Below are 142,583 nucleotides of genomic sequence, written 5' to 3' on the forward strand. Positions count from 1 at the left end.
CCAGGAATATTCCTGGTGCCCAGGCACTACAGGCCCATAGAACTCGACACCTATGTCAATAAGTCCGTGTCTTCACTCAGGCCTCTAAACAAGCCTTATCTCCTTCTCAGGGCTTATGCCATCCTGCCAGTGGGGGGACCCAGGCCCACCCACTACTCTAGGCCCTGACACAGGGACCCTATAAAAAGCAGCCACGTGCTGCTTTCTGTAATAGTTGCTGCTGCTATTCCCTGGTCTGCTTCCCCCATAGCCCCTTCCTCTTCACCCTTCCCTTAGGGCTGAAGTTCTCCTCTCTTTCCTCAGGAAATGACAAAGTCACCAAAACCCTCTCCTGGCTCCCCCTTAAACTCCAGCAAGGAGCACCTGCCTTGCTCCTCTGGTCCCCACTAGGAACTAACCTGCCCAGCTCCTGCAGCTCCTTTTAACTGAGCCTGCTGGGCTCTGATTGGCTGCTTCCCTGCAGCCTTTCTAGGCAGGCCTGGAGGACCCACCTTTACTGCTCCTTTTCTGTGGTGGTCTGTGGTAGGTCCCAGTATACCCCATCACAGACCCAATCTGGTGGTGGCCTCTGAGCACACCTTCTGGGTCAGGCCCTGCACGTGACTAATAGGGTTGCCAACTTTCTACTTCCACAAAAATGAACACCCTTGCCCCAACCCCTGCCCCACCCCTTCTCCGAGGCCCCGCCCTCTGCTCACTCCACACACACACACACCCGTCAGTTGCTCTCCCCACCCTCACTCGCTCATTTTCACTGGGCTGGGGCAGGGGGTTGGAGTGTGTGTGGGAGGGTGAAGGCTCCAACTGGGGGTGCATGCTCTGGTGTGGGGCCAGGGATGAGGGATTTGGGGTGGGGGGGGCTCTGGGCTGGGGCAGGGAGGTGCAGTGTGGAGGGGTGTAACGGCTCTGGCTGGGGTTGTAGACTCTGGAGTGGGGCTGGGGATGAAGGGTTTGGGGTTGTAGGAGGGTGCTCCGGGCTGGGACCAAGAGGTTCGGAGGGCAGGATGGGGATCAGGGCTGGGGCAGGGGGGTGGGGTGTGTTGGAGGGAAGTGAGGGCTCCAGCTGGGGATGCAGGCTCTGGGGTGGGGCTGGGGATGAGGGGTTTGGGGTGCAGAAGGGTGCCATGGGCTGGGATCAAGGGATTCAGAGGGCAGGAGGGGGATCAGGGCTGGGGCGAGGGGTGGGATGTGGGAGGGGGTCAGGGGTGCAAGTTCTGAGCGGCGCTTACCTCAAGCATCTCCTAGAAGCAGCGGCATGTCCCCCCTGTGGATCCGAGGCAAAGGCACGGCCAGATGGCTCTGTGTGCTGCCCTGTCCGCAGGCGCTGCCCCCGCAGCTCCCATTGGCCATGGTTCCCAGCCAATGGGAGCTGCAGAGCCAGCGCTTGGGGCAGGGGCAGTGTGCGGAGCCCCCTGGCTGCCCCTACGCATAGGAGCCGGAAGAGGGACATGCTGCTGTTTCCGGGAGCCTGCCTCAGTCCCGCTGCGCCGCCAACTGGACTTTTAATGAAGCTGCCAGGGTCCCTTTTTGACCGGGCGTTCCAGGCAATCCTAGTTAGGCGGGTGAGCCCCGATCTGCCCCCCAGTTCCTGGATTGCTCTGGGGCTCAGATGGGCGTCCAGATGCCTGGAGGGAGGGAGCCGCGCACATGGCCAGAGGCAGAAATAGGCCATGGGAACTTTTACCCTGAAAATGTAGGGGCCAAGTGAGTTTAGGCGCCTGGAGGGTTCAGTGGCAATTTTGTAGATCACAGTGGGCCCAAAACTGGGACTTAGGCACCTATGTACTTTTACGGACTGGAGCCTAAAGGCTTCAAATCCTAATGAGATGAATGGGAGTTGGGTCCTGATTTCCTGTCCTGGGTGGGGGTGAGGCAATGCACGCTGCTGCCAGGAGTCATTAGGGCTGGCAAACCTCCCCCTGGAGTGGCACGAATGACCTCTGACCCGGTGCTGCTGTCCGTCATTCCTCATTGCTTGGGACCGGCAGTGCTGAGGCACCCGAGGGACGTGGTCCTGGCCCAGTTTTACGGAGCCTGGCCACTTCTCCAGGCCCAAACCCGGCGTTGTCTCCTCAGTCGCTGATTCAGAGAGCACCCCGGCCAGGCGCTGTGCAGTCCCTCGGATTGTTGTTGTCGGCATGCTCAGTGCTTGTAGGACAGGCCCCACAACGTGTGCCCTGCAGCCAGGAGAAGACAGACGGACCCAGCATGCTGAGAAATGAATCCCAGCACCCGAGGCAGCGCGCTGAGTAACGACAAGGTAGCCCCTTGGAGCCGGTCAGTGTTACAGACTGGCCTTTATGAAGCACCTGGCCCAGCCCCAGCCCCGCTTGCCATAAATGAAGCAGATTCTCTTTACGGCAGGGGGTGGGGGTGGGGCTGTCATTTAAATTTTACAATGAATTTAGGTCCAATGAAAACTATGCCATGAACATGTGACAGCCTTGGAGGGCGGCCGTCTCGCTCTAGGGAAGGGGTACAGGCTGGGCAGCGGCAGGGCAAGCTTCGCCCACAGCCCCTGCCAGCAGACCCTACTCTATGGGAGCCACCTTTCAAGGTGAGAGGGCTATTCGGTCTCCATGGCCCATCCAGCCCTTGGCATCTCTGCTGAAGGGGCCAGTTAGTGCCAGCCGTGGTCAGACTATTTTGTGACATGGTCACCTGTCTGTTAGGTGGGCTGAGCACCTGCCCACCAACTCATCCCGCAATTGACCTGGAGGGAAACACTAGTTGGAGAAACCCTGAGGTGTCCCTTTCCTGCCCGTGAACACGGGGGTCACTGGGGGACCTGCCTTACGATCTGCAGCTGTCACATAGGGACGGTCAGAGGGCTCTTGGACAAAGGAGCTGGGGAAGCTAGAGCCCATCCCATTTGCTACAGAATTGCAACTTGAAACAAACTGCGCATGTATCTTTAAATGTGGGTGATTTATTATGATTTTAAAGGACCCAGAGTTTTAATTTTTTAAGGACATCTCCTGCTCTTATAAAACAAACTAGGGGTGCAGTGATATCTTTTGCCAACAGGTGGTGCTGTAGTGTTAAAACTGTAAAGCCATCCCCTTGTGCTGAAGGAGTCTGATCGGATGATTATCCATATTTCACGCTCCAGGTTTTATCAGGGCCTGGTGTTCCTGGATGTGCTGATTTGCCCTGGGCTAATGCTGAGGTCTGACCGGGCTTCTGGGTCCAGTGCAAATCTGCTCATTTGCTCTGCACTGCAGTTGCCCCATTGGTGAGGTCAGATCAGATTGCAGGATGGGGCCTTAGCTTGGCTCTATGCTTGTAATGCCCGTGGGCAGCGGGCTCAGGTTGTATGAGAGGGCTTTGTTTCCTGCCCTTCACTCGCCTGCCACAGGTGAAGATGCAGCCACGCAGCCCTGTGCTGTGAGCCTATTAGTCCTTGCAAATGAAGCAGCGTTTGGCTGGGGCAGTAGCTGGAAGAGCTGCAAAGGACAGCTGTGCTGTAACGCTGGCTGGCTTTCGTCCCGCGTCAGTCTAGGGCCAACGCTGCTGTGGGAGGGTGCAGAGGGGAGCTAAACTCCAGTCCTGGCTATTTATGGTCGTTAATGATTTGTGTAACGCCACTGCTGGAGGAGTCACCCAGGAGGGCTGAACGTGGGACCTCTGGGTCAAGCACGCGCTTCTGCTAAAACATCAGGCAGCAGACCCACAAACCTCTATATGTGATCTAGCCACTAGAGGGCGTATTAACTTCTGCCTATCTCACAACCTAGGGGTTTTCTATAGCGCCCATCGCTGCAGTATGCTTATTTATTATTTGTAGTGTGATAGCCCCTAAAAGCCCCAGCCATGGGCCAGAACCCCATTGTGCTAGGAGCTGTACAAACACAGAACAAATCTAAATGTTACCTAATTCTTCTTGTGTTTCCAGTTGGCTACAGCATTTGCCTTCAATGAACGTCTTCAACTCCTGGGCAGGTTTTCTTTGTAAACAACCTGTTGAACAGCTGTCATGTTCCGCCCCAGAACTCTGGTGTGGGGCCGAAGATGAGGGGTTTGGGGTGTAGGAGGGTGCTCCAGGCTGGGAAAGAGAGGTTCCGAGTGTGGGAGGGGGATCAGGGCTGGGGCAGGGAGTTGGGGATCAGGACTGGAGCAGGGGATTGGGATGCGGGAGGGGTCAGGGGTGCAGGCTCTGGGCAGCACTTATCTCAAACAGCTCCTGGAAGCAGCGGCATGTCCCCCCTTCGGCTCCTATGCGAAGGCATGGCCAGGTGGTTCTACACGCTGCCCTGTCTGCCGGCGCCATCCCTGCAGCTCCCATTGGCTGTGGTTTCCAGCCAATGGGAGCTGTGAAGCCAGTGCTTGGGGTGGGGGCAGCACATGGAGCCCCCTGGCTGCCCCTATGCATAGGAGCCGAAGGGGGGACGTGCCACTGCTTCTGGGAGCTGCGGAGAGACACGACAGGTAGAGAGCCTGCCTTAGCCCCGCTGCTCCGCCGACTGGACTTTTAACAGCCTGGTCGGCAGTGCTGACCAGAGTCACCAGGGTCCCTTTTCGACTGGGACTTCCGGGCAAAAACTGGACACTTAGCAACCCTAGCCCCTCTGCAAAGCCATGTGAAGTGACACAAGCTGCCTACGCCGTGCGCTTGACTAAGGGCGAGGGCGGGAGGGTCACTGTTCTATCCTTAGACGTCAAACTCTGCTTCTAGCCTGACGTCTCCGTGGGCTTCGTAAGCTGGGCTGGGCTCGAGGGGGCAAGGAGCACTAGATGGGGCTGTGGGCAGTGGCGGGGCCCATGGCAATTACACTGGCTGTAGTTTCCAGCACCCCCTGGTGGAGTAAATCAGGAGTTTCTGGAGTCCCCCAGGTGTCCATAGGGGAGAATCAGGCCCTGTGTGTCTGACACTTTTATCCAAACCTTCCAGCTGAGCATAGGGTGGCAAAGAGTAGGGCACTGCTCCGCTCCTGGTGGGGGTCACACTGGCACCAGGGCAGCTCCAGGGGGCGGCGACACTGGGACCTGCAGCTGAAGTCTCACAGGCCTGGCTCTGGGCAGCATGACCTGGATCTCAGAGCCCTGCAGGCTGGACGCAGTCGAAAGGGACGTGCTTGGCCCCCTGGACTCTCTCCCAGCCCTGCACCGGGATCTGGCTGGCTGCATGCCTCCTGCCCTTATCTCTTGGCACTGGGTGCTGGGACCAGCAATTCTCCCAGCTGCTTGCAACACAGTGACAGGTTAGCCTGCCCTGGGGTCAGAGCGCAAATGGGAGTGAGATGGGGCAGCGTCCTCCACCTGGCCACCACGGTACCCAGCTGGCCAAGGCTTTCCCCCGAAGGCCACCCGCCACCCCTAGACATGAATGCCGTGCCCGAGCTGGCAGCTTATCTAGCACCTGAGGGGCAGGTGAGTGCAGGTATCGCACCCACCTCTATTAGTGCAAATGTTAGAACCAGCGGGTGCGTCTGCCCTGCAATCAGAGGTGTGGCCAGACGTCCCTGAACTGGCTCTGCTCTCGCTAGCGCCATGGCAGTAGCAGGGCAGGCGTGGCAGCAGGGCGAGCCGGTCGAGTCCCAGCCAGGCATGGACACTCCGTGCTGCCGCAGCGTCACTGCTCTCAGGTTCTGGAGTTAGACCAAAGTTAGACGTGCTGCAGCCGCACCCCTGACTGCAGGGCAGACCTACTCCACGGCCCCACTCCCACCCCTAGCTCCGTCCCACCCGGGGATCTGTGCAGGGCGGGTCAGGCTCCCTCTGGCCCCGCTCTATCACCCGATCGCACTGGAACAAGAACCCAGTGGAGAGGAGAGGTTGGGGATGGATTTTCCTATGAGCTGGTGACACATGTGAGCTGATATTTTGAACAGCTCCTACTCTGCCTTTCCCGAGTGCTGGGCCCTGTGGCCGGCTCCTGGGGAGATGAGGGGGGGGATGGGTCAGTTTCCACCAGCCAGCTCCTGCCTGAGGAAACACCCCAATGGGCATCAGCAGCCCAGAACTGTGGCTCCCAGGCAGCGGTAACCCACCAGGATCCTCAGCATAGACGTGCAGCGCCCAGCACCGAACGGCGAGGGCAGGGCCAGGAGAAACGGGGGAGTGCGGAGGGCTCCCGGCCAGCTCTCAGCACCTCTCCTCTCCTGTGCTCCCAGGGCAGGCTGCCATGGTCCTGTGCTGTTCCTCCGGCCCCCAGGCCTGTGGCCTGTGGCCTAGTCCCCAGGGCCTGTGGCTGGGCGGGCTGCAGGACGTCCTGGCGCTGCTGGGGGTGAGCGGAGAGGATTGGCGCACAGGAGGCCTCTGCCCAGTGATCTGTGGGTTCCTTATGCCTTGCCAGAGGGGCTGAGGTGGGACAAAGGCACTTTACTTGCTGCTCAAGCTGCTGTTCTGCCTAATCAGCTTGTTCCAGCCGCAGGCACCTGTTAAACAGTAACTCTGCTGGGGGAGCAGGGGGGGGGGGAGCCATCCCCCCCCCCGCCTGTGAACGGAGACCGCCTCAGCGGGGAGCCGTCCCCGTCCCCCCGCCCCACCAGGGCCTGTGAGCAGAGACCTCCCCAGCAGGGAACCGTCCTGCCCCCCGCCAGGGCCTGTGAGCAGCTGGAGCTGTTCCCTGCTCGGGCATGTGAATGGAGACTGCCTCTGTGGGGAGCCGTCCCCCCCGCCCCACCAGGGCCTGTGAGCAGAGACCTCCCCAGCAGGGAACCGTCCTGCCCCTCTCCAGGGCCTGTGAGCAGCTGGAGCCGTTCCCTGCCCGGGCCTGTGAACGGAGACTGCCTCAGCGGGGAGCCACCCCTCCCTCCCGCTCACCCCCTGTGCCCTGTGAGCAGAGACCTCCCCAGCAGGGAGCCGTCCCTCCCCAGGGCTTGTGAGCAACTCCCACCGGCTCCTTGCCACCCTACCTAGGTCCCTACCTACCTTTGGTCCATCAGTGCGTTGTTTGCTGACCCGTGAGGGGCATGGCCGAGACCTTCATGGGCCACACACAGCAGCTCCTCCCCGCTCTTCCAGTATCCTCTGCTCAGGGCCCCCCCCGCTGATGGCCAAGGAGGCGTCCTGCTGCTCCCTCGGATGGAGTCTCCCTGCCTCTGGGGACCTGGCTCTGCCCCCAGGCGCTGAGTGCACATGGCAGCCCTGACCCATAGGCTTCAGCGCCTCCTCCAACCTTCTGCCCATCCTCCATCACCAACAGCTCCCCATTCGGTTCAGAATTCCCACGTCCCTCGCAGCAAACCCTCCCCTCCCCGGCCCAGGCCTGGCTTCCAGACACTTGTCTAGAGGTCACATCACATTACCACAACAGCCTGGGGGCCGACCCAACTGGTGATAGGCTATGTGGAGGGGTGGGTAGAGCACGGGGCAGGCAGTCAGGATTCCTGGGCTCTATTTCCAGATTTCCCACTGGCTTATTCAATGACCTTTGTCACTTTGCTTTGGTGCCTCAGTTTCCCCATCTGAGAAGAGATTGTTGAATTCTGTGGCTGATATGTTATCAGTGTCCATGGTGTGTCTTGCCAGGTAGGAGAGCTGGGCTGGCCAGAGGGGGAGAGTACTGCAGAGCACTTGATCTCTGGAGGAAGGCAGTGACACTCATGGTCTCTGAAAGAAGTTCTATCCAGATCTCCCGCCCAAAAGCCTGGTGCAGATAAGGTGGGGTCTCGGGCTCTGACAAGGCGTGTGGGGTGCAGAATTAGCAGCCAGACAAAATGGGGCAGATAATAAGGTCTCTTTGTACCCCATTCCCATGGCCCACCAGTTCCAGACAGGAAGACAGTGTCCTGGGGTAACTGGAGAGCATGGTGCTCATATTTTGGGGGTGCAGTCCAGGCCAGTGAGAGGTTGTCACAGCTTTTCCTGTAACCCTGAGAACCTTAAAATGCCCTGCTGCTGGAGCTCCCTGTCTGGACACTCCCAGCCAGTGGAGAAGCATGCCCTGAGTGTCCTGGTTCAGCAGCTGTGACTCCAGCAGCCTGCTTGTTACCCGCCAGCCAGACTCTGGTCTTCACCAGCCTCGGTTACCACCAGCCAGGTGACCCAAACACACCCCCAGTCCTGCATTTCCCCCAAACCGTCTGCCCGGCAATGTTCAGCCCTCTCCTGGAACATTCAGAGGAGTAATAAAGACCCATTGCGCCTTTAAAGAGACATAAGCACACAGCTTGTTGCTTTGACTGGAGCTAATAAACATGTCATAGCAAACACTGGGGTGATTTAGACTAGAAGTAAAACTGGTGTATTTCATCAAAAAGAGAGAGGTCTGACGTGAATTCAGGGATCAGGGATAAAGACAGAAACAGTTACCAACAAATAAAAGTGAAAAACGTTTTCCAGTGACTAAGACTTAACAAAACCACAGACTTGGTTCCAGATAAGAGTCTTACCACACGTCCCTCCAGCAAGACGGCTGACCAGCCCTGGGTCAGGATCTCCCACAAAGTCCAAACTGCTCGGTTCCTTTGTCATCTTAGGTGAGAGATCACTTGGGGTTCTTTATCCCGTCTTGTACAGTCCAATGGACCTTGGAAATGTCTCCTCAAAAGCCGGGGGGTCCCGCCTGTAAGGAAAGGTGCCAGGAAGCCTGATGGAGAAGGTTCCATGCAGGTTTCTTCCCCGCTGGTGTTTTCTACAATGGAAACTGATCTGTCCCTGCAGCAGCTGATAGGCCAATGACTGGCCACTCGACTGTGATTGCCAATTGTCTGATTGCAGCTGGAGGGAGGCACTGGCCTTTCCTTTGTCCGGAAACACCTGTTTCCCCACTCCCCAGCCCTGTCTTGGTCCCATATTTCCTTCCCATTTGCTCAGTCCTTGGTGTTTACCGTACATGCACCATGCAAGAATATTAACAATCAGGGTGTTATTGGTTGGCCAGGGATACCTCACACGACACCCATTTGACACAGAGTTGGGATTGGGATGCACTGAACAGGTCAGACCAGAGGAAACTCCCTGCGTGATACAGTGAGCCCCCTGCCTTGTGGCACTGGGGTTCCCTTTGGATCACAATGGGCTCTGCAGGAATCAATAGGGGCTGGCCTGTGACCACCGGGCTGCTACAGGGACCAGCAGCTCCATCCCGCAGTGGCCAGGAGCAAGCACTTGACAGCTGCTACGTAAGCCCATCAGGTCAGCACAGTGCAGCTGGCTGGGGGAAGGAATGTGTCAGGCCACGCATGGGAGAGACTCTGGTTAAAGGCCCCTCTTCCTTGCCCCAATTCACAGAGCTCGACTTTCCAAGGCACAGACTAGCAGTAAGGCGACTGCCGCAGAACATGCATTTGCTAGCGATCAGGACTGCTCGGTCCTATCTGTCATACAGGGCCCACGGCACCTCACAATCACAAAGGGATTTTAGCCATGCACCCAGGGCCACCTTGCACCCCCCCCAGCCCTGTGGCAGCTCCCCGCCCCCCTCCGCCCTGAGGTGCCCCCCCCCGCGGCAGCTCCCCCTCACCGGGGAGCCATGCAGCAGCTCCCCACCCTAGCTCACCTTTGCTCTGCCTCCTCCCCGAGCACGCCGCCCCAACTCTAATTCTCCTCCCCTCCCAGGCTTGTGGCGCCAAACAACTGATTGGCGCCACAAGCCTGAGAGGCGGGAGAAGTGCAGCAGCGACGGCGTGCTTGGGGAGGGGGCATAGCAAAGGTGAGCTGGGGTGGGGAGCCCTGCGGCAGCTCCCCCCCCGCCTGTCCTGAGGCACCCCCGCAGCAGCTCCCCCACCCCCCCCCCGGCCCGAGGAGCTGTGCGGCACCTCCCCACCCCAGCTCACCTCCTCCCCGAGCACGCCGCCCCCGCTCTATTTCTCCTCCCGGGCTTGCGGCGCCAAACAGCTGATTGGCGCTGCAAGCCTGGGAGGCAGGAGAAGTGGAGCGGCGACCGCGCGCTCGGGGAGGAACACTGTAAAAAAAATATTGGGGGCACCGCTTTTTGGCGCTCCCAAATCTTGGCACCCTAGGCAACCGCCTAGTTCGTCTTAATGGTAGCACTGGCCCTGCATGCACCCCTGTGAGGTGGGAAGTATCACCCTCATTTCACAGACGGGGATCTGAGGCACAGCACAGACTACAAGACTTGGCCAAGGGCACCCAGGGAGTCTGTGGCAGAACCAGGATTTGAACCCAATTCTCCTGAGACCCAGTTCAGCACTTGATCAGCTAGAGCCCCCTTTCTTTCCATGGCCCAGATTCGGTGGCCCTAGACCAGGTAGTCTCTCTGGGTGAGGTTCTGATCTCTGTCACGGTGGTGTAGACCCAGAATAACTCCACTCCTGGCAAAGTAGTTACTCCCAGCATAAGGGAGAGCAGGCCCCTGCCTTCTGGGCCTCGGTCACCCACAATAGGAGGCCATTGTAGCACCAGCGTGAACCAATCGTGGGAATCCCGTGGGACCATGAGCAAGTAGCCATGGCTCCAAAACAGGGCCTCTGGCGGAGACGATTTAAGTATGAATAACAGAGGTCTCTCCAGACCAAAAACTAGCGTCACAACATGAGCATTCCCCCTGGATCTCAGCTAATTAAATTAATGCACAGTCTTTACCAGCAACAGCTGCAAGACAGCTCTACCCTGCAAAGCCCCCAGGGTGTTGGCCTGGCAGGAGAAGCAGTGTCTGGCGAGGAGATGGGACGCACCGCACCCCTGTGGAGAAGGGCAGTGCTATTGTTCTCTTAGCACAGATAGGAACCTGAGGCACACACAGGCCAAGGCCAAGACCCTCACAAGTATTTAGGTTCCTAAATTCCACAGACTTCAGTGGATTGTAGGACCCTAAATACCTTGGAGGACCTGGGCCCAAGTAACTCATCTAAGATCACAGAGGAAGTCTATGACAGAGCAAGTCCTATCCACTTGGGGTTATCACTATAATACAGGGCAGTGGAGAGAATGCAGACAGAGCTGAAGCTAAGAGTCTAAATAGAACTTAAAAAAAAAAAAATAATAAATCCCATAAATATTAGAAGAAATTGGCAGGGCCAATTTTCATGCCCCGTTTGCGCTCGCTCTTGACAGGGCCGGCTCTAGGCACCAGCAAAACAAGCTGGTGCTTGGGGCGGCACATTTTTAGGGGCGGCATGGCCGGCGCCAGAATGCCGCCCCTAAAAATGTGCCCCGGCCACACTAGCTCACCTCCGCTGCTGCCGCTCGCGTGCCATGGCGCACGAAACAGCTGATTCGCGCGCTGCTGCTCGCCCTCCCTCCCAGGCTTGAGAGCCTGGGAGGGAGGGGGAGATCCCGAGTGGCCACGGCGCGCAAAACAGCTGATTCGTGCGCCGCTGCTCCCCCACCCTCCCAGGTTTGAGAGCCTGGGAGGGAGGGGGAGACTCTGAGTGGCCGCGGCGCGTGCACCGCTTCTCCCCCTCCCTCCCAGGCCTGAGAGCCCGGGGGGAGGAGGCAGGGCGGGGGATTTGGGGAAGGGGCGGAGCTGAGGTGGGGCCGGGGGTGGGGTAAGAAAAAAACGGGGGGGGGAATTGTTTCTGCTTGGGGCGGCAAAAATCCTGCCTCTGGAGGAATGCACCAGAGATGTGTTTGGTGGCAGGAGTGTTAACCGAATCAGCACACGCTAAGTAAATATTTGGAGCACATTGACGGAAAGCAATATTTGCCACTTGTAAACATGAGTGTTTGCACCGGAAATCTGATACTGACAGTCACCCTCATCCAATACGGGAATACAGACCTTCTATGAGATCTTTGCATCCCATCCAAACTAAGCAAAGCTGTTCTGATTGCAGATCTCAGATACTAAGAAACTGAAATACAAAACAAGAGAGGGCTACTGAGATTAGCTGGCAAATCATTTCCTGTAAGAAACAGATTCAGAAAAAGCATGTGCTGCCTACGAACACTTTGGAAAAGGAAACAAGTGACATTTGTCAAGTTATATATGTGCTCAGTGAAGGGAAAGTGTGGTCAATGCAAGAATTCTTCCATCAACCTCATGCTGGCTACACCTGGGGCTAGGTCGGTGTTGCTACATCTAGAATCATAGAATCTCAGGGTTGGAAGGGACCTCAGGAGGTCATCTAGTCCCACCCCCTGCTCAAAGCAGGACCAACCCCAACTAAATCATCCCAGCCAGGGCTTTGTCAAGCCTGACCTTAAAAACCTCTAAGGTTTTCCTTCCCAATCTGAGCCTGTCTCCCCATTCATTGTATAGGAAACCCAAGCACTTAACTTGGGCTTTGTTGATCCCACTATTGTTCCAGTGATTTCCTAGGCACCTAAAAATTAGGTGTTGCAACACTCAGCAATGCAGCATCTAAGTATCTTTTGAATCCAGGTCTATAAAACAGTAGCCTGCTGGTGCACATTAGAGGAACATTCTGATTACTGTGCCCTGCACCTCTGGCTGGGGTGTGGAAGACTGTCACAGTGCAGGTGCAGGTTATCTGTCTTCTCTGTCTACTGCACTGAGCACAAAATGGATGTCTCAAGGGGGTGTGGATTTTTCACACCCCAAGATATGTAGCTATGCCAATGTAAGTTCATGCATCCGAAGAAGTGAGGTTTTTACTCATGAAAGCTTATGCCCAAATAAATCTGTTAGTCTTTAAGGTGCCACCAGACTCCTTGTTGTTTCCTTAGGAGTAGTGAGTTTCTCAGGTCTGAGACAGGAGTTGTCTGTAAAGAACAGTGAACCCTTTGCCTGTTGGAACCAATGGGCCTCTGTGTCACAAATAACTGATTTTTATTTTTTTGGTTCTGAAATCTGAAACAAAACAAAAAACCTGGGATCAAAGCAAAATGAAAATTGTCAAAATGTTTGGTGAATTGAAAAGTATAAACATTCTTTTCTGAATTAAACATTTTGTTTGGACAAATCGATGTTTTATTTCACTTTTGACCATTTTCAGATGGTTTTGATTTATTTTTTAAAAATAAAATGAAAGGCTATTGTGAAATGAAAAGTCATTTGGAACCAAACAGTTGAAACACGTCGATTTATTTCAGTGGATTTCGTAAGGTTTCTTCAGCCAAAACAATCCAGTGAAACCAACACACTGTCGTGAACTGCTTCAGTGTCGCTGTTGCTGCATTTTTTTCACTGAATAATTTCATACTAAAACTGCCTAGCTCAGCTCACCAGCCTCCCTGGCCGGGCTGTTGCAAAGAGTCATTCGTTAATAATCGGGTGATGCTTTGAACATGAAAAGTGCTTCAAAAATGTTAAGGACTGTTGAGGTACTTTGAAGAAAGAAGCACTTAGAAACCCAGCGAATGTTAGCTTCCGGACCTGTAAAGTGGTCTTGAAAAATGACCCACATGCTCTTCGTAAGGTCCAGAGGTGAATGAGATCCACGGAGCAAAGTCTGTGGGGCAGGCCCTGGTCCCGTCAATGGGAGTTTCGCTGTGGATGTCGGTATGATAGTCATTTACTATTTCTATTCCCATAGAGGCTAGGAGCCCTAGTCAGAGACCAGAATGCCATTGTGCTAGGCGCTGTACAAACTGAAGGCCAGGATTTCAGCCCTGGTCCATAGAGTCTGTGGCTCAGGGCAGTAGGAGAAGGTGGCTGCTGATGGTCACAGACGTGGCTCCCTTACACAAAGGGTGCAAGGAGGGTGGGGGGTATGGGGGCAAAGCTGGGACTGTGCCTCCCCCGTTTTCCCTCTGCAAGCGCTCGGTGGAGCTTCTAAAATCCACAAGCCCCCGTGTCAGGCTGCACACGCTCTTTGTACCACGCAGCAGCCATGCCTACTAGTCTTTTCAGGGCGCAGTCCCCAGCGAGAAACACAAGGGCTGAAGCCTGGCCAGAATTACAATCCCAGCCGAGGACCACCCCGGAGACGTCCCAGCCAGCTTCGGCTTGCGGCTCTTGGGAGCAGGGGGCAGATCAGACTCAAACTCCACACGGGACCACAGCGTTGCCAGTCATAGGAGGGGTCCCCTGAGCCCCAGTGGGGGCGTGCTGGCTCTCAAGGCATCTCCTGCACATGTACACGCCTGCTCCCCTCGGCCCCAGGGGTCAGCCTCGCTGGCATGCTGCTGCTGGGACTTCAGATAGAGTAGTGCAAAACAAAGCCAGCAGCCAGGACCTGCAACCGACTCACTCCATGGCCTTGGGTTAGCCACTTCGGCCCCAAGCCTCAAAGGCATTTAGGTGCCTAAACGTCTTTGAGGACCAGGACCTGCCTTGCTCTGTGCCTCAGTTTCCCCAGCTGCAATGATAATTATGTCTTTGAGGTGTATGGAAGAAAACCACCATGTGAATGCTAAGGACTATTAGCATCTGCATTACACCCAGGTTTACAGATATGAGATCTGGACACCTGAATTCTTTTCCTGCCACGGCTGTGCATCTCTGTGGGGGGAAGGAGATGGGGAAGGGGGAGAGACAATTCTCTGTGATTCACTTTACCTATCTACAGAGTGAGAGTAACTCTACAGTGTTGGGTCTGGAACTGCCTGGAACTGATGACCAGGCTGCTGTGCTGTTTAATGGACTTATAGCCTGAGATACTTGACGAGCAGGAAATGCACCCAGGCAGGGGAGGCGAATCCTGATTGCCCTTCTCCCCAGACAAGCCAATGCAGATCAGTTCCCTCTGAACACTGGGCTCCACGCCCCTGCTGGGCTGGATTCAAAGTCCTGGGGGCGGGAGGATCAAAAGCCTATCGAAGGGGGGGTTAAACACTCTCACAAGGAGGAGCAGAACCTGACCCCTGACCCCGGAGTTTAGGGGTGCCCTGAGGAAGCTGAGCCTGTCCAGGTCTCCACTTTGGAATGTCAGACCGGGGCTAAGCAGACAGGCCTGCTGGCCGTTGGGTGGTTTAAACACCTTCTCTCCTGCTAGGCTGCTGTTCGGATGAAGCTTTGCGGGGTCACTGTCCCCACATGGGTCTAGGGTGACCAGATGTCCCGATTTCATAGGGACAGTCCCGATTTTGGGGGCTTTTTCTTATATAGGCTCTTATTACACCCCACCCCCTGTCCCGATTTTTCACACTTGCTGTCTGGTCACCCTACGTGGGTCACAACCCCCCGACAGACCAGCCGTCCTGCTGCAGCCTGTGCGTGGGGGACTGGAGCCAGCACCTGCTCCGAGAGCGGGACAATCGGAGGATGCCAGCCTCCAGGAGGTAAGAGCCCGAGCCCTAACGCCTGAGGGCTGTACTCGGAGAGGCAGCCAGCCCCACACCGTGACCCTGGGGTGCGCGGCTGCACTGGTGAGCGCTGATCGATGGCACTGATGCCTTGGGTGAACGGTGCCAGAGATGGGCAACGCCATGTTACAACTAAAGAGAGAGACCGTGCCCGCTCCAGCCCCTGAGCTAAGAAGGTGGGTGTGAGCAGGGGCAGGGCTGGGAAGAAGTGGATTTATACCACCTGCCCTGAGGTCTGACGGGAGAGAGTGGGAACTCCCCTGACTCTAACTGGCCCTGGGGGACTGTCTGCCAAATACCACCAGGGACTGGGCAACTGCCCTGCTTCAGAGGGGCAGTGGGGTCTGCTCAGGTGGCAATCCGGGGATCAGAATTCTGCTCTGAGCTCTGCCTCTCATTATGTGACCTAGGGCGAGACGCCTCCCCCATCTGAGCCTCGCTTTCCCATCTGTAACATGGGCATAATTATACTGGCTTTTTCTTCATGTCTTGTCTATTGGCCTGTGAGCTCCTCGGGGCAGGGGGTGGCTCTCCTTGCGTGTTCACACCCCGCCCTACAACAACGGGACCTAGATCTCCGCTGGGCACAATCTGAGCACAGCTACAATCCAAATAATCATTCGTACATCGCTGCCTAACCTAGGGCTGTGTAAGGCTCTGAAACCCCCGCAAAGATCCAGCCAGGTACTAGGAGAAAAGCCAAGGGGTCTGATTCCTGACCCACATCTGTACACTAGCGTGTCACTCTGCAGAGGTCAGTTCATGGCAGAGATTTCACTGGCCACGCTGGGATCTCATCTGAGCCGTGGGGAGCGGCACACACAGGAGATAGGGGCAGGATGCAGATGATTTGCTTGCCAGAAGAGCCCAATCCATGCAGCACTGGAGTGTTACTAACGCAATGCGAGGCTGGAACACCTCTCTCTGAGCTCTGCCCCCTACCAGCCCATCTAGCTGTTCCAGTTTGACAGTTTCTCTGGTAGGCTGGGGAAATATTGCTGTAGCCGCTCGCTCACTCTCCAATCATGTGATTAGAACAGTTATTTAAAGAGGCAGAATGTGCCTAGATTAGAGAGCAGTCTCTCCTCTCCTCTCCTCTCCTCAGTGCCATACGGCAGTTTGCAGTCACAGGGTTCAGCATGGCTGAAGCTTTCGCGGGCACCTGGAAGCTGGTGGACAGCAATAATTTTGATGAATACATGAAAGCGATTGGTGAGTGATTGGCAGCGTGAAAGGGGGCTGGGAATTGGGTGGTGCAGTGGACGAGCCTTTATTTAAAAGGGAGAATGATGGCTAGGGGGTTATTCTTTGCCCTGGAGATACGAGGAGAGCTGCAGGCTGGCCAGGAAAAAAGGCAAATAACTCAACAGGCAGTGAAATCCCAGGACTGGCTGCATTCCCGTTGCTGAGCTGAATTCTGTGCATTGTATGCAGACAAGTGTCCCCTGGGCGTAATGTCCAGGGTGTGGGCTCAGGCTGAAGGGGGTATTTTGGGTAACATTTTAAACAGTGATGTCTGTTTTCTCTTCACGCTGAATTTTCAGTACGTGTAGGGCTGGGGCAAATGTTCCTGTCGGAATAGGGTGACCAGATAGCAACTGTGAAAAAACAGGGCAGGGGGTGGGGGGTAATAGGTGCCTATATAAGAAAAAGTCCCCAAAAAACAGGACTGTCCCTTTAAAAATGGGACATCTGGTCACCCTATTTGGAAATGAAAAATATGGGACAAGTGTTATTGGTAAGCAGTGTTACTTAGTGGGCAGAATGGTTTTTCTATCTTTTTTTTTTTTTAATAGCAGTTTTTAAACCTAAAATCAAAGGCAAACAGGCTGCTGTGCTGTATTTAAAATGCACACACACACATACACACACACACACACAAACACACACACGCCCCTTTCCGACCTTGATGGGGGCATGGAAGAGGCAGGGTTAATCACTCTGTCACCTGATTTCTCTGGGAGCAGCTTGGCCCGGCGGGGGGGTTCTGCACGGCTGACAGCTGGATGGGCGTGGGGGGAGGTCTGAGTGCAAGAGCTGGCGAGCAAGGTCAGTGTAACGGAGCCAAGCCAAGCCCGGCGCTGATATTTCTACAATCAGACACAAAAGGGGAAGCCTGGGTTGCATGGCAGCTGGCCAGGCTCATCGCTCTCAGCCACAGCGACTTCCTGCGCCAGCATCAATGAGCTCACAGGCATCAGCCACACCCATGCAATCCCCTCTGCAGGAGTGGGGAGGGGGGTGTTAGTGGCCCTTTGTGTCTGATGCAAGATCCGTCCTACCCTTTGCCTTGTCATTGCTCTGGCAATGGGAGCTTGGCTTCACTCAGTGCCTCTCCTCTCTGCCGTGCGCAGACTGCTCGGTGCCAGGCAGCATTTGCAGATGGATGTGGAGTCATCGCTGGGCGTGGGCCATCCAGAACCCTGCAAGGCTCGGGCAAGGCAGCTGGGCCCAGCAGCAAGCGCTCTGCGCTGCCACCGGGGAGCACTAGCTACATGTCCAGCATAACCACAGTGAAGCTGCATGGGCGGAACTGAGGGCAGGATTGGACCCCCCAGTCTCCTCCTTGCGGCATCGGAGGAAAGGGGTTTGCATTGTCATACTGGACACCCCAGCCGCTTCCAACTCACCTGGGCTGGGCAGTGCTCTGCTTTGCATGTGAGTGACTGCTGGAGCACGGGGCAGACACTGCTCTGGAGCACTGCAATCTCTAGCAGACTCCTTGGGGGACCCCTGCCCTGGCCAGCCTGCCTTAGCTACCCCGCGGGACGGGATCTGTCAGGGATGGCGAGTGGCTGCTCCAGCCTTCTCCCTAGCAGATTGTGGGGTCTGCTGTGTAAAATGGCTGCTCCCTCGAAATTGGCTCCCAGAAGCTGTTGCCATTGAATAAACATGGTGGGGACATTTTCCAGTCATGCGGGTTGGGTGGGGTCCACGGTCCCTCCCTGACTGTGACACTGAAATATCAGGGGTGCAAAATGGCCTGGAATAAATGAATGAAACATTTTGTACGTCTTCCCATGTGTACATGCACGTACACGCACACAGGGGGAAGTCACCCACTTTCACCCCACTCTGATTATTCAGGGCCAGCCTTTGATTACTTTGGCGGAAGGGTTTTGGCTTCCTGGGAGCAGAGGCCCAGCTGACACTCAGTGCAAAGCCAGCTTTGGGCTGCTACTGGGGGAAGCCAGACAAACGTGGGTCAAGATTTTGCAGAAGGGCCTAGTGATTCTGGGTGCCCACCTGAGCACACCTTAAAGAGGAGAGTTTGCAGAGGATGGGTGCTCAGCAACCTTTTAGGTGTCTCCCCAAATCACCAATGAAAACCATGCTGTCATGGTCCCTTGCCCTCTGGCTCAGTGGGAAGCCACTCCACCTCACTATGACTCTGGGATGCCACTCCCTATCGGGGATTAAAGCCATAGCCTTTAGGCAGGGCGGAGCAAACAAGCAGGTTTAAGGCTCAGGCTCTTAGGTGGGCAGAGCAATACAAACAGACAGTCCGGTGTCCCAGCTCTGGCAGACGGCAGACAATGCAGGCCTCTTGTCCTAAGGTGAGGAGCTGCCACCCCAGGGGGAGGTTGGCAGCAGGGGGTAGGGGGACCCGGGCCCACCCTACCTCAGCTGGTCTCAGCCCAGTGGTGGAGTGTTCTGCCACTTGACCAATGGGGATCTGCCCAAAACACACTGACCGGGGTTCAGGCAACAACTATAATGTACCTGTGGCTTGGGGTCATCTCCCTTCTCATTGGGGTATATGGCGAGTGGCAGTCCTGGCAGCTCTTCACCTGGTTCGGTCTCCTCCAGGAGCAGGGCAGGGCATGGTGCAGCGTGGGTTCAGGTCTGGGGATCTGCAGTGGCTTGGAGACATCTGCTCCATTCCCTGGCTCAGGCTCAACTGAGTTAGAGGCATTGCCTTTTATACTTTCTGTCTTGTCCCTTAGCTTCTGGCAGAAGGGGTGAGCCTGGCCTGGCTGCACTCACCAGGGATCACAGAGTGACTCTGTGACATTCTCGTGGTGTTATCTGGACCGTGATCTGCTAGGTCACTCCAGTCCTTGACTCTGGGAGCCAGACTTACCCTGCTCCGCTGTGAGAACCCCCCACTCCTGGGCTGTTCACGCACAGCCTCTGGCATGTAAGCTTTTCCTTGGATTGTGCAACCGAATGACACTAGCCAATATCTCCGGTCCCAGACACAACCCTAGGAACCTCCGTCTTGCAGTGTCCAGTTATGCCTGCTGGATGCTGCAAACTTATATGAGTTCATCAATTTAACAAATAAATTGATATGCACCAGGCTTGTTATCCCAAGGGGAATTTCTGAGATGTCTCAAACCAAACGCACTGCTTCAGGTAGAATAAACAAACAAATTTATTAACTACAAAGATAGATTTTAAGTGATTATAAGTCAAAACATAAGTCAGATTTGGTCAAATGAAAGAAAAGCAAAATGCATTCTAAGCTGATCTTAACACTTTCAGTGCCCTTACAAACTTATATGCTTCTCACCACAGGCTGGCTGGTTGCCTTTCAGCCAGGCTCTTCCCTTTGATCAGCGCTTCAGTCACTTGGTGGTGATGTCTGTAAATGTAGGTGGAAGAGAGAGGAAGAGCATGGCAAACATCTCTCCCTTTTATCGTATTCTTTCTTCCCTTGTGGCTTCGCCCCCTCCCCTTCAGAGTCAGGTGAGCATTACCTCATCACAGTCTCAAACTGACCAAAGGAAGGGGGTGACTCCCTCGAGAGTCCAACAGATCCTTTGTTGCTACTTAGGCCAGTGTCCTTTATTCCTGTGAGGTTGGGCTGGGTTTTTCCCATACGTGCCCTGATGAGGTGTGAACTGCCCCTCTGCTCTTGGAGAGTTTTTGCCTGGGCTTGTTTTAAGCCATGAGGACACATTCCCAGCCTCATCACTATATACATGAAATTACAACCTATAACATCACTGTAACAACACTGCTCGGTGTGTCATGAGCCTTCCGAAGGCACCCGACATGACAAACTTTGCATTGGATCCCACACCAGCATATTATAAGGATGAACATACATGGGGGTGCAGGGTGGTCCCACAAGGTAGAGAACGTCACAGACTCCTTCCCCTCTACTCAGTGGGAGGCCACTCCGCCTCACTACACATGCCCACTTGCTGCGAAGCTCTGTCCCCTCCAGCGGTGGTGAGGCCAAACAGATCGATTGATGCACCTGCTCCGGCCTACGAGAGCTGGCTCTCTTAGCTCGGGCAGTAGAGGCCGATGCATTAGGAACCAGGCTCCCAGGTTTGATCCCTGCTGCTGCCAACCTCCCCAGGAGTGTCAGCGTTACATGAGTCATTCTTGGCCCAGGCTTCCCACATTCCCCAGCTGTGCCGTGGTCCCTGCCCCACACAACTCAGCCCTAAGCAGAGGGGGTGCAGATTAGACTCTCCCTAACTGGTGGTGGTTTCACGGTGAGGATTATGGCTAACCTGCGCTTGTCCCTGCAGCAGTTACTGCTACATGTCCCGAAAGAAGGAAACCAAGCGCTGAGTCGCATGGAGCCAAGCCCTGTTGTGCATTAATAAGTGCACGTTTGCTCAGGTGGTCCCCCCAGCTTAGCCAACATTTGCTAACCGCGGGCCTATCGCGGGATCACTTGCTGCTTGCCATTGACACCCTGGCTCCCAGCAGCAAATGCGCAGCCCTTTAATCACTTCCCAGGTGTTGTGCTAAACGTCAGCCCTTGTGCCTCAGCCTAGGGGCTTTTCACGCGATCCTGCTGAACTGCACTGGCGTCAATGCCGGAAATGAGTCTGGCGCGTGCTTGGGAACAGTGCAGCTGCCATGCGGAGATAGCGGACATTGGGCCAAAATCTGTCCTGTTGCACCTTTGCAGTCCCAATAAAATCAGCGGGTGGGCAGGGGTGTCCCGGACACAGCAGCTGGGAGCTTGCAGGTGCGAACGCAGCAGTGCACATGGGTGCTGGGGAAGGGTTAGTGCTCAGCACAGCAGCCCTGATTCAGCAAAGCACTTGAGCACGGGTGGAAAGGGAGTGGAGCTGGGCCACTGAACAGCTGCCAAAGACCGAGCCCCAAGGGCGTCTCCCATTCTTACCAGTGTCCGGAGGGTTGTAAAATACTGACGCTTGGATTCGGGCTATGCAGGGAGCCCAGTACAAACGCTGATACATTTCAGAACACGGCTCCTCTCCGGGCTCCGTTCAGCTGCTTGCTGGCAGTGATTTGTGGTCAGTGGGCCAAGTTCTCGCTCCGTTGCCCCTCGAGAGCTGTGATGAGAGAGGCAATCACGGAACCAAGCGCCCAATTGAAATAAGTGGAGACAAGAGGCACCAATGCTCAGGAAATTGTCCAATGCTACCCGGAGAGCGATGGATGTTATTTATTAGTTGTGAGTCAGTCAGTCCAGCTGATGGGAGAGACGATTTGGGAAGGGGACTTACTGCTCACCGCCCCCCTAAAGCTACTGAGATGCTGGAGGGCAGGCTCCCAAGCTCTTGGTTGTAGGAGTGAGAAATGATCACGGGTGTGTTGTCGCACACTTGCCCGTGCCACGGGGTGACCCACGCAGAAGGCCAAGTGCATGTGCCTAGTGTGAACCCGCCCCTTCTGGCTCCTGTGTCTCACAAGAAATAGAAAGGAGCTAATAGGCCCCCAAGAGTGCGTGGGGAGTCACCCCTCAGCAGTGACGGGTGGGAGCGAGGGCAGAATCAGGCCTGATGTGGCTTGTGGGCTCCCATTGGTCGGTGATCTCTCGTCGGGAGCTGTGGGGAGAGGCAGCAAGGGTGAGCTGGGCGGGGATGTGCTGGAGGGAGAGGCCCTGCTTGGAGCTGCACAAGGAAGATCTCGGGCCAAATCTGAGGCTGGTGTCAAATGACGTGGCTCCATTGGAGTCAGTTCATGCCAGCTGAGGATCTGTTCCGCCCGCTCCCTGCAGGTAGGCCTCGAGCCCGCTGCCTGCAGCTCCCACTCAGTGCTGTCTGCTCTTGTTGTTTGTCTCACAGGCGTGGGCTTTGCCATGAGGCAGATAGCAAACCTGACCAAGCCCACCACCATCATCGAGCTGGAGGGCGACAAGGTCACCGTGAAGACCCAGAGCACCTTCAAGAGCACAGAGATCAGCTTCAAACTGGGGGAGGAGTTTGATGAGATGACCGCCGATGACAGACATGTCAAGGTAGGAGGAACACTTGGCCCGGAGGACAAACAGGACACACACAGGGCAGCCCTAGCCACCAGATAGGGATGCTGCTAGATAGCCAAGGGCTAGTTTACTCTGGGCCCAGGGCCGGCTCCAGGCACCAGCAAAGGAAGCAGGTGCTTGGGGTGGCCAATGGAAAGGGGCGGCATGTCCGGGTTTTCGGTGGCAGGTCCCTCAGTCCCTCTCAGAGGGAAAGACCGGTTGCCGAATTGCCGCCGAAGAATGAAGCGGCACGGTAGAGCTGCCGCTGAAGTGCCACTGATTGCAGCTTTATATATATATATATATTTTGCTTGGGGCGGCAAAAAAGCTGGAGCTGGTCCTGACTGGGCCACTCAGGAAAATTACTCTGAACTAAAGGAGTGAATTTAAAGTGGATTAGTGAAAACACATTAAATCCCAGTGTGGATGCTCTTATTTGGCATTCACTTTGGAAGTGAATTAAGGTAACTTTAATCCCCTGTGGGAGCACTCTTATTCAGAGTTAATGCAGTTAACTAAACCACCAAACTAATTCAGATTAACTTTTCTGAGTGTCCCTGTGTAGACAAGCCCTCATTTAGATCAGTGTCCTGCCACCAGCATAGCAGATGTACTGCAGGGCTGTGAATGGGTTTCCAAATGGCCAAGGGGTAATAGATATTACTAGAGATGGGCTGAGCCAAACATCCCCAAACTCTTGGGTATATTTAGAATCTAAACACAGATCTAGATCCAACTTTGCAGTCAGCCTGATCTCTACAATGGGCCAAGGCCCAGGGTCCTTGGCCACCTGACACACTCTGCAATCTAGATATGTGGCACCTTAGCACCTACACCCTTCAGTCTGCCTCTTCGAACCATTCCTTCTCACCTACAATCCCTCCCTCTCTGCCTTGCCTTGGATTTGCCTGTCCTGTCTCATTGAGCCAGAAAGCTCTCCAGCTCAGGGGACGTGTCTTATCTGTGTTGTGCAAAGCCCTGGGGAAAGTGACAAAGTGTTTTGTAATAACTGTCCTGTCAACCAGAAGATTTGTACCCGAGCTTTGTGCCCATGGTCCCTTGCTCTGGGGGGTGTGGAGACAGCGGCTCATAGCCACAAACAGCCAGTGCAAACCAGAAGGGCTTTTGAATCAGAGAGAGGGAGGGCGGAGTAGAAATTTCAAAGCTGGACAGCAACAGGTGGCTGAGCCAGGAACCCCCAAGGATCAGAGAAGGAACAGCAGCCGAGGTTGTATTAATTCCCTCCAGTCCAGTGAGTAAGGTGAGCGTTCAGATAGGCACCTTTACTGCAGCTGCTGCACGAAGGAGTCTCAGGAGTCCCTTGGTAAAACTCCACCCGAACCTGAGCGGGGAGGTCGGGGGGGGTCTCCCTACGTGCTCTAGAGCCCCAGCTGCCCTGGACACCGCCTCGCCAGAGAGAGGACAGAGTGAACAGCCCTGCTTAGCAGAGCAACCGGAAAGCACCAAGAGTTTGTTGTGGGAAAACCTCGGTCTGCTGCAGGGTCATCACCCCCCCTCCTGCAAACCCCACCCCGGTGACAGTGGGCTGTTGGATCCCCTACTTAGGGTTACCATACGTCCGGATTTACCCGGACATGTCCGGCTTTTTGGGCCTCAAATCCCCGTCCGGGAGGAAATCCCAAAAAGCTGGACATGTCCGGGAAAATAGGGAGGGAGGGGCCGGTGGTGCTTGGCCAGGGGGCTGGGGCCGGGCCGGGCCCGGCAGTGCGGAGCCGGGCCAGGCGGGAGACGCCGGGGCCAGAACCTCTTGGCCTGGGCTGGCTGGCCGCCGGAGGGAGCCGCTCGGGCCGGGGGGCTGGACTGGGCCGTGCCGCGCCCCGCCCCAGCCCCTGTCCCAGCCCCAGCTTACCTGCTGCCTCCCTGTTTCAGGCTTCCCGCGAACATTTGATTCGCGGGAAGCAGGGGAGGTGGAGGAGCAGGGGGCGGAGCGTTCAGGGGACGGGGCAGAGTTGGGGCGGGGACTTTGGGGAAGGGGCGGAGTTGGGGCGGGGCCAGGGCCCTGTGGAGTGTCCTCCTTTTTTTAAATGAAAATATGGTAACCCTATCCCTACTGAGTTTGTTAATTGAAGCCTGCGCTGCTGGGCTTAGGTCCTGTCCTCTCCCATCCCCTTTGGAAAAGCCCTGCCCGCTCCTGGAACTTCTGAGATCCTCTGGCTGGGGCCCCGTGCTCAAGTCCTTTCCTCATTGACTTCAGAGGGACGCTGCAGAAGAGCTGCCCCCGGGAGTTCAGAGTTGCAAAATCAGATCCTTTGAGATAAAATCAAGGGGAAGTTATCCATGCCTGGCTGCCAGATGCGCTGGAAGCTTGTACTGTGAAGGCAAGTTGTGCAAGATAAACACACCCAGCCATATCCAACCCTCATTTCCCCCAGGGTAAAAGTATGGAGGTTTGCATCCCCCTTTTTGCTTCTTTATGGTGCACCAGGAATGCCTGGAATGGGCTTTCCAAAAACATTTGTTGCATTTTTTTGTTTTTTTACATTAGAAATATAGGTTTGCAGTCCTTGTTTTCCATCAGTGACTGTGGAGAACTGGTAGGGTTCTGCCACGAGGGGTCTTAAGAATGGAGCTTGATCAATGGGGCAGGGACCGGCGCTTTGGATGGGCTGTTTAAAAACGCTGGTTTGGGTAACCCCCGCTTAATTCCAATGCCTGGTAAACAGTGAAGCGAGAACCTCTCTTTGGGAAAGATTCAAACACTCCCACTCCAGATCTCTCCTCTTCCAGGAGCAGGGGTGGCTCCAGGCACCAGTGCTCCAAGTGCGTGCCTGCGGCGGCAAGCCACGGGGGGGTGGCCTGATGGTTGCCGTGAGGGCGGCAGTCAGGCAGTCTTCGGCGGCTTGCCTGCGGGAGGTCCGCCGGTCCTGCGGTTTCGGCAGCGGGGATGCCCAAAGGTGCAGGACCGGTGGATCTCCCACAGGCATGCCGCCGAATCCGCGTTACCAGCGGACTTCCCGTGGGCGTGCCGCCGAAAGCTGCCTGCCTGCCGTGCTTGGGGCGGCAAAATACATAGAGCCGCCCCTGTCCAGGAGTCCTCCAAAGAGACATGGACGGCAAGTTGGAATATCCATAAGGGGAGAGGGGGAATCCCACAAGCAGGAAAAACCCTTTTTGAGGGGAAGAAACCTGCCTTTTCTAGCCTCTCTATTCATCAGTGGCCCCCACAAAAGGGAGCACACCCTGGATTTCCCCCTCTTCAGGTTACTGTTAGCAAAAAATGCTACCCTCCCTGGAGCAAAGTGAGATCTGATTGCACGGATAGGAAGCTGACACAGGCACGAGGCCCCCAGGCGCCATTAAATACACTTCAAAGACCTCAAACAAGACAGTTTGTGCCCTTTCATTTAACGATGGGGACATCGTCAAGGTTGCTGTGTTACAAAAATAAACCCCAGCCTGCCTTGGGGCTTGTCAAACTGCTGAGATGCCCAGCGCGCCGGGGCTTCCGCATGGGCTGTTTGTTGTTAAACTGATTTATCTCTCGGCAACGTTGTTTAGTATCTGAAAGGATCCGGGCACGCTCTGGGTGGGTGCGTGTGCGTACGTGGGGGGTGGGTCCATACACAAAGACTGCCCCCTGCTGGAGCGATGCAGTCATTCCCTTGGGGTACAGGCCTCAGGCTGGACCTTGATGCAGGGGCGAATTGCAGCCTCTGTACATTATAACCAACCTTGCTTAATTTCTCAGAGCCAGATGGGGTTCCCCCCCGTGAGAGTGCTGGGCTGGGGACATGGGGAGAGCCAGGCAACTGCACTGACGTTTCCTGTAGCATTGCAGTGCTGGCAAGACAGGAAGACAGAAAGGAATGAGGCCAGCCCCCATAGGTGCTGGAGGTGCTGCAGCACCCCCTGGCTTGAAGTGGTTTCCATCCTATTCAGGGGTTACAGTTTGGTTCAATGGCTCTCAGCACCGGCACCCCACTATACAAATTGTTCCAGCCCCTCAAAGAGGGCGGGGCCAGGCCCAGGACAATCACACTAAGCCCTAATGAAGGATGTAGCCCATGCTAGTTCTAACGGTCTCCACTGGTGCCCCCTGGTGCTTTCTGCCCGTCCCTACATAGCGCCTCCACCACTAGCGCCCCAGGACCGCCCTTTTGCTCACACCCGCCGCCCAGCTAATGCCAAGACCTGCCCCTTGGCGTGCCAGAGTCCGAATGGCAAAGCTAAGCGTGACAATCGGTCACACACCCGCCTTGGCTCTGTCATATTCACAGCAGGGGTGTAGCCACGGGTGGGCTTGAGTGGGCTGCGGCCCACCCACTTAGTCTCCAGGCCCACCCAAATCGGGGCTGGAGCCACCCGCACCTACAGGCTGGGATTCCTGACCCCAGCTCGGTGTCCGTCCCGCCGGCCATGTCCCTCTCCTGCCAGCCCCGCGTGCTGCTGCCCAGACCCGTCCCCACAAGGCACACCCCCACCTGGGAGGGGGCGAGTCGTCCCAGACGGGGGGTGGGGCTGGGTGGGTCTAGCGCTGGGGCCGGAGACCGGGGAGCAGCGCGTGGCGCTGACAGGAGCAGGATGCAAACAGACACCGAGGCGGGGTTGGGAGGGGTGGGCAAAGCTCGAGCCCCATGGTCACGCCCCGCAGCCTTTGTGCCCCGAGCAGACTCAGCTTCGGGTTGGAGGGGCTGGAGGAGGCAGGCCCCCCTCCTTTCTGGCCCCCTCCCTCCCACATCCCGTCATGGCCCGCCCCCCAAAACCTGGGGCCCACCCCATTTGCCTGCCCTCGCCATGCCACTGATTCACAGCGGGCCCCTCACCCTGAGACACCGGCCTTGCAGGGACAGTGCTTAGCGCAGCAGTTTCACCAGCCACCACTACAAAGCCTAGAGTTGAGGGGAGAGGGGCTGTTGGGGTGTCTTCTGCTCCCCAACCTGCAGTGGCTGAACCGATTTCACCTTCCGTAACGCATCCCTCCCCGCACTGCGGCGCTGCACAGGGCCTGGCTTGGTGGCAAGTGAGCACGTCTCCCTCTAGAGGCTGGGCCCAGGACTGTGTTTTAATCCCACTTCACAGCTAGGGAAGGCGTTGCAGAGAAGTGACGGGCTTTGCCCACGACCCCCACACCAAGCTGGGACAGGGAACAGAGCCTAGAGCCCCAGATAGGAATAAGCAACGGCTTCCTTCAAGGAAATTGCATGGGATTTTTAAGGGGAGTGTTTGAGAGAGTCCCATAATGTATAGTACAAGCTGGAAAATCTATGTAAACGGCTAAATATACTTAGCACTTTAGCTAAGAGACCTTCTACCACCTCACAAAGCTGGGCAAGCATCATCGCCCCTCCCCCCCACACACCCACCTCCTTTTTGCATATGGGGAAACCGAGGCACAGAGCAGGGAAGTGACCGTAAGAGGTGTTGAAGGTCAGTGGCAGGGTGGAGAATAAAGGCAGATCCTATCCATCCATGCACACGGCCATGCATGACTCCCGGTTACAGCAGGTTATAACTTACAGTAAAAGAACAGGAAAATACATTGCTATGGGGCTCGGTAAGATCCTGGGCCTATATTCACTAGCCAAAATGTTCAGCTGATTCTATTGTGTGTGGGTGGGGTGGGGGTGGGGGGTCGACTCGCTCTTAGCTCCGGCTGCCCAGGATATCCGTGATGCACTGGAGAGCTTGAGAAAAACATACAGGGTGACGAGGTCTGATGGAATCTACACTAAACTCACCTTGGCTTCCCCTATGGAGCAAGCAGGCGTGAACTGCTGAGCACGTGCCCTTCAGGTGCCCCTGGGCAGCTGGCCAGAGGGTAAAGAAGAGCAGGACGGCAGCACAGTAACCTCCAGCCCAAGGCAGCCGCTGCAGAGCTGCACTGATCTCGGCACTGCACGCAGCCGCAGGTCGCCCTGCTGCGCCCAGCCAGCCCAAAGCTGTGTGGCTTGGTGGTGAGCACCCACCAACCCTTAACCAAGGGGCAGAGCTACTCAGGAAGACCAGGGCTCTAAAAAGCCCGCTCCTAAGTGACCAGAGGAGCTAGCAAACAGGAGCGGCTAAAGCAGAGGAGTTTTCCAAGGGAGTTCTCCAGGTGAAGGAAGAGCAATTACGTGACCCTTGGGCAGGGCTGGCCTTACCATGAGATGAACTGAGGCGGCCACCTCAGGTGCCAGACTATTGGGGGGCGCCACTAGGACCCAGAGTGTAGAAAATTGTGTCTGCTGCTGGTGCATATGTATTCTCTCTGCTCTAGATGCACAGAGATGGTGGAGTGCTGTGCTGGAGGAAGGAGGGCACAAGAGACAGAACAGGCAGGCAGGAGAAAAGGGGAGAGGGAATAACAGAAAGCAGCAGGAGCTGCAGGGAGAGAGAGGAGGAGGAGCCTCTTATGTACCTCTCGAGCACCCCCAGGAGCCTGGACTGATTCACACCAGCTTCTCAGGGAGCTTCCTGTTTCCTGCTGCTTCCCTGAACCCACTTGAGGAGAACAGGCAGTCAACTGAAGTAGTAGGAGCCAGTTAGGCCCTTAAGACACTGATATCTTCCCTCACTCAGGTCCTGCTACCCACCTGCTTATTTGTCCCCTTCAATTGAGTGTTGAGAGCCACTCTAGCTGGCACAGAACAGCAGTCATGAGTGAAAGGAGAAGCGCCCCTCTGGGGCAGCATTCAGAAAAAGAAAGCAAGCAAAGGAAGCGTTTCTATCTAAGCAGGAAGGAGCTCTCCTGAGATACATAGACACAAATGTTCACGCTGAGCCTCCGGCCCCAGTGAGGATGGGAGTGGTGAGGAGATGCCTGATCTTCCCGTTAGACAGAGTGCAGGTGACCTGGCAGCTACTGCAGCATCCATATCTCCATCTCAAATGGATGTAACCATGCACATTCCTGAAGAAAAGTGTAGATCAGAGAAGAGTGTGGTGGAGGCGCAACAAACAGCTGCTGCTGAGTTTAGATCCTTAAGTCAAGATGATCCAGGACTGTGGACCCACTTGAGCAGTAGCCTGAGGGACTTCCTTGTACTGCAAGGGCCACAGCAAGCGAAAAACTTCATGTTTCCCAAAGACAATGAAAATAGACATTTCCATCCAACACATTACTAGCGTGAAATCCCCAACGGTGACAAAGTGGAGAGGCCATGGGTTATGTACTCAAAAACCCAGAATGCTGCATACTGTTTTTGTTGCAAACTCTTCCAGTCTAATGTTCCAGCCACATTGGGTTCTACAGGAACAAAGGACTGGAAAAATCTGGCTAGAAATCTGATATGCCACGAGAAGGCAGCAAATCACCGGAGAGCATTCCATAAGTGGAAAGAGCTTGAGATGAGACTAAGGTTAAAGGCCACCATAGATGATCAGCATCAAGAGAAGATTGCATCAGAGTCTCTTTACTGGCAAAATGTTCTGAAAAGGCTCATTGGTATTGTGAGAATGCTTGCTACCCAAAACCTAGCACTGCGTGGCACTTCAGATCAGCTGAATGTGCCAAACAATGGAAACTTCCTTAAAATTGTGGAGCTGATGGCTGAGTGTGATGCTGTACTCCAGGAGCATCTAAGAAGAGTCACCACCCAAGAAATGTACACACACCACTACCTTGGAAAAACAATTCAAAATGAGATCAGACAGTTACTGGCAACAAAAGTCAAACAGAAGATTGTGGCAGATCTGAAGTCAGCAAGATATTACTCTGTTATTCTGGACTGCACACCTGACATCAGCCATACGGAACAAATTAATTGAATGGTGCGTTTTGTAACAACAACAGAACCTAGTGAAAATGTCCCTGCAGTGGTGACTATCAGAGAGTATTTTCTAGAATTTATTGACATTGATGATACTACAGGAGCTGGTATGACAAATGTGCTTCTTAAAAAGCTGGAAGATACGGGAGTTGCGATAGCCGACATGAGAGGTTAGGACTACGATAATGGTGCCAACATGAGAGGAAAGAACAGAGGAATGCAGACATGGACCAGAGAGTTAAACCCTCAAGCTTTTTTTGTCCCGTGCAGTTCTCATTCACTGAACTTGGTGGTCAGTGACGCAGCATCAGCTTCTAGTGAGGCTGCTGAATTTTTTAATGTAATTCAAAGCATCTATGTATTTTTCTCTGCATCAACTAATCAATGGCAAATTTTGAAGCAACATCTGGGAACATCCTCTCTGACACTGAAACCACACGATGGGAAAGTCGAGTGGAGGCGATAAAGCCTATCAAACACCAAATGGGATAGCTCAGTGGTTTGAGCATTGGCCTGCTAAACCCAGGGTTGTGAGCTCAATCCATGAGGGGGCCATTTAGGGAACTGGGGTAAAAATCTGTCTGGGGATTAGTCCTGCTTTGAGCAGGGGGTTGGACTAGATGACCTCCTGAGGTCCCTTCCAATCCTGATATTCTGTGATTCTATGAAATTTGGAAGATGTTGCCATTATGGAGGATAATGCTATGACAGGAACTGTTCATGGGAGAACAGTGGCAGAGAGAAATGGAATTACCAGAAACATACATAACTTCAAATTTCTGTGTGGCTTAGTGTTGTGGCATGACATACTGTTTAAAATAAATGTTGTAAGCAAGAGATTGGTATATATAGATATATCTGGAGCAATGGAACAACTGGACAAAGAAAAGTCATACCTACAGTCTTACTGGTCAGATGAGGGATTTCAAAACATTCTGAAGAGTGCACAGAAGTTGGCAGAGAAACTTCACACTGAAGCTATTTTCCCACCCATTCAAGAATACAAGAGTCACCGAAGAAGACGACATTTTGATTACGAGGCACGGGATAATCCCATAAGAGACCCCAAACAACAATTCAAAGTTGAATTCTTTAACTAGGTGTTAGATTATGCAATGCGGTCAGCTGAAGAACATTTCATGCAGCTCAAGGAACATAGCAGTATATTTGGGATGTTGTATGATATTCCATAACTCCTCACTCTACCTGAAGAAGACGTACACCAGCAATGCAGGGCACTAGAGACAGTGTTGACACATGATGACATGCACGATATTGATGCGAGTGATTTAGGTGATGAACTGAAAGCCCTTTCAAGATACATTTCAGTAAGATCAACTCCAAAGGCTGTTCTCGAATATATGTGCACAAATAAGATGTCCACCCTCTTTCCAAATGCTTTTGTTGCTCTGCGCATACTTCTAACACATCCTGTAACAGTTGCCAGTGGAGAACGCAGCTTCTCCAAGCTGAAGTTAATAAAAACATATCTACGCTCCACAATGACACAGGAGAGGCTGGTCGGCCTTGCAACCATCTCAATAGAGCTTGAGCTGGCCCAGACTGTGGACCTTCAGGACACAGTTCAAATCTTTGCAAGAAGGCACGGAAAGTACCACTTCAATTATTCAAACAGATAAAAATGCCAGTGTTTACTATGCAGACAAGAAAAGTTACATTTGCTGTTCAGGCATTTGAAAGTTAAGTGTTACTTAAAATTTTTGAACAAGGCACTTTGTTAGTTTTCCTTTCTTGGGGTAGGTAGCAGAGCAGTACCATGAGAGGAGTAGAACAGGAAGAAGGCAGAATTGAGACCTTTCAAAGTTTTAGCCCAAGCGAGGGGGGCAAAGGGGCGTCATTTGAGCTCCCCTCCTCCGGTGCCAAAATGTTGTGGGCTGGCCCTGCCCTTGGGGTAAGTCTGTTGTGTGTGTGTTTGTGTTTGTTGTGGTGTGCTTGCTGCAGGACTGAAATATACCATGCAGTCTGTTTGTTTGGGGGACTGTGTGCTGACCGTGTGGGTGCTGAGCCTAGTGGCCTGCTAGGCAAGGCTGGGAGCTAAGAGCTTCTTAACGAGGCTTTGATCCCTAATCTCTTTAGCACCCATCAACCCTTAACCAAGGGGCGGGGCTACTCAGGAAAACCAGGGCTTTAATAAGCCCACTCCTCAGCGACCAGAGCAGTGGCTAGCAGGGGAGTTTTGCGAAGGAGTTTGGGGGATACATGTAACATTCCTTAAACTAAAAAACATCCCCTGATTAAAAACAAATAACAACAAAGGAACCAGCTGCAGGAGTAAAAAGAGAATGCAGGCTAAAGTCCAGCAGCAGAGTGGGGGCTACCCAGGTTATTGCACCCAATGCAGCATGTATGGTTACCTGCCTATGGGCAGGTGCCATAAGTGCATTCAGTGCTAGGAGCTCTTGGTCCTCAGAGACCACGTACAGGCTTTGGAGGCCAGGGTGGCTGAGATGGAGGAGCTAAGGGAGACAGAGAGGTACACAGATGAGACTTTCCGGGACACAGTAGAACGGTTCCACCCAGTACCGGGTTTATCATGGCACCAGTGGCTCCGTGGCGCCGGGCCCACACTCAGAAGGGGCTCATACCACTCGCTTCCTCCCCTCTCAGTGCGTGGAGCAGCACACTGGTTACCGCAGAGTCCAGCCCCAGAGAACACTTTATCCCCCCACCCCACAGGCTCGGCCAGCCCCTGCGGCGAGCAGACCGCCAGCCCCCTCCCGCCCCCCCGGGATATGATACATTGTTTCAGGGCCCTGATACATTGTATCCCCCCTGCCCCGACCAGAGACAGGCAACAACGTTCCAGACCAGCCCTCACTCTCTGCCCGCAGGGATCCAGCCCGGGAGCTGTAGTTCCTTGGCCAGCTCCCTGCCTGGAAAGCTGACCCTGGAGCAGGAAAGGAACTACATCTCCCAGCATTCCCTTGGCTGCTATCAACCAGAAAAGGAGGGGAAGCGGCCGGGGGCTGTTGAGACCTGATGCACGGAGCGTGCTGTGAATGGGGAGCTGGCTGCTAGAAGGGGGTGGTGCTGTGAATGGGGAACATGTAGGCACAAAGAGTAAAAGACTTCCCCAGATTGGATTAGGGAAGCTAGTGGCCTCGGCTGGCAGCCCCCAAAGAAGGAATTGCGTGGAATGAATGGACAGTGTGCCTCTATCTCAGTGGTTCTCAAAGTGTTGTACTGGTGACCCTTTCACATAGCAAGCCTCTGAATGTGACCCTCCCCCCCCCCATAAATTAAAACACTTGTTTATATATTCAACACCATTATAAATGCTGGAGGCAAAGCGGGGTTTGGGGTGGAGACTGATAAGTCTATCTGAAGCCTAGCAAGGGTCAGAGTTATGTGGACCCCACCAGGAGAAGTTAAAATGATAAGTAAGGAAGGGAAGGCTCTACTAGAGGACCTGGGCAGCTTTAGATACCAGGCACACAGGAGGATGTGACTCAGTTTCCACTTCTGAGCCAAGGAAGCAGAAATTGGTTTTTCTGTTCCAGATTTATCTAACATTCAGAAAGGGAATCTAGCACCTGCCTTCCAGATTTACACCCTCAAAGTTCAGGAGCGCTCAAGTTCAATTTGGGCCACTCTCTGTTACTTCATTTCTCCCAAGTCAAATACTGACCCACTGTAAATTTCTGTAGAAAAAATAGGATAAAATTGAGCAACAAATGTTGGCATCTTCCCAATGCTAACTAGGACCAGAATTGCTATTTTCAACCATTGCCGTTTTTTTAGTTTTGTTTCCCGTAAAAACATAAAAAGAAGATGACAAGTTCTCCACAGAAACTAAGATTTCAACAACAGCAAAGGCACTTCAACTTTTCCTCATTATGTGGGACAGTCATACAATATGGATCCAGATATCCTCCAATCACACAAACTGAAAATTGTTCCACTTTACTGCAGGTCTATAACCATGCAGGAACCAGTCCTGTGTTCTATGCACATCCAACATTCCTACTGAATTCAGAAGTGCCTTGCTTTTGTAACCACACCACCTGATATTTTCAGACCTTGTAAGCTAAGCACGTTTACATTTAGTAGTGGAGTGGGAGACCTCTCAGAAAAAGTTACGTGTTGCAGGGGGTGTTGATTATTCCACCCCTAGTCTGACAGCCTCTGTGCTGTTGAGGAGGATGAAAGTCTAAGGCTAGGTCTACACTACCCGCCTGAATCGGTGGGTAGAAATCGATTTCTCGGGGATCGAATTATCGCGTCTCGCCGGGAAGCAACAATCGATCCCTGAATCGACATGCTTACTCCACCAGCAGAGGTAGGAGTAAGCGCCGTCGACGGGGAGCCGCGGAGGTCGATTTTGCCGCCGTCCTCACAGCGGGATAAGTCGGCTCCGATACGTTGAATTCAGCTACGCTATTTGTGTAGCTGAATTTGCGTATCTTAAATCGACTCCCCCCCCCCCCTCCCCGTAGTGAAGACCTGCCCTAAGGGAAGGAGAACATCCAGCTGGAGCAGAGGGAAACGATCCCATAGTTGGGACCCTCGTTCCAGATGATGATGTGGTTTCCTCTCGCACTGAGGATACCTCTCCGGGGGAGGGAATTCCAGTTATCAGGAAGAGACAGGCATTAGTAATGGATGATTTGATCATTAGAAACATAGATCGCTGGGTTTGCGATGACCAGGAGAACAGTATGGTGACTTGCCTACCTGGTGCGAAGGTTGCAGATCTCTTGAGACATCTACATAGGCTTATGTAGTGCTGGGGAGGAGCCGGTGGTCATGGTACATGTAGGTACCAATGACATAGGGAAGGATAGGAGAGACGTCCTGGAGGCCAAGTTTAGGCTGTGAGGTAAGAGATTGAAGTCCAGGACCTCCATTGTAGCATTCTCTGAAATGCTTCCAGTTCCACGCGCAGGGCCAGGTAGGCAGGCAGAGCTTCAGAGTCTCAATGTGTGGATGAGATGATGGTATAAGGAGGAGGGGTTTAGATTTATTAGGAACTGGGGAAACTTTTGGGAAAGGGGGTGCCTATACAGGAAGGATGGGCTTCACCTAAACCAAAGTGGAACCAGACTGCTGACGCTTAAAATTAAAAAGGTCATAGAGCAGTTTTTAAATTAAGGGCTGCGGGAAAGCCGACAGGTGCAGAGGAGCATGTAGTTTGGACATCCCTTAGAGGAGGATCTATAAATGGAGATTCCCTATGTCTTAATAAGGAGGAGAGGATGGAAGATGATAAAATACAGGTAGGATCTGACGAGAAACAGTCAAATGAAAAAAAGTCCCATTCAATTACATCATGTAATGGCAGGCAGCTAAAAAGTGACCGGTTTTTAAAGTGCTTATATACCAATGCTAGGAGTCTAAATAATAAGATGGGTGAACTAGAGTGCCTCGTATTAAATTAGGATATTAATATAACAGGCATCACAGAAACTTGGTGGAATGAGGATAATCAATGGGACACAGTAATACCAATGTGCAAAATATATCAGAACGACAGAACAGGTCATGCTGGTGGGGGAGTGGCACTATATGTGAAAGAAAGCGTAGAATCAAAGTAAAAATCTTAAATGAACCAAACTGTACCATAGAATCTCTATGGATAGTAATTCCATGCTTGAATAATAAGAATATAGCAGTAGAGATATATTACAGACCACCTGACCAGGATGGTGATAGTGACTGTGAAATGCTCAGGGAGATTAGAATAAAAAACCCAATAATAATGGGGGGATTTCAACTATCCCCATATTGACTGGGTACATGTCACCTCAGGACGGGATGCAGAGAGAAAGTTTCTTGACACCTTAAATGACTGCTGCTTGGAGCAGCTAGTCCCAGAACCCACAAGAGGAGAGGCAATTCTTGATTTAGTCCTAAGTGGAGCACAGGATCAGGTCCAAGAGGTGAATATAGCTGAACCGCTCGGTAATAATGACCACAATATAATTAAATGTAACATCCCTGTGGCGGGGAAAACTCCACAGCAGCCCAGCACTGTAGCATTCAATTTCAGAAAGGGGAACTACACAAAAATGAGGACATTTTTAAACAGACATTAAAACGTACAGCACCAAAAGTAAAATCTCTGCAAGCTGCATGGAAACTTTTTAAAGACATCATAATAGAGGCCCAACTTAAATGTATCCCCCAAATTAAAAAAACATCGTAAGAGAACCAAAAAAGAGCCACCATGGCTAAACAACAAAGTAAAAGAAGCAGTGAGAGGCAAAAAAGCATCCTTTAAAAAGTGGAAGTTAAATCCTAGGAGGAAATAGGAAGTAGCATAAATTTTGGCAAATGAAGTGTAAAAATATAATTAGCAAGGCCAAAAAAGAATTTGAAGAACAGCTAGCCAAAGGCTCAAAAAGTAATAGCAAAAACATTTTTAAGTACATGAGAAGCAGGAAGCCAGCTAAATAACCAGTGGGGCCTCAGACAATCAAGATGCTAAAGGCGCACTCAAGGACGATAAGGCCATTGTGGAAAAACTGAATGAATTCTTTGCATCAGTCTTCATGGTTGAGGTTGTTAGGGAGATTCCTAAACGCGGGCCATTCCTTTTAGGTGACAAATCTGAGGAACTGTCCCAGATTGAGGTGTCATTAGAAGAGGTTTTGGAACAAACTGATAAACTAAACAGTAATAAGTCACCAGGACCAGATGGTATCACCCAAGAGTTCTAAAGGAACTCAAATGTGAAATTGCAGGACTACTAACTGTTGTCTGTATCCTATCATTTAAATCAGCTTCTGTACCAAATGACTGGAGGATAGCTTATGTAACGCTGTGACCAGGGTCCTAGTGGGGAGCCAGCTATGGTCACTCAATTAGGGTGAACTGCAAAGAATGGGGCAGCCAAACTCCAAAAAGCTGGTGGATATTCCAATACTTAGATTGACCAAGCCAGCATAAAACAGCTTCTGTATTACCTTACTGGTTACTCAGAACTCCAAACAACAGTTTCCCTTAAAGTGATCCAGCCTCAGGCCTCCATCCAGGAACCCACGTCAAATATGATGAAAATTTCTGTAAATCTTATTTCATCATATAAAAGAAAAGGTTCTACCAATCCCAGAGGATTGGACACATTACCTCCCAGGTTAATGAATGCTTCAGATCTTACCCAAATACACGCTACAGCCAATTCTTATTATCGAAACTAAAATTTATTAAAAAACAAGAAAGAGTCTGGTTAAAAGATCGATACACATACAGACATGAGTTCAATTCATTGAGGTGCAGATTCATAGCAGAGATGGTGAGCTTCGTAGTTGCAAAGAGTTCTTTTAGAATTCATAGGTTATAGTCCAATGTCCAAATCTCACATTCAGGGCGTACTGGCATAACTGGGACCTCAGTCTTGTGACTCAAACTCCCCCTGATGAAGCCTAAGCGGATCTGAGATGACAGAATCAGGACCCAAGGATCTTTTATACAATTTCATGTCCTCTTTGACAAGTTGGGAGTTCCTCAGGGAACAAAAGGTAAATAGAATGTCTTTGAAGGAGGTCCATCACTGGTACGTAGCTATACAAATTAACATAAGGCCATTTGCTTGTTCCTCCACCATTCACAGATTATTTGCTATACATTAATACTGAGATATCCCGTGTTTACAAGTCATTTAAATTAGGGTTACCATATTTCAGCACTGAAAAAAGAGGACACTCCATGGGGGCCCTGGCCCTGCCCCAACTCCGCCTCTTCCCCACCCCCCGCCCCGCCCCTTCCCTTCCCCAAAGTCCCTGCCCCAACTCTGCCCCCTCCTCTGAGCACCCCGCATTCCCCCTCCTCCCTCCCGCTCTGATCTTGGTTGGGGGTTGCTAAGTGCTTCCCTGCTCCCCACTCGCCCTGCAGCCTCTGAGACCCCTGCTCCCCACTCGCCCTGCAGCCCCCGCCCCTGCAGCCTCTGCGCCCCCGCCTGCCCTGCCCCTGCACCCCCCGCCCCTGCACCCCCTGCCCCTGCAGCCTCTGCGCCCCCCTGCCCCTGCAGTCTGTGACTCCTGCTCCCCACTCGCCCTGCAGCCCCTGCTCCCTCCTGCCTTGCTCCTCCTCGCCCTGCAGCCTCTGCACCCCCCCCCGCCTGCCCTGCTCCTCCGCTCACCCAGCAGCCTCTGCCTGGCGGGGGCTTCAGACGCTCAGTGGTGACCGGGGCGGCGCGGGTCCCTGCAGGTACCCTGGCTGCAGCCTCCTTCCTGCTGCCGCCGAGCATGTTCCCCGGCCTGTTGTCCCTGCTGGAAACAGCTTCCGCGGCGCCGGATTCCAAGCTGCATGGGGCAACGGGGCCACAGGAAGAGTCCCCCAGTGGCCGGGGGGTCCCCGCCCGTGAAGGAAGCCCGAGGTGCCCACCCCCCCGCCCGAGCTCGCTACAATGTAGCCGGGGCGGCTGGGCTGCGCTGCGGACCCGGCGGATCGTGCTGGGGCCGGGCGGACCCTGGCTTATGCCTCCCTATTTCCCTGGACATGTCCGGCTTTTTGGAAATTCCCCTCGGACGGGGATTTGAGCACCAAAAAGCCGGACATGTCCGGGGAAATCCGGACGTATGGTAACCCTAACCATCATAGGCTGGCAGGCTTCTTCTGTCTGCTCTACAAACAGGAAAGAGTTGGGGAAACATTCCCCTTTAACAGACAAACAGCTTGGGATAGCATTTCCCTTGTCCCAGCACACATGGCTGTTCACGGACAATTGCTTGGAGATTGGGGTAGCTCCCTTCATGGGCAAGTCATTACCCCTAACAGTCACAGAAGTATTTCCTTCACTGTGACAATTCTCCTCTCTGGTAACAGGTAAGGTGTAGGGATACTCATCTTGCCTTCCCAAACTGCTGATTAGACAAAGCCATCAGCTCAGAAGGCTGCCTCTGCTCATCTAAACTTCCTTTGCCTTCCCCTCCCTTAACAGATAAACTGCTGTTTTCAACAAATAGTGTCTTATTACACTGAGCTACTTTAAGCACATCACTTTTACCTGGGTCAGGCTTACTTTTCCAAGCTTTACTAGCCAACAATTTATCACTCACCAAGAACGCGCCCTTTTCTTCCTCAGTTAGGGCTTTAACCGGACCATCAACTTTAATCTGCTTTAAATGAGCTCTCTTTGTGCTTCATCTAATTCCAGATTTACTTCTGAGATATCAGACAGACATTCAGAAACTTCATTCACATATGCTTCAACTGCTTCTTTGCACAGACCAACAGCCATCTTCCTCAGACAAACATTTGCAGAAACCCTCCATAGGCAAATCTTTGCCCCTAGTAGACACAGGTTCAGGACCATTTCTTTCCTGTGACTGGTTTATGTCCTCAACTTGACTGAACAAAGTTTTAATATCATCCCCAATCAAAAGATCCTTAGGCAATAACTTCCTTCCACCAGCTATAACTTCATGTTTAACACCATTCCAGTCAAGATGGATTCTGGCTAAAGGCACACGTACAGTAAACTCATAGAGGATTACAAAATTCACACTCTTATTTGATAACTAATCTTCCTCTTTGACAAGATCTGCTTTAACAAGAGTGATGTTAGAAGCTGTAATTTGCCCTAAACAGCTTTTCCCATTGACTTTTACATTCTCTGCACAAGTTATGGGGTTACCTTCACCTGAGCTCACAGTAAAAACATTTACATGAAAGGTGGCAGTGTTGGGGTACATTTGGTTACACACAGACAACTGCTTAGAGTCAAACAACATACCAACATTGTTACAAACTGGATAGATTTTATCCCCATCTTTGCTGTTGAGAGGAGCTGGCTTTTCAGGATTATACAATTCCTGTTGTTCCTTTATTCTTTTGCGTTTGAGCTTAAGTCTATCCACTTCTGCCTTAGCTTCTAGTTCCTGCAATCGAATATCCGCCATTCTTTGTTCATGTTCAAAACACAGGTGTTCTCTTTCAGTAGCTTCTCCTTCCGAACAGCTTCTCCTTCCATATCAGCTATTTTTTGCTTTTGTACAAGTTCTAGCTGCTGGTTTCTCCCTGCAAGCACTTTCGCTGGGTCTGCTTCCTTATTACTGGCAATTAACAGATTTTTCAATTCCTGATCTGGGGCCTTTTTCTTAAAAGACAACCCCCTCTGTGAGCACAATTCTTCCAGGCTTTTTCTGTCAGGATCTCGATCATGGGTCACTCACTGTAACTGATTTTTACCCTTAAGCTCTCCAATATCAAAATTAAATTTTGACAAGCGTGTAGTTCTGATCCAAAAACCCAATTAACCCATGGTAATGGGTATCCAAGCGTAACTATGCCACTGTGACCGGGGTCCTAGTGGGGAGCCAGCTACAGTCACTCAATTAGGGTGAACTGAAAAGAATGGGGCAGCCAAACCCCAAAAAGCTGGTGTATATTCCAATACTTCGATTCACCAAGCCAGCATAAAACAGCTTCTTTATTACCTCACTGGTTACTCAGAAGTCCAAACAACAGTTTCCCTTAAGGCAGTGGTTCTCAAACTGGGGGGCGGGACCCCTCAGGGCATCACAAAGTTATTACATGGGGGGTCGCGAGCTGTCAGCCTTCACCCCAAACCCCGCTTTGCCTCCAGCATTTATAATGGTGTTAAATATATTAAAAAGTGTTTTTAATTTATAAGGGGGGGTCGCACTCAGAAGCTTGCTATGTGAAAGGGGTCACCAGTAAAAAAGTTTGAGAATCACTGCCTTAAAGTGATCCAGCCTCAGGCCTCCATCCAGGTACCCACGTCAAATATGATGAAAATTTCTGTAAATCTTATTTCATCATTTAAAAGAAAAGGTTCTACCAATCCCAGAGGATCGGACACATCACCTCCCAGGTTAATGAATGTTTCAGATCTTACCCAAATACACGCTACAGCCAATTCTTATTAACTGAACTAAATTTATTAAAAAAAAAAAAAAAAAAAAAAAGAGTCTGGTTAAAAGATCAATATACACAAAGACATGAGTTCAATTCATTGAGGTGCAGATTCATAGCAGAGATGGTGAGCTTCGTAGTTGCAAAGAGTGCCTTTGGAATTCAGTTAATAGGTTATAGTCCAATGTCCAAATATCACATTCAGGGTGGACCAGCATAACTGGGACCTCAGTCTTGTGACTCAAACTTCCCCTGATGAAGCCTAAGCGGATCTGAGATGATAGAATCAGGACCCAAGGATCTTTTATACAATTCATGTCTTTTGACAAGTTGCGAGTTCCTCGCGGAACAAAAGGTAATTAGGATGACTTTGAAGGAAGTCCATCATCGGTACTTAGCTATAGAATTAACATAAGGCAATTTGCTTGTTCCTCCACCATTCACAGATTATTTGCTATCCATTTCAAAGAGAGATGAATACCGAGGTATCCCGTGTTTACAATTCATTTAAATGCTAGGATCTTCCTTTGACCTCTGAATTATCAGAATAGGGCATAGACAGGGACTGTTGATTACATGGTTGACCCTACTCATACATATGTAAATATACAAAACCATAAACATTATCTCCCCACATGTCTTCTGTGGGTTATTTATTTTGCAGGATGCTTAACCCATGCATCTCAGATGCCAATTTTTAAAAAGGGCTCCAGAGGAGACCCCGGCAATTACAGACCGGTAAGCGTGATTTCAATACTGGGCAAACTGGTTGAAACTATAGTAAAGAACAAAATTGTCAGACACATAGATGAACATAATTTGTTGAGGAAGAATCAAGGTGGTTTTTGTAAAGGGAAATCATGCCTCACCGATCTACTAGAATTCTTGAGGTGGTCAGCAAGTATGTGGACAAGGGGGATCCAGTGGATATGGTGTATTTAGATTTTCAGAAAGCCTTTGACAAGGTCTCTCACCGAAGGCTCTTAAGCAAAGTAAGCTGTCATGGAATAAGAGGGCAGTCCTCTTATGGATTGGTAACTGGTTAAAAGGTAGGAAACAAAGGGTAGGAATAAATTATCAGTTTTCAGAATGGAGAGGTAAATAGTGGTGTCCCCCAGGGGTCTGTACTGGGACCAGTCCTATTTAACATATTCATAAATGATCTGGAAAAAGGGGTATACAGTGAGGTGGCAAAATTTGCAGAAGGTACAAAACTACTCAAGATAGTTAAGTCCCAGGCAGACTGCGAAGAGCTACAAAAGGATCTCTCAAAACTGGGTGACTGGGCAATAAAACAGCAGATGAAATTCAATATTGATAAATGCAACATAATGTACATTGGAAAACATAATCCCAACTATACATATAAAATGATGGGGTCTAAAGTAGCTGTTACCACTCAAGAAAGATCTTGGTATCATTGTGGATAGTTCTCTGAAAACATCCACTCAATGTGCAGCGGCAGTCGAAAAAGTGAACAGAATGTTGGGAATCATTAAGAAAGGGATAGATAATAAGACAGAAAATATCATATTGCTGCTATATAAATCCATGGTATGCCTCACCTTGAATACTGCGTGCAGATGTGGTTGCCCCATCTCAAAAAAGATATATTGGACTTGGAAAAGGTTCAGAAAAGGGCAACAAAAATTATTAGAGGTATGGAACGGCTGCCGTATGAGGAGAGATTAATAAGACTGGAACTTTTCAGCTTGGAAAAGAGACGACTAAGGAGGGATATGATAGAGGTCTATAAAATCATGACTGGTGTGGAGAAAGTGAATAAAGAAATGTTATTTACTCTTTCTCATAACACAAGAACTAGAGCCACCAAATAAAATTAATAGGCAACAGGTTTAAAACAAACAAAAGGAAGTATTTTTCACACAACACAGTCAACCTGTGGAACTCCTTGCCAGAGGATGTTGTGAAGGCCAAGACTATAACAAGGTTCAAAAAAGAACTAGATAAATTCATGGAGGATAGGTCCATGAATGGCTATTAGCCAGGATGGACAGGGATGGTGTCCTTAGCCTCTGTTTGTCAAAAGCTGGAAATGGATGGCAGGGGCTGGATCACTTGTTGATTACCTGTTCTGTTCATTCCCTTGGGGGCACCTGGCATTGGCCACTGTCGGAAGACAGGATACTGGGTTAGATGGATCTTTGGTCGGACCCAGTATGGCCATTCTTATGTTCTTATGACAAAGGATCTGTGCTGAGCAGTGGTAAGAAGCTCAGGGCTTGGAAGGGGAGAGTCGGCTAGGAATGGAATCGATCATCAGGGACAAGCGTTTAGGGGGCTGAGGAGAGCGATTAAGGAAAGCCCCAGTTCTGGGCAGGTGCTGCTGTCTGGAAGGGTTTGCACCAGCAGGAGATGGGGATTGGGTGGGACAGTCCAAGGGGCAAACAGAGGATAGCATTTGGGGAAGGGATTTCCCTAATGATGAGATCTGCAAGGCTGGGGACTCATTTCCTGGGGGTTGGGGAGCCCTGTTCCTTAGGACGCTCAAAGCTACCCTATACAGATCTTCCAGCTATACAGCCAGGAACAACCCTGCTGTGGTCTCCACCTCCTGGAGAGGGATGGCAGGGGAATGATGCTGCTTTCACTGCGATCAGGAGTGGGCTGACCAGATCTCTGCCATCTCTAGGTCCTAGGATCTGTAAAGCTTCCCTGAAAAGTGCTGTGAAACATCACACAGAGGCCCCCTGTCCCACCCAGCTGCTGCACCGTTCCTCTCCCTTGCCTTTGTGGAGCCTTCTACCCTCTGCCCTGTGCTCCCACCTTGGGAGAGGGCAAGTCTTATATCCCCCAGGTGCCTGCCACCTGGAGCACCACAAGGTTAGGGAGGCCACCTTCTCTAGTGGGAACATGCCTGCAGCTGGTGGGTGGCCCAGACCAGGGAAGGGAGCAGTGGGGCAGGATCACCAGAGAGAAGGGGCTTGATGGGGGCCTCAGATTTAAGGATTGGCAGCCGGGAGCCATGGAACAATCTTGGGGGCTCAGCAAGGAGTTTAGAGAGCCCCAGAGGTGCCTCCCAGAACATCCCAGGAGCGTGGCTGGGGGTAGCCGCATCCTACCGAGATGGGGTTCCTGGAGCTGAGTACTCCCCAAGCATTGGGGTGCTGGAAAGCAGGAGCTGAGTCCTGCAGCCCGAGCCCATCCCTGCAGGCATGGAAGAGGAAAGTTTTTCTTGCAAACACATGCAGAAGGGGGCAGAGTGACACCGGGACAGCAGCAGGAGGGGGATTTGCAGCCCATCTCCAGAGGGCAGGAGGCTCTCTGGCCTGATATGGACCTGGCTTGGCCTCACATCACCTGATTGCACAGGGGTTCCCTGGCTGTTTGGACAAGAGAATGGTCACGCTGACCTTAGCCATGGCCAGGCCTGGCTGTTAGGTCAACGTCAACACAAGATGCTGTGTAAACACAGCCTTGCAGGCAGGGGCAGGTGGAGGGAACAATCAGGCTTTAATTACACTGCTCAGAAACCCAGCCGAGACACTGTGACCCAAGCCCCCCCGCCCGTCCATCAGCAGCTCGTCGGGAGATGAAATTCAGCCTCTACGGCTCCTGTTCCCAAGGCAAAACTGGCTCAAATGGGCAACCAGCTCAGCACTGATTAAATAAAGAGGCCTCCCGGATTTGATCCTCTCTGAACAGCCCAAGCAGCTCTGAGGAGGCGGTGAAGCACACAGAGATAACGAAGCCATGGCCACTCACACACCAATGCCACAGCTATCACCAGGACCATCAGTCCTTGGGGCCTGAGCTAAGGGTGAGTGTTATTAGCAGGCTGTTCTAGACGCTGAGTGTAAAGAATAGCGAAACCTTTGCTCATTGGCCCCAGTGGACCTCTGAGTCATCCGCCTGCACCCCCTCCCTCTCACCCACACCAGGGAGGTGAAGAGCTGCCTGTCTGACTCATCCTGGGAGTCAGAGCAGGGGGGAGGTCACTCAAGCACCAACTCTATTATAAGAGACAGACTGGCTCCCTGAGGGCGGGCTAGCAACCAAGGCTGAAAAGCCCTGGGATTAGGTGTTTCAGGACAGGGTTTGCATTTGTAATTGAAGTCTTGCCTTGGGGCTTTGTCAGGTTAGAGTGAAGGCCACACCAGGGGAGGGCAGGTTTGGACAATCCCCTGCTCACTGTGGGAGCGGCAGTAGAACTGCACCTTTTCCCATCAGCCACGGTGAACAGACACACCTGTCTTCCAAACCCCACTCAACTTCCGCTCTGGTCTCCAGCAGTTTGGACTCCCCCTTCCTTATCCAAACTAATGTGGCCACCCCCAAACTCTCGCATAACAACAGCAGCACCCCCCACCAGATCTCCTGAGAGTTTATTTCCTCTGGACATTAATCAGCCCCTTCAATTTAAGGTTGAGGCGAGAGAACCCCCAGATGGGACTAAAGGGTAGGAAAGACTCCCTCCTCCTCCTCCCTTTTTTGGCATTAACTCACCAAGGAAATTCATGTCAAGATGCACTATTAAACTCAGGGTCAGTTCTAGGGTCCCATGATTGGGGGGGGTGGTATTTTGAGGCCCCTGGACATCACTATTTAAAAAACAACCTACCTTCCAAAAGTCCAGGGGCTGGTGAAACTCCTGAAAAATCTTGGATTTTAAGAGTTTACAAATAAAATTTAGCTCCGGTGTCAATATTTTGCTGTGATTTCGAATTTATATAAAGGATGAAAACTCTCCCAGCTGCCACTGTTCACTGCTTTACACTGAACAACTTGGTTCATATTTTAGCCTCTCTCACAATTTAGGACCCTTTGATGATCTTTTTTTGGGGAGGTGGGGGTGGGATGACCCCTTTGCTCCCCAGTAGCTCCAGGCCTGATTAAAATCTCTCTCTTTGCCACCATGACCGTCCCTGTAAACTAATTCTAGCAGCTGGGAGGGCAGGGTCCATTCTCTCTGCAGCCACCAAGAAACTTCTTTTGTACAAGCCACCAAAATACAGCTGCTGGGATGGCCGGGCGAATGCCCTGCCCTACTCTAGCTGCAGCAATGAACAGCCAAGCTAGGGTGACCAGATGTCCCGATTTTATAGGGACAGTCCCGATTTTTGGGTCTTTTTCCTATATAGGCTCCTATTACTCCCCACCCCCATCCCAATTTTTCACACTTGCTGTCTGGTCACCCTAAGCCAAGCATCAGTGAATCCCCCCCTCCAGCCCTGAGCTAATTCCGATGGCTCTTTCTGCAGTGACACCACCCTGCCTGCACCGCTTCCTTGGTGTCACAGTTCCCAGGCATTCACCCCTTTGAGAGACATGAAAGGTCCTGCTGACCGGATTCAAGGGCAAATCCTTGGGGAGGTGCGAGCAGAGACACTGCGTGTGCCTGAACCTTAAGCCCACGAAGGATCTATCTGATTACCCCATTTTAAACCACTTGTGCTGCTCCTATGCTATGCGCTTTGATCTCTCTCTCCCCCTGCAGTCTCTCGTGACGCTGGATGGAGGAAAACTTATCCATGTGCAGAAATGGGATGGAAAGGAGACGACGTTAGTCCGAGAACTGGAGGATGGGAAGTTAATTCTGGTAAGAGGGCAAAAGTATTCCTAGGATCTGCTAACGGCACCTGCCTTTCCATCACTCAAGATATTGCCAATCAGTAGGTGGCATCGGATAAACGTAGGGGTTGTCTACAGCGGTAAGTTGTAACTGCTTTAACTAGCCCTGTTAAAGCACTACAAAGCCCCTTGTGTGGAAGAAGCGACATCAGTATAAAGGTGCATATTCCCTTACAGGAAAGAGAAATAGCTATACTGGTAATAAGGTACATTTATACCAGCATATATCAGGGTGGTACCGATATAAATATACACTCTGAATCCACAGTTAAACCAGTCCAACAAGCGTAGACCAGGCCTTGGACGGGTTAGAAGAACCAGAAAAGCTGGCTGAATATCTGTCCTACAGGGATAGCTTAAAAGCTGAGAGAGAAGCTAGGGGCAGATCTCAAGAACTATTAATTCCCAGAAATCCAGTCAAATCCTGCCCTGCCCTGCGGTGAATGCCTGACAGAACCTGCTGGGGGAAAAGTCAGCCGTGAAGCTCCTGGCGAGGGACTGACCCCAAATCCTCCTCTAACCTCCCTTGTTTTGTTTCTGATTCCAGACTCTCACCCTGGGCACTGTTATCTGCACTCGCACCTATGAAAAGGCAACATAGACACCAACTCTCTGCTGATCACCTGGTGCTGAACTCACTGAATTGCCTATTTCCCCCCCACGTTTTGTATTCAATTTAATATGTGAGCATGGAGCCAGTGCAGGCGAGCCCTCCCCTTCTGCCCGCGACTCTGCTTTCTGTGGTACTGTGGTTTGTTTTTTTTTTAATCTTGTAAGACCCCATGTGGAAAATAATAAACCAAAGTTGTTTCAGATTGGTGTCTGGCTTGCTCTGGGAAAGGCTCACAAGCCATCTCCATACCAGGACTAATTTTCAGCACCTCTAGCTATGGGCCTCACTCTGCTCTGGGCCAGCTGGGTGGGTGGGCGGGCATGGGGTGGGGTCTGCTTAGGTAATACTGCAGACTTTGGACTTGCAGAGACCAACAAACCCTGGCAAGGAAGTCAGAGCAGCTTAATACAGCCTTCGGTTCCAGGCTCGCTGGGCAGCCAGGGCGGAACAAATGTGTTTTCAAAAATTCTAGATTTTTCCTGGGGGGGAAAGGCTGTTTTCTAGCCAGCTTCAGTTGTAGCCCTGCTCAGAGCAGGTCAAACCAGCCTGATGGTTAAAATGTCAGTAGCCCCTGCTGGCCTCTCTACTAGCGCTCCCACCAGTGGAAAAACAACAGGATAGGATAGAGACATACGGCTTCAATACACCTACTCCACAACACTCTAGTCACTGAGCGACCAAACACTGTTTAATCTTGGATCAGTCCCTCCACCATCTTCTTTCAATCCCCCTCCAGTTTGCCAATTAGCTGAGCAGCAGCTGGGTCTCTTAGGATCACACGCTAGCTGCTAGATTCAAGGGTCCGCAAAAACAAAGGGATGCTGCTACTCGCCTGGCTACAGCTCCACAAGTCTCTCCAGCTCCCTCCCCATTCCAGCTCCATGAGTCGTCTCTGCTCACATTTTGCATTACACTCCCTCTAGTGGCCTTGGCCCCAGGCAGAACTGCAGCTAAGGAAGGAGAAAAACATTTTCCCAGGGCTGACTTACCGTTAAGCAGCCTGTTCAGGCAACACACATTTCTACTACTCTGGGGAAAGTTGGATCCAAATGCAGACATAACAGGCACTGTTCCTGTTTGTTTTGTAACCAGGCAGCTCCAAGGATGCCACTGTGGTTTAAAAAGACAGTGTTCCACCACGATTACTACAGAGAAAAGCAAGGCGAAATTGCAATTCGAGCCTGCCCCCAAGTTTAGTATGAAGACCCCACAATCACACGGCCTTCAAACGTCTCTCTTCACTCCAACCACACAGGACCCACTTCAAGATTTCATTGTTAGTGGTCCCCCTGCAATGGATTAGTATCTGCCGTGAAAGCACGGGTCACAATCAAGCCTGGTTTTCTCAGGGCTGTTATATTTTTCGCACCAGCAATTCTACTAGGAGTGGTTGTTCAGAGTATAATTTTTATACACACACATCATTCCACATAACCAAATCCTTACAGCACAAATTCAGCAGAGAATGCTGCTGTGTGGCATATGCATGACCCTGCCCACATGAGCAGAATGGAAGCTGGGAAATCAAGGTTAGGAAACAGGGATGCTCAGCTAGATCTGTCACACTGAGGTTTGGGAAATGAGTTTTCGATAACCCCGGAGTCCATCATGCTTTGGGATTTTTCAAAGAAGAGTCTGATTTTGAACTGAACCCATATCCCCTCCAGCAGGTGAGGCATATCACACCACGCCACCAGTGCTTGAAGACCTTACAAGTGGGAGAAATGTTTGGTCTTCCCTGACTTCGCTGAAGAACACGTGGAATGACAGTTCTCGCCAGCCTGCCCTTTCAATCTAGAGCTGAATTCTTAAGCCCTGTCTACCTTGAGGAAATTCAGTCTGGTGTAGTGAATGCACTAAAATGAATGTTGTAGTAGGGGCTAGGGGCCTGGTCAGGGATCAGGGTCCCCATTGTACTCTGCATTGTACAAACAAAAGGTTTTGCAGGGTTTCCACTCACGTAGCTTACTTCAGTACATTACTGGTTTAGCTGTACTGGTGGAAGCCCTGCTTTGCATCAGCTCAGTGCAGTCACATTTGAGTTGGCATATCCTTTTACACTGCAGTGAATTTCCACAATGCACCCCGGGCTTTCCCAGAGAGATTTTCTCCCTAGTGAGTTAAATAGGTGTAGCAGAGTTTGAATGAGAGTAAGAATCACTTATCTTCTCAATTAGGAACCACCCTTCTTGTCAGTGATGTCATTCTCTGGCCCATGTCACGCAGGAGGTTAGACTAGATGATCATAGTGTTTTCTGACTTGGACCCTTCTAGTTCTTCAGTTGTCAAGAGCGACTTTCAGACTCGCTCTCTCTGTACATCAGACGAGCAAGGCAGTACAAAGCCATGTTTTCCCTTGTCAGTCCCCTTGAAGTTGACCAGTCTGAGGCAGGTTTATGAGAAAGCTGCAGCATTTTAACTAAAGGTGGTATTAGAACCAGATGCAAACCCCCCGTGGGGACAACCCTTCATTCAGTTTAACGGTTGTCTATTGAGGTTTATCTTACACTGATTTGAAACAGGTTTCAACTACTCTGAAATAAGCCACCCGTAAGCCAGTGCAACTTGTGTGTTTAGACAAGGCCTTTGTTTTGCTGCCCCAGACAAAGGACTATAGCTACACTAGGAGCACTTTACTGGTCTAGGAACAGTGTTACATTAGATCAGCAAAGAGCTCCTAGCGTGGACACAACTATGCTGGCGAAGCTTTTCCTGGTATGGCAAGGCCACCCACCCCCACCTCCACAAGGGACACAAGCTATAGCGGGTAAACCTGAGGCTTTGCTGGTATAACTGTGGCACAGCTGTCAGTCAAAAATCACCCCCAACTGACATAGGTGTGTGCGCCAGCAGAGTCTGCAGTGCAGACGCACCCAAAACCACCAATCAGAACAGCATCGGAAGAATGTAATTGAGCATTTCAGAGGTTTATTTTTCATCATTTACACAGCTAGCAATATTGACAAAGCTAATGTTTACCTTGAGTGTCTCCATAACATAACTTAGCTGATTTGTTACCAACCCTCTGCCACTGCTAACAGGCAGAATGGACAAGATTGAGGGGTTGTCTACACACAAAAGTTGTTAGTTAAAGCAATACAATCCCCCTAGAGTGGATGTACTTTCGTATGAAGATGACTTATACTGGTACAGCCATTCCCATATGACAGGGGAATAAGCTGTATCAGTATAAGGACCAGAGGCACCAACTTTGTGATTCCCTGGGAGTGCTGGATCCCCGCTCTGCCCCAGGCCCTGCCCCCAACTCCATCTTGCCTCTTCCCACCCTCTCTCCCCAGCGCCTCCTGCATACCACTGAACAGCTGATCACAGCGGTCGGGAGGTGCTGGGGGAGGAGCTGATCTGCGGGACTGTTGGTGGGTGTTGAGCACCCACTATTTTTTTTTCCATGGGTGCTCCAGCCCCAGAGCACCCACACAGTCGGCGCCTATGATAAGGACATTTATACCAGCATAACTGAGTTCACACTAGGAGTTGTACCAGTATAACTCTATTGGTAACAAAAATCACACCCCTAGCCACAGAGTTACACGGATACAAAAACAGTGCATAGGGCAGGACTGAGATGCAGAGGGGTGAGAACTGTAACAATCAGCAGGGAGGCGGTGCCCATGACTAGACAATCAGCTGACAGGGTGTGTGAGTGGCTCCCGCTAATGTTTTGCAGGGACTGGTTGGCAGGGCCCAAACCTGAGCGATCACCCTTTGACAGGCACTGCATACGCTGCTGCTGTCCTGCACACTCCTTGCTGTTTCAAAGGAACTCACTGCAGCCCTGGCAGCTCACTCAGAGGAACCTGAAGCTTTACAGGATGGGAGAGTCACTGATGAAGAGGATTAATGAATCTATTTTGGCAGGCACAACCATTGGGCTCTCAGCAGGAGAATGGCAGCCTGTGTAACTTTATAGTGGATAATTAATTTCAAAGTCAACATCTTTAACATCAATAGCTGAATGCTGCTTTTAGAAGGAAGTTCTTCATCCCTGAAACAAGCATGTAGTGATTTAACTCTACCCTCTCCCAGGTAGTTCACTCTAGAAGGCTAGAGCAGGCAGGCAGGGAGTTGACAACACCAGTGCCCCTTTCTAGCTCCTCTCCTCCTCATTCCTTGTGCTTTTTCTTATGCTTCTTTTTCTTCTTCTTCTTCTGAGGCTTACTAGCTTTCTCCGAATGCTTGGCCCTCTTGCTGGCTGGCTGAGCCCCATCACTGTCCGAGTCGGAGCTGTCTGAATTGTCAGACTCTGATGACTTCTTGCTCTTGTGTTTCTTTTTCTTCTTCTTTTCCTGTTGGCAAGAAGGAGACAAAGCCACACGGGTTGCAAAGTGCTCACCTGTGCTCACTGGTTAAGGCAGCGAGCTGCTTTTCAGAATGAGAACGTCAGGTCATTTCTTAACACACAGCCTGTTGCTATCCGGGAAGAACGGGATGGGCTGCTGGTCCAGCTACTCAGCAGTTAAATAGTTCTGACATGTCAAACCAAATCAGCAAACTGGGGTGAGACAGTTACCATAGTGGGGGCAGTTTGATAAAGCACAAACCTCAATCCTTCAAACTGTTACTCCGGCAAGTAATCCCTATTCACGTGCCTCGTCCCACTGACGTCAGAGACGATTCAAACACAGGTGACTCACTTGGGTAGTAGATGGCAAGATCAGGCCCTAGTTTATTCATAAAGTGGGTTTCTAAACTAGCTGATCTAAACCCAGTCTCTGTATCTCCCTGCCCCCCCACTCAAAAATGTGAAAGTAACGGAACCCCTTAAGCCTGGCAGGGAACCCTTGGGGTCTGCTCCCTACAGCAGCAGTTCTCAACCAGGGTTCTGTGGCCCCCAGGGGGACGCAAACAGGTTTCAGGAGCTCTGCCAAGCAGGGCCGACATTAGATTCGCCGGAGCCCCAGCATCTGAGCTTTGCTGGGCGCCCTGTGGTGTGGGGCCACAGGCAACTGCCCTGCTTGCTACCCCCTAACACTGGCTCAGGCTTTTATATGCAGAAAAACAGTTGCTGTGGCACAGGTGGGCTGTGTGTGGGGGAGGGGGTCTGAAAGAAAAGGATTGAGAACTCCTGGGTTAGAGCACAGGTGAGGGAGGGTACACGGAGGCTAGAGGAATATGAAGGGTACAAAAATAGAAAGAGGGGCATCGATCAGAATTGTTGAAGGTGGTACAAAGGGGCATAGTTCGGAGTAAGCGTCAATGGAGCTGATACAGACTGGGTGCCCCATTAGTGTATGCCGAATGGAAGTGTCATTTGAAAAGAAATAGTCTCTTGCCTTTATGGCTGTGATGATAACCTCCTGAATGTGATTTACTGCTGTGCTGTTCTAGCCAACCTGTCTAGCTCTTAATATTTCCTCCTGATTCACTTGCCTCCAGCTCCTTAATCAATTTTGATGCTCTTCTCAATTCTTGCCAATTAATCTGCTAGGGGTTTGCTTATAAAAGTCATCCACAGTATATGTTTCCTACCTTTCTACTGATGATGGCAGCCACTTACATATGCTACGGAGCCACAATGCCTTTCTGTGACAGGCAGGACAAACACACAACCTCACCAAAAGGTGCAATCCTAGCTCTCACTCATAGCTCAAAGCAAAACCTCCTTTCAGTGGACCTGTCCAACACACACTTTATTAAGCATGAAGCAACTTCGGATAACCTACCCTCCCATTTCTACAGCCAGACCTCTGAGGCCAAGAACTTTGCAGGATTCAAAAAAAGGATTGGACGTTGACATGGGGAACAAGAATAGCCAATGTTGCTATAGTTAATATTTTTAACGAGAGCTAGGAAAAGGATCTAAACTCTCATGTTTTGAGACATAAAGCAACCTCTGACTACTAGACCCAGGTTACCGCATAACTGGCAGAGCAGGATTTTTTCCCCTGAAGCAGTCAGACAGAGGATACTGGACTGAACAGACAGCTGGTATGATCCAGTAAGGCAATTCTTATGTTTAATTGGATGAAGAAACTTTAATGACAGGTTTATCTCATGGTGAATCCTGGTAGGGAGGGTAAGGGATTGCGTTCATATTGATTGAATTTAGTAATAAAGTGAAGAAGGCAGGCTGATGTTTACAATCAAGCATGCCTATGCCATCACACTAGCAAAATACACCTCTGCTGAAATAGGCAGTAAATAAAAGCAACTGAAGCCAAATAGTGTCTCTATAAGGACCCTTGATCACAGAAGGGAATAATTAGAAATGTAACACAGACTCAGCTCAGCCATACATACTAAGGTCCTATTATTGTTAAAACAAGGAGAACAAAAATGGAAGGCTTATACAGCTGTTCCAGCCTGCTGGAGAACAACAGTTCTTGAAGTGACTTTGTATTGTATAATGAATGGACTGTTAGAACAAGTTTAAAAAGCATCAAAGAATAGGAGTCACCATCTGAATGGTCCACATCAGCACCCCCAAGAAGAGGAACCAGGTTGGACCACATGGGATAGGATAAAGCAGCCTGTTTTCTTCAGCACATTGCTCTCCAAAAGCCAAAGATGCCTAGAAAAGAGAAGACTGAGGTCCTGGGCCGGCCACCTGGGTGTCCTCCTGGTGACTCCAAGTACCTATCTTGGATAGGCACCTTTAACTGTCTCCTATTTTCCAGCAATTCAGGTTGCCTACTAGTTCATCGGGAAAAGAGTATAATCCCGTCTGTCCTTCGTTCCACCTACGTTTGCAGCATTAACTCCTGCTGTGAATAATAATGGAGTTGAAGGCTGGTGGCTGAGTAAAGATCTGGTGAGAAGTAATACAAACGTTCTCTTGGGTGACTACCCAAATCACTCAATGACCACCTCTTGAAACAAAATGCCTAATGAGTGAGGAAGCATACATGCTTGTGTATGTGCTCTACAGACTGACAGAGTTAGTGTGTGTGTGTCTTTATTTTGGAACAGGTTCCAATTAAGATTGTGGTAAAGTAGCTTTAAAACGGAAGAAGTTACTGTTAACTACATGTGCATCTACATGTAGCTACCGACTGTAGAACTGTACAGGTGTTTACCCTAGTTAATGGTTTCATACTGCTTTTCAAGTTCTATGTGTATGTAAATATAAAATGAGACCAAGTGTTCAAATTTCTTGCACTGCTCTCAGTCTATTCAGTCTGTCATACCATAGGAGTTTATTTTAGGTAGTTAGGAGTGTTTATCTGATCCGGAGATTATCATTCACTGGGAAATGGGCAACAAGGGCTGACTACTACAGATCTATCGGGAAGGAGACCTTGGTGAACTGGAATGTAAATAATTGACCAAATTGCCTTGTGATCTAGCCTTGGGTTTTTTTTTTTTTCTCTGTTGTGTTAGAAACACCAAAGTTCATAACTAATTGGCAAGTGAGGATGAGGGACTGAGTCAAAAATCTAAACACAGTCACCTTCCTAAGACAGTAATTGAGTATAAGAATTATTCTCTATTGTGGGTGTGTAATTTGATTCTGAAAACCTAAACAGTTTTATCAACCAATGTTTAAATTTATGTAACCAAATCATAGTCCAATACCATTTTTGCCTTCTATCCTATACTATTAGTTGCTAGTGTTAAGGATATTTAGTAAACTCTATAAATCTACTTTCAAATCATTTTTGTTTAGTTAAGCAACTGAAATTAAAAGAACTCTAAGAAATGTGGTAGAGTAATGAGCTAAGCAGTTGCTTAACAAAGGTTTGCTTTATACTCGGTCTCTCTGACAATAGCTCTGACAGATATTGCTACCAGCAGGGGAGATTAAACAGGGAAATGGTAAATTCAGAAGGGGCCATCGGTCTTGACCCCCTTTTGGGGCAGTGTGAGCAAATGCCTGGATGTCTTGGTGTGTTGAGCTTTCCTCAGTTCAATCTGCCTGCTTTTGCGTACCCAACACTTCTACAGAATTAGAGCATTTCTAAACAAAATTTCCAAATGAGTGTGACATTGCACCCGCGTATTCTAGGAGGTAGTTAGTGAAACACCAAGATGACCAGTTTTTCCTTAAGAACGTGATGCTGCCTGTCCAGTCCATGTGCTCTTGTGAGGATAGAGCACAATTTGGGACCACATCCCACATTCTAGGCCGACCAGCACCACTAACTGGCTTTAACAATACTTTGCAATCCTGATGCGTAGAGCTCTGCGCGGATACAAATTTATATCCGCAGATGCGGATAGCTGTGGATATAAATTGGTATCCGCGGAACCGCAGGGCTCTCCCGGGAACCGCAGTGGCAAAAGGAGCAGAGCGTGGGGCTGCTGCTCTCAGGAGCCAGTGCCCCACACTGGCAGCTCCTCAGGCGTGGCTGTACCGACCCCAGTCCTGCCCACTGGGGCGGGCACCAGGTTCACTGGCAGCTGACCCTGGTCGTGCTCTTACGTTCTAGCAGCGCGCACGCCCCCAGATGGTAGATGCAGACAATTGCATAGAAGGGAACGGGGCAGGGCTGGAGGAGGTACAGCGATGCCGGAGGAGCTGCCGGCGTGGGGCCCTGGCTCCTGGGAGAGGTGGCCCCATGTTCTGCTCCTTTCACCGCTGTGGTTCCTGGGAGAGCCCTGCAGTTTCGCGGATACAGATTTGCATCCACGGATGTAAATTTGTATCTGCACAGGGCTCTAGCAATTTGGCTCCCAGCTTTGTGCTCAGTATAGACGATGCTGGCCTAGCTCTTCTACATGGTTTTCCCATCAGCAGATCTCAATGCACTTTACAAAATGAGATTAGCGTCATTTTATTCCCACTGTTTACAGATGGGAAAACTGAGGCAGAGAGGACGTGACTTGCCGTAGGCCACCCAGCATGCCAGTGGCAGGGCTGGGAATAGAACCCAAGTCTCCTGAGTCAGAGTTCAGTGCTTTTATCCACAAAACTCTCAGGAATGGCTCATCATGCACTAGGGGCTGTTTTGCATTTTTCACAGAGTTCAAGGTGGGGGGGGGGGGGGGGGGGAGGAGAAATGGAGGTTTCCTGGGCAGAAGGGGTGCCAAGCATGCAAACCCAGGCTGTTGAAATTAAACCATTGCCTGGAAAAAAATATTTGTGCCAACTGAAAAGGGTTAAGAACAACTTCAAAGATCAACTACACGAACTCCATTGCTCCCAGATCACAGGAGACAGATGATCCATAATCATCTCCTACAGTTATTTGAGTGTCATTTATTTGCTGTGGCACTGTTGCACTGGTAAGCATAAGAACACTCTCCACTGTGCCTGCTTCTGAGAGGGTCTTCTGACCTCCCCTCCCCCGGGCACTAACGAGATATATGCTAACAATGAGCGTACTGGATCAGGATTTTTCTCACCTGTAACTTGTCTCTGCCCCAACGCCCTGCTCCCCCACCCGCCTTTGTTCATTGTCACCCCTTGCTATGTTTAGACTGAAGTCATCCAGCAGCCACTGTAATGCTCTATTAACTGACGCTGTAAGCAGTACACAGAGATCAAAATACTTCTGAGTATGTAGCCTCTATTAACAAGCATTAAATCAACAATGGGGGTAAAAAACAAGTTAACTGTCCAGTGATTAAAGCATGACAGGGCTAGCATGAAAGGAAATATGGGGGGTTGTGGGGATGAAGCTAGCCCTTGTTCATGAAAACAGTCACAATTCAGGGCGTGGGGGGAGGGAGAGAAGAGGGCAGAATCCACTTCTCTCCTCTGGTGAAGGAAAGACTACCACACAGTGTCCATAATGCAAATCACCTGGGCACAGGTCCATTGGCTGGAGACATCCTGGGCTATTCAGACTTGTGTATCATGAGAAGAGACAAACAAGGGATCTCAGTACATCTGACAAAAAGACTCATTTTATTTTACCTTTTTAGTTCAACCATTTGAAAGACTGTTAACAAGGCTCAAGGTCTGGCTGTGAACATGCTTCAAGGAGCGGAAGGACAGAGGGAGATGAGGCAGCGAAGTAATGGGAGCCCTAACTATAACCTTTCCATTGTTTCTGTCATATAAAGAAGGATTTACACTCCCTTCTAGGGAGGAATGTAACGGGAGAAGCCAAGTGTCACCGAAGCTGACAGCGCTGCTTATTATCTTAGGGAAGATGTTCTCCAGTAACCTCGAGCCCATCCCGGGACTCATGGGGAGTTCTGCTGGAACAGCCGTGCTGTAAATCACTCCTGCCCTGTCACAGCTGTTAGTGCTGTGCAGTCACTTGGTGAGGAAATAGAAATGAACAGTCAAGCCAACTGGTCCAGTTACATAATTCATGGCACTACAAACAGAATGATTCCTTCCAAGCCAGCAGCCAATGAGGGGGAACATCTCTGTAGCTTAATTAGAGGGCAAAGTTAAAAAACCTGACTCAGCATAAGGAAATGAAGCACATAACTAGGAAAACAACAAGGTGGTAGCCCAGGTTCCAATATGAGTGACACCTGTGAAAATCCAGAATAAAACTCTACCCTTTTATGGATCTGCTCTGGATCCAATGTAACTCACTAAGAACCTAACACAGCATGTCTAGTGGTGACAGCAGGGGGCTGGGATGCAAGAACTTCAGACTTATAGTCCTAGCTCTCACGCCAAACATGCTCTGTGATCTTGAGCAAGTCATTTCACCTCTCGGCACCTCAGTTTAACCACCTATATTATTGCAGCAGAGGAATGGTAGTGCTCCCCTTCAAAAGATAAATCTCAACCAGTTTAAAGGGACCAGATTGGGCAGAGCCCATGCGGAAAGAGCTCACTCCATATTTGCAAACATAAGGACACTGAAAAGATGCAGTTAGGACAAAGTGTGTCGTTATTTAGACAAATAAAGCAGGAGTGTATCCCTCAACAGGAGGGCAGGCTGATAAGATGCTAACTGCTCATCAGTTCATATGTAACAAAAACTGAAAGCGGCAGCACAGAGACAAAAGAAAAACTAGAGAGGAGAATGAGGCAGAGTGAGGGGAAGGGCTAGCATGGGAGGATACACAGACCCTAGAGGTGCTTCTAGGGAGTGAAAGTCTCCTAGCTGGAGAGGAAAGCCGTCTCACATTGCAAGGGATATTTCTTCCATTAGAAGAGACTATCCTACAGCCTCTTCTCAGATTATTAACATCACACAACTGTGGTTCTATGTAAATCCAACAAAGTGAAATATGAGAGAATGACCCGGGTTTGTAAATGGTTTAAAGTAAGTGCTTTGAAATACTACACAAGTGTTCACACAGTACAGTGATGGGACCACAAATACCTAGCTAGAGGGCAGTGTGCTCCAAAACAAGTGACTTTTGCCTTTTGTTCTGTAAAGTTGTGATATTGGTATTGTTTGGCATGACAACCAGCCAGCCTGCATTTTTAATAATCCACACTACAGGGCCTGTTTATTTAACCCACAACAGGATTTAAATATTTTGATCATGCTGGAAAGAAGCAATGGTGGCAAAATACAGTTTACAAAGCTGGAGGCTTCATTCTGACTGGAAATCAAAGGAATTTTTTCATCCTACAGAACATATAGGAGAGTGTAGCAAACACTACCACTGTCTCCTATAACTACAACTACTTTCAATGGCATTTTCTCTCTCTCCCCCCCCCCCCGGCCCCCTCTCTCTCTCTCTCAACAAGGCAACATGGAAACAGAGCCTGGCCCCTATCTTCACAGGGTAGAAAGAGCAAGTTATGGAGAGACAACAGTCTCTTCCATAGTTAAGATGTGGTCCCAGTGCAGAGAATCAGTTATGTAAAAATAGCACTTTTGCATTATATTTAGGTTCCTATACTGCACCTAACCCACTATTCAATGCTTTACTCCTAATTCTGAAGATTACGTTCCTATTGACCTTGTACCAACCCACACAGGTGGATGCTGTTCTGGCTCATATAAGCAGCATCAGAAATAACTTAACTGCAACTATAGGGTCAAATTCAGCTCTCAGCTACACCAGTGAAACCCCTCTGGAGGCAATGGGTCTGCTCAGATGTAAATAAGGGCAGAGTTCAGTCTCCAGAATTTTTATTGCTGATGCATGAGCCAAGGCATTAGCGGACTCCGGATTCTCAGCTGAGTGTGCAGGACTGGAAGTTAGGAAAGACATTTTTTATTTTACTTGTAAACACACTCCAGATTTAAAGGTGCTCAGAGAGAGAACACATGTTCTAAAGGTTGTCTGTGGAGCGTGTGAAGTAGTACTTCCTTATATTTGTTTTAAACCTGCCGCCTACTAATTTCATTGGGTGAACCCTAGTTCGTGTGTTACATGAAGGGGTAAATAATACTTCATTTTCTTCACACCATTCATAATTGTATAGATCTCTATCATACCCCCTCCCCCCCTTAATCATCTCTTTTCTAAGATGAACAGTCCCAGTTTTTTTACTCTCTCCTCATGTGGAAGCGGTTCCATTTCCCTAATCATTTTACTTGCCCTTCTCTGCACCTTTTCCAATTCTACAGAACTTTTCTGAGACAAGCTATACATGAAGGGACAGACTGCAAAAATACTTCTGAAATACTGTTCCATTTCTTTTTGAAAGTGACCTCTCAAAAACAGCTTTGTTTGGGATTATGTAAATCCAAGGATATTGTGCTGTCACTTTATAAAGCATTAGACCGACCACTTTTGATGCACAGTGTCCAGTTTAGGACCTTTTATGTGAAGAAAGATGTAGCTTAGCTACAGAAAGCACAGCATTTGAGCAGAAAATTAGATGCTTAAGTGGAATTAAATAAACTGAAGGGATTTTAGTCTTATACTTGGGAATAGCTGACCTTCTTATGGACGGGAGATATGTGTGTGTGGGGGGGGAAATCAGAAGGGAAATTTTTGCTCAGCACATTTTCCTCCTACACATGCCCAGCCGAGATTCGGTATGCACTATTCCCATGGAAGAGTCTTTTTGTTCTCCTGTGACCCAAAGAGTTAAAAGTTAGAGTTTCTTTCAGTAACAAAACTTGAGGCAGCTTTCACCAAACTTTTATATAATCTAAGGTATTTATCTGGCCCCAATTACTATAATACCGGAGAACCTCACAATTTTTAGTGCAGTAACGTATGAGGGGAAACTGAGGCACAGAGAGGTTAAGTGACTTGCTCAAAGTTACACAAGAAGTCTGTTGCAAAGCAGAGACTTGAACCCAGGTCTCAGGCTAGGGCCCTAGCCATTGGACTACTGAGAAGCTATCTCAACAATATGACAAAGTAAGTTGGGCTCTATGTTAATACACAGTGCTGAACAGACTGCTGTGTCCTGAACAAAAGCTGGCATTTGTGCTGATCAGTGTGAATCATTACTTCGAAGTTAGATGGCCCTCCACGCATTCTTCTCATTAATATTTCATTAGCTTTAGTCCTGCAAAGTCCGTGGGCAATCAGGGTGCCTGGGGGGTTGTGCGTGTGAGAGAATCCCACCTAATACTAGTTGATAGCAGTCTGCCTTTTGGGTAGACATGACTAACCCTGCTGTGCGCTTTCTTTGCCTTCAACAATTCCCTCAGATAGAGTGGGTAAGCAGACCCTCTGACTACTGATGCCTCCAGCCTGCAGGTGTTATTCCCAACATGGCCACCTAGCTAAAGAATTAACATAATTTAAAATTATTAGACTGACCACCTTCTGTGATCCAAGACAGCAATGGAAAAGTACAGATTCCCAGTTTTCCTCTGCAAACAAAGTATGCCTGAATCCAAGACTGAAGTCCAAGATGGCATTTGAAGATCAGCAATCTAAACAGGATGACCTCTTGGTGACCTCTGATGTAAAGGTCAATGTCCTACACTTAGAGCACAACTCCTGCACAAAGTCCTAAAGAACTGAATAGTAAATCACCACCACATCTTTGGAACCATCCTCTAGAATTTAATTATAACACTACTGTAGAATTCCATAGGCTAGTCCAAAACCCTGCAGGAATGAACTCATTCTCTATTACATTTCAGATGTTTATAGAACAGGTTTTATAGAGCCCCACTTCTATTGCCACAATTAAGTTCTCCAGGGCTTTTTGAGAAGAAAAAGTAAATCTACCCAATTCTAAGATTCCAGCTCAACTGTACCATGGAAGAGATTCAGGACCATTGCATGCAGTAGGAACACCTTGAAAGCATCAAGTCATTCAAGGGGCAAATCAATTCTCTGCCACAGTCTTCACGGCAGAGGATATGGGGGATATTAGAGCTATCCTTTATAGGTGTCAAACCTGAAGTATTGTCCCACACTGAGGTATCAATAGAGCTGGTTTTGGAACAAATTGATAAGTGAAACAGTAATAGGTCACCAGGACCAGATAGTATTCACCCAAGAGTGCTGAAGGAACTCAAATATAAAATTGCAGAACTACTAACTATGGTATGTAGCCTACTGCTGAAACAAGCCTCTTGTACCAGAGGACTGGAAGGTAGCTAATGTAACTTTGATTTTTTAAACCGAGTCCAGAGGCGATCCTGGCAATTACAGGACAATGGGCCTAACTTCAGTACTGGGCAAACTGATAGAAACTAAAGAATTGAATTATCAGACATATAGATGAACGTGATTTGTCAGGGAAGAGTCAACATGACTTTTGTAAATGGAAGTCATACCTCACCAATCTATTAAAATTCCCTGAGGGGGTCAATTAGCACATGGACAAGGGTGATCCAGTCAATACAGTGTACTTGGATTTTCAGAAAGCCTTCAACAAGGTCCCTCATCAAAGGCTCTTACAGAAACTAAGTAGTCATGGGATAACAAGAAAGGTCCTTTCATGGATCAGTAACTGGTTACAAGATAGGAAACAAAAGGCAGGAAGAAGTGGTTTCTTTTCACAATGGAGAGGGGCAAACAGATGGGTTCCCCAAAGAGCTGTACTGGGACCTGTGTTGTTCAACATATTCATTATTATTTATCTGGAAAATAGAGTGAACTGCGAAGTGGTAAAATTTTCAGATACAAAATTGTTCACGATAGTTAAGTCCAAAGCCCACTGTGAAGATTTACAGAGGGATCTCACAAAACTGGGTGATTGTGCAACAAAACGGTAGATGAAATTCTACACTGGTAAGTCTAAAGTAACGCACACTGGAAAAAATAATAATCCCAGCTGCATATCATATAGAATGATGGGTTCTAAATTAGCTGTTACCACTCAAAACAGATCTTGGAGTCACCATGGATTGTTCTCTAAAAACTTCAGCTCAATACACAGCAACGGTCAAAAAGGCTAACAGAATGTTAGGAACTATTAGGAAAGGGATAGAAAAGACAACAGCTATCATAATGCCACTATATAAATCAATGGTGCACTCACACCTTGAATACCGTGTCCAGTTCTGGTCACCCCATCTCAAAAATAATATGATGGAACTCTAAAAGGTTCAAAGAAGGGTAACAAAAATGATCAAGAGCATGGAATGACTTCCATACGAGGAGAAACTAAAAAGATTAGGGCTGTTCCGTTTAGAAAAAAAGACGATTAAGGGGGGTTATGATAGAGGTCTATAAAATCCTGGTAAGGAAGAAGTAAATAGAGAAGTGTTATTTACCCTTTCCCACAATAAAAGAAACCAGCGGTCAATCGATGAAATCAAACAGGCAACAGGTTTAATGCAAACAAGAGGAAGTACTTCTTCACACAACACACTACTAACCTGTGGAACTCATTGCCAGGAGATGTTGTGATGGCCAAAAGTATAATTGGGTTAAAAAAAAGAGCTAGATAAGTTCATGGAGGATAGGCCCCTCAGTGCTTATTAGCCAAGATGGTCAGGGATGCAACCCCAAAATCTGGGTGTCCCTAAAACTCTGACTGCCAGAAGCCAGGAGGGGAAAACAGAGTGGATCACTCTAACTGCCCTGTTCTGTATACTCCTCCTGAAGACCTGGTACTGGTCACAGTCACGGACAGGATACTGGGCTAGATGGACCACTGGTCTGATCCAGTATGGCAGTTATCTTATCTCATTACAAGCATCCAAGTTACTCCACTATGTCCTTATTTTTTTTGTAAAATAACTTTATGCACTCTGAAAAGGGTCCCCAAATTTCTGTGAAAGTAGTTTGGGACAAAGTTTTAAGAACTTTTCAAAAGTTTTTTAACAAAGTATACAGGAGTGCGACAGATATGGCAATTTCCTGTAATATATTTGGGAGATCTTACTGAATTAAGTTTAGGTAGCTTTGGAGTCCGTTATACCATAAACCCCAAAGTCTTACTGTGGGATTGTATGCAACTGCTCTGGAGGGAGATGTGACCAGTGTAAACCCTAGGAAGTGGTAGGAGCTTCAAAGCACTACAGTATTTTAAACAAGTGCCAGACAAGGAGACACTTTTGGAGCAAACAAAGTTGAGTGGGTTTCTTAGGAAATACCCAGGAGGAGGTGAATGCAAATTCTCACCTCCGGACCGAAACTTTTGAAGCTATGCCCCGTGGAAAAACCCACTGTCTGCTGATTACCTACTCCTGGAATCTGAAGATCAAAGTCCTGAGCTGCATAAAGGAGGGGCTCACAGATTTTTGGGTGTGACTGTTCTGAACTGAAGCTGTTATGAACTTGTGACCACAGAAAACCCCCTTTGTGGGGTGAGAATGGCTGATCGCCTGCCAGAACCCTTTTGGAATTGGGGTGTTTTCGGGGAAGCTTATTAGCATGCAAGTGGGTCCTTTTATTTTTTAATGTGTTTTTTTCTGTAATGCTTTCACCTTAAGAATCAATGTGCTTGCTTAGAAAGGGCTGCGTGGTAACTTATAACTAGTGGCAATTACTCTGCGTAAAGCCTCAGAGGAGAAAGCAAAGCAGCCTTGCTTAGGCAGTCTGACTTGCTGGGGAGCTCGCAGTGTAGGTAGGGAACTGTGCAGCCTGGAAAAAACCCAGTCAGGAGAGAGACCCGCAGGTCTCTGCCCAGGAGAGATGGCTGAAGAGCCTGGAGTCTAGAGTGGGTGCCCATGATGGACCACAAGGGGGAAGTTCAGGTGCAGTTGCCCTGAACTGTGACAAGGCGGGATAGCGCTATCAAGCCATTGCAGACATGAAGGATCCGTGGCTGGCTTCCACTCCTATGCTACTATGTATCAACAGACAGGTGGAGAGCACATGGGGAGGGAGAAGAGACTTCCCATCCTAGGAGAGATCCTTTAAGGAAAGCGATCATTTGGACCAAAAATGAAATCATCAAGGGACTTTAAGGAAATGGCAGATCAAAGAAAAGAAAACTCCGTTTGACACTGAAAGCCTGGAGATAAATTAGAGTTAGAGTTACTTCACTAGATGGTAGCTCAGTTCTATTGTTTGTTTTTCTGCAGAAGAGAATGAAAGAATGGACAAGTGGACTACTTGGAAACTCCTGTTCTTCTTTTTGCGGATACAGACTAACACGGCTGTTACTCTGAAACTTGGAAACCAATGAGACTGTAAGATTATGGTATACTATGGTAACAAGCACCTCAAATATCCAAGCTAAATTTATTAAAAATGAACAAGTCAGCTAGAAAAAATATTTGCATAAATTGCCCATTTCACCATAGAAACTGTGCAAAACTAAAATCTATCCCTTTCCCAAACCAATGAGCTGCCTGCTTGTTATCACTTTGCAATGTAGGTTAACTTCCTCCGTAGGGCCTCATTTGTAACCTGGCCCATTTTTCTGTGGTCTATCATCAACAAGGATACAACCTGTACCTTTTTTTTTTTCTTTGAAGAATTCTCAGCATGGCTGGGCTTTTTATCACCTTCATATTCAGCTGTCTCCTCCTCCTCCTCCGGTATCAGACTATACTTGGTTCCCCCAGGCTGCATGAAACACTCTTTGGCAAAATGACCTGCAAAACGACGTTTGAAATGGGAGAGAGCAAAATGAATCCCCCTTTGTGGGCTATTTCTTTTGAGGAGCACAATGAAGATTCTACTTGGAGCCTATTTCCATAATGATTACTTCAGTCTGTTGATCTTAAAATAAAATATCCTTAGAAGTGATAGAATGCCTTCTTAATACCAAGTGAGCGTTGGGCTGCTCCCCTCTATCTGCTGGGAGAGCTAAGGTAAGACACTTCCCTCCACTGTGCTTTTGTTCCTTCTCCCAGCCTTTGTTTAGACAAAGCTCTCCAGGGCAGGGACGGTTTCTAGCTCTAGTACAACGGGGTGCTGATCTCAGTTGGGGTCTCTAGGTGCTATTATAATACAAAGAATAATTAAGGCTACGATTTAGTCATGGGTATTTTTTAGTAAAAGTCATGGACAGGCCATGGGCAATAAACAAAAATTCATGGCCCGTGACCTGTCCATGACTTATACTAAAAATACTTGTGATTAAATCTTGTGGGGGGAGAGGTGCTGGCGAGGCGTGACGGGCCTGCTGCCACTCTGGCCAGCTTGCCGGGGCCGCAGCCGCTCCGACTGGTTTGGCTGTACACGGGGCTGCTCCAGCAGCAGCTAGTGTGGCTGTTCTGGTGGCTGCCAGAGCGGCTGACCCTGGAGCCAGCTGTTTAGGTCAGCCACACTGGCCCCTGCAGAAGTCCTGGAATCCATGACTTCCGCGGCCTCCAGGAGAGACATGGAGCCCTAAGAATAATAAATGAACTTGCTCTTCACAGTTGGGAGTCCTTTGAAACTGACCAACACTAAAGATAATGAAAGTGACCACGATATACATTTGTTTTTGTTTTGCTCATCAATTTGAACTTATATTCGTATGTCCAGGCTACATTCTCTACAAAGGGACAGATGGAAGATGCTGTCACCATGTTATTAAAAATCCATCACTATTTCGAACTCCATTCAGTGGTCGTTGCCTCTCATTTGAGGTTGCAACCTTATTGTATAGCTCTAAACATCCCAGCAGGAGGCAGGAATGAGAGAACTTAGGCCCCATGAAAAAAGCGGAGTTTCAGGCAGATGACTCAGTGGATAGGACACTAGAATAGGACTTAAGTCCTGCATTCTGTTCCTGACTCTGCCACTGGTTTGCTATATGACCTTGGGAAAAAGTCATTTCACCTCTCCGTCTCTGTTTCCTCATTTGTAAAATAGGGATAACAGTGCTTCAGAGATGGATGAGCATTGAGATAACTGGGCCAATAGAGATAAATATTAAATATGTTTGAGAATTATTTTTAAAATAATTGGTTAATTTATAATTAATTGTAGCCAATTTTTTGTGTTTATATATTTTATAGATATATAAAATTCAGTATTTTAAAATACTTGGAAACTGGGACCAGAGGTCAGTCCCAATTTGTCTTGTAAGACTAAAGATGGTGGTTTCTCATTTCCGACATTTAAAATCACTGTTTTTTTCTTAGATGCAGCAGTGACAATCTCCTGTTACAATGCTTGTTTCCTTTAATGTTAGAATGGTTTAATCTGCACTGATTAACCAACCCAGGGTACTGAATAGAACACAGGTCACTTAGAAGGGATTAATCAGACAAACCCAGTGTCCTGGTGTCTGAACAAAGAACTATGGGAGAGACTTATCTGTGCAGGGGCTTCAACAGCAGAAGGGGCATATGGCAGAGGGAATAAACCCGTGTCAGGGAAGCCCTTCTCGAGAATGGGAATGTCTTTCCAGCCAAGCATCTTAAGTAGGCTTATAAGGATTCAATTTTTTAATCAGTGTCAATTTTACTGTACACACACAAACCAATGAAAAAAATATTTCCATTGATAATAATGAAACAAAGATAGGCAAAGTAAGAAAAATGCTGCATGAGAACTCAGTTTGATTTAAGGATATTTTGTATATTTTGACAGGCGATGTTGACAATTTGTGTTCAAAGGTTAATAAAGCTTTCCCTTTTTGAATCTCAAAGTCTACTGCCATTAAATAATTGTCTGATGCCTCCACAATTTGTGACAACTGAAAATTTAAATGGACAAAAATAAAAATACTTAAAAAACAAATATATATTATCAGTCGAATTAAAAAATCATCATCAAATTCTGACAAGCCATACAGAAACAACTGCTTAGTTTTGGAAATTAGCCTCATTTTGGATCTACCCTGCACACACCAATGGCTGAACTGGAAAAATAGTTCCTGCCAACACATCTTGCCTAGACAATTTGGACCAGACAAAGCCATTTTTAAAATCATGCTTTAAAACCATTACCATAGTTAGGAATCTAGTTTAAAAAATGTTTTTTAGCAGCATTTTCAAGATGGCTGTGTGCAGTCCATACTGGACAGGTAACTATATTTAGCATCAGCAGAAACTGCTTTTAAATGTGTACTTATTAAGCTTTCTTAGCACAGTTTAAAAGTCCAGCATAACTATTAGCCAATGACCATGTAATATATGAGAACAAATAGGGCATGGTACAAATTCCACAGGCAAAATACTTAATTAGGACTAAGGTTGCTCAAGTATATGACCCATCAACCAAATCACTATATGTTAAAGAAACCCCCAGTTAAGCCAAGATTCACTTCCATACAACTCTCATATCTAGGCGTCGCAGAATTCAATATAATTTTTTTTTATGATTTTGACAGATCTTTATTTTTATGCATTTTCCTATTTTTATCAATTTAAATTTTCACAGATCTGAAACCCCATCATTTTGCAGAATTATTGAATAGTAGATGCTGAGATTCACATAGGCAAAGGTTTATTAACTGTTGACCACAAACTGAACTTCACGTCAAAATATGCAAAGTATCTCAGACTCATAGACTAAGGACAGAAAGAAGCATCATAATCATCTAGTCTGACCTCCTGCACATTGCAGGCAACAGACCCTCGCCCACCCACTCCTGTAATAAACCCATAACCTCTGGCTGAATTACTGAAATCCTCAAATCATGGTTTAAAGACTTCAATTTATTGAGAATTCACCATTTACATTAGTTTAAACCTGCAAGTGACCCATACCCCATACTGCAGAGGAAGGTGGAAAACCTACAGGGTCCCTGCCAATCTGACCCGAAGGAAAATTCCTTCCTGACCCCAAATATGTTGATCAGTTAAACCCTGAGCATGTGGGCAAGACGCACCCAGCAGACATTTGGAAAGAATTCTCGGTAGTAACCCAGAGCCTCCCCACCTAGTGTCCCATCTTCAGCTGTTGGGGATTTTTGTTACTGGCAGTTGCCGATAGGCCATGTGCCATCGTGGGCAGTCCCATCCTGCCATCCCCTCCTTAAACTCATCAAACTCAGGCTTGAAGCCAGTTAGGTTTTTTGTCCCCACTCTCCCTTGGAAGGCTTAAACTCATTTTCACACAGCATCTTAATTTCTTTGCCTATCTATAAGTTTCATTAACATAAATGGAAATCTTTTGTGCTGGTCTGTGTGTGTTTGGTGAAATCAACATTTACCAATAAAAAAATCTCATCCTTCCAAACTGACTTATCTCACACACATTAAAACTGAGTGTCTGGGTAGAGATTCTAAGACAGAACTGCTCGAAAGCATGCATTCAGTTCCTAGTAGCGGATGGAATTAAGTAGTTCCATTGGCTTTTCTTGAAATAGCAAGCAGTTAGGATGAATTAAGGAAATAATAGTTTTTCTGTTCAAGTGTAAAATTAGAACAGTATCCTTGCTGTGAAATGCAATGTGTGTGAGACAGAAAAGTTTGGAATCTGTAGTGACGGGTTCTTTAGGTAGATGAAGTTCAAAAGAGCATGGCTGTGAGAATCAAGTCTTTAAGAACGAGCATTTCTAAATGTTTCCTCTGCAATAGTTAGAAATTACAGAAATTTCAGTTGTCCTCTGAAGAGTTAAGTTTGGAGACCTAAATTCAATCTTTACAGCGAGAAAAAAAATGGGTAGCATGCTTTAACGGAATATATCAACGCAGCCATAACTGCAGAGTCACTACTGATACCGCCATAATGAAGGTCAAGACAAAAAACTAGAACAATAGAACAAGAATGGAAACAGCACAAATGTACCTTTGCAACCACATTTTTTGCAGACAGTGTTCAAGACAGCTTCCAGGGTAATCTTCTGACTAGTGTAGTCTCTGAATGAACGTTTCTTCCGCTCATCCTGACTGTGGAAAGAAAAGAACTATTTTTCTCCTCCAATCTGCATCACCTCTAACCCCATGCATTTACTTGGAAGCTCAGACCAAAGTTTTCAAACATGGCTGCCTGAAGTTAAGCTTTTAAATCCATAGCTAGGCATCTAAATAAAAGTGACTATTCTGCAGAATGCAGTTGACTACTTGGTGGAGGAAACCACAGACAGCATATTACACTTGCTCCCTATTTGTTTCTTGGTATAAGAGGACTCACTTCAGAGTCAGCTTCACAGAATACAGACAAACACACACAGCCAAAGTATAAGGCCATCACACTCAAAGCTAACGCCCAGCTGCCCTATTTACACTAATATATACATACACGTAATGTACCCAAACATATGCCTGGGATAAAATAATTATTTTTGATGGAGTAGTAAAATGTCATCACAATAAAGGGCAGGCGAGGAGATTTTGTGCCTGGGATGGTAAGTGTTTGGACAATTCTGCAGGGCTGTAAACTCACAAGAAATAAATACACCCCCAGCACAGGAAGAAAGATTGCCATGGAGAGGTCATTATGAACAGCATGTTTTGTTAGCATGCTGAAATTCGGTATTCAAATGCAGTCGTTTGCTGACAGTGCTGCAGAGGGAACATCTTAGATTGTTCTTTAGTGACCCCTCCATTCGCTTCAGAGCGGCACTGATCGGCTCAGGAGGGAGCTGCCGCCTCCTTCCTGGCAGGAGGATTGGGACAATCACTGTAATGGAAGGGCAGGGAACAAAAGGAAGCAATGGTCGCTGGGCTGATTCGTTACACCCAACAGAGCAGATTTACCTACTCAAGGGCAACATTGTTTGGATCAAGGTCCTTTCCTGTTCCTTGGTTGACGACCTTCATGGAAAGAGACAGCTTCAACTTGTCATCTTTCATCTGTAAGAGACAGACATGGAGGAAAAAAAACCAAGTCATAGCAGAACCCGGTTACAGGAAAACCCACAAAGAATGAATGACACTGCCAATTCGTAAAGAAGTGAATGCTCTAAAGTCAAGGATACATCACAAAACGTTTTAATTTTGACAAGTATATTTTAGTTTTATTTACACTTCAATGTTCTAGTTAATGGACTGGAGTATATAACTGTCTCAGAAATAAGATCATAAAAATCACCACAACGGATCAGATCATAGGTTACAACTCTGTAGACGGGTCATTACAATAGTGACATTAAAAAAAAAAATTGGAAATATGACCTGCAAAGGATTTTAAGAGACTCTGCTTTTTTGTTTTGCTTCTTTATAATGTATGCATAAGGTCTGAAAGGTCCCTGCACCCATTACCTAACCCTCCAAAAAGGTTTTATTCTCTGTCAACTCTGGTTTTCCCTGATTTCTGAAAGATACGTAGCGGATTTAAGATGGCACATTGTTAGCACACACCCCTCAAAGAGACAGGATTGCTGAATCTTTAATAAAAAGACATGCTTTCTCCAAAATGTGAGTCATTCAAATTAAAGATGTGTTCGTTTTTTAAAGGAGTTTTTTAGCAGTCCAACTAAATATCCCTTCCCCACTGGCATGTGATCTTTGAAGCCCATGCAAACCAGACAAAAAGTTGGTTCTTAAATGCTCATGTGAGGAGGAGCATGATTAGTTTGTGTTCACAACAAACAGCATCATGCGCTAAACAAAGTGATTGGAACACTAAGCTTCTGTTAACATGAAAACCATTAGCTTGCTGTAGTTGCAAATTTTTTCTTAGTTTACAAAGTGCTTAAGACACTATAAGCAATTTTACCTCTCTTCCAATAAGCTTCACCCATACTTTGTCTCCAACATCTACCATCTCCGAGGGTTTGTCCACCCGACAGGCTGACATGTGGGTTCTATGGACAAGGCCTAGAGGTAGTTTTGGGGGAAAAAAATAAAATAAATTGTTTTTGGTTGAACATATCCTCTAGAAAATGAGATCATCAAGTGCTGGAGTATCCTTAGGTGAAATGAAATATCTGGGTTACTCAATCACCACTTCATGCAGAATAAAGATTTATGAGGTTTATTGGTTTTTCAAAACCATTTATAAACCAAATGCAGCCAGCTAAACCCACCAAGATCTGCTCCAAACTCACAACGGGGCAGCTCTTGCAAAATGAGAACCTGACAGCTAAAAAATGCTTATATCATTCCAATCTCATAGAACTGCTGTAATTTCCCCCAAAGGGTTTGATCTTGCAAGTCTTTGTGCATTGCAAGGTGCATGCAAATTTAAGGTTCTGGTGCAGCAAAAGGCTCTGTGCAGATGGGAATCTTGCAGCCATGTGGTATGTACTGCAAGATTGGGCCAAAAGTCTCCATGACTTCAATGGAATGTAGACATCCATAAAGGCTGTAGGATTAGGTCCCTACTGTATTAAACCCAATGCCAACTACTTCTGACTACAAATCATTCTCGTGGGAAGGGGAAGATGGGAGGCTGCATATTTTAGATCTCAGAGTGCAGTTAGTAAGAAAAGTAAGAAAAACAATTCAAAGAAAGAGCATCTTCACTGTCTGATAGGATGCTAATTTAAGAAGCACAAACAAGTTTTAATTCCTGCCAATCCTGTGGACATAACAGAGCTGGGGGAGAACAAACAAGATGCTATTCTGTTTCGGGCGTTAGCAGCACATTTTTTAGCTGACAACACCAGAGGCAGAAAACATAACTTGACTTGAAGACTCTGGCTTGGCATTGCAGAACTAGCAGGTAGAAAAATAATCCTTTTAACTTGCACAAACTAGACATTTGTTGTGGGACTGTCCCAGCAAGATTAACTATTGAACCCATAGTGTCATTTTTCAGGGTATAACCACATCTCAAGGGAAAGCCCAGTCTTTTTTTGTTTTTAGTGTCACAGTTGACGCGGAAAACTTTCCACTTATTTTTGTCACGAGTAACCCCCCTAGTACCATTGCAACGCAGAGACCGGAGAAAAAGATATTTAATACTTTTTCAAAAAGAAGAACAGGAGTACTTGTGGCACCTTAGAGACTAACAAATTTATTAGAGCATAAGCTTTCGTGGACTACAGCCCACTTCTTGATATGCATCCGAAGAAGTGGGCTGTAGTCCACGAAAGCTTATGCTCTAATAAATTTGTTAGTCTCTAAGGTGCCACAAGTACTCCTGTTCTTCTTTTTGCGGATACAGACTAACACGGCTGTTACTCTGAATACTTTTTCAGTTTGTTTACCTTGTGCATTTGACATCATTTCCTGTACAGTTTAACTACTTCCCTTGTATACTCAGATTCACCTGTTAGTGCAAGTCTTTCACACAACTGATAGGAAAAACATGAAAAATAACCAAGAAAGCCTGGACTGTGCGGCAGTCAATGATTTACCATTATGATTTTCCTTCCATCTATGAATTCTATTTCATAGGAGAAATTAAGCATTTTGGGCCCTGAATCTGTAGGGAATTACTGCACTCCAGTCTAGTGCCTTATAATGCCACTCCAACATAGCCTAATCACCTGGAAACACACTTATTTTCATTTACAGAAAAAATGTTAAATGAATATATTCAGTGTTAATGCAAGCATTTATATAGCCCCATCACTGTATCTGGAGCCCTTACGTAGCATAAATGGGGACATTCAAGACCTCAGTAAAAAGCCAAACCCCACACTGGGGGGATTTAATCAACTCGGGAGAGGTGGGCAACAGACTCATTATGCAGCATTTTCTAAGACTAAGTCCTTCTCCAAGGGGAGGATTTTATGATTTAACCAAACCAGCACGAAACTAAATCTGAAAATCTAGTCTTAGAAACAAACCTTGTTTCCTGCAGCCTGGAATTTTTATAAATGCCCCATATTCTGTTACAGCAGCAACCTGTGAAGAAAATCAATATATCCATTGATTGAAAGAGAATCTTGTACATTACACCCATTTTCTGTCTCATTTTCTCCTTCCCTTCAACCCACTCTCTTTGCATGCACGTATTTGGTTTCAGCTGTTTCTAATTTGCCTTCTATGAGTCTGCTTCAGGTTATCTGCTTTTGAACTGGGGAGCTACATAACAAACAGTGTTGCATCAGATACACACAAAAGCACAGGATGATTATTTTCTGCCCTGCGAGATTACAGACAGATCTTGAAAAATTACATTTTTCAAAGAGAGTCTATTTGCTATATTCAGCAGCAGGAGCCAATATTTTTAACTTCTGTTTTCCGCTATTTTACCATTTGAGTAAATTTAGTGCTGAGAGGCCAGACTGACAGGCTTGGAAACAGTCTTATGCTTATCTATGGAACAGACAATGGACAGGCAACAAAAACTTCCCTAAATCTTCAAACTAGCGTGCCTCTGAAGGGACTCACCCTAACATTAAGGGGGAATTAACCCTTCCCTCCATGCTCTATTCTATCCTAGGCCTCTCTAATGAGACTGTCCAAAAGGCCAGTCAGTGCCAATTGTGGCAGTGGTGGTTTTGAAATGGATACTTATCCACTAGTACCTGCACTGAGACCCACCAACTAATTTCACATAGTTATTACAAACAAGCATCTGATGGTAATGACTTTCACTCACTGCTGACTATGGCCCCAATTATTCAATAAACTCTGTGCAAATAGACACCTGAGCCTGCACTGAACTTCACTGAAGTTAATTAGTCGCTGCATGGATCCACCCATGCAGAGCTTTATTATGGAATCAGGGCCTGATGTTGGAGTTGAACCAATCTAGACTTGAGAGGTGCTTTAACTCATTCTCAGTCCCCTGACACCTATAATTCTAGCCTTTGTCTTCTTAACATTCTTAAGGGGGAAAATAGTACCCAGGGCTCTTTTGATTATAACAAGGCAGACAGGATCTCATTTCCCTTTTTAACTAGAAGAATGGGAAATAAAGGGCACTGTACATTTTAATGTTAAGTTCAGGCACCAATAGGTAGCAGGAGCCCCAGGTATTGCAATTCAGGTCTTCTAGTTGTGCCAGATTGAGCAACAAATATTCTTGATAGCAGCTATTAAACTCAAGACAGTTTCCAACTTTTAAAAGCTAAAGTCTCTTGTATTTCACAGCATGAGGCAGGATGGAAAGCTTTATCCCCAAGCTCCGCATGACACCAAAATTAAAGCAATAAGATTTTCAGATCCCTCACACTTGAGTTGAAAAATTAGACTTGGCTGAGAGAAATAATCAGCATGAATTCTCTGAAGACAGCTTTTCTCATCCTACAAGAAGACTAGCATGTTTATGAATACACATTCTTAGCTAATCCTCTTAAATTAGTAGTTATTACTCTTCAGAATGGAGCTGTTTGCATTAGCAATGTGGCTCACCCATCAGTTTTATTTTAAAGACATCTAATGAAATAACACCTGCAATAAGAGTCTCAACCAGTTCTCAAAACACTAGTTAAGATATTTACAAAAAAGTGTGTTAAATATTTTTCTTTAATCTGAGAATGCTGGTAAAAGGCAGCGGCTTAAGAGACTGAAGTCCTCTTCTCATCCCTATCAATGTGCATCAACTCTAACCTAAAGGGGGAGAGGGGAATTCTCTCTCTATATAGCCTATGTACTCAGTCTCTATACTGGGAATGCCAGCAAGGGGTCAGTCAGAGGCAGCTGTGGTGGTAGTGGCTTTTTGTGATGAAGACACTTGTTCTCTATGAACCAGAGTACACAATAGCAGCTCATTTCACACAGGTCACTTAGCTTTGTTGCAAGTAATTAGGGCTGGTTCTGAACTGGTGATTTCAAAATGAAAGGCTCTAATCCTCTCTCAATGGCCTGCACTATTCATGTCTCCCATACTTTTTTGTGACCCTAAGCAATGACAATACATACCTCTCCTTGGAAGACGTCATAGAGTTCAGGCAATGGCTCTGTTGTCTCAGGTCTCATAGACTTCATTTGGAAGTTTTCTACGAGCATGCACTCCACAATTCTTTCCTAACCTGGCAGCTTACTTTGATTCCATTTATGAGATGTTATCCCTCTGTGGAGCAACCCTATTCATAACTGAAATGAAGACAGACACCACTTGTTGAAAGAAATATCTTCATTGGCAATAAAAAAACCTCCCTGAAAGGCTTCCTCAGGAGTTTTTTTTTTTTTTTTTTAACCTGCCCCACTTTCACTCATACTACAGTCACAGTAATTTCTGAATATCCATTACTATAGTATCTGGTGCTCACGCTATATATTATGGCAGTACAATCCAGTGGGTAGACAAGCCAAAGAACCAGAAGACCTAGATTCTTCTATGATACAGCTGCCAATAGGATGCTGTGTAATCATAAGAAAGTCACAAGTTTGTGCCTCAGTTTCTATAAAAGTGTGATACGATACCCTCCTTTGGAAAGCTCTTTGAGGTGTATGTATGAAGAGGACCACAAATACTAAGTGGCCTAGGCAGATACAGCAAAATACGTACCCATGACTGTAAATTGGCTCTGATAATACCTTGCCAATTTCGCCCCATGTTCAGAATTCAGCACCCTCAGACATACGTATTTTATTTCAGCAACTGTATTTAGGGTGATTATAATCTGCTCCCTTCACTACTACCTACGACACACACCTAAAAACCAGAACGTAAACAAAAAGACTCTATGCATCTGAAGAAGTGAGTTTTTTACCTATGAAAGCTTATGCCCAAATAAATCTGTTAGTCTTTAAGGTGCCACCAGATTCCTTGTTGTTTTTGTAGATACAGACTAACACGGCTACCCCCTGATACATGCATTTAGGGATGACTAACAACAATTTTAGCTACAAGCTGGGGACGCATTGGTTAGAAGTAACGGAAGAGGAGAAGGACCTAGGGGTCCTTGTAGACCGCAGGATGACTATGAGTTGACAATGTGACGTGGCAGTGAAAAAAGCCAATGCGGTCTTGGGATGCATTAGGCGAGGGATATCTAGTAGGGATAAGGAGGTCCTGCTTCCGTTGTATAAGGCGCTGGTGAGACCTCATTTGGAGTACTGTGTGCAGTTCTGGTCTCCCATGTTTAAAAAAGATGAACTTAAATTGGAACGGGTGCAGAGAAGGGCCACTAGGATGATCAGAGGAATGGAAAACCTGTCGTATGAAAGGAGACTGGAGGAGCTCGGGTTGTTTAGTCTGACAAAACGAAGGTTGAGGGGGGATATGATTGCTCTCTTTAAATATATCAGAGGGATAAATACAAGGGAGGGAGAGGAATTATTCCAGCTTAGTACTAATGTGGACACGAGAACAAATGGATATAAACTGGCCGTGGGGAAGTTTAGGCTTGAAATTAGACGAAGGTTTCTGACCGTCAGAGGGGTGAAATATTGGAATGGCCTTCTGAGGGAAACGGTGGGGGCGAGGGACCTGTCTGGTTTTAAGATTAAGTTAGACAAGTTTATGGAGGGAATGGTTTAATGGTAAAACATATTAGCTGAGGAATACCAAGCAATGGTAGGTAAACAGTATAATGGCTAACAAGGGTCAGGCTGGAGACTCTTGCCTACATGCTCGGGGTATTACTGATCGCCATATTTGGGGTGGGGAAGGAATTTTCCTCCAGGGTAGATTGGCTGAGGCCCTGGAGGTTTTTCGCCTTCCTCCGCAGCATGGGGCAGGGATCACTAGCAGGAGGGTCTCTGCCAATTGAAGTCACTAAGACACAGGATTTGGGGACTTCATCGGCAGAGTCCAGGGAAGGGGTAGGGACGGTTTTGTGGCCTGCAGCATGCAGGGGGTCAGACCAGATGATCATAATTGGTCCCTTCTGACCTTAAAGTCTATGAGTCTATAAAGAGACCCCGCCATTCCTTGTCTAAGCCGACACCCTTTAAAAGGCCGAGGGTCCCCCTAGAGCTTTCTGCATGCTTGGCTCAGCCGCGGGGCGCGCTCTCACCCAGACAAGGAACCACTGCAGCCCCCCCAGTACTGCCAACCCCAACCGTTACAAACGGATCAGTCCCGAGCCCCCAAATCACTAGACGGGGTTAACACCCGCCACGCCCGTGCGGGACGGGACCCCGCGTTTGGGAGGCTTTTCCTTTGCGCGCCGGTTCTCCCCCGTCCGCTTGCCCTCGGGTCACGTTTCCAGGCTCCTCCCTGGCCCCACGAGCTGGGCTTCGCGGGAAACACGCGGACACAACCAGGGCGAGAGTTGGCCGCACCGTCCCCTCTTCGATGCCGCCCAGCGCCCACAGCCAGCGCTTCCGGCGAGCCCAGCTGGGTCTGTACAGCGCCGAGCACACGGGCCGTAACCGGGGCCAGCAGGTGCCCCGCAGCCAGGGGATGGGGGGTGACGAGCTGCCCCCGGCCAGCCCCGCTGCCCCCCCCCGACCTCACTCACCCCAGGGCGCCTCTATCGCCGCTATCCCGCCCGCGCCCCGGTACAACCGAGCTTGAGGAACCCGGCACCCGCCAATCACCACGCAGCATGCTCCTGAGCGTCACCCCCGCAGCCAATGGGCGCGCTCGATGCTAGAACTCCCTCCGCGAATCCGCTTCCCAGCGTGGCCCGCTCTCCCCAATCAGCGCCCTGAAAAGAAGGTGGGGGCGCGGTGGGCGCTCGCAACCAATCAGAGCGGGGAAGCTGGGCCGCTCCGTCCAATGGGTGGAGGACGGGGGCGGAGCTTGGCTGCTCCGGTGACAAAGCTCTGAGGCCTAGCTCGGCTCGGAGCCCCGAGGCCGAGTAGCTGCGGCGATGATCGAGCAGCAGAAGCGCAAGGGGCCGGGCCCGGAGCTGGCGCTGGTGGCGGCGGCCAAGCGGCCCCGGCACGAGCTGCTGCTGGGGCCCGGCCCGGGCGGGGGGCCGCCGCCTCCGGGGGCCCTGCTGCAGGCGGTGAGTCCCGGCCCAGGGCCCCGCCCCCCCTTCCTCCCTGTGTCCCCCGCCAACAGCACGTGCCCTCCCCTCGCGGGGCAGGGGGTCACTCAGTGCCAAGCCTGGCCCCGGGTTCCCACTGCCGGGACGGGCCGCTCCAGGCGCCGTGTCTGTGCCCCGCAGCGCCCCCAGCTCCTTCCCTGTCTCCCTCTGCCCCTTCCCGTGCACCCTGAGCAAGGGGGGGCAGACTTGGACCCCTCACAGGAGAGCCCTGGGGGCAGGGGAGCAGTTACCCAGCGCCCGTCTCTGGACTCCTGTTATAATCTGGATTAGTTTCATCGTGTCGTTCCTACGGGTGTATTATCTATACTGACACCAACTTGCGATGTGACTTTAGACAAGTTATTTCACCGCACTGTGCCTCAGTTTCCACATCTGTGAAATGGGGACAGTACTTACCGCCCCATAGCGGAGTTGTGAGGCTTGATATGCGCTTTGAGATTCTTTGGGAAATGGGGACAGAGAAGTGGAAATGTTAGTGTAGTAAAACCAGTAAGGGAGTTATGATTTTTTTTTTCTGTCCTACTTCCCCCCACCGCAAACATTCTGGTTCATGTGTTTCATTATCTCTCTCTGCATCTCCTTTGTGTTTTAGGGCCCTCCACGATGTTCCTCCCTCCAGGCACCCATAATGCTGCTCTCGGGACACGAAGGAGAAGTTTACTGTTGCAAATTTCATCCTAATGGAGCCACTTTAGCATCTGCCGGATTTGACCGACTCATCTGTGAGTTTATAATGATCGGTAGTTTGTGATATGAGCTAATTTTCTGACAAAATCCAGTGTTGCTGTAAACTGCTTTCTGTGCATTCAAATGCCTATGGAGTGAGCTGTTGTGAGCACAGAATGCTGACCTTTTATGTACTTCTAAGAATATTTCAAAGTGTTGGTGACCTAAAATCATCTGGGACCCACTCATGAGAGAGCCTGTCTCTCACCTGGTACCCCACCACATCAGTCAGTATTGGAGGGATTGTTCTTGCTCTCATTTTCTGAAGTGGAACTTGGCAACATTAACAACAGAATTATTATTGAACTCAGTCTCTTTGGCAGTCTCTCAGAGCCCACACTGAGCATCTTTCAGTCAGGAGGACTGGCACATTTATTTGATTTAGAATAGGGGTTCTCAAACTGGGGGTCAGGACCCCTCAGGGGGTCACAAGGTTATTACATGGGGGGTCGTGAGCTGTCGGCCTCCACTCCAAATCCCGCTTAACCTCCAGCATTTATAATGGTGTTAAATATATTAAAAAGTGTTTTAATGTAGAAGGTGGGTCACACTCAGCGGCTTGCTATGTGAAAGGGGTCACCAGTACAAAAGTCTGAGAACCCCTGATTTAGAACTTGTCTACACTGGAAAATTACACAAGTTAAATTTAAATCTGTTTTTTAAATTGATATACTTAGACTGGTGCAAAGCCAGTGTAGATGCTCTTATTTTGCTTTAAAAGTGGTTCATTTCAATTTAACTTAATCTTGTTCTTAGTCGAGTTAAACTAAACCAGAAGAAGCCATTCTTATACTGAAGAGTTTTTACTGAGGAATTTGCATCAGTTTAACTATATCAGTTTAAATCAGCGGTTCTCAAACTCTTGTATTGGGGACCTCTTTCACACAGCAAGCCTCTGAGTGCAACCCTTCTCCCCCTTATAAATTAAAACATTTTTTTTTTATATTTAACACTATTATAAATGCTGGAGGTGAAGTGGGGTTTGGGAGTGGAGGCTGACAGCTAGGGACCCCCAGTTTGAAAACTCCTGGCTTAAATTCACACGTAGGGTTATACCAGTGCAACTTTCCCATGTAAGGCTGTGACTTTATAGGACAGGGATCAGCAACCTTTGGCTGGAAGGGCGGCCAGCACATCCCCCGGTCCACGCCGTTTCCTGCAGCCCCCATTGGCCTGGGACGGCGAACTGCGGCCAGTGGGAACCTGCAGACGCGGCAGGTAAACAAACTGGCCCGGCCTGCCAGGGGCTTACCCTGATGGGCCGCGTGCCAAAGGTTGCCGATCCCTGTTATAGGATTATGCCTTACGCTAACTCTTGTGAGTAGCAGCATAGTACTGTTACGGTTTGTTTGGGTTTTTTTACTGTTGTTTTTAACATGCAATTAAATCCATATTCATACAAACAGGCATATAAAGTGATGGGAAATCCTTCTACATAAGGAAAGATTGATCTGGGGCTCCTTTCACATCCCCATATATTTGTCACCTCTCTAAATTAAGAAGTATACAGAATGAAGGGTATAGGAAAGTTGAAACAGAGGCTTCTATTTACACTTATAATACAGGAGCCAACATGACACTCAAAAGTGATGAAAGGAAATAGTTTTCTACACAATGGATAATTAACCTGTGGAACTCACTGCAACAACATGCCATTGAGCCTAGTAGGATTCTAGAAAAGATTTTATATTTATATGGAAGTCATCCACGTTTACGTTAGATAGAATACATATTTATAAGGGAAATAAACCTTCCTGCTTCTGGGCATGAGGCAACCACTCATTGATGGGGAAAATTTTCTCTAATCCACTATGGGCAGACTGTTCCTTAATTGTCCACTATAGAGTTTCTTCCACCTTCCTCTGAAGAATCTGATACTATCCTGGGTCATTATCACAATTTCCATGTTCTTAACTGCCATTGACAGGTGGCCAAAAAAGCAAATTTTACCGTACCATTCATAAACATACGAATGTCCAAAATAGAAAAATATTAAGACTTGGAGAGGCAGTGGAGGTATTTACTAAAATGTGCTTCCCTTATCCAGCTTGGTTTAAGAACACACACAAACCAATATTTAAGGTATATTTCAAATTTCAGCCATCTCTCTCACATGGAACTTGCATTGACCATTTAAAGGCTTCCTATTCCACAGAGTAAATACTTGGGTTTGGAGATGGTGCTGAATCCTATAGGTGCTTTATTTTAGAGAGCTCAGGAAGTGTCACTATAGTTACTTGGACAAATTGGTATTAAAACATAGTTTTGGGTTTGTTTGGTTTATTTTTTACAGTGCTGTGGCACGTGTATGGGGATTGTGATAATTTTGCCACCCTGAAGGGACACAGTGGAGCAGTTATGGAGTTGCACTATAACACTGATGGCAGGTAAATATCAGATGAAACTGACTTGACCTAGCATTAGCCTGCCTTGCTGCTGTTTCTGAATGAACTCTGCAAAATGTTTTGAGAGATAGTTTGCATGAAAGAAGCTGCTAAATGAAGGTCATGTTGTTTAGGTCTTGGGTAGAGATAGTAAAAGATCTTGGGTAAAAGATACTTGTAGTTGGCAAGGGGGATACTTGCTGTGGTGAATGTAAGCTGCTCTCCAGCTCCTCTTCAGAGCCCCCAGCCAAGAGGAGAAGCAATGGTTGCACCCCCCGAAATATCTCAACATATTACATCGGTTCTAGAGAGCAGGGGCAAAGAGTAAAGTCAACGTGACAATTTCCAAGGCCCATGGATGGGGAGCAGAAGATCTAAAGCCTAGGCATTCTGTCCCATCCCTAGCAAGCAAATCTGTGAGAAAGTGGATGGGGGGACTGTCAGTGTGAAAGAGAGAATGGAGGAGAGATTCGGGATGAGGAAAGAAAGATGGGGAAGGAGAAGTTGACTGGTAGGGACAGCTTCCCAAATTATCCAACACTATCTGAGGTTTTTACAAAAGATGTCCCTCCCCCTTCACCATTATCCCAAGCAATGTCAAGGAGATGAAATCTGGCAGGAAGCCAGCAGACACCCCTCCAGTAATTGGATTGCAAGATATATTCAAAATGGGCTTTTCACCATCATGCTACCTTTTGGTCCTGCTACAAAATCTCGAGCCATCTTTTGATATCAGCCTCTGAGTATTGGGCTTAGTCTTCTAGCTAGTGTCTGCTTAATTTTCTAACCCCTAGTCTTGGCTGTGTTTGTAGAGTAACAAAAGGGGTTGGGGCAGATATTTTATCACCCTTCAAGATTCCATAGCTGTGTCGTCTTTTTTCCCCCCAACCAGCATGCTCTTCTCAGCATCCACAGATAAAACGGTAGCTGTGTGGGATAGTGAGACTGGAGAAAGAGTGAAAAGGCTGAAGGGGCACACATCATTTGTTAACTCCTGTTATCCAGCGAGGCGGGGACCCCAGCTCGTTTGTACAGGCAGCGATGATGGAACAGTAAAGGTCAGTACTTCTGTATGGGCTGACTTTTGCAGTGATAGAGAATCTATGAAGGCTAGATGACCCATCTGAATAAAGAACATTCAGCTTTGGGTGACCTTTGCAAAAATAACTAATTAAATAAACCACTTGAGTAAAATTTTGTTCATCTGAGACCACTTCATCCAGAATTGCCTCTGAACCAAATCCCAGCCTGAGTCACTTACCCATTAACTTCCTCAGTTATCCTCATATATGCTGGCCCTGAAATGTTTTGGATAAACAGGACTAGATTGTTAAAACTAAAATCAAAATCCTAGAAAAGAACATGAGGCTAAACCTGGAAAATGGCTGGCTCCTTTTGTGAATCAAGACAGGGGTTTTTAAACTAGATTTTTCCTGGATCAGAGCTGCTGAGTGTGTTCAGTTCTGTCCTTAATTATGCTCTTGTAAATTCACCAGCTAACAACTAAACATTTAAAAGATAAATACTGTTCTCCTTCCCCCTGCCCCAAACCCCATCACCACCATTTGGGCAGGCATTACTAAGGCACCACAGAAGTGTCCATATTAAAGCAGTCTAACCTACATTATTAGATCCTCTTTGGGGAATGGAGTTACATTTATACAGCATCATAGAAATATAGGGCTGGATGGGCCGTCAATTGGTCATCTAGTCCATCCCTCCAGCCCCACACTGAGGCCGAGTTAAGTGGACCATCCCTGACAGGTATTTGTCTCAGCTGTTCTTAAAAACCTCCAGTGATGGGGATTCCAGAACCTCCCTAGGTAACGTGTTCCAGTTTTTCCTAATAACTAACCTAAATCTCCCTTGCTGCAATCTAAACTGATTGCTTCTTGTCCTGCTCTTGGTGGACATGGAGAACAATCTGATCACCATCCTCTTTGTGACAACCTGTTACATATTTGAAGACTATTGTCGTGTCCCCCCTCAGCTTTCATGTGCTTTATGTGGTGCTTTGTAGTGAACTTAGTTTTAAGGTTTGGAAAAAATGCAGTCTGATTTTTCCCTGTCTCTCCCCACCACTTGAAAACCTACATATTTGTGTCAGGACAACAGGTTTCATCTGTCCTGTAGAGATCCTCCACGTGTTCCTCCCCCAGATTCAGCCCTTGAGCACTTTGACAATGTGGGGGGTACCAATCTGACTCTTTAGCTGTACTGTGAAATGTGTGGTGTGCGTATAACTTTAAAAACGTTTGCTTTCTGTGTCCCTTCAGCTGTGGGATATTCGTAAAAAAGCTGCTGTCCAGACATTTCAGAACACTTACCAGGTATTAGCAGTGACCTTCAATGACACCAGTGATCAGATTCTATCCGGAGGCATAGACAACGATATCAAGGTATGTTGACTGTTTTATTGCACTTTCCTATTGTAACTATCCCAAACAGACTCCCCAAACCTTTTATGTTAGCCCAGATGATGATGTGGGTAATGGGCATGATATGGTAGTGGGCTAGTCTTGTTTATATTCATCTTGTATTAAATGTCAGACTTCCACGTTTTTCCTAAAGAGCCAGACTGATTTGGTGGTGTTGAGCGGCTTCTGTGATAAACTTAGCCTCTGCAAACCCGGCTCCAGTTTCCTACTAGGAGGTGATTCTGTTAGGTAAGATAGGGACAGGCTGGTACTAAGATGTCTGCTAAGCTCACATTTAGTTTAAATGAAACCGTGATTAGCTATTTTTGAGTTATGTGGTCTGCAGAACAGTTCTTACATGACTATATAGCACAGCTGGTGGTGGTGTCTCCATCTTATCTAGGGCCTGGGCAAGTCAGTGCTAGGCATGGGGAGTGCTGACCTGGTGAAGGGGCTGTCACGGAGATGAAGCACTAGAGCAACGTCATTTCTGGCTGACCATTTGAAGCTTAAGGGTTCCACGATCTCTTTTTTTCAAGGAGAACAGAGCACAGCCTCTGGGTCCTGGCCGCCATGCCCTCTCTCTGTCAGACAGTTTGTAGCTCCAAAGTGTTGGTAGGGTTATCACTGACCATGTGATGATTGTCTATGTCACTTTGCTGCCAGCATCTAGCTCCTTACTGCCTAAAGCAGGGGTACCTTGGGCAGGAAGTATATGAAGCCATACATCCCATGCCTGGGACAGATGTGCAGACTTAATTCTTCTAATTCACCAGTTCCAATCCAGCCCATCAGTGAGTGAGAGTTGTTCCCAGCTCATGACTCTTTTGTTCAGTGGCCTGTGTGAAAATAGTTGAGGACTGAGGTCCCAGTCAGTTCTCTTGGGGTAGGCGTGTGCATCACAATTTGCACTAATTAGACTCTGGTGAGAGGACCAACAAGGAGGCCTTTGCAGCTGTCTCTCTAGGTCAGGCTTGAGACAAATGGTGAGCAGAACTTTGCGCTGTTGCTGCCTGTGATGTACCAGTTCTGTGGGTTCAGCCTCCAGAGCGGTCAGGCCAGCTTCTTCCACTCTTACCAATTGCATTGCAGCTTCCTTACATGGAGAACCAAATGACAATACCGTGCGCTTTTCTTAAAGGTATGGGACCTTCGCCAGAACAAACTAACGTACACAATGAGAGGGCATGCCGACTCAGTGACCGGCCTCAGTTTGAGTTCAGAAGGCTCTTACTTGCTTTCCAACGCAATGGACAACACAGGTAATTGCCACAGCTTGCCATTGTAGGAATCTGAGTGCAGCCATATGGGTAGCGCTCACACCTCTGAGAGCTACAGCTGGTTAAGGAGTGGGATTGCATAGCATTGTGAGAGGAATAACTCAGTGTAATTGAGTGCCAAAGGATCAAAGGAAGATCTAGGCTGAACTTGTTTGATAGACTGACGATAGTTTGTGTGTAAGGGATAATTCCAGTTATAGTGACTTTCTGCTTTCATTGATGCTCTTTCATGAAAAGGGTGACTGCAGGGGGAGGGCTCGTCATCTTTTCAAAGTGAAGCGAGGGAGACCCCAACACAAATTACTTAGGAGTGGAAAGCACTGTGGATATTCAGGGAGGAACAACCCCACCTTGTCAGGACCTAAGTTAGCTGACCCAAGTCTATCCTGCTATCTCTGATTCCATAATATTCAGCATTGCAAGAGCCAGATAGTTCAGCTGACACCCCAAGCACAATGAATTGGAATGAGTGTTTCGGGGTTTACTGATCTAAAATAGCCTCCGGTTTAGAGAACCTGGTAATGTCTTGGCACAAGGTACTGAAGGAAAGATGGAATTTCAGCCCTTTGTTCTGAATTTCCTGTTTCTTATGGGTTTAGCCAAGGAGCTAAGATGGTTTGAACATACTTGTAATAGCTTAAATATACTACCAGAAATACTTTTAATCCTTTTTTGTTTTAAATAACTTAACACTCATTTGTGGAGATGACAGCTCACATCGTCACTTTGTATGGTACAATAACTAATGATCTTTAGCTAGTTGCTGACAGATGTCCAAAGCAGACTGTGAAGAGTTACAAAGGGATCTCACAAAACTGTGTGGCTGGGCAACAAAATGGCAGATGAAATTCAATGTTGATAAATGCAAAGTAATGCATATTGGAAAACATAACCCCAACTATACACACAAAATGATGGGGTCTAAATTAGCTGTTACCACTCAAGAAAGAGATCTTGGAGTCATTGTGTCTCTGAAAACATCCACTTAATGTGCAGTGGCAGTCAAAAAAGCTAACAGAATGTTGGGAATCCTTAGGAAAGGGATAGATAATAAGATACTAAATATCATATTGCCTCTATATAAATCTGTGGTACACCCACATCTTGAATATTGCTTGTGGATTTGGTCGTCCCATCTCAAGAAAAATATATTGGAATTGGAAAAGATACAGAAAAAAGGAAACAAAGATTATTAGGGATATGGAACACCTTCCATCTGAGGAGAAATTAAAAAGACTGGGACAGTTCAACTTGGAAAAGAGACGACTAAGGGGGGATATGATAGAGGTCTAGAAAATCATGACTGGTCTGGAGAAAGTAAATAAGGAAGTGTTATTTACTCTTTCTCATAACACAAGAACTAGGGCCACCAAATAAAATTAATAGGCAGCAGGTTTAAAACAAACAAAAGGAAGTATTTTTCACACAACGCACAGTCCACCTGTGGAACTCTTTACCAGAGGATGTTGTGAAGTCCAAGACTATAACAGGGTTCAAAAAAGAACTAGATAAGTTGATGGAGGATAGGTCCATCATGATGGGCAGGGATGCAAAACCATGTTCTGAAGTGTCCCTAGCCTCTGTTGCTAGAAGCTGGGAATGGGCGACGGGATGAATCACTTGATGATTTCCTGTTCTGTTCATTCCCTCTGAAGGACCTGGCATTGTCCACTGTGGGAAGACCGGATACTGGGCTAGATGGACCTTTGGTCTGACCCAGTCTAGCCATTCTTATGTTCTTGTGTGCTCCATTACAGTTCGAATCTGGGATGTGCGACCGTTTGCCCCTAAAGAGAGATGTGTGAAGATATTCCAGGGGAATGTGCATAATTTTGAGAAGGTGAGTGTGCTCCTAACCGAAACAGTGCTCGTTAATGAAACACTGCAGCTGTCTAAAAAACAATTTACAGACAAATTAATAAACTCCAAAATATAAACTAGAAAAGATTTAATGAGGACTAGGGGCAAGATTAATGTGTAAATGGGGATTCCAATTAAAGCTGCAGTAACTGGCTTTCTTTGCTCAATTCAGCTATAATTAGCTGTAAATTAAATATTTTCTACATTTAGTCTCTACTTTGTGTAAAATAACAAGGCTCTGGATGTTTCCAGCCATAAAATAAAATCTCTTAACTCCAGGCTTCTCTTCCAAAAGGAGATCATTAAAGTGTGCTTTGTGATATTTAAAATCCCATGGTGACGTTATTTCAAACAAAGGGGGGAACCAAAAACTTCTCATATAAATGCGCACCGTTCCATTTCTGTTTGATTTGCAGAACCTTCTGAGATGCTCCTGGTCACCAGATGGGAGTAAAATAGCCGGCGGATCAGCAGACAGGTAAAACTGAATCATTGTGCTTCTCTCTGGCACCTTCCATCCCAAAGCACTTGACAATCACTAGCTGGGCCTACCCCTGTGAGGTAAATTCGGTTAGACTCGTTTTCCAGATGGCACATACCAGCGATGAGCCCAAGGGCAGAGCTGAGAATGAAGCTGCAGTCCTAGCACAATATACTGCACTGTAATGTAACAATGGGAACGTAGTTGGTAAAATAGTATCCATCCTGTATTTGTTACATGATGTGCAGTTATACTTGGAGGATAACAAAACCTTCAGCACTAACCGAATGGAGTTTGCAAAGGACTTACAATGCCAGACAAACATGGTCCTTTCGTGATCAAATTACAGAACAGCTGAGAGACTGAGTAACCTTTGTGTGATGCTTCCTCCAAGTGCTGCTCCATGAAATGCTAATGCTGTTATTGCTTAGACAGTAAAACAGCTGCTATTTATTAACACAGCTAGAGCTACGGCTGGTCCTTGATTGGACAGCGCAGCATGGTGACTCGGTTAAAACTACAGGCTGTTAGATTAGTTCCATGGGTGCAGGGTGAAGTCCCACAAACTGAAATTAACTTTGTGTGTAATGTATAATCAAGTGCATGTGGTCCTATCTGTCCTGCCACGAGATGGACACTGTATTCTGGACTTGTCAGAATCCTGTTCCACTAGTATTTCTGTCTGCACATCTGCAAAATGTTTGGTTTCCTACCAGGACTTAAAAAAAAAAAAAAAAGTGAAAATAATGATTCTGCCTCTTTGAGGTGTAAAAGTTGGCTGCCAAGTAATGAGGCTTCCTGCTACATTACATGGACCCTCAAGATGACTAAATTTAGCTGGAGAGCCTTATGCCTGTAAAATGACTATTTGCTGAGCCTTCAAGAGTTGGTTGTGGCTAAAAGAAGCAATTAAAAGTGCCTTGCCTCTTCCACAGCATTAATGAAAATAGATAACAGGGAGACTATTGGAGCAAAGATTTGTCACCGCTCTCACCTGCTCAGTTGAAATAGCTATACTCTAGTTTAAATGGATGCTGCATTAGATAAGGGTTCAGAACTTACCCATGCTTGTGGAGAGCATATTTTTTCTCTTTAAAGAGCTTTAATGAAGCAGATAAAGTGTGGTTCCAGTCTGGAAAGTGACTATGGCTTGCTCAGCAGATCTGCTCTATGTGCATATCCAGAGTAGGACTTACCTACTTAATTGACCAAAAATAAGTTAACCCTGTGGAGCAACCCACATCTGGGAGAGGGAGCTGGATTCTGTCAGCTAAGAGTTGTTTAAATTTCTAATTACAAGGCCCAATTCTGCCCCCTGTCACTCCCGTGAAACCATATAGAAGGCAGTGAGATCGAACAGCTGTAAGTAAGGATTTGTTGACTCTCGATTACTGGTAATACATAAGCCAGAAACGGTGGGCTGGTGGCGGCTTGGCCCTCAGATCTCAGGCTGAGTTTGCAGGGCTGGCAGAAGAGACTTTTAAACAGAGCACCTCTGATTTGGAGAGAGATAAATATGGGGTCCCTGGGGCCTTTTGCAGAGAGACCTGTTTGAGTAGTACAACACTGTAGGTTGCCTTTATGCAGTTTTGCTTGTCTGGTTGTCCTTTGTGCCCTCATTCTTTGCAGTGTCCCTTTTGATAGATGTAATGATGCAGAGCAGTGAGCCAGCCTTCTCATTCAGCCTAGCCAATTACTGCCACATCAGAACTTTCCCCCCAGCTAGCAGAATTGGTTTGAGAGGCTGGTGATGTCCACGAAGAGCTCTTCTGTCTGTTAGCATTTCCGTGCCAAAGCAGAAGAGAGCAGTCTAAATTTAGTCCATAACTGGCAGCTTTCCTGAGCCCACTTCAGTGAATTCTCTAAGATGTGAACCCTGTAATGAGTGGCGTTTCACATGATAAAGCAGTTCTGGTGTATCCGAAAGGAAGTTATTCAGGTGGGACACATTGTGGTTTTGCCTGGTTTATGATACTTTGCTTAGAGCCCTTTCTCATTCTGATTGACAATAACCCCTAAAAATCTCACTCTAGCTAGGGTCACGTCTTCCAGTGAAACTTGGGCATTCGCTGAACAGCTACTCGCTCAGCCAGACTGGCAGCAAATGACACATAAATGAACCATATTTACAATAATACATTTCAGGCATTGGCCAGTTTGCATTTTTGGCTGTAGCATGATTTGCAGTGGGCTTTTTTTCCTCAAAAGAAGTTCTCTTTGTAAACATAATCTGCTTAAAAGCTGAACTACTCATACTGCCAGCAGTTAATTTCTGACCCATCACATGGAAATATTCTAGTGTCTCCTTCACAGTGTCCTTCAGCCAAGGTGGCACAGCCGGACAGGACCCAGAAATGATGCAAACAGGGATGGGGGATGGAGACTAGGAAGAGATTAACAAACGGGCTTCACAAAATCTGATCAACCCCCTCAGAAACCGCCACTGGGAAGTGAATCCTGACTTTGTAACCGTTTAGGAGATAGAAATCCGTCTATAAACGTTATTAACTGGGAGGAATTAAACTGTATCAAGAGTTGGTTTTAGTGGGAAATAATCAGCCATTCCTTGGTGGAACAACCTGTCTTTCTATAGCAGCGCTCGTCCCGAAGTGCACTGACACGCTCGCTGATAGTGACTGCTGCGGGGTGCTGCTGGGCGGCAGCTGTCTAGCAGCAAACAGCTGTGCTACACAATAGTTTGTCACAACCCGGGGAAAATGCTGCGATCCAGCTGAAATTTCAGGATGAATTTGTAGGCAGGCGGAATGGTAACCGGGGACTTCCCCAGGACACTGGGGTGAGCATCTCTGCTCTTCCGAAGAGTTACGTAACCGCCAAAAGTCAGGAGCTCAGACCCTGGTCTCATCCAGAGCCTGCACATCGGGTTCTCAGTGCCCTGTACTAGCATGCTGGGGCATTGGCGCTCAGATAAAATCCCCACTGACACTCCTCCCGTCCCATATGCCACTTCATCTGAAATTATTATGGATGGGTGCACAGGGGCTCTGTGGCATGTAATTCCAGCCATTTGCCTCCTGTCTGAAATGCCCTAGAAGGGCTCTCACCCCTGCCCAGGCTGCTGCTCGCTGTCTAACCCTTTCTTTTGTCTGTGCCTGGTAATGGCAGATTTTCGTCTCCGAAGTAGTCTCTTGGCATGTTAAAGTTGGAAGACAATTGTAACTATTAAAGTGTAGCTGGGGAAATGTAAGTTACCAAGAAACCTAGACAAATTGGGGGCTGGAAGTTTCTTTCCTTTCTGAAGTCCTGCCATCAGGAAGCTTTCACCCTCATACCGACTGTGTCTTGCAGGTTTGTTTATGTGTGGGATACAACCTCCAGGAGAATTCTCTACAAGCTGCCAGGCCACGCTGGCTCAGTAAACGAGGTGGCTTTCCATCCAGAGGAACCAATTAGTAAGTCTTATTGATTTGTCAGGAAGCTCTAATCTTCTGGGGAAATGAGCCCAAGTGCTGCTGAAATATTTCTAAGCCTGTATGCTAAGTGTAGGACTCCCTCAGAGCCCAAGAGAGGGGCACCGTGCCGTAGGGTTTCTGCAAGCAGCAATGCTGTCACCAGCAAGCAGCATAATAAAACCTTCTGTATGTTTCTTCACCTCACCTGGGCTGAGCTCCCCTCACAGCATTCTCAAACATAAAGGGGAAGCTCTGGAAATTAACACACATGCAAATTCAAGTGCATGTGAGGTGACCTTTTACCTGTTCCAGGAGGTATTGATAGTCTCCGTGGTACCCAGATTCGGTGGGATGGAGGGGAGATCTAACTCCATCTGCTAGATGGTTTTGAGAACAGTCATAATCACACTATGCCCTCCCTGTGCTTGTGCCAGCACTGCGTTAGCTGAGCCAATTCTTAACACCTGTTTCTTAGTACAGTCGTCTTTGTAGTACAGACAGGTCCTCAGGGTTGCATTGTTTCCATGGAAACAAAGACTCATAGTTATCATGGGCTGGGTCGCCCATTGCATTGCCCAGGAAATCAACACGTGTCACCCCTGTAAATGCATTTTTCCCAGGAATGAAAATCTCCACCGAAGGTTGGGTGTGGGAATTCAGTGCCATGAATTATGGGTTTGTTCCTCGGTTATTCATTGTTCTGTCTCCAGGTCAGAGAAGGTGCTAAAAGCGCAGAGCAATCTTTCTCTCCACAGAGGGGGTTTGTTGTTTGCGATTGCATCCAGCTCAGTACCGATCATTCATCTGGAAAAATAAACAAGCGATCTGTCCCCTCCGTGGGCAAGGGTTTATGAGAGTGACTCCTGTTAACATCAAAGGGAGTTAATCTTGTAAACCACTCCCTTCTTCCAAGACCCTCACACCTCTGCATGCGGAGGCACACAGACTTCCAAAGAGTGCTGAGATTATGGGCCTGAACCAGTAATCCTTAGACAAGAAAATCTCCAATTGACTTGCATGGGAGCCTGCTCTGGGCAACGGGGACAGCAGGTCTAGAGAGACGGTCACTGCATTTGAGATCTGTCATGAAGCCTCTGAACAACTATGTCTGAATTAAAGATGGTTCAGTGCTTTATTATGTTGGGATGACAGCTGAATTGTTTGTTTCATAGCTATTGTGGAAAACAAGAATAATGGCCCATAGAGACTTTTGATAAAGAGATTACTCCCTCTAGTGGCTAGCGACCAGAATTAGAGTACTTACATCTCTGAGATCTGAACACTATTTTTGCAAAGAAAATAACATCTTTGACATTTGATCGGTATTTTTTTAAGGAGAACAGCAATAACCGTGTAAACATAGTGTCTAACTTAATATGAGGAATGCCTGCAATTGTAACTTGGGATAGAAAAATGTCAGTCGGTATCAGGAACATGCAAAATGTGATTAACTATCAGTAAACTAATAATTCTGAAAAGCAGGCTGGGGAGAAAACCATTTTAGTTCAAAAGTTACTTTATAGGCACAAGATTGAGAACAAGTGAGATGGGTACTTAACACCCATTTGGATTTAACTCGTCTGCTGCTAAACTCTCCAATGGCTCTTAACGTTTTGATTTGGTCTCTCCCCCTCTCTCCTGACAGTACTCTCTGCATCTAGTGACAAGAGACTGTATATGGGAGAGATCCAGTGAAGATGAGAAGACTGCTTAATATTTGACCTTGACACCTTTGGTTTACAGAAGTAGAATTGAATTGCTTCTAACCAATGCCAGCCCCTTCAGACACGTGGTAATGGAAATGGAAAATGTCAAGCCAGCTTCATTTGCAGAGCAAAATTTATGTCTTAACCAACAAGGCTTCAGAGAAGCTTTATCTGGATGCTCCTCCCACAAAGAGAAGAGGGGAATTTTTGGTAGGAAATGCGTTATAGTCTAAAATCGTTGGAATTTTTAAGATGCTTCATGTGTTCCCACTTTCAGCTGCTGAAGAGGTTATTGGCCATTACCAGAATCACTTACAATTTATTGTCAAATGTGTTAAAATGCAGTAAGTGATTTGTATATTTCCTGTCCAGTTTCTCTTGGTTGTTTTTATACAGAAAAACTAAATAGACAACTTTTTATAAGAATTGTGCCTGGAATTTATTGCTCTGTTTTATTCTTCTATTGTACAGTATTAAATGGGGAATTTCACTTTAATGAAATCCAGGGAAAGAATCCACTTCATCTTCAGAGGAGCTGCTTTATTTTTTTATTCAGAGCAATAAAAATGATCACGCTGGAAAGAATTATCTGGCAGCCGCTGAAGCCTATTTTCTTGTTTTGAGTAAAAACCAGCCAAATGCTAGAAATACATTTTAAAGGGACAGAGTCAGAGTATTTAGTACTCAGCGGCCAAAGGAACCGGTCCAGTCCCTCTCCCCGTAGCCACAGTTTCTGCAGGGAGCATTCTTGGGGCTCTGTAGCAGAATGAAAGGGGCTAGTAGCAGGTTAGCCAGTCTCTCTCTCAGCCTGGCCTTTGATATTCCAGAAATTCATTTCTTTTCAGGGTGATCAGAAATCATCCCTCCACTGGGAGTCTGCATCTAGGCCAGTCCCCTGCCAAAGGGCAGAAATAGAACTGCTTTGCCCAGAAATCATTCTAGAGGGAGAGTTCAGGCTTTGTCCACACCCTTCCTTTATGGTTTAAAGTAGCTGTCAAATATCAGTCCCCTGACTAGAGTAAATGGGGTTGGACAGCACAAGTGAACCCATGGAAGTCCCCTAGCATGGCGGGGGGGTTGCCTCTCGACAAGGGTGCAGGGGGCTCTGATGCCCAAACATGGGTGTTTGGGTGAGCGTGGTTCCCTCTTACCACAGTTCCTCTCTCAAGCGAGTGGAAGTGTCTTTACAGAGCACCTGTGACCTGGGTGATTCAGGCTGCTCAGAGATACTGTTTTGGCCAACAGCCTTTGATCTAAACCCATCCTTTCCAACAGTGCCTTCATCAGCTTTTCACCACGCTGCTGGCTTAACCAGCTGTGCTCAGTCGGACTGCCTGCTGGGGGTTGGACAAGTAGGTGTAGTATTGGTTTGATTGTTGGAGCAAGTTTTTCAAGTCTAAATCAAAAGTTCCCTGACTGCACAGGATAAATTCACCGCATGGTCTCTGTGCTCTGTTCTGAGCAGAGCTAAACACCCGACCTAGAGCTGTGTTCATAATGCCCCCAGATGGACATGCATGCTGCCAAAGCTTGCAGGAACCCACACGTACAGATCTGTGCCCCCCACATGATCTCCTGCAATGATCCCTAGTCTCTTCCAGGCAGGGTCCCCACACCCAAGGACCTGCGGGCTCCCTTCCATGGCACACCCCTCCCCTGAAGCTGCACTGACCCTCAGTACAGAGGGCCTGTAGCCTGCCCTGTGCTGTTGTTCAGAAGAAGCCAGCGCTGGAGTGTATGTTTACTCAGCCTCTGCTGGGGTGGGTGGGTTTTATGGGGGGGAGCCTCTGTCAGAACTTTGTCCGGTGGTGCATAAAGAAGCGCTGGAAGGTGGGCCAGCTTGGGGCTGTAAAGGTTAGAAGGGGTCTGGACAGCACAACCGAAGGGTGTTTCTCACGAGAGCCAGCGAGCTCTGAGAGCACGAGTGGCCCTGGGGAGCTCACTCTTCTGCACTGCATCCTGGCACTCAAAGCCCCAGCAATTTGCTGTTCTCTTTCCCTGTGTACTCATAGACTTTAAGGCCGGCAGGGACCAACAGAATGATCTAGTCTGACCTGCAGAACCAGGCTAGAGAATATACCCAGTGATTACTGCATCCAGCCCAGAATCTCTGGTTGAGCTCCAGTGGCTCTTTGAGAGAGCTGGCTGGTCTTGATGTAAAGATTGCAAATGATGGAGAATCCACCACATCCTTAGCCATGGGATGCCATTGTTAACGCAGCTTGTGCTTTGGGAAGCAAAGGGAGGAAAAGCCAAACCCCCCTTCCTTTGAGAGTGCTGCGTACTGCAGCGTCTGCCTTTGCTGAGTGTGTGGGGCCCTGTGATGGGCTGTACTCCCCACACCAGCTCTGCAAGCACTGAATTAGGCCAAGTGGGTCCAATCAGCCAAGTAAGCTGCCACTGGGGGAGCGTTAGGCTGTGTGGAGGGAGCGTACTAGAAGGAAGCTCACCTGTGAGGGGACTGGAGTGACTTCTATAAAGCCAGGAGGCTGGCAACAGTGTGGGGATCAGCGGGGAGGAAGCCTGCTGTCCCTCTGCCTGAGGTAGGGGAGAAGCAGCATGGGAGGGAGCAGTAAGGTTGGGGGTAGATGCAAACCTTAACTGTTCACTGCAGGGCCATGGACTGGGCCCCAGAGTAGAGGGCGGGCCTGGGTTCCCCTGCCAACCTCGGCAGAGTGGTATTACTAAGGGCAGTGGATACAAAGTCTGCCGGAGTCACTGCCGGAGTGATGCTGCTTGTGGAGAGAAACTCTGACTGGCCCCCCCGGAAGGGGAAACTGCTGAGCGACCTGCCCAGAGAGCTGCGTGTGAAGAGGAAGCTGCAGTTCCTGGAGCTAGAGAGGAGCCACAGACTGAGAGTGGCCGAGTGAAGCTACAGGAAACGGCCGGCTCCAGGCACCAGCGCAGGAAGCAGGTGCTTGGGGCAGCCCATGGAAAGGGGTGGCACATCTGGGTCGGCGGCGGGTCCCTCAATCCTGCAGAGAGAAGCACCAGCCGCCGAATTGCCGCCGAAGAATGAAGCGGTGCAGTAGAGCAGCCGCCAAAGTGCTGTCGATCGCGGCTTTATCTTTTTTTTTTTTTCTCTTCGCTGCTTAGGGCCGGCTCCAGCATTTTTGCCGCCCCGACAGGGAAGGGCATTGGCCTGGCAGAGCTAATCCCCAGAGCCACCAGGAGAAGGCTCTGTCGGACAGTGAGCAGAGCACCCATTTTCCCTGTGTGCATTTGGTGCCTGGTGGAGTAATGTGAGAGCAAACTACCTTAAAGTGCGTGCTGCATTATGCACAATGAAACTGGGCCATAAACATTAACCGTGGGAGGGAAATTGCAGGGATCAAGTTGCCAAGAATGAGGCTTGTTCCTGACAGGAAAGGTGACCTGTTTTCCAGGCTTATCCAGCACCTCTGACCAATTTCCCCATCACGCAGGTTTGGGGGATCTGATAGACTGCAGCATCCTATCCCTTACCCTCCCCCCACTCTGCTTAACACCAGTTCACAGAAACAGCTTGCCTTAGAGCCCCGTGTTCTTCGATGTGGTTCCAGATTTTAACGAAACTGTCAGAAATCCACCCTGAATCTCTTGAAAAATGCAATGGGTCCAACTGATCCCTGGGTTAATTCTGAAGCCAGTGGAATTAGAAGCCACGGGTCTGGTTTGCTAATCCGTGGTTATTACATTCACATCAAGTTGGGGGGAATTCAGCACAGAATGGATTGGGTGTGCTTAACAACACCGTGAAAGTTGTCAGTCTGTGTGTGCATCTTTCATTGAACACTTCGTTGTAGCCAGCTGGAGGGGATGGCTTAACATGTTAAGTATCAGGGGGTAGCCGTGTTAGTCTGTATCTACAAAAACAACAAGGAGTCTGGTGGCACCTTAAAGACTAACAGATTTATTTGGGCATGAGCTTGTGAGGTTTTTACTCACGAAAGCTCATGCCCAAATAAATCTGTTAGTCTTTAAGGTGCCACCAGACTCCTTGTCGTTTTAACATGTTAAGCATCAGCTTTGAAAGAACTAGATTCCCTAGAACCCCAGGTTCCAAGCCCAGGAGGTTCAGTTTTGCCTGTTCTCATGCTGGGGTAAGGAATTAGGTTGGCTTCTGATCCCACACTGCCCTCAGACTGGTGTAAATCTGTTGACTGGGGATTACAGTGGACAAGAACCTGGATATGAACCAGCAGTGTGCCCTTGTAGCCTAGAAGGCTAACGGCATATTGGGCTGCATTAGTAGGAGCATTGCCAGCAAATAGAGGGAAGTGATTATTCCCCTCTATTCGGCACTAGTGAGGCCACATCTGGAATATTGTGTCCAGTTTTGGGCGCCCCACTACAGAAAGGATGTGGACAAATTAGTCTAGCAGAGCGCAATAAAAATGATTAGGGGGCTGGGGCAAATGACTTACGAGGAGAGGCTGAGGGAACTGGGGTTATTTAGTCTGCAGAAGAGAAGAGTGAGGGGGGATTTGATAGCAGCCTTCAACTACCTGAATGGGGTTCCAAAGAGGATGGAGCTCGGCTGTTCTCAGTGGTACCAGATGACAGAACAAGGAGTAATGGTCTCAAGTTGCAGTGGGGGAGGTCTAGGTTGGATATTAGGAAACACTATTTCACTAGGAGGGTGGTGAAGCATAGGAATGGGTTCCCTAGGGAGGTTTTTAAGGCCCGGCTTGACAAAGCTCTGGTTGGGATGATTTAGTTGGGAATTGGTCCTGCTTTGAGCAGGGGGTTGGACTAGATGACCTTCTGAGGTCCCTTCCAACCCTGATAGTCTATGATTCTATTCCTTCAATGATGCACATTGCTGGCGTCTCTTCCTTGTTAGTATCATTGCTGAACAACAAGAAGGATGCAATCACCTGGTCTTTTTAGCTTTTAATAACCCTATGATGCAATTCCTGGGATTATTGTTTATATATATATATATATACACCCAAGTGTCAGGGGAAAGAGAGAGTCTCAGCTGAGAGCTGCTGCTTTCTCAGGCTTATTTAGTCGCGATGATCTGATGATGCTGCGGGTTTCTGAATCATCTTTGTTTAAAAAAAGCTTTTTCATGAACGCCAGCGCAGGCAGCTGCAGAGCCTGCAGCGTGGAGCTGAACAAACCAGAGTTGGGCTGGGAAGCTGGGAGAGGGAGGTTTCTCTCCCTGCGGCTCTGGCTTGGAGAAATGTTGTTGTCCGGCTAGATTTTTCCCAGTGGATCCATTAAGGGGAAGCAAAATACAGCTGGCCCAGTAGCCTTTCCACCACAGCAAGCATGAGATTTTATCCTGCGTTAGGTTGGAATGTGATACCGAGTGGGGTGTCCCCTCTCTCTTCACCCACTTCATCTGTGCACATCAACACCAAACGGGGAGTCAGGATTCCTGGGTCTGTCGGGGCCTTTCCTGCATGTTCTTGGGCAAGTGGCCGAGGCTGGAGGAAGCTGGGCCAGCGATAGCCCTGCTTTGCCGGTTGCTCTGCTCCATGCTCCTGGCCTCCCTATCTGAAGACATTTCCCCTTTGCCATCCGTCCCCGTCATGGGGTGAGGAACAGGAAACTGGGCTTGACCTGCCAGTTCTGCTCTGGTGCCACTCCATTAACTGCACTGGATTTTCTCCTGAGTTACACCCTTGTGAAAGGATCAGGTCCACTGAGCTTCCTAACCCTGCTATGCGTTTTCCCCACTTACTGCCGGATTCGGCCTTCCCTGTAGCTGCCTTTGGTCTAACTGTGCGTGCATCCCCGTCCCCTGTGGAAACTGGTCCCACCGGCTGTAAACTCCACCTTCAGTGTATGGCGCTATCTCCGCTTAGCAGCCTTAACCCTTTGATTTTCTGAGACGTCTTGTCCGGAGACATCTCCTTGTGGATGGAGAGGTCTTTCTGAGCTCCTGCTGATTGCAGAACGAGGGGGGATGGAGAGGTCTTTCTGAGCTCCTGCTGATTGCAGAACGAGGGGGGATGGAGAGGTCTTTCTGAGCTCCTGCTGATTGCAGAACGAGGGGGGATGGAGAGGTCTTTCTGAGCTCCTGCTGATTGCAGAACGAGGGGGGATGGAGAGGTCTTTCTGAGCTCCTGCTGATTGCAGAACGAGGGGGGACGGAGAGGTCTTTATGAGCTCCTGCTGATTGCAGAACGAGGGGGGATGGAGAGGTCTTTATGAGCTCCTGCCGTTTGCAGAATTACTAACCTCAAGTGTGAGAACCAAACCCCCCAAAATATGAGATTGGTGTTTTTAAAGATCCCATTATTTGTAAGCCAAAGGTTGGGGTTCTTTTTATTGGCCTTCTGGGTTTGGAGCTTGTCGGGATCATGTCTTCAAGCTTTTCTCTCCAGCCAGTTGGGTTAGAAACTTCCCCTCACATAGATCATGGAAGCTGAACTGTTCTGATAATCCCCTGACTCCCGAAGCTCAGGCTTTAAGAAGAACACACACTATTGTGAGACTTGGGATAAAGTTGCAAGTTAGTGAAGCTGGTTGGGTGGCATCTTGGGTCCTACTAGTCGCTTCACTGGAATGGGAAGAAGCTCAGGGGATCCAAGGCGACAAGCCCCGGTGGTTAGGAATCCCAATGGGAAATGGGGGCGCTGTTTGGCAGGCGGGCTCCCATGGCTAGGTGGTAGAAGCTAGGAGAGCTGCTATCCTATTAAAATGGATCGAGGCTTCCTGGCCGGAGCCCTTGGTGGCGTTATTTAAAAGCCCCAGCTCAAATAACTCAGTCTCCACTACACGCCCAGCCCCGCCGTGTCCCACAGCCCCACCTTCCCCACCCAGAGTGAAGTGGAGGGCTTGTGGGGGCACCTGACCCACCCCCCACATTGGGCCAGCAGCTAGGATGTCTCCTGGCAGTCTCAGGAGTGTGGGCCAGCAGCTGCTCCCCAAGGGCCAAGCCCTGCGCCTGGGCAGCTCTGTTGGGGCCCAGTCCCCTTGGAGGGAGGCTCCGGGCCTGCCGCCAGTCAGATCTGGGCCCTGCCTTGTGTGCTGGGTTCCTTGGGCACCCCCACAGGGCTGCGAGAATCTGCAGGTCCCACGGGCAACAAACCCACGGAGGCTGGGAGCCAGTTCCAGGAACTTCCAGAGGCAAGGAGCCGCTGCTGAGAGCAGGCCCCTTCTATTAAACCAGGCCCCTGCCACCTCTGCCTCTGCTCTCCTCTGCGGGGCACGTAGGCCCAATCCTCAAAGGTATTTAGGCACCTAACGCCTATTGGTTTAAGTGGGAGTTAGGCACCTAACTACTTCCAAAAGCCCCTTGCCTAGAACACAGAGTCCACCTCTGTCTAATCTGACTGCGACATGGCCTATTACAGTCCCCGAAGGGACTGAGGCCCCAGTTTCCTCATGATCAGGTCTGTCTCCAAAACAGGAATCGAGTCCTCTCTCCCCCACTTAGCACTCCCTGTGCATTGCTGGTCCAGCCTGGAGCTCAGACCGCCCTGCGATCCTGCCGCTCCCTCCGTCTGCGGCTCTGGGAGAGGCATCTCTGTCAGCTCACAGGGGCTCTGCTTCCCAGCAAGGGCTGGGGCTACGGAGCAGAAGGTAGCGCCTGTAGCTGCAGTGAACCAGGCTGCAGATCGGAGAGGTCCCTGGGGCAGGCGCTGGGGGAGCACAGAGCCTGCGGTTATCATTCTTCACCCACTGTGGATGCTTCAGCAGGATGTGTGAGTGCAGAGGCGGCTGGGCCACCCAGGGCCGCAGCGAGCCAGGCGAGAGGGGAGACGTCTGCCTCCCTCAGAGCTCCACCGCTGCAGTTGCATTCCATTATCCTGGCAATGAATCGCCCCTCTTGGTGTGCGCCTGCCGCTCTCACATCTGTCTGCATAGGTAGTGGTGTCTAGGGGGTAGGAGCTGGCACACACATCTGTTCCCAGCTCTGCCAGGGGAATTATATTCTCCTTGCCTCAGTTTCCCCATTTGTAAGGTGGGGGAAACTAATAATCTTTGCCTCCTGCCCAGGAGGGTCGAGCAATTTCATGGAAGTTTGCTATATGCCAAGAGCTCCTTGTTGGGAGCGAGTGTGTATTTGCAATTATTCTATAGCCTCGGGTCCTTCCTTCGATTCTGGGCTTTTAAAACTAGGGAAAGCTTTGCGCGGGGGCGGGAAAGAATTCACTGGCCGTGTCTAGGGTGGATCTGTCCTGGTTGATGGGAGCGGTACCTGAGCTGCAGCATCTGCCGCACCCCAGATGGGTGTCAGGGAAGCCGCAAGCCCCTGCTGCAGAAGAGGAATGCCGGGAGAAGTTTAGCAGAAGTGACGGCCTCTGCTAGATGTGTCCAAATGCTGCATCTCTGCTGGGGGAACAGGCGGTGCCATGGGGAGGGAATTGGGGTGACAGGGGCACCCAGCACACGAGTTGCTGTGCTGGTCTCACTGCCCTTGCCCCCTTGAGAACTGCCACAGGGCTAATGGGGGCTTCCACCTCAAGGATCCAGGTTCAAACCCTGTCCTGGTCCATCACTGACAGAGGTGGCGAGTCTCATGCCGGTCCCTAGCGGTCAGATGCCCACCTCCAAACTGTGAGTGCGAGGAGGGGCAGCACGGCCAGCTCCCCACCACCCACAGGCTAGCAGGGGTTTCTTGCACGAGTGGATAGAGCCAGGCCTCCACTTGTGAATGATGGACGCACATTGTAGCTGCCACCCATCTCAAGCCTTATTCTGTGCCTTGCAGGGTACAAGTAACCTCCGGGGGTGGGGGAGGAGACAGGCCCCTGTGCTAACTTCACTCCGATGTATTGGTCATTACGGGAGCACATAGGCCCCATTGTGCTAGGTGCTGTACAGATTGTGAGAGACAGTCCCTGCCCCCAAGAGCTTAAAGTCCGGCCAGCCAAAGGCAGCTGTATTATCGCCATAGGGCGGCTGGAACAAGGGGGGCTGAACAGGCGCTCCCCACCCCCGCACTAGCCCCGGCTCAGCCCTATGCTGCTCTCAGGGAAGGGTTGGTTTCTGGAGTTGCTCTGTGACCGTGTGTGTGTGGGGGGGGGGGGGGCATTTTCTAAAGCAAATGTATCCTTAGGAATGGTCACACTGCGTGTCCCCCTTGACACACTCCTGGGTGGGAATTTAATCCTGGTGAAATCTAAGGGCGGGTTACAGCACCAGAGTTTTATTAGCCTGGGAACGGGGAGAAGTCCTTGAGGCTGAAGCCTTCATTTGCCGGGATGCCCTTGCGAGCCAGCCACCTCCGCAGTAATTACCACGGTAACCCCACAGCAGCTACCCAATAAATGTGCCTCTTCCTCACGAAATGACACAGCCGGGGGCGGCAGCGTCGGCTCAGCGGCAGGAGCCCCGTGCTAGTCTCGAAAGGCTGGCGGTCAGGGGAACGCGGGAATGGAGCTCGCGGAGGCAGGGCCAGCCAGACGTTGCCCAGGTGAAAGCAGCATTTCCAACAAGTCACGAGCCAGAGGGGCACCCAATGGAGCAGTCGCAGCCCTGCGGACACCGGAGCTCCTGGCATGTGAGACCCTGTCCTGGGCCAAGCTGCTTTTCTGGGCAGGGCCACCCGGGGCGGGGGGGGGGGGGGGGGGGGGGAAGGATCTAGTGTAGACATAGTTACACTGGCCAAAGCGCTCTCTTGCCACTACACGCTGCATCTCCACTAGGAGTCATCGCAGGCAGAGCTGTCGCCGTATAACCCTGTATCTGTATAGCTGGGTAGGGCTGGCCTGGCTTTGAAGGAGAGGGAAGGCTCAGCCCATGGGAAGTGGCGTGAAAGGAGGTGCAAAGCCAAGGGCGGAGATGCCCAGAGGTTTGAATGAGGGGGAATGAAGTGTTGTTATTCTTATTGTATGAGTAAAGGGCAGAAGAACTGTACTGAGCCTGTCCTGATTGAGGGGGTCACCCTCAGTGCTTAATTGTTTGCCAGGCCTGAGCCCTGGCACATCTAGACTTGGCAGTTCATAGCTTCAGGACCTCCGGGCTTGTCCCTTAGTTATGAAAGTAAAAAACTTGCCTGAGCCCCGCACCTCTTTCATTACCAATTAAGCACTGGTCACCCTCAACTGAACTGCACTGGCTAAGCAAGAGGTTTGAATGGCAGAGCCTGGTGGAGAGAGAGGGTGGAGACAGGGGCTTTGCTTGGTGGTGTGGGCTCTGCCTAAAAGTCACAGGCACTATTTGACCTGCCCCTCTCTCCTGTTTATTAGGCTCCAGAGAGAGAGTCTTTTGGTTTGTTAAGTGACCACTAGAGCTGAATCACCTCCCGCCCTGTGGGGGAGAAGGTACCTTGCTCATTCCTCCAGCTGTTTGCCACTCTCTCTGGCTGCTCACTCTGGCCGCTGTTTGTCGTGCCACCATTCACTCCACCACTCCATTACCGATGGCCTTGTGCCGTCACCTTCTGCTGCCACCAGCCCCTGTGACCTCTCAGTTGGTCTCCTGAGGTTTCACGAGCTCTCAGTGATTTCTGCTCTCAGTGGGGGAACCTCACAATGACTGCAGGCTAGGCCAGCAGTGTCTTCCACAGAAATGCTGTCCTGTAGCAGCTCTAAGAACGTAGACCTGATTATCGCTTGGATCAATCAGAGAGAGATCCCTTGGAAACGTACTGGAAGAAGCAAAGACTTCAGTTCAGAAGTTGACCAACTAAGGCACTTATGCTGACTCCTTAAGTGAAGAGGACAAGAAATAAAAAGAACAGGAGGACTTGTGGCCCCTTAGAGACTAACACATTTATTTGAGCATAAGCTTTCGTGGGCTACAGCCCACTTCATCGGATGCATAGAATGGAACATATAGTAAGGAGGTGTATACACACATACAGAGAACATGGAAAGGTGGGAGTTGTCCTACCAACTCTACGAGGCTAATTAATTAAGAGACAAAACTTTTGTAGTGATACTCAAGCTAGCCCTCTACAGACAGACAGTTTGACAAGAAGGTGTGAGGACGTCTGTTTTCTAGTAAAATCAGTAAAAGGAAAGGAGAAGACTCGAAAGAGGTTCCTCCTCGCGCTCACATACATGAACCCTAATGCTCTTATGCTCTAATAAATGTGTTAGTCTCTAAGGTGCCACAAGTACTCCTGTTCTTTTTGTGGATACAGACTAACACGGCCACTCCTAGTTTACACTAGTTTAGCGTGATAGTAAAGAGACCCCTTTTCAACCCTTCACCACACAAGACAAAGCCGGCAGCATTTGTCATTAACTATTTATTTCTCCTCTCCTGGCTCCCAAAATGCTTCTCCTCCCTACTGCCGCCAGCCACCTTCAAGTTCTGCCTCTTCTTGCCCCGGCTCTGCTCACTTGAGTGCAGCAGCCCAGCGGATGATCCAGCTTTGCTTTTTCACTTCTATTCCTCTTCACTTCTTCGGGGGGCTGCATTTGCCATTGAGCAGCCTGATGGAAATACCTGAGTCCTCTGTCTAGGCACACAGGCCCAGCAGCTAAAGCCAAGCCCCAATGAGAACAGCGGAGATTAGTCTGGAGTGTCGGCTTGGCCCATGGGGACCCCAGGCACTGCAGCTGTTGCCACCTACATGGGGAATCCTCCAACCCATCGCCAAAGGGCTCTTCCACATTCTGCAAACGGGCCTCACGGGCTGACTGTCTAGGAGACCAGAAACCCTGTGTTAGAGCAGGAGAGTCTCTTCCCACGGCTCCCTGAGGGTCACAGTCAAACACCTGTGAGTCTCTAGGAGGCTCTCAAGCAGTTCCCTGCTCAGGCACTTGGCACCCATTAGCAATGGTCTCTGACAGCAGCATTGCAAAGGGGAGCTCAGCAGATGGTCCCTTCTATGGCTTCCTGAGTGGGAGGGAGGTTGGTCTTGTCATTTAAGGCCTAGCTGTCAGAGTCAGGGCTCCTGGGTTCTTTGACTTTGGAAGTGGGTGGAGTCTAGTGATTGGAGCTGGACTGGTATCAGTACCACGCTTCCTTCCTGCCTCTGTCAGGGACATTGTGTGTGACCTTGCAGCCAGTTGCTTTCTATCCCTATGCCCCAGCAAACAGGGATAATACTGACCCACCTCAGAGGGGCTGGCAGGGGTCACCACGGTCATGACTCAAGTTGGAATGAGTTGTGCTCTTGGCAGCGAAGGGCTCAGATTCAGTCCCCAGGGATGCCCAGGGGGGTCTGTATTGTGGCCATGGTTTGACTCACCTAGCATTGCAGGCTGTTTAGCCCGGTCCTGGCCATGCGTGGTGCATCTGCTCCTGGCCCTCTCTGGCACACAGCTCCATCCCACACAAGAACATGGCCCACCAAGGACAATCTATCAGCTCCCATCTGGGATTCAGCTCCAAGACGGATGGTGAGCCCTAGCCGGACCATAGAAAGACACGGTGGTGTTCTTTGATGGAAACTGCTAGAGCTTCAGCCTCTGTTCCCACCTCCACCCCCACGCTAAGGGCTTCAAAAGTGGTCCCTGATCCCAGGTAAACAAAGTAGCTGAGCTGAGGCCAGGGTGGGACTGATCCTAAGAGAAGAGAAGATTTCTCCTCTGCTCTAGGGAGATTCCCATAGGAAAGGCAGCCGGGGTGGGGGTGGAGGCGGGGGTGGGGGTGGGGGCAATACAAGCAATACCCCTCAGCCCTTGAACAGCAGCAACTAGGACTTTGGGAGCCAAGGGACTGGTGTATCTTGCTGGAGAGCAGAAAAGGGCATTGGAGAAATTGTACAAAAGCCAATGTCACGGCTGGGTCAAGGGCAGCCAGACCTACTGGTCAGAGCCAGAGTCCACACTCACATGACAGGAGTGGAGAGTCAGCCGGGTCAGGATACTGGACGATCAGCAGCAAAAGATAAACTTGCGATCACCACCACAAGTCAGATGCCAGGAAATCAAGCCAGGGGAGCGGCAGCAGAACCAGGCAGCGCACGGTCCAGCCCTGGTGTTCAGTCAGTTTCCTGTTCCTGCTGCTGTCAGAGCTTGTCAGTGGCTGGGGTCTTTGCCAGCAGGTTCCCCAGCATGGCATCCAGGAGGTCTGGTATGACCCTATGCAGATCCTGCAATGCAAGGGAGAGCCATGGGTCAGCCTTAGGGAAACTGGGGCTACACCTGCCACAGGATGGGAAGAGGGGTCTCTGGGAAGCACTGGTGAGACCCCCAAACACGTATCCTGGCCTCTCTCATTCACATCCCACTGCAGGCAATTAGCAAGGAGTGGGGCAGGATGACAGTTGGCTCCTCAATCCATGATTTAGCTGATCTACCTGGACTTGGCTGGTGTCCGTCTGTGTGCCCAGGGTGAAGATGGCGTGCAGGGCAGCTCGGAGGAGGTGGGTCTCTAGCTCCGACTCCAGGGCAGGTGTCATGGTGCTGGCAAGAGAGAGGAGCCGGTATTAGACTGTGCAGTGCGGGGGTGGGACTGGCACCAACACGGACGTGAAACTGCAGGGAAATAGGCAGAGGCTGGCGAGAATGGAAACTGAGGCACCGAGCCAGAGAATGATAAGGCCAAGGTTTCCCAGACAGACAGTGGTAGGGCAGGAATGGTGCCTGTTCCCTGGACCCTACTGCCCCTCCCGTATCTGATCCTGGGAGCCAGCCTCTCCCCAAAGCCATTGCAATGTGACTGGAGTGAAAAGAACAGAGCAGCCAGGAGAGAGTGACCCTTCCCCCCACCTCTGCCAGAGGAGCCCTCCTGGCTTGTGTGGTGAGCTGGGAGTGGGAGGGGCAGTGACTCCCAGCCATGGGCCTGAGCAGCACTGGGGTTAGGGGAACCGGGCGGGAGGGTCTCGGTACCTGAGGTTGGCCACAGCAACGAGAGAGTTGGCCAGGACGGCGCCGGGTGGAGAGTCAGGAGGAAGCTCCTCAATGAGCTCCTGTGAGACGCAAAGGAGACAAAGGAGCGTGTGAGATTCGGGCCTCACTGACACTCCCCAGGGAGGAGATTACACAGCCAGCAGGATCCCCCCACCTGCCTCCCGCTCCTCCGGTTCCTGCCCACTAGTTCTCCCGTCTCTTCTCCCCAATCTTCAGCCCCAGCAATCCCTGCCCTCCGCTGCCCTCCAGCACCAGCCATCCCCCCAACCATCGGCCTGGGGAGATCCCTGCCCCTCCCATGTCTCTATCCACCCTCCAGCTGCCGGGCGCCGTGTCTCACTCACCACAATCCTCTCCGCCACAGCCGCCTTCGAGCAATGCGGCTCCCGTGTGTCCTGCCCTCTCTGCTGTGCAGCGAGACGCGGGGTGGCTGGCGTGCAGGAACACCAGCTGCTGGGCCTCCTCCTGCACCCACCAGGAGTGGGGTTAGGGGAGAGAGAGCCAGTTAGCCAGGGACCTCCCTGCCCCAGCCACACCAGCTGCAGGACTTAGGCCTGAATGGGGGATAGTGGGGACCCGCTCATTGTCCAAATCGCCCACGACTCCTCCACAATCAGGGTCAGGAACTGGGACAGTGCCTGTGGGGGGAGGAGACCCCGGCTGGTGTGTGACAAACACTCCCATCTTTGGGGTCCCAGATCATGAAGGAGAAAGGTCCCTATTAGGGGTGGTAGCTCATGAGGGCCAAGACCCTCTGCAGGGGGTCGGGATGCTGGGAAGGAGCAGGACAATCTCAGTTCCAGCACAGCTGGGGAATGTTTGTACCTTTTCTCGGCCCTGAAGCTGCTCTCGGATGTTTTTGAGAGCAGCCTCCTCTGTTACCACGTCCACCCATTCCTCCTCCTCGTCCTCCTCCTCGGAGTCCCTGGCGGACGCTGCACCAGGGAGAGAAGGGGACAGGGTGACTCCTGCTGCCACTCGGGGGAAGGTCAAGGGCATGGTGGGACAATGTGTCCCCTTCCTACCTCCAGGACATAGGGCAGATCGGGCCCCAAGCTCCCCCCCCTCAGTGATGTCGTCAGACCCCAACTCCTTCAGGAGCCCATAGCAAAGAGACCCCCCCCCCAGTGTCCTGGACTCCCTGGGAGGTGCCTCCCCCTTCCCCCCCCGCCGCCCAATGGAGCACCAAGGACCAAAGTGGCAGCATCTAGTGTCAGTGGGGTTCACGTGGCTCAGGCCAGACCCCTGGGCTGGGGACCTGCCCCCATAGCACTGCTTGAGGGCCTGGGCCCAGGGTGTTCACAGCCCCCTTCTCACCCCTCCCTGAGCCCAGCCTGACTCCTCACCTTGAACAAAGCAGAAGCATCCGTCGGCCAGGCTGCTGTCCGAGTCGCAGGCACTGCTACTGTCCGGTAGGGAGCGGGCCGAGCTGCTGGGGCTGTGAGAGGGACCCTCCACCTCCTGCCCTGGGGAGGCTGGAAGGTCCTCAGTGACCGGGCAGGGCGATGCCTCCTGCTGGAAGTTGGGGCTGGGCTCCTGGGGTCGCTGTTGCCCACACAACAAGCCCTGGAGCCACCCTGTCTGGTTCCGCCGCTGGGCTGGGTCCTGCCTGCCCAGCCGCATCCCGGCCCAGCTCCATTTCGGCCTGGCCTCTCCCACCTCGGTGCCTGCCCTGGGACGGGTTTTCTCCGCCAGAAGGCTGGGCACTTCCACCTCCTGGCCTGGCCGGGAGCTCCTTCCCCGCCAGTGGGGACGGAGGAGCCGCTCTGCTCCTGGGGAAGATGGCAGCTGCTTCCCTCGGGCTCTGGGGCCACCTGCAGAGCCTTCTTCCTGAACATCCTCAGGAGCCTGGCCATCCTGGAACCCAGCGGGGAGCGGGCGTGAGTCTGGGGTCAAGGCAGCCTCTCACTAACCAGCCTTTTCGGTCCCTCCCCATCCCTGCCCCAGCCAGAGCAGCTCCTCCTCCCCCCACAGAAGTGCAGGGAGGGCAAGCTACACATACTGGCAGGAGTTCATTGCATGCTCTGCTCCCCCTCAATGTTAGGGTTACCATATCTATTAAATAAAAAAAGAGGACCCTCCACGGGCCCTGGCCCCGCCCATTTCCCCATCCCCAGCCCTGCCCCAACTCCGCCCCCTCCCCGTCCTAACTCCGCCCCCTCCTCCCTCCCACTCCCAGCCACGGGGAAAGGGCTGCCCGAGCACTACTGGCTTCACGGTTTGCCGGGCAGCCTCCAGACCCTGCGCCCCCGGCCGGCGCTTGCCCAGCGCAGCTGGAGCCCGGGAGGGGAAGCGCCCAGCCGGGGGCGCAGGGTCTGGAGGCTGCCCGGCAAACCGTGAAGCTGGTAGCGCTTGGGCTTCGGGCAGCCCCTATGCCTCCTGACCCTGCGCCCCCGGCCGGGCATTTCCCCTCCCGGGCTCCGGCGACGCAGGGTCCGGAGGTATGTGGGCTGCCCAAAGCCCGTAGCGCTTGGCTCTTAAACAGAGCCGAAGAGTCAGGGGAGGAGCAGAACCTCCGGCCACGGCCGGAGGTTCTGCTCCTCCCCTGACTCTTCAGCTCTGTTTAAGAGCCGAGCTGCCCCAGCGCTACCGGCTTCGGGCAGCCCCCATGCCTCCAGACCCTGCGCCACCGGAGCCCAGGAGGGGAAGTGCCCGGCCGGCAGCTGGGGTCCGGAGGCAAGGGGGCTGCCTGAAGCCGGTAGCGCTTGGGCAGCCCGGCTCTTAAACAGAGCTGAAGAGTCAGGGGAGGAGCAGAGCCGCCATTTTCCTGGACATGTTTGGCTTTTTGGCAATTCCCCCCAGATGGGGGTTTGAGTGCTGAAAAGCCGGACATGTCCAGGAAAAAGAGGACGTATGGTAACCCTACCAACGTTCCCCCTCGTCATCCCTGGGGCTGCAAGAACCGGGGAGTCTCATCCTTTCTGAGGACTGGGGTCAGTCACAAAGACCATCAGTCACTTTAGACAAGCTGCTCCCTCCTGCCTCCCCAGGCCACACTCACACCTCCCCCCCCCCCCGCCGCCCCCCAGGCTAGAGAAGGAACAGAACCCAGGAGTCCGGACTTCTCCTGCGAAACCATTCCCCACTTCAAAGTCCCTAGGCAGAGCAAGGCCAGGGCCCCCTCGGTTCCCATTGATTTCCATGCTCAGCAGCTCACTGGCTCTGGCCCAGCCTGGGGAACAGTCTCCCACAAGGGAAAGGCTGGGAGCCCCATTGCTGGGACCTTGCCAAACACACTGGAGACGGCTCTGGAGAAGCCCCTCCCCGGTCTGAGAGCGAGGGGCTCCTGGGGGCGGTTTGCAAATCCCATCTCCTTTGGGAGAGATTCTTTCCCCCTCTTTCTGCCTCTCCCCAGACAGACAGGGGACGCCACTGAGGAACCCTAATGCCACTCACTTGCTCTGGTGACGGAGCGATGGATGGAGGATGTTCAGGGTCGTCCCCACTCTTCTCCTCATTCCCCAAAGCCAAGGCAGGCTGGAGAAGGGGGTGGTGACCTCAGGAGTTACCTTGCCCAGCCAGCAGGCAGGGTGATGACACTGGGCGATCGTCTGGCTGTGAAAACAAGAGTCTGTCTCATTGCCAAGGGACGGAGAAACTCGGCCAGCAGCAGGGGGTGCAGGACACTGCCCTAGTGCGGGGGTGACAGCGCCTCCGGGATCCCGACATCCCTGCACTTTACACACCTTCCTGGAGCCTCCCAACCCCCCTGGGCTGTCGGGACTGCGACCCCAACCCTACTGATGAGAACCAGGCCTGGGGAGGGGAAGCTACTGGCTCAGGGTCATACCAAGTGTCAGAAGTATGGATGGGACCCAGCAGGCCTTCTTTCCAGGCCCCTTCGCTAACCACTGCTGCACACTCCCTCCCACAGCTGGCAGTTACAACCAGGCCCTCACGGCCGCTCCCCCTACCTCTGAGAGGGAGTGTGCTCCGCTGGAGTGACTGGACCAGGGGACTGGGAGTCAGGACTCCTGAGTTCCATTGCTGGGTTTCCTATTGGTTCCACTGCTGGTTGTTTTTCTTTTCCTGTGGGACTTTGGGCAAGTTGCTCCCCCCTCTCTGGCTCTGTCCCCAGCAGTCAAATGGGGATTTCATACTTTCCCACTATTGGAAAGTGCTGGGGGGGATAGCTCAGTGGTTTGAGCATTTGCCTTCTAAACCCAGGGTTGTGAGTTCAACCCTCGAGGGGGCCATTTAGGAATATGGGGCAAAATTGGTTGGATGATTTAGTTGGGGATTGGTCCTGCTTTGAGCGGGGGGGTTGGACTAGATACCTCCTGAGGTCCCTTCCAACCCTCATATTCTATGAGTTCTATAATCCCCCAGCAAAAGCTGCTCTGATAGCGCTAAGCAGCATCTGAGCATTCAAGGTGGGAGCACACTGCCCAGGAGGAGGAGTGTTTGGCTCTGGGGTTTCACTTCAGCCTAGTCTAGAGAGAGGGGCCCAGCCATGGAGTCTGGCTCAAGAAGACCAAGTCTCCAATTTGTTGAGGGGCGTTTTGAATTCCAATCCTGTGCTCCAAAGTGCTTGGTGTCATTTGCAAATTTTAGAAGCATACTCCCCACTCCATTTTCCAAATCATTAATGAAAATACTGAATAGTACCGGCCCCCGGACTGATCCCTGCCGGACCCACTAGGTACACCCTCTCCATTGGACAGCCAGACATGGAGAAGGGCTCTTGGAGTCTGGGCTTTCAACCAGCTCTGCACCCACATGACACTGATTGCATCTAGACCGCATTTCCCTAGTTTGCTTGTGAGAATGTCCTGTGGGACTGTGTCAAAAGCCTTAGTAACACCAAGATAGATCACATCTACTGTTTACCCACCTCCACTAGGCCCGGAACTCTGCCAAAGAAGGAAAGAGGATTGGTTTAGAATGATTTGTTCTTGACAAATCCATGCTCACTAGTCCTAAGAACTAAATTATCCTGTAGGTGCTAACAAACGGATTGTTTAATCATGTATTCCAGTATCTTTCCAGCTATGGAAGTGAGGCTAGCTAGTCTGTAAGTCCCAGGGTTCTCTTTGTTCCCCTTTTAAAGATAGATCCTGTCTTGTTAATGGATGGGAAGATGTTCCTTTTCAGGGATCTCAGACGAGAACTGGGGCACAACACCTGGTTTGTTAAGGCCACAAAAATGGAAGCAGGAACCTCTTTTCTCTTGCTGGCAGAAAACCCCAGGTACCTAAAAGACAGGGACTCACATCCCTGAATGGGCTTTACAAAAGACAATGGTTAAAAAATTTGGCCCCAACCATTTCTTGTTTCCGCAGACTAGACATTTTAGCAAACTTTAGAATTCCTTGGTGCTAAACACCGTGAAATTCCCCTTTCTCCTCAGACTCACCACTGCCCAGAGTTGGAGAATTGTCCCTGTTCCCATTGGACAGATGGGGAAGAGCCTGAGGTACAGAGAAGGGATGTGACCTACCCAAGGGCCTACACAGCAAGGCGGTGGAAGAGCCAAAAAGAGAAGCCACCAGTCCTGACTCCTGTTCTAACGGACAACAAACCCCCCCCAGAGGCAGGGATAGAGCCCAGGCATCAGGATGGTGGGGAAATTTCATTGAAACCGTTTCTGTCAGCAAATCCCAGTCAGACTAAACCAGTTTGTTTCTTGAAAGCATAACAAGTGGGATGAAAGTTCTTTGCAAAAACATTTTGTTGCAAAACAAAAGCATCTCCTGTTTGTCACAGTGTTAAATTGTCTCATCGCACTTAGATCTCAAAAATTAGATAAGATGCTTCAGTCTGAGCTAAGTAGTTGCTGCTCTTAACAATTTCAAAATAAAAAAATACAAATAAAATAGAATATTTCAGCTATTCTATTATGTCATAATCTGCTCTGGGTAAATGTGATAGGACACCTCATATTATGCACTGCTCCTAGTGACACTCTCCAATGGATCCCCATGCTCCACCCACCATGAGGTAGGTAGAAGTGGATCATAGACTCATAGACTTTAAGGTCAGAAGGGACCATTATGATCGTCTAGTCTGACCTCCTGCACAACGCAGGCTACGGAATCTCACCCACCCACTCCTGTATCAAACCTGTGTCTGAGCCATTGAAGTCCTCAAATCATGGTTTAAAGACTTCAAGGTGCAGAGAATCTTCCAGCAAGTGACCCATGCCCCACGCTGCAGAGGAAGGTGAAATACCCCCAGGGCCTCTGCCAATCAGCCCTGGAGAAAAATTCCTTCCCGACCCCAAATATGGCGATCAGCTAAACCCTGAGCATGTGGGCAAGACTCACCAGCCAGACACCCAGGAAATAATTCTCTGTAGTAACTCAGATCCCACCCCATCTAACATCCCATCACAAGCCATAGGGCATTTTTACTGCTAATAGTCAAAAACCAATTTATTGGAAAAATTAGGTTATCTCATTATACCATTCCCTCATAAATTTATCAATCTTAGTCTTGAGGCAAGATATGTCTTTTGCCCCCACTGCTCCCCTTGGAAGGCTGTTTCAGAACTTCACTCCTCTGATGGTTAGAAACCTTCGTCTAATTTCAAGTCTAAACTTCCTGACGGCCAATTTATATCCATTTGTTCTTGTGTCCACATTGGTACTAAGCTTAAATAATTCCTCTCCCTCCCTGGTATTTATTCCTCTGATATATTTGTAGAGAGCAATCATATCTCCCCTCAGCCTTCTTTTGGTTAGGCTAAACAAGCCAAGCTCTTTGAGTCTCCTTTAATAAAACAGGTTTTCCATCCTTGGATCACCCTAGTAGCCCTTCTCTGTACCTGTTCCAGTTTGAATTCATCCTTCTTAAACATGGTAGCCCAGAACTGCACACAATATTCCAGATGAGGTCTCACCAGTGCCTTGTATAATGGTACTAACACTTCTTTATCTCTACTGGAAATACCTCGCCTGATGCATCCCAAGACTGCATTAGCTTTTTTCACGGCCATATCACCTTGGTGGCTCATAATCATCCTGTGATCAACCAATACTCCGAGGTCCTTCTCCTCCTCTGTTACTTCCAATTGATGCGTCCCCAGTTTATAACAAAAATTCTTGTTACTAATCCCTAAATGCATGACCTTGCACTTTTCACTATTAAATTTCATCCTATTACTATTACTCCAGATCTTCCTGTACGATATCCCGGTCCTTCTCTGTATTGGCAATACCTCCCAGCTTTGTGTCATCCGCAAACTTTATTAGCACATTCCCACTTTTTGTGCCAAGGTCAGTAATAAAAAGAGTAAATAAGATTGGTCCCAAAACCGATTCCTAAGAAACTCCATTAGTAACTCCCTCCAGCCTGACAGGTCACCTTTCAGTATGACCCGTTTTAGTCTCCCCTTTAACCAGTTCCTTATCCACCTTTCAATTTTCATATTAATCCCCATTTTTTCCAATTTAGCTAATAATTCCCCATGTGGAACCGTATCAAATGCCTTACTGAAATTGAGGTAAATTAGATACACTGTGTTTCCTTTGTCTAAAAAATCTGTTACCTTCTCAAAGAAGGAGATAAGGTTGGTTTGGCATGATCTACCTTTTGTAAAACCATGTTGTAATTTGTCCCAATTATCATTGACCTCAATGTCCTTAACTACTTTCGCCTTCAAAAATTTTGCCAAGACCTTGCATACTAAAGATGTCAAACTAACAGGCCTGTAGTTGCCTGGATCATGTTTTTTCCCTTTCTTAAAGATATGAACTATGTTAGCAATTCTCCAGTCATACAGTACAACCCCTGAGTTTACAGATTCATTAAAAATTCTTGCTTATGGGCTTGCAATTTCATGTGCCAGTTCCTTTAATATTCTTGGATGAAGACTATCTGGGCCCCCCGATTTAGTCCCATTAAGCTGTTTGAGTTTGGCTTCTACCTCGGATGTGGTAATATCTACCTCCATATCCTCATTCCTATACGTCATCCTGCCATTATCCCTAAGCTCCTCATTAGCCTCATTAAAGACTGAGGCAAAGTATTTGTTTAGCTATTGGGCCATGCCTAGTTTATCCTTAACCTCCACTCCATCCTCAGTGTTTAGCGGTCCCACTTCTTCTTTCTTTGTTTTCTTCTTATTTATATGGCTATAGAACCTTTTACTATTGGTTTGAATTCCCTTTGCAAGGTCCAACTCTACATGGCTTTTGGCCTTTCTCACTTGATCCCTACATGATCTGACCTCAATAAGGTAGCTTTCCTTGCTGATCACTCCCATCTTCCACTCTTTGTAGGCTTTCTGCTTTTTCTTAATCACCTCTCTGAGATGCTTGCTTATCCAGCTTGGTCTACAACTCTGCCTATGAATGTTTTCCCCTTTCTTGGGATGCAGGCTTCTGATAGTTTCTGCAATTTTGATTTGAAGTAATTCCAGGCCTCTTCCACCTTTAGATCCCCAAGTTCTTCAGTCCAATCCACTCCCCTAACTAATTTCCTTAATTTTTTTTAAGTTAGCCCCTTTGAAATCAAAAACCCTAGTCACAGATCTATTTTTGTTTATCCTTCTATTTCGTTTAAACTGAATTAGCTCATGATCACTCGAACCAAGGTTGTCCCCAACAACCATTTCTTCTATGAGGTCCTCACTACTCACCAAAACCAAATCTAAAATGGCATCCCCTCTTGTTGGTTCAGCAACTACTTGGTGAAGGAATCCATCAGCTATCGCATCTAGGAAAATCTGAGCCCTGTTATTATTACTAGCACTTGTCCTCCAGTCTATATCTGGGAAGTTAAAGTCTCCCATGATAACACAATTCCCATTAGTATTTACTTCATTAAAAACATTAAAGAGGTCTCTATCCATATCCAAATCGGATCCCGGCGGTCTATAGCACACCCCAAGCACTATCCCAGGGGAGGCTCTAGTAGCTTTCTTTCCCAATGTGATTTTTGCCCAGACAGACTCTGTCTTATCCATTCCATCCCTTCTTATTTCCCTACAGTCTACCTCATCAGTGATATACAATGCTACTCCACCACTTTTGCCTTTATTTCTGTCTTTCCTAAACAGCACCTACCCTTCGATACCTGTACTCCAGTCATGACTACTATTCCACCATGTTTCTGTTATCCCTACTTGAAAGAGGGAGAAGCTGAGGCTGAGAAAGGAGAATTGACTTGTCTTAGGTCATACAGCCAGTCAGTGGCAGAGATGGGAGTAGGACCCAAGAGCCCTGATTTTCAAACTAACCATCGGATCTTGAATTTCATACATTGAATGACCTGAATAAAGTGCTCTCAAATGAGCTCCAGACCAACAACAGTGCACACTAATTATTCAGCAAATGTTTTAGGAGAACTGGAAAGCTAGAGAGAATCATGAACTGCTCAGAGACAATTAATGCAGAGAAGCAGCAAAATTCGTCAAACATATGACTGGTTATGACTTATTTACTTGGTCTTAAAAGAGAACAAGGACCTGAGTCTCCTCCCTGTCAATAACCCTCTGCTCAGCCAATCAGGGTAGAGATTGAGGACGGGAGGATGAGGGTTCTCACCATAGAGCCCAAAGGATGGCCCAGGTCACTGGTGGGAATCACTGCCCGAGCACTATTTCAGCCCCACATTTTTGGGTGAACCTCCCACAGTGGGAGCTGCAGAGCACTCCCCCGCGACACACACACACACACACACACACACACACACACACACACACACACACACACGCCTCCTGGTATTGGGAGGGGAACAGGAGAAAGGACAAAAGAAGCAAGAGACGAAGAGAAAGGAGGGAGGGATGGAGGAAAAGGTGAAACAAAAAGGACAAACCCTAATGTCCCCAGTGATTCTAAGGGACAAAATCCCAGGTGCGGAATAAAATTCTGCCTCCTTAAGTGCGTGTTTTCCATGTCTAGAATTCAACTGTCACCAGATGGATCAGACTGAACAGGTTTCAAACCTCGAGGAGGCTCTTACCTTCTAAACAGGGACATCTGTTTTCTAGTAAAATCACTATAACGAAAGGAGAAAACTCAAAGAGGTGCCTCCTGGCGCTCACGTACGTGTACCCGAATATTCTCTCAGTCCTCAAAGAGAGACCTCGAGAAGGAGACTTGCTGAAGCAAAGCCACAGGAGTCTCTGAGGTTTCCTTGGCTCCTCGCCCCCGTCCTGCCTGGCTCATGTCAGCATCTCTCTGTGAGGTCACCACCGCCCCACCACCTTTGACCAACAGCCTGAGGTCCTGCAAAAGGCCTTTGTGATGTCACTGCCACGCCCCTCCCTTGCTGTGCTAATGTCCTGCCCCTGGTCAGGAACTTTGGAGGTTTGTGCTACTCCCTGTGGATCACCCCACTCAAGGAGTGTTCATTCTAGGAAGCAAGCCGGCTGCACAGTAAAACATCAGACGCTGTTCCCCATGCTCCACTCAGTTTTTCAGAAATTAGTAGACTTTATGGCCAGAAGAGATCATTAAAGCATCTAATCTGACCCCCCTGCATGTCACAGGCCTCCTGTATGATACAATAGCTACCTTGGGGACAAAAACATTCCAGAAATGCATTTAGTCTTCATGAAATGACATCAGGAGACGGCGAATCCACCACTTTCCTTGGTAGCTTGTTCCTGTGGTGAATCATCCTCGCTGTTGAATATTTGTGCCTTATTTGTCATATGAATTTGTCTCTTTTCACCTTCCAGCCATTGGGTCTTGTTCTGCCTTTCTCTGCTCAATTAAAGAGCCCTTTAATACCCAATCCTTTCTCTCCATTAAGGCACTTCAACACTTCCATGAAGTCATCTTTCAATCTTCTTTTGATAAGCTAAACAGGTTGAGCTCTTTCAATCGCTCACTAGAAGGCATTTTTCTCCAGCCCTCAGAACATTTAGTGGTTCTTTGCTGCCCCAGCTCCAATTTTACAACATCTTTTTCAAATGAGGACACCAAAACTGGATGCAGTATTCCAATATCAGTCTCACTGATGCCATGTCACCTCCTGTGACGTTATTGACATAATCTATAACTATATAGATCACCGTTGTGACCACTGTGATATATTTGCAGCCAATATTATATAAAGGTTGTCGTGTAAGGGGTCTATAGAGAGGTTATGATTGGATGATTATAATTATGCTATCTGTATATGTGTATCATTTTTGTAGTTGACGTTATGAATATTGGCTCTATACTGTCTGTATGTCAAACTTGTGCTATGCTTCCGGGGAACACCCCAGACAAGTTGGTGTCAGTTCTGCCTAGCCTGCTCGGTGGCCCACTAAGGACCATGAGCTATACAATCGATCCACTGAGAGAAGGCAGATACACCTTGTGACTCAGCAAGGTATGCAGGGACCTGCCTTTGGACAGAACTCTAAGGTTTTTCTATGCCACGTGCTGGATAGAGTGTCCTTTGGACAAAGAAAGCAAAGACCACACGACAAGAGACTATAAAAGGCTGATGCCTCGTCTTCATCTTGCTTCATACCTCTAGAGGGAGTTTGTATAGAGCTTCAATTTGTAGCAAAGGACTGAATGACCCATCCCAGTTGTGGATGTACTCCAGAGACTTGATTTGAACCTGCAGTTTATTCTATCGCTGCTACAAGCCTGAACCAAGAACTTTGCCATTACGGTATGTAATTGATTTCATTTAACCAATTCTAGCTCTCATCTATATCTTTTTCCTTTCATGAATAAACCTTTAGATTTTAGATGCTAAAGGATTGGAAACAGCGTGATTTGTGGGTAAGATCTGATTTGTATATTAACCTGAGTCTGGGGCTTGGTCCTTTGGGGTCCTTTGAGAGAACCTTTTTTCTTTTACTGGGGTATTGGTTTTCATAACCATTCATCCCCATAAGGAGTGGTGCTGGTGGTGATACTGGGAAACTGGAATATCTGAGGGAATTGCTTGTATGACGTCCGATTAGGCAGTGGGGTAAAACCAAAGTCCTCTCTGCATGGCTGGTGTGGCTTTAATAGTAAAGGACACCCAGCCCTGGGCTGTGACTGCCCTGCTCCAAGCAAGTTGTCCGGAATTGATACTCTCAGTAGTGTCCCACCAGAGGCCGCGTCGTTACAGGGATCGTCCAGGATTACAACTGGGAAGTCTCTGAAGCTCAGGACGCGCTTCCTCAGCGAGGGGAAGTATGTAACCCACACACCTTCTGTCTGTGGTGGTGAGTCCCAGTTAGTGGCAGCAAGACCACTTGGAGGGAGAGATAAAACGACTTTTCTCTACAGCTTTAGCTAACAGCCAGGTGGCTTTTAGCTCATGCTGTAGAGGCCCACGCACTAACCTCCCGAGGTCTCCGGTTTGATCCTGGCCACTGACGAGTCGCTGACTGGGATCTGTCAGCGTTACAGAAGCAGCTGCCACCCCAAGAAGGAGAGAGCTGCCATGCCACGCCTGGCCGCGAAGAGGTGCCAAGCACCCTTCAGAGCTTCCTGAGATAAACTGCGAACTTTGGACAATAGCGGGGTCGTAGGAAGTGTCACCCCCTTGTGCTGCCCTCAGAGTGGCCTGGGTCAGAGCCCAGAGGGAGGCTCAGGGCTCCCCCACCATCTGCCACGCCCTTCCCCCCCCGAAGGGCCGAAACCCTGACCACTAGACAACATCCCCACGAGTGAAGACCATCACGAGGCATCCGTCTGTGAAAGTTTGCAGATGATGCGGGAGCAGAAAGGGGAGAGAGGATGAGGGTGGTTCTTGGGAAGTGGGAGGAAGGAAGCCTGATGGGAATCTCTTGTTTACAGCCATCAACCCAATGATCAGATCATTGAGGCCTAGAATCTTCCTAACGTGTTGTAATTGATTGGATCTAGATTTTAAAATGGTTACCACATTTGCAGATGAAGAAATGTCAGCAAGTTGAGTGGAAGGCCATTGCAAACTCAGCTAATTATGCAATGTGGCTTATGCCCCATCTAACAAGCTCCTTAAACAATAACTCCCAATTTTCATTCAGATTGTTCTGTTTAGTGTTTTTCTCCAAAACACTTTCACTAATCCTTTTGGTCAGCTTTGGAAAGTTAGCCCTTTCAGTGCACCAAATATAAATATTGCTGGTGGGGACTGCTCTCTATTGGTCATAAGAACAGCCATACTGGATCAGACCAATGGTCCAGCCAGCCCAGAATCCTATCCTCCCATAGTTGCCAATGCTAGGTGCCCTAGAGGGAATCAACAGAACAGGTAATCATCAAGTGATCCATCCCCTGTCGCCCATTCCCCGCTTCCAGCAAACAGAGGATAGGGACCCTTCAAGAGCATGGTTTTGTATCCCTGCCCCTGCTGGCTAATAGCCAATGATGGACCTGTCCTCCATGAACTTATCTAGTTCTTTGATGACTCCCTCAGAGAATTTGAGTAGATTCGTGAGGCATGATTTCCCTTTACAAAAACCATGTTCACTCTTCCCCAACAAATTGTGTTTATCTATGTGTCTAATAATTGTGCTCTTTACTATAATTTCACCCAATTTGCCTGGTACTGAAGTTAGCTTAGTGGCCTGTAATTGCCGGGAGCGTCTCTGGAGCCTTTTTTATACATTGGTGTCATATTAGCTCTCCTCCAGGCATCTGGTACAGAAGCTGATTTAAAGGACAGGTTACATACCAGAGTTAGTTAGTACTACTGCAATTTCACATTTGAGTTTCTTCAGAATTCTTGGGTGCATACCATCTGGTTTTGGTGACTTATTGCTGTTTAATTTATCAATTTGTTCCAAAATCACCTTACTGAATAGTCAAGTCACGATCACTGGCCCCAGAGCAACCACGGACATTCAGTCCAGTGATCAGTTCAACTTTATCCACCACAAGGAGGCTCACAATAGAGTCACCCTTAGCTGGATACAAAACTTTGTATTAGAAAAGTATCTATAATTTTTCAAAATCTCCAAGGACGATTTACTCCTGGCTACGGGAGACCTCCCCTGTCTGTCTCCCAATAGGAAGTCCCCTGTGCTAACCTAATTTCTTCCTACAAGTCACAGACAGGTGCAAAAGGAGAAACATCTTCTTGTCAATTGCTGGAAATGGGCCATTTTCATTACCACTACAAACAGTTCTTTTTCTCTACTGCTGATAATAGCTCACCTTAACTGATCTCTCTCCTTATAGTGTGCATGGTAATACCCATTGTTTCATGTTCTCTGTGTATATATATATATATCTTCCTATTGTATTTTCCACTGCATGCATCCAATGAAGTGGGCTGTAGCCCATGAAAGCTTATGCTCAAATAAATTGGTTAGTCTCCTGTTCTTTTTGCGGATACAGACTAACACGGCTGCAACTCTGTATCCAATAATGAGAAGTCCTTTCTATGGGGAGGAGAGTTGCAGTGAGTCTAGGGATAACAGCCCTGGCTGGGATGATTTAGTTGGGGTTGGTCCTGCTCTGAGCATGGGGTTGGATTAGGTGACCTCCTGAGGTCCCTTACAACCCTGATATTCTATTATTCTATTTCCTTGGCCACATGTATCGTGTCCTTTTTCTGGTGGCTAGTCCAGAAAAGGAGGACAAGAGCTCACTACTGAGGGATTTGCAGGGTTGTGATCAGCTGGTAGAAGCAGGCAATAGCACCAGAATCTGGGACTTCAAGCCCCTAGAGTGACTTCTTACCTTTATAGACCTGCCCTTTCATCATACACAGCTATTTTAAAAAGAACAGGAGTACTTGTGGTACCTTAGAGACTAACACATTTATTTGAGCATAAGCTTTCATGGACAAGAAGTGTTAGTTAAGCCAGCTGAAAAAGTAAAGTACCCAGACTTGATTCTTACAAATCTACAACAGCAACTTCTGGATTCTACTCAACCTCTACGTAGGTTTTACAGATGCCTGTCTTATAAAACACCAGCAATTGAGTCGAGTGGAGTGGAGTGTAATGAGGCACTACCTGCAATGGGGCTGCCATGTGATCAGGACAGAATAGAGAATTTGAACAAAGAGTGGAATATCATAAGAACGGCCATGATACTGGGTCAGACCAAAGGTCCATCTAGCCCAGTATCCTATCTTCTGACACTGGGCAATGCCAGGTGCCCCAGAGGGAATGAACAGAACAGGTAATCATCAAGTCATCCATCCCCTGTCGTCCATTCCCAGCTTCTGGCAAACAGAGGCTAGGGACACCATCCCTGCCCATTGATAGACCTATCCTCCATGAATTAGCTAGTTCTTTTTGGAACTCTGTTATAGTCTTGGCCTTCACAACATCCTCTGGCAAGGAGTTCCACAGGTTGACTGTGCATTGTGTGAAAAAATATTTCCTTTTGTTTGTTTTAAACCTGCTGCCTGTTAATTTCATTTGGTGGCTCCTAGTTTTCATGTTATGAGAAGCAGTAAACACTTCCTTATTTACTTTCTCCACACCAGTCATGATTTTATAGACCTCTATCATATCCCCCCTTAGTCATCTCTTTTCCAAGCTGAAAAGTCTCAGCCTTATGAATCTCTCCTCATACGGCAGCCGTTCCACACCCCTAATAATTTTTGTTACCCTTTTCTGAACCTTTTCCAAGTCCAATACATCTTTTTTGAGATGGGGTGACCACATCTGCACGCAGTATTCAAGATGTGGGCATACCGTGGATTTATATAGAGGCAATATGATAGTTTCTGTCTTATTATCTATCCCTTTCCTAATGATTCCCAACATTCTGTTTGCTTTTTTTACCTTTTTTTTTTTTTTGATGTTTCAGAGAACTATCCACAGTGACTCCAAGATCTCTTTCTTGAGTAGTAACAGCTAATTTAGATCCCATCATTTTATATGTATAGTTGGGATTATGTTTTCTAATGTGCATTACTTTGCATTTATCAACACTGAATTTCATCTGCCATTTTCTTGCTCAGTCACCCAGTTTTGAAAGATCCTTTTGTAGCTCTTCACAGTCTGTCTGGAACTTATCATACGACGAACAAATGAAGATTTGACTTCAACTTCTTCTTTATCATCACTAGTGATTTGACCCAACCTTTGTGTTATGTTTCCTGGGATGAAAGAAGTAGGAACTCATCCCTGTTATTCCCAGTCACAACAGCTACAGTTGAGCATTCTTTTTCCTCATTGAATAAAATTTTGTGTTCTGAAAGGAGTCACCTTCTGCCTGATCATGAGTATATCATGAAGGACTGGAAGTACTGGACACACGAGACGCCACCAAAGATGAACACACCGCATTCAACAAGTTCATTAACAGAGTTGTGCAAAATTACAAGAAACCAAGAAGGATGTAGACGTTGTGCTTCATAGCAGGCTCAAGTAGTCAACTTTAATTTGTGTGATGATTTTAAATCATGAGTTAAATCTAATACAATGGTCGTGAAACATTTTTTAATGTTTACTGTGGGGCCATACAGCCCACTTTTGTCCTCACGGTCTCACCACTCGTAGGCCCTGTATATTCAAACGCCCCCCCAATTTCAATTCTTGGGGAAAACACTGTCTGGCACTTCCAGCCCTCAGATTCCTTGGTATTGCAGAGCACCTGCACGTAAGACCCTGAGGCTCAGCTTTCCAGGCCGCCCAGTCTTGGGGAGCAGCCTGGCACAGGGGATTCCTAGATATAAAACCTGGCCCTTGTGTAGCAGGTCGAGGAGACTGTTCGTGACTCCCGTGAGGTCCTAGGGTGAGAGAAGTGGCAAGGCAGCCTCGCCTGGGGGCAGGCAGCGGGGCCTGATGTGAGTGTTCTGCATGAGTGAGATCCCTGTTGGTGTTTGTAACCGCCCCCTCCCTTCCTCCCAGGAAACAGGACGTGCGCAGGTTACACAATTCGCATGAGCACACACCTGGCTGCCTCAGTGATTTCTGCTCCAGGTGGGAGACTCACCTGCCAGACCCTGAGTTTCCTATCACTCAGCAAAGCAGACAGCAGGATTTTAGAGTGGTTTGAACAATCACGTGCTAATTAGGTGAGAGGCTGAACATGTGGCTAAATCATGAGCATGGGGGTCAGAACTCCTGGGTTCCATTCTCTGCTCTCTCACTGACTCCCTGCATGACCTTTGGGAACTGTCTCTCCATGTCCTGTCTGTGACGCGGGGATAATACTCACCCCCCTGGGAGGGACGCTACCAGACTACAGCCATTCGTGCCTGCAAAGTGCTTTGAGATCATGAGATCACTGTAGTAAGATGAGGCCCTGAAACATAACTTCTTGTGTCAGAGGCCCAGTCTGAGGCCTGAAGCCTGAACCAAAGTACTTCCAGGCATTGCCGAGCAAAAGCTGGGCTGTGAGCCAGAGGCAGGCCCCGCTCACAGAAGTTGGCAAGAAGATGGCTGCTAGAAGCAGGTGCATCTTAAAGACAGGGTCAAAAGGACAGCATGAGGGATAGATCTGTTTGAAACAACATGATCAAAGGAGGAGACAGCCTGCAATGAGCCAAGGGGCTGTACTTCAATACGTCAGTAGGGATGAGTAATCTGTCCTGTAACTGTATAAAAGTAGGTCCTGGAGTGCTCATCTTTGGCCGGCCTAGGGGGCAGTGGAGTGTCCCGCCACTGACTGAGCCGGTCCATTGCCAGGGGCACATATTCGTAGTACGTCCTGTAGAGTCTATAGGAAACTTTGTTTGACAATAAACCTGGCTCGGGTTCTGTGGTGGGGCGTCGGCCCCACCCCCATGCTAGAGGGCGCTGCAGCAGGCCAGTGCACCTGTGCAGCCCGGCAGCCAATAAGAGAAGGGCTTATTGGGAGCCAATCAGGGCCCAGATTGGAGACAGCCAATCAGGGCCAGGCGCAGCCCTGTAAAAAGGCTGCTCCGGGAGAGGAGAGTCAGTCTGTCCCAGGCTTTTGACAGGGGAAGGTCTGTCTCCAGAGTAGGGAGACTAGCACCTCGGACAGCGCAGTGCTGGCCAGGCTCAGGGAGCCAAAGGGCGCTCTAGCCCATAGCCGGCCAGGCTGCAGGCCCTGAAGGGAAGGGCCTAGCGGGTGCAAGGGGCTGTAGGGGAAGAGGCCCAGGGAAGCAGACAGATGGAGGGGAGAGAAGGAGGACAGCGAGGCTGCCGTCAGAGTGTCCCTGGGTCGGGACCCAGAGTAGAGGGTGGGCCTGGGTCTCCCCCTTCCCCCTTTGCAGTACACCCAGCCATTGGCCGTAGGGAGTGGCCATTATAGACCACGCCAGATCCCTGACAGGAGGGATTAGACTTTGGGGTGTGTGGTTGACCACAGTGGCTGGGTATAGAGACTGCTGATTGACATCCACCACCCCCGGAAGGTGGTGTGGATGGACTAAGGGGCACTGCTGGAGGGCAGTGGTCTGGAAGAGGACACCGTGAGTTGGTGAGCGACGTGGGCTCAGAAGCCAACCGAGGGCAAGACAATGGGTGGGATACCACCGAGAGGGGACGCTCCACTGGACTGAGCTAATTCCCGAAGTAACCAGTAGGAGGCGTCGGGGTGGTGAGTCCCAACCCTGTTACAGGTTCCTTCGTACCTTACTACAGTCTGTGGTCTTTGGGGGTTCTCTCGGGGTCTGCAGTGTCAGCGATCTGCGCAGAGCTGGGGCAGCACACAGAGAGAACACACACGCACCGACTGGTATCATCATCGAACAAGAGCAGAGCACCACACGGGTAGCTACTGACACCAATCACAGGTGCTAGAGAACAGCTGGGCATTATAACTATATTGCTACATGCAGATTTGATAGCATCATGTGACTTCCCCAGTAATGATACCACAGGTAAATCTTACTTCTCTAGCCCGCTGCATCAGTGAACTTCTGATCCAATAACCAGGAAGTGCCAACGAAGAGCGAAGATAAAGACCAAGGCATTCAAACCACTGAATTGCTGCTGCTAAAATCACCATTTAGAATTCAGGCCAGATTACTGTGACCCGCTTGGATCAGGGAAGTGGGAGATAAAAAGAACTCTGGTCCCCCAGCATCCATTCCCCTGGAGCTAGCAGGAAATTGGTCGTAAGACACACACCTACCTGATCTTAATGAGCCTCATGATCACTGAATCATAATTACTAACAGTGTCTAAAAAACTCATTATGAATCTAATCTAATTTACTGTCATTTTCTGTATCAGGGCGGCTATGTAAAAGTGGCCCCTTCCCACTCAGCTAGTCAGCCCCCTGTGCACAGTCACACTCCAAATGGCTGACCCGACACAAATAAGTGTTAGTGTTTTTTATTCCTGTCAGCCCTGCAGAGCTAAGAAAGCTCTGGTGAGGGACTTAGAGCCTGTTCTGGCTCATTCATCATCAACAGCATTCACGATCACCACGGTCACAGAGTCCAAGGCCAGAAGTGACCACTGTGATCATCTGGTCTGACCTCCTGTGTAACACCGGCCAGAGACCTGCCCCAAAATAATTCCTAGAGCAGAGCTTTGAGAAAAACATCCCAGCTTGATTTAAAAATGGCCAGTGATGGAGAATCCATCATGACCCTTGGTAAGTTGTTCCAATGGTTAGTTACTCTATTGAAAATCTACACCTTATTTCCAGGCTGAATATGTCTAGCTTCAACTTCCTGCCATTGAATTGTATTAGACCTTTCTCCACTAGATTGAAGAGCCCACTATCACATAGTTGTTCCCCACATAGATATTTACAGACTGTGATCAAGTCACCCCTTAACCTTCTCTTTGTTAAGAGAAATAGATTGAGCTCCTTGAATCTATCACTATAAGGCAGGTTTTCTAATTCTTTATTCATTCTTGTGGCTCTTCTCTGAACCCTCTCAAATTTACCAACATCCTTCTTGAATTATGAGCACCAGAATTGGACACAGGATTCCAGCAGCTGTTGCACCAAGAGGTGAAATACCCTCCCCACACCTACTCGAGATTTTCCTGTTGATGCAGTAGGATCACATTAGCTCATGTTCACCTGATTATCCCCCCACTCCTGGTGATGGTTCTTGGGCACCTAGTACTGTAAGTCACCTAGTTACCCCCTGCCTCCAGCAAGAGGGAGCCTTTCTTGTGCATGCTGGGGGGTTAGTTCCTTAATACCATCAGCCTATCAGTCCCCAAGCACTCTCCTCTGGGCCAGGCCAGCCCTAACTTCGCCTTGCAGGTTAACAATAGGCGCCCCCAATCTCCAAGCCCCCTTGAATCATTCCCCTGTGATATCCAGGCCCTCACACCGGCTACTCATAGACAATCCAGATCCTCTACACCCAAAGTTACAGTGTATCCCAGGTTACCAGTTTTACCCTAAACCACCATTTCTGTATCACTCACAGCACTTGTGAGCACTTATGATAAAACAAAAGTAGGCGTATTTCAGAAGGAATAAAAATTTAACTGGAAACAAGAGAGAGTGGTGGGAACCAGGGCCGGCTCCAGGCACCAGCTTGACAAGCAGGTGCTTGGGGCGGCCACTCCGGAGAGGGGCGGCAGGTCCAGCAATTTGGCGGCAATTCGGCGGACGGTCCCTCACTCCTGCTGGGAGTGAAGGACCTTCCGCGGAATTGCCGCCGCAGATCGTGATCACGGCTTTTTTTTTTTTGGCTGCTTGGGGCGGCCAAAACCCTGGAGCCAGCCCTGGTGGGAACAAGTGGTTACAATACAAAACAAAACATAAAATGTGAACCTGGTTCACCTTTCCTATCTAATAAAGTAGATTTCTCCCCCTCCTCATCCCCCCGCAAAAAAATCAGTCTTTCCAAAGCTGGCTGGTTTCAGACAAACCAGGATCCAAATGTTCACGGACGCCCCCTGCTCCTCAGTGACTGGCTGCAGAGTGCCCTTCCTCTCACTCTGTTGTACTGAGAACAGTCTCTTGTTTTGATTCATGGGTAGGGTGAACCCCTGTCTTCTGGTACAGTTTCATTTTACCTTTAGAGAAGAGCTCCGTGTAAGCTCAAAAGCTCGTCTCTCTCACCAATAGAAGACGCCTCACCCACTGTGTCTCTCTTTTCACCTTTAAATGGTTTAGACCAGGGGTCGGCAACCTTTCAGAAGTGGTGTGCCAAGTTCACTGTAATTTAAGGTTTCCCGTGCCAGTAATACATTTTAACGTTTGTAGAAGGTCTCTCTCTATGTCTATATTATATAAATAAACTATTATGCCTTAATCAGTGGGCGGGGCATTCACCCAGGCCAGGGCTTTATAAAGCAGCGCACAAGCGACCAGGGGCTGCTAACAGGGAGTTTCTCAAGGGAGTTTGGAAGGGGAGTGGGAAGGGAGCGAGGTTCCCTTGCCGGTCTATCTGTTTCCCTTTATTCCCCTTAAAACCTATAAACCAAACTACATTCAAAACTTCTTGCTTTAAACAACCCTTTCATTAACTGGGAGACAATGCAGGCAGAAGCCCAGCGGCAGAGTGGGGGCTATCCAGTTTATTGCGCCGAGTGCAGCATGTCTGATTACCTGCCCTGTGGGCGGGTGGCGTATGTGTGCATTCGGTGCAAGGAGCTCCTGGCCCTCAGAGGCCGCGTGCGGGCTTTGGAGGCCAGGGTGGTGGAACTGGAGGAGCTAAGGGAGGCAGAGAGGTATGTTGATGAGGCTTTCCGGGACACTGTAGATTTGTCCCACCTCTGGTCAGACAGCCCCTGCGCTGTTGGGGAGGATGAAAGGCCCAGGGAAGCAGAGCAGTTAACGGGAACAGAGAGAAACCTTCCCATAGTTGGGACCCTCCTTCCAGACGGTGCTGGGGTTGCCTCTCGCACTGAGGTTACCTCTCCGGGGGAGGGAACTCCAGTTGCTAGGAAAAGGCAGGTGTTAGTAATGGGAGATTCGATCATTAGAAACGTAGATAGCTGGCTTTGTGATGACCGGGAGAACCGTATGGTGACTTGCCTGCCTGGTGCGAAGGTTGCAGATCTCTTGAGACATCTAGACAGACTTATGTGTAGTGCTGGGGAGGAGCCGGTGGTCGTGGTACATATAGGTACCAATGACATAGGGAAGGGTAGGAGAGACGTCCTGGAGGCCAAATTTAGGCTGCTAGGGAAGAGACTGAAATCCAGGACCTCTATGGTGGCATTCTCAGAAATGCTCCCAGTTCCACGCGCAGGGCCAGGGAGGCAGGCAGAGCTTCAGAGTCTCAATGCGTGGATGAGATGATGGTGTAGAGAGGAGGGGTTTACATTCATTAGGAACTGGGGAAACTTCTGGAATGGGGGGAGCCTATACAGGAGAGATGGGCTCCACCTAAACCAAAGTGGAACCAGACTGCTGGCACTAAACATTAAGAAGGTTGTGGAGCAGTTTTTAAACTAGGAGATGGGGAAAGCCGACTGCTGCAGAGGAGCATGTGGATCGGACAGAGACTTCTCTTAGGGGAGAGTCTAATGGTAGAGAATCTCCAGGTTATAGTCAGGAGCAGAGGATGGAAGAGGATAATGTAAGGGCCAGATCAGATGAGAAACATTCATATAAAAAAGAATCGAACACATCAGAAAAGGGCAGACAAATAAACAGTGACAAGTTTTTAAAGTGCTTGTACACAAATGCTAGAAGTCTAAATAATAAGATGGGTGAACTAGAGTGCCTTGTGATAAAGGAGGATATTGATATAATAGGTATCACAGAAACCTGCTGGAGTGAGGACAATCAATGGGACACAATCATTCCGGGGTACAAAATATATTGGAAGGACAGAACAGGTCGTGAAGGGGGGGAGTGGCACTATATGTAAAAGATCATGTAAAAAATGTAGAATCAAATGAAGTAAAAATCTTAAGTGAATCCGCATGTTCCATAGAATCTCTATGGATAGAAATTTCATGCTCTAATAAGAATATAACATTAGGGATCTATTATCAACCACCTGACCAGGACAGTGATAGTGATGATGAAATGCTAAGGGAAATTAGAGAGGCTATCAAAATTAAGAACTCAATAATAGTGGGGGATTTCAATTATCCCCATATTGATTGGGAACTTTTCACTTCAGGACGAAATGCAGAGATAAAATTTCTGGATACTTTAAATGACTGTTTCATGGAGCAGCTGGTACGGGAACCCACAAGGGGAGAGGCAACTCTAGATTTAGTCCTGAGTGGGGTGCAGGTACTGGTCCAAGAGGTAACTATAACAGGACGGCTTGGAAATAGGGACCATAATACAATAGCATTCAACATCCCTGTGGTGGGAAGAACATCTCAACAGCCCAACATTGTGGCATTTAATTTCAAAAGGAGGAACTATGCAAAAATGAGGGGGTTAGTTAAACAGAAGTTAAAAGGTACAGTGACTAAAGTGAAATCCCTGCAAGCTGCATGGGCGCTGTTTAAAGACATCATAATAGAGGCCCAACTTCAATGTATACCCCAAATTAAGAAACACAGTAAAAGAACTAAAGAAGAGCCACTGTGGCTTAACAACCATGTAAAAGAAGCAGTGAGAGATAAAAAGACTTCCTTTAAAAAGTGGAAGTCAAATCCTAGTGAGGCAAATAGAAAGGAGCATAAACACTGCCAAATTAAGTGTAAAAATGTAATAAGAAAAGCCAAAAAGGAGTTTGAAGAACAGCTAGCTAAAAACTCAAAAGGTAATAACAAAATATTTTTTAAGTACATCAGAAGCAGGAAGCCTGCTAAACAACCAGTGGGGCCCCTGGGTGATCGAGATACAAAAGGAGCGCTTAAAGATGATAAAGTCATTGCGGAGAAACTAAATGGATTCTTTGCTTCAGTCTTCACCGCTGAGGATGTTAGGGAGATTCCCAGACCTGAGCTGGCTTTTGTAGGTGACAAATCTGAGGAATTGTCACTGATTGAAGTGTCACTAGAGGAGGTTTTGGAATTAATTGATAAACTTAACAGTAACAAGACACCGGGACCAGATGGCATTCATCCAAGAGTTCTGAAAGAACTCAAATGTGAAGTTGCGGAACTATTAACTAAGGTTTGTAACCTGTCCTTTAAATCGGCTTCTGTACCCAATGACTGGAAGTTAGCTAATGTAACATCAATATTTAAAAAGGGCTCTAGAGGTGATCCCGGCAATTACAGACCGGTAAGTCTAACGTCTGTACCGGGCAAATTAGTCGAAACAATAGTTAAGAATAAAATTGTTCGACACATAGAAAAACATAAACTGTTGAGCAATAGTCAACATGGTTTCTGTAAAGGGAAATCATGTCTTACTAATCTATTAGAGTTCTTTGAAGGGGTCAACAAATGTGGACAAGGGGGATCCAGTGGACATAGTGTACTTAGATTTCCAGAAAGCCTTTGACAAGGTCCCTCACCAAAGGCTCTTACGTAAATTAATCTGTCATGGGATAAAAGGGAAGGTCCTTTCATGGATTGAGAACTGGTTAAAAGACAGGGAACAAAGGGTAGGAATTAATGGTAAATTCTCAGAATGGAGAGGGGTAACTAGTGGTGTTCCCCAAGGGTCAGTCCTCGGACCGATCCTATTCAACTTATTCATAAATGATCTGGAGAAAGGGGTAAACAGTGAGGTGGCAAAGTTTGCAGATGATACTAAACTAAGTGATTGGGCAACAAAATGGCAAATGAAATTTAATGTGGATAAATGTAAAGTAATGCACATTGGAAAAAATAACCCCAACTATACATACAATATGATGGGGGCTAATTTAGCTACAACGAGTCAGGAAAAAGATCATGGAGTCATCGTGGATAGTTCTCTGAAGATGTCCACGCAGTGTGCAGAGGCGGTCAAAAAAGCAAACAGGATGATAGGAATCATTAAAAAGGGGATAGAGAATAAGACTGAGAATATATTATTGCCCTTAAATAAATCGATGGTATGCCCTCATCTCGAATACTGCGTACAGATGTGGTCTCCTCATCTCAAAAAAGATATACTGGCACTAGAAAAGGTTCAGAAAAGGGCAACTAAAATGATTAGGGGTTTGGAACGGGTCCCATATGAGGAGAGATTAAAGAGGCTAGGACTTCTTAGCTTGGAAAAGAGGAGACTAAGGGGGGATATGATAGAGGTATATAAAATAATGAGTGATGTGGAGAAAGTGGATAAGGAAAAGTTATTTACTTATTCCCATAATATAAGAACTAGGGGTCACCAAATGAAATTAATAGGCAGCAGGTTTAAAACAAATACAAGGAAGTTCTTCTTCATGCAGCGCACAGTCAACTTGTGGAACTCCTTTCCTGAGGAGGTTGTGAAGGCTAGGACTATAACAGCATTTAAAAGAGAACTGGATAAATTCATGGTGGTTAAGTCCATTAATGGCTATTAGCTAGGATGGGTAAGGAATGGTGTCCCTAGCCTCTGTCTGTCAGAGGATGGAGATGGATGGCAGGAGAGAGATCACTCGATCATTGCCTGTTAGGTTCACTCCCTCTGGGGCACCTGGCATTGGCCACTGTCGGTAGACAGGATACTGGGCTAGATGGACCTTTGGTCTGACGTGGTACGGCCGTTCTTATGTTCTTATATGTTCTTATTGTTGTATTTAAAGTAAATAAGGTTTTTAAAATATTTAAGAAGCTTCATTTCCAATAAAATTAAAATGCAGATCTATCAATTTAGTGTGATCCTTGCCTGGGATCCTGTAATGGAGTTCTAGCCACCAGCCACGCTCAGCCCACTGCCGGTCTGGGGTCCAGCTGCTGGCCCTGCTCAGCCCGCTGCTGGTCTGGGGTACCATTCAATCAGCCGGCGGTGGGCTGAGTGGGGCCGGCGGGGGGCTGAGTGCCTCAATCCGCTGCCAGTCTGGGGTTCCGGCTGCTGGCCTCTTGCCAGTCGGGGTCCCAGCCGCCGGCCCCGCTCAGCCTCCTGCCGTCCTGGGTGAGCAGAGCCCCAGGCTGGCAGCAGGCTGAGCGGGGCCGGCGGCTGGGATCCCAGCTGGCAGGAGCTAGCGGCCAGAATCCCAGACTGGCAGCAGGCTGAGCGGCTCAGCCCGCTGCCGGTCTGGCCACCAGCCCCACTCAGCCCGCTGCCAACTGAGTGAATGGAACCCCAGACCGGCAGCGGGCTGAGCAGGGCTGGTGGCTGGAACCCCAGACAAGGATCCCAGGCCCTGCTCAGCCCGCTTCCAGTCTGGGCTGAGTGGACTGAGCGGGGCTGGTGGCGGGCTGAGCGGGGCTGACGGCAGGCTGAGTGGGGCCGGTGGCCAGGACCTCAGACCGGCAACAGACTGAGCCGCTCAGCCCGCTGCCAGTCTCGGGTTCCGGCCGCCAGCTCCTGCCAGCCGGGGTTCCAGCCGTCGACCCGCCTCAGCCCACTACCAGCCTGGGGTTCTGCTCACCCAGGGAGGCAGGAGGCTGAGCGGGGCCAGCGGCTGGGACCCTGAGTGGCAAGGGGCCGGCAGCCGGAACCCCAGATTGGCAGCAGGCTGAGTGCTGCCGGCACCCCGGATTGGCAGCAGACTGAGCCATTCAGCCCCCCGCCGGCAGCGGGCTGAGCGTGGCCGGGGCCCCAGACCGGCAGCGGGCTGAGCGGCTCAGCCCACCGCCACTCTGGGGTTCCAGTCCCTGGCTCCTGCCAGCCGGGCTCTCAGCCCGCTGCCAGCCTGCAGTTCCTTAGGAGTCCCCAAGCCAGCAATGGGGCAGCAGCCGGAATCCCAGAGCGGCAGTGGGCTGAGCCGCTCAGCCCACCACCGCGTGCCATCAAAAATCAGCTCCCGTGCCACCTCTGGCACACGTGCCATAGGTTGCCAACCCCTGGTTTAGACTGTTTGCCATTGCCTCTGATGGTTTCCTAGTCAAAGCCTTAGTTCATTTGTACATGAGGCTAAACAATTGAGTTGGCCAAGTTGGGTGCTGTGACAATCTCCTTGGTGCAAATGGGCCATTCCTGAGACATCCTGGTGACTAATCTTTACTTTTTACTTCAAGTCCCTAAAGGAAACTTTCAATATATAATATACATTATTCCTGAAATATTCCTGTACATGCATCTCACATGGATTATGAATCTTGACAAAGTACAAGCTTTTTTTAAATACCTTACATGTTACTCTGTATGGATAAATATTCTGCAAGACGTGTTTGGTGTAATAAGTTTTGTAAGGTCTGAGGTGAGGGCCATAGGCACCGACTCCATGGGTGCTCCGGGGCTGGAGCACCCACGGAAAAAAATTGGTGGGTGCTTAGCACCCACTGGCAGCTTCCCGTGGCCTCGCCCCGCCTCCCTGCTCCAGCTTACCTCTGCCTCCTCCGCGAGCATGCCACCACATCCTGCTTCTCCTCCCTCCCTCCCAGAGCTTGCACCGCGAAACAGCTGATTCGCGGGTCAGGGAGGGAGGGGGGAAGAGGGGGAACACAGCGCGCTGGGGGAAGAGGCAGGGCCGGGGCGGGGATTTGGGGAAGAGATCCAATAGGGGCAGGGAGGGGGCAGAGTTAGGGCGGGGACTTTGGGGATGGGGTTGGAATGGGGGTGGGGCGGGGGCGGGGATGGGGTGGAGTCGGGGCGGGGCCAGAGGCGGGGGGTCAAGGGCACCCACCATCACCAGAGAAAGTTGGCGCCTATGGTGCGGGCTGTTTACAAAAACAAGGGACCCTTTGCCAGTGGGTCTCTGTGTCAGAACCCCAAAATCTTTTTCAAAGTCCCTGCTTCTCAGGATAGAGTCCCCCTTCCTATTACGTATGGCCTGCGTCCTGTGCTCCCAGATGCACATATTTACATTTTGCCATATTAAAACACTCATTGTTTGCTTGTGCCCTGTTTACCGAGCAATCCAGATTACACTGTAATAGTGACATGTCCTCTTCATTATTCACCACTTCCCCAATTTTTGTGTCACCTGCAGACTTTACCAAAGATGATTTTATGTTTTCTTCCACATCATTGATAAAAATGTTAAATAGCGTAGGGCCAAGACCCAGTCCCTTCAGAACCCCAGTAGAAACATATGGTGAGTCCCCATTTACAATTACATTTTGAGACCTCTCAGTTAGCCAGATTTTAATCCATTTCATGTTTGCCCTGTTAACTTTATATCGTTTAGTTTTTTAATCAAAATATTGCGTGGTACCAAGTCAAAGTTCTTACAGAAGTCTATGCCTTTGCCCCCAACACTATTAATTTTGTCACCCAAACTTGTAATCGCATTAAAAAAAAAGATATTACGTTAGTTTGACAGGATCTGTTTTCCATAAACCCATGTTGATTGGAATTAATTCCGTTATCCTCCTTAATTCTTTATTAATCAAATCCTGTATTAGCTGTTCCATATCTTACCTGGGATTGATGTCAGGCTGACAGACCTATAATTACCCAGGTCATCCCGTTTACCCTTTTTAAATATTGACACAACACTAGCTTTCTTCCAGGCCTCTGGAACTTCCCTGATGTTCCAACACATATTGAAAATCAACATTCACGGCCCCTTGATCTTCTCAGCCCGTTCTTTTAAAGCTCTTGGATGCAAGTTATCTGGACCTGCTGATTTAAAAATGTCTGACTGTAGTAGCTGCTGTTTAACATCCTCCAGAAATACTAGTGGAATGGTAAAAGTGTTATCATTATCATCATCATCATCATAAAATGAGACTACATCATCTGTCATCTTTTTTTTCAAATACAGAGGAGAAGTATTTATTGAATACTCCTGACTTTTTTGCATTATTGTTGATAATTCTACCATTTCCTTCTAGTAATGGGCCAATATATACTATTGCTAAGATTCTTTTTGTTCCTAATCATCTAAAAAATCCTTATTGTCCTTCATTCTGTTGGCCATACATGTCCCCTGGTGTCCCTTTGCTTCTCTTATCAATTTCCTACAATTCCTAGTTTCTGATTTATATTCATTGCTATCAACTTCTGGTTTCTTCCATTAGTTATACATTATTTTTTATAGCTGCCTTCACTTCCCCTCTAAACCAGGTCAGATTGTTAAACCAATGCAGCCTCCTTCCTTGCTTGTGGCTTTTTGGGGCATCTAGTAAAGTGTTCTTAAACAATTTTTTCCCTCTGAATAGGTTTGAGTGTTGTTAGTATCACAGACAAGGAATTTAGTCCACTTCTCCTGTGCTCTTGCTTTCGGTGTCATCTGTCCTTGAAGTTGGGACTATTAATACAAGAGATTTTCATCACTGGTGGGCAAACTGGTTGAACTAAAATAAGGACTGGTCTGAAGCATGGCCCTTTTTCACAGGTTTATCAAAGTCTGGCAAATGTCTTTTTAAAGAGGTAACTGTCCTGGAGCTGTCCATATCCTGCTGCTTTTGATTTATGCACAGTTTGGTGACTCTCAGCATTGCCAAACCAAACAGTCAACAATTGTGAGCCAGGCCACCCAATAATTGGCTTAAAAGTCAATAGATTTTTAGAAATATATTTGTGGTTCTTTTCATTTCCTTCTGGTTTCTGAGTCTTTGGGACATATTTGGGTCAGATTTTCAGACTTTTCTCTGCAACCAGGCAGGCTAGCAGCTTACTTTTTAAGGTGAAAGCTGAGTTTCTTATGAAGGCAGCTGACTCCTGGAATGGGGGCTTGAATCAAAACACCAAATACTGTCTCAGAAGACTCCTAATAAACCCATGAGAGTTGGCAACTCTGGAGTTTGCTGCATTTCATTGTTACATTTGGGTTTGTCCAAACCTCGCACTCAGAAACTCACAACGCAACTTGGCTGAAACGAACAATCTTAGTTGTAACCCCAGTGTGACAGATCACTGCCATTAATCCCGGGGCTGTGGCTTGGCCGTTTCGGGTGAACTTTTTTTCTACAAACCCTCCTGGCTGTTTCTGGATCACAGTGATGGCAAATGGGTTTGGTGGCAGGTTCATGCAAACAGGAGCTGGTTTCATCAGGGGGGCAGAGCTTTGTATGACTTGTTGTGCAGGCTGCAACCCCTTCTTAATCCAAGCCAGAATTCAGAGGCGCTTGTGTGATAATACTGAGCAGCGTAGTGGGTGTCAGTCAATCTGGGAGCTGAAGAGCCAAAGAAAAACAGGGTCTGTCAGTGATCAGCAGCTGCAGTAAAGATTCCCCATGCATTACCGCCCCGTCCTGTCCCTCCCTCTCTTGTGCAAGGTAAATGGCAGCAGTTGGATTGTGATAGTTTCACGCAGCAGCTCTGTGACTCTGCACACTCAGGGGCAGCAGATGTAGCTGCAACAACAGGGAACCAAGTTATTCTTTCGCCACATCTGCCCTCCCAAGCCCAGAGGCCAAGGAAATAAAGCTTGCTCTGTCTCGCTTCATTGATGTTCCAGAGTAATGTCTGTTCTGCACTGGACACCTCACTAGCACCTCTCAGCAGAGGCTCTCAACATGCTTTACAAACAACTCACACCTGTGAGGCCAGGATTCCTTTTATCCCCACTTTGCAAATGAGGAAGTGGAGCCACCGGGTGGTGAAGTGACTTGCCCAAAGTGACAGTGAGTGAATAGCAGAGCTGGGATTAGAGCCTAGGAGACCTGACTTCCAGAGCCCTGTTCAAACCCCCAGACAACACCCCCTCCTACATGCACAGGCTGAAAGGTCCTGCTAAGACGGGGGAAAGTGGCCTAAAGGGTCTGTGCTCCAGAGAGCTTTCTGAAGACCAGAAATCACACCTTGTGAGCAATGCCCAAAGGCTCTGGGTATCACTTCCCAGCTAAGGTAGCCTCTCACCTAAGGCCCATGATGGAGATCTACTGTTGGAAATAACAGCTGCCGGTTCTTTTATTCAGGGGTGAAAGTAAGTCCAGTGACTTACCGGTACGCTGGAGCCAGCTCTGACCCACAGAAGGGGCGGGGCCTAGGGCAGAAGGGGCGTGGCTGAGGGGAGTCAGAGCCAGCCCCAGTCCACCCTGTAAGGTAAGTGCCCCCCCCCCCGGGGTAGCAGCAGCATCCCAGGGCTCCGGGGGCTATTTAAAGGTCCCAGGGCTCCCCTACTTCTACCGCCCCGGCCCTGTAAATAGCCGCGGGAGCCCTGGGGAAGCAACGGGGCTCCAGTGGCTATTTAAAGGACCAGGTCGGCAGAGGCAGCTGGAGCCCCGGGCCCTTTAAATAGCCCCTGGAGCCCCCCGCTACCTCTGGGCTCCGGGGACTATTTAAAGGGCCCGGGGCTACCCTGCTTCTACTGTCCCGGCCCTTTAAATAGCCGCAGGAGCCCTGGGGAAGTGGCGGGGCTCCAGTTTAAAAGCCCCGGACTTTTTAAATAGCCCCCAGAGCTCCACAGCCCTACCCCAGGGCTTCAGCAGTGGGGCTCTGGTGACAATTTAAAGGGCCTGGGGCTCCAGCTCCTGCTGGGAGCCTCAGGCCCTTTAAATTGCTCCCTGGGGAAGCCGGGCCGCCCTGGTATGGCAAACTGGCTTTTGCCGGTACACCGTACCAGGACGTACTGGATTATTTTCACCTCTGCTTTTATTCCTCCTCTATATTACTTAAGATCAGCCATACTGGGTCAGACCAATGGTCCATAGACTCACAGACTTTAAGGTCAGAAGGGACCATCGTAATCATCTAGTCTGACCTCCTGAACATTGCAGGCCATCTAGTCCCGTATCCTGTCTTCCAACAGTGGCCAGTGCTAGTTGCTTCAAAGGGAATGAAGAGAACAGGGCTGTGATAAATGGGGCGGGGAGGGACTGTCTAGGAAGATACGATTAGGGTTATTTCTTTAATTTCTTATTGGCTTGTGGACTCCTCTGTGCTAACCCCAGATGCTTTTGTTTGCTTGTAACCTTTAAGCTGAACCTCAAGAGAGCTATCTTGATGCTTAATTTTTGTAATTGTTTTTTTTTTAAGATCGAGCAAAAAGTCTAAGTTCCAGATGTATTTTCTTTCTTTTTGTTTTTAATTAAACATACTTTTTTTTTAAGAGCAGGATTGGATTTTTGGTGTCCTAAAAGGTTTGTGCACGTTTTTTTAATTAGCTGGTGGCAACAGCTGATTTCTTTGTTTTCCTTTCTCAGCTCTTCCCCGGAGGGGGATGAAAGGGCTTGAGGGTACCCCACAGGAAGGAATTCCCGAGTGCACCTTCCTGGGTTTGAAGGATTTTGCATTTGGGTGGTGGCAGCATCTACCCAGCCAAGGTCAGAGAAAAGCTGTAACCTTGGGAGTTTAATACAAACCTGGAGTGGCCAGTATTAATTTTTAGAATCCTTGTAGGCTCCCACCTTCTGCACTCAAAGTGCCAGAGTGGGGAATCAGTTTTGACAGAAGCTGTTCCGTACCCTTAATTATTTTTGTTCTTCTCTGGACTTTTTCCAATTCTAATATATCTTTTTTTGAGATGTGGCAACCAGAACTGCATGCAGCATAAAAAGTGTGACCATACAATGGATTTATATAGTGGCATTATTGTATTTTCTGTCTTATTATCTATCCCTTTCCTAATGGTTCCTAATAAATTATTAACATTTTTTGACTGCTGCTGCACATTGAGTGGATGTTTTCAGAGAACTATCCACAGTGACTCCAAGTTCTCTTTCTTCAGTTGTAACAGCTAATTTAGACACCATCATTTTGTATGTATAGTTGGGGTTATGTTTTCCAGTGTGCATTACTTTGCATTTATCAACATTCAATTTCATCTGCCATTTTGTTGCCCAGTCACCCAGTTTTGTGAGATCCCTTTGTAGCTCTTCGCAGCTTTGGCCTTCACTATCTTGAGTAATTTTGTATCGCCTGCAAACTTTGCCATCTCACTGTTTACCCCCTTTTCCCAGATTGTTTATGTATGAATATTGTATGAATGAAAGTGCCCAGGATAATGTTAAGAATGAGAACATCATCTGCTTATTCTGAACACCAGGGACCCAGTTCCCCTGCTGGGCTTCCAGAAAAGAAAGTGACTCTTGGGGGATTGACTGGCAGTGAGTGAGCCTTTTAAGGTCCCCACTTCAAACACAGCCTAGGCTGGTAGAGTCTGAAATGTATTACCAGTAGATGGGTGTCCAGTGTGAACTGAGTTGGAGGGTTCTCAGCCCATTTCCTAGTGGGTAAGCAGCCCCCATTAGCAGGGTCTCTCAAGTTGTAGGCAAGTACCCAAACCACTGGACCATCCTTCCTCTGTACAATGGCTACATCACAAAATCCAGCATCAGAATTGGCACTAATGATCTCTCTCGCTCTTCTCCCATCCCCCACACCTTTGTTGACAATCTCAGCTGAGAAGCCAAGGACTGAATGAGCCCTAGTGACTGAATTCCCTTTGTCCCTGGAGGGGGTCTCTGCACAGGAAGGGTGAGGGACTATGCTTTGGCGCTGAGGAAGGGGAGCTTGCATTGACCTGCCTGTGCTGCCTGTGCTCTCAATCCTGCACTAACATTCACATCCAAAGAGTAACAAGCTAAATACATTCATCTGGATCAAAGATGGCATAAATGTTAACAGTACTGTAACGTGAGTCTTGTGATTGGAAAGCTGACTAATTAAATCAATTCATTAATCCTCAACAGCCCCATGAGAAAGTGAAGGATGTGCAGGGATCATTCACCTACTACTGAAATGCAGCCATCCCAAGTGTGGAGCACATCAGCTATGTAACAGCACACAGCATCACTACACACCAGGTGAGGACAGGACATAGAATCCCGGATCCAGTCAAAGCTGCAGGTGACTGTAGGTGGGCAGCGTGTAATGACTCAAACTGGAATCTGGCTAGGACACTGAGGTTACAGAAAGCACCATGGGATCTTTAATGGCCACAGGTGACTGGTACTCCTGGTATTATGTTTTATCTGAAAGATGCCTCCTCCTGCAGCAGTGTGCCCCTGACAGCATGCTGGGGAGTTGGTCAGTACAGGGAACAGTGCTGCCTACTGACCCTCCATCCCACCAGTGCGTACGACTGTCAGGGAATGGCTCCGTCCCACTTCAACAACTGAAGAATTGTCTCCCAGCCTCTGCCAAGCAGCCCCCGAAATGGATGGTGCAAGTCCAAGAGCAAGGTATGAGGAGGAGGGGGACAGGCTAGTTTACAGGCTAGGGGGCAGTTTCTGTCCCAGGCACTTAGTTCCTTCCTCTTTGATCAGTGCTTTCCTGACTCCTATTTGCATAATCTTTAGACACACCATGGTCCTCACCCAGCCCTGTCAGAAGTCCCCCTCGGCAGGAAGCAGCCAGGAAATGGGTTAGTCCCTCTGTCTTTGAGGGGTGTCAGTGCTGAGCGGCTGCCTCGCTCCATGGAACTGGGACAGGAAAGGGACTCAGCTCAGGCGGCCTCCTGAAAGCATCTTGACTTCTGCCTTTCAGGGGCCGGAAGCTGCTCCCCCTGAAACCGGCTGCAGCATTTCGTGTGACTCAACACAAAGTTCAGCTGCCCTCTGTCCCCTGCCCACACATGTGGACACGAGGGCAGCCATGAGTCAGCCTCCAGCCCTCATTTCCCCTGCAAGGGCCAAATCCCAGCCCCTGCTCTTGCAGAGGGCCCTGATCCAGATGCAGATTCGGCTGCTGGAGAGCTGGAGGGGAGGGAAAAGACCCCACAAGGGGTGTCCAGGCCTGCTGCACACACTACAGAGCCTGTGTTCAGAGGGCTGGTGGGGGAGAAACGGGGCCCGGGCCCGGGGAAGGGGTGGAATAATCTCCTGAGAGGCAGCAGCAGTTACCATGGCAATGCTCAGTGGCTGCTCTGAGGCCTGAGCGGGAGAATCCCCTGCTCTCTTGCCAGGCCCAGGCAGGTGCCAAGATTGGTCCCTAGATAGAGTGTTCAGAAGAGAGGAGACAGGGTGGGGTCGGCGCTTCTCCCCAAACTTGTCCTGAGTGTCTTTGGTTAAGAATTGCTGGGTTGAGGGGCTCACACAACCTGCTCCCAGACGGATGCGTTTGCCCACAGGAAACAAGCCCCTTGTAGGCAGGACATGGCAAGGACAGGGTAATGGGCCAGCAGACCTGTGACTGGTTACTATTATTATTGACGGGTCACCGGCTGGTGAGCGTCGTATAGACCAGTGCTTCTCAACCTTGCTAGGCTAGCAGCCCCTTGTTGGAAGTCAAAAATGTTTGCGACCGAGTGGGTACAGCTTGTACATTTGACATTTTTTTATGCTTTTATAGCAGTCATAATAATGCTTCACCCACTTTGTTTATGTTTGTGTTTCAAGGGGTTGACAGGGAGTCCTGGACTTTGACGGGTCAGGCTCTGTGCTTTAGATTGTAATAAAATGCAGATTTTCTATGCTTTAGATTGCAATAAGATGTTCAATGCCTAGTGACCCCCTGATTGCCTTTTGTGACCCGCCCTGAGAAACCCTGATATACACTAACTAATAGAGCTGGTTGGAACATTGTCAACTGAAGTTTTTCACCAAAATATGCTGTTTTGTTGAATTGTATTGATTTCAATTAAGTTTTTGACAGGAAGGTTTCTGGTCATTTCCAGAGAGAGAGAGGGAGATTGACAACCTGACCTTTTGGGTCCAAAAATGGATGTTCCGACACAATTCCATTTTGCGAAAACATTTGAAGGTTTTGTTTTCAGTCCAATGCAGAATGAAAACAGATGTTGACGTCTCAAACGTTGTCACAAAATGGAACTGCCGTTCTCCAGCCAGCTCTGCTAACTAAAGACACATGTTCCCGCTGAGATACTGCTTATGTTGCAACTCTCTGATTAGTGGTCTCAGAGAAGAGCTCTGAAACTTTCCTTCCTCATGGCTTTGAGAGCACAGCACTTCACCAATCTTGCAAGGCCGAATTTTATTGACACAGACTTTTGCCCATTGTAAATGATAGGCTAGCTCAGACCAGTACATTCTGCAGTACTGACCAAAAAGTCCCTGGAGGGGCACAACCAGCTTAGTTCACATCTAAAAGTTAGGTTTTCTAAGACTGGATTTAGAAACATTTTCAAGAATACGATTTCAGTGGAAACTTGGTTTTTAATGTAATTTCCCTCAGGCTGTTTGCAGTGTTGCTAACTCTTGTGATTTTGCCATGAGATTTGTGATATTTGCTGTTTTTCTAAAATCTCCAGCCCCTGGAGTCAGGTGATTATGTGAGAATCTCAATTTTCATTTTTTTTAAAAGAAAGTTTCTCGCCCTGGTGTGAACTTGAAAATGTGACTCCCTAAAGGCTCAAAACGCAGGCGGCCAATAAAAAGGGGACACACACACCCATATTATTTTTAAAATCTCATGATTATTCAGGGAATCTCATGATTTCTAGGGGGGCGGCTCATGATTTTGAACAATCAGAGTTGGCGATGCTGCTACTGGAACCCCAAAGGCAAGAGCACTGTGATAGGACAGGGGAACCAGCAGGTGATATTGACTAGGAATTAAAGTGAAACCGGACACTTCCAAGTGTGAGATGGATGGAAATAAAATTAAACAAAGAGTGAGCAGCAGTCTTGGGCAAAACCCAGGGTCGTTTGGATTTTGCAAAATCTTGTTAGTTGGGGGTTAGCTTTGCAAAGCCCAAGAGGGAGGGGTGATGGGTGGGAGAGAGGAAGGCTGCAGCTTTTCTTGTGGGCTGCATTGTATCTGACATTCCCTCCCCCCAGATACATACATACATACATAAATTCAGGCAGTTCAGAGAAAAGGTTCTTGTTTGGGTCGAATACATTAGGGACTAGAGCCACATCTGGTGCAAAGCAGCGTAGCTCCAATGAAGTCAATTAGATTTGTTTACACAGTTCAGGTTCTGGTCCTAGGTATTAAAACCCCTTTCCAGTTTGCAGTCCAAGGAGCATCGTAACACAGGGAAAGACAATGGATCAAATCCTGCACTGAATTACTCCTATGGAACCTCTTCCAGTGCCGGGACTTGGGTGCAGGGAAGGGCATGATTAGACACTGTTAGTATTTCAGTGTCTCTTGACAGCGTGTCTAATAGGGTTACCATACGTCCGGATTTTCCCGGACATGTCCGGCTTTTGGGGGTTCAAATCCCCGTCCGGGGGGAAATCCCCAAAAGCTGGGCATGTCCGGGAAAATCGGGAGGGAGGGATGGAGGGCTCGGGCGGGGCCTCTTTGGCCGGGCCGGTGCGGGGCCGGGCCGGGGTCGCGGGGCCGGGGGCATGGTGCCGGGCCAGGCACGGGGCCGGGCGGGGAGCCGGGGGCGCGGTGCCGGGCCGGGAGCCGGGCGGTGCGCCGGGCCGCGGGCCGGGGTAGCGGGGTGGTGCGCGGGGCCGCGAGCCGGGC

At 48.9% G+C, this 142,583-nt stretch overlaps 3 protein-coding genes across 4 annotated transcripts; 2 read left to right on the forward strand and 1 right to left on the reverse strand.

Annotated features, from left to right (window-relative positions):
- The first annotated feature begins 16,069 nt into the window (after positions 1-16,069).
- On the forward strand, positions 16,070-47,193 carry FABP3 (fatty acid binding protein 3). Its single transcript, XM_054012057.1, has 4 exons — positions 16,070-16,269; positions 22,062-22,234; positions 46,247-46,348; positions 46,928-47,193. Exons 1-4 carry the CDS (start codon positions 16,197-16,199, stop codon positions 46,979-46,981), a joined length of 402 nt encoding a protein of 133 aa, XP_053868032.1. The 5' UTR covers positions 16,070-16,196; the 3' UTR covers positions 46,982-47,193.
- A 2,708-nt stretch (positions 47,194-49,901) lies between these two features.
- On the reverse strand, positions 49,902-77,281 carry ZCCHC17 (zinc finger CCHC-type containing 17). Its single transcript, XM_054011784.1, has 8 exons — positions 77,214-77,281; positions 74,725-74,898; positions 72,702-72,759; positions 70,682-70,782; positions 69,725-69,816; positions 68,810-68,910; positions 64,595-64,734; positions 49,902-51,300 (listed from the first exon to the last, which is right to left on the reverse strand). The coding sequence occupies exons 2-8, from the start codon at positions 74,809-74,811 to the stop codon at positions 51,118-51,120; spliced, it is 762 nt and encodes a 253-aa protein (XP_053867759.1). The 5' UTR covers positions 74,812-74,898; positions 77,214-77,281; the 3' UTR covers positions 49,902-51,117.
- A 92-nt stretch (positions 77,282-77,373) lies between these two features.
- SNRNP40 (small nuclear ribonucleoprotein U5 subunit 40) lies at positions 77,374-92,616 on the forward strand. 2 transcript variants are annotated; one of them, XM_054011782.1, is made up of 10 exons: positions 77,374-77,705; positions 78,340-78,469; positions 80,767-80,860; positions 81,750-81,915; positions 83,134-83,256; positions 84,416-84,536; positions 86,312-86,394; positions 86,831-86,892; positions 90,205-90,308; positions 91,954-92,616. In XM_054011782.1, exons 1-10 carry the CDS (start codon positions 77,568-77,570, stop codon positions 92,001-92,003), a joined length of 1,071 nt encoding a protein of 356 aa, XP_053867757.1. In that variant the 5' UTR covers positions 77,374-77,567; the 3' UTR covers positions 92,004-92,616. The 2 variants fall into 2 exon arrangements, with proteins under 2 accessions (XP_053867757.1, XP_053867758.1); XM_054011783.1 differs by lacking the exon at positions 77,374-77,705 and adding an exon at positions 77,897-78,236.
- The last annotated feature ends 49,967 nt before the right edge of the window (positions 92,617-142,583 follow it).

This window comes from Malaclemys terrapin, chromosome 22 (assembly GCF_027887155.1).
Source record: "Malaclemys terrapin pileata isolate rMalTer1 chromosome 22, rMalTer1.hap1, whole genome shotgun sequence".
In the NCBI taxonomy this organism is placed as follows: domain Eukaryota; kingdom Metazoa; phylum Chordata; order Testudines; family Emydidae; genus Malaclemys; species Malaclemys terrapin.

Bases quoted from the DNA above. Each gene is read 5' to 3' on its own strand.
- FABP3 (XM_054012057.1), top strand. From the start codon at position 16,197: ATGGCTGAAGCTTTCGCGGGCACCTGGAAGCTGGTGGACAGCAATAAT. The intron at 16,270-22,061 runs GTGAGTGATTGG...TTTGTCTCACAG, and splicing joins TGAATACATGAAAGCGATTG to GCGTGGGCTTTGCCATGAGG. The intron at 22,235-46,246 runs GTAGGAGGAACA...CTCCCCCTGCAG, and splicing joins CCGATGACAGACATGTCAAG to TCTCTCGTGACGCTGGATGG.
- ZCCHC17 (XM_054011784.1), bottom strand. From the start codon at position 74,811: ATGCTCGTAGAAAACTTCCAAATGAAGTCTATGAGACCTGAGACAACA. The intron at 72,760-74,724 runs GTATGTATTGTC...TTTTCTTCACAG, and splicing joins ATGACGTCTTCCAAGGAGAG to GTTGCTGCTGTAACAGAATA. The intron at 69,817-70,681 runs GTAAAATTGCTT...TGTCTCTTACAG, and splicing joins TGAAGCTTATTGGAAGAGAG to ATGAAAGATGACAAGTTGAA.
- SNRNP40 (XM_054011782.1), top strand. From the start codon at position 77,568: ATGATCGAGCAGCAGAAGCGCAAGGGGCCGGGCCCGGAGCTGGCGCTG. The intron at 81,916-83,133 runs GTCAGTACTTCT...GTGTCCCTTCAG, and splicing joins GCGATGATGGAACAGTAAAG to CTGTGGGATATTCGTAAAAA. The intron at 86,893-90,204 runs GTAAAACTGAAT...TGTGTCTTGCAG, and splicing joins GCCGGCGGATCAGCAGACAG to GTTTGTTTATGTGTGGGATA.